Genomic DNA, 144,179 nt, shown 5'->3' on the forward strand with positions numbered 1-144,179 from the left:
ACAATTTGTAGCTGTATTGCACAGATGTAAGCACATTTGTGTTTGCACCTGTATGCTTTTGTTTATATAGCTACATATTGAAATATCGGACAATGAGAACAGTCCAGGAAAATCTACATCAACACGATCCTACGGACCTTGTTACAAAGGTTAAAAAAATAAAAATAAATCAAAGAACTTCAAACATTAAAACAGACTTGTGTGGACCGCAATGTGATACCTAATATAAAATAAACAAACTTATGGGAAAATGTAGGGTCTTGTCACTCATGCATTTAACTGTGTCGAGGAGCTTTGTCTTTTAAAACAAACTAACTCCCGCGTCATTTTCGACAGAATAAAAATAAAAATATTTATGTAAATTAGGAAGATGGCGTCAATTGACGACATTCCGGACAGCCAATGGCGACTTGCCTTGCACGTACTGGTCACTTCAAAGACATGAGAGCGCGTTCAAATTTTCATCAAACATGTCCAGTCAACTCTGTTTACAAGAAAAGAACACGGTAGGTTCAATGTCGCCTTTTCTATTTCTCCAAGCTACAGCATGTATATATAATTAACGACTCCCATAAGTAGGTATATATTAAAAACAAAAACAGGATACAACATATTGCCAATTATTTTGCTGAACCCCCAAGCTACTTCACTCGCGTTGCAGTCATTACACTTCTCTTAATTCATGTGTGTTCCCAGATGGACTTCTTGAAGGACCTACCCGTTTTTAACAAAAACAACTTCAGCAGATTTCAGGCAGACTCTGTAAGTAAACAAGTTAGCTTCAAGTTCAGTGTTTCCCAACCTTTATTTTGCCCAGGCACCTATTTTACATGAGAGAAATCTCACAGCCCACCACCAAACTATAATGTCACTTAGGTTTGGCTAGCTAGTTGTACCTTCTCCTATATAGTGGGAAAGCATTTAATTATTCTCCCTGTCACAGTAAGTCGCTGCCATAGCTATAGGAACAAATATACATTTGTAGTAAATACATATACATTTTCAGAGCAATTAGCTAAACTTGGAATATATACAAGTTTTGCCACAACAGTGTTGGGAATCACTTACGTCAAGCATGTATAAGTCACCTCCAATCAAATGTGAATAATTCTTTATTTTTATTTTGAATTCATGACTGACAAAGATTTTGTCTAGCCATAATGATTGTATACTTCCTAAAGGCGTTCTTGTATTGCAGAATTGTCAGCTGGATGTCTATATTCCCACTGAGGACTATCCATCAGAGCAGAGTAAGTGCAAAGTATCTCATGATGCCAAGTTCTGTCACAAAACCTTACCTGTGCCTTTTGGCAATTTAATTTAATTTTGTCTTTATTTTAGTCATTGTTCAAGAGACGATAGCTACCCTCTCGCAATTTTGTGAAAAGTGCAAGGTAAGATTGCATTCCTCCAGAGATTTTGGTCCATCATAACCAGATAGAATAACTCATCCCCATTCAGAAGCTCCATTTTGAATTGACTGGCTACACTAACCAGCAGTTGAATAGTTTTTTTTTTTTAAATGTGGTTTAGAATGTTGGTTTTAATTGTATTTTTTTTTTTTTTTTTAAAGAGTTTAATATCGCAGCACACTTTGATCAGCGGGAACATGTTAAACTGCACGAACTTGCGGAAGGAGACAACGCAGGGCTTCCTTGGAACATTACCAGGACAGAGAGAGGAATGAGGATTTTTCAGTTATGGTTTGGAAAAAAAATGACATTTCTATTTATTTTGTCTATCTATAAATAAATAATAACCTTTATAAACAGTTGCTGGGTCTTACTTTACAGCAAACCTCTGATTAGTTGTTGAAATGGTCATCACAAATCCAAAATCACTCCCAATCAACCCAGCTAGATGTTTTCATTTTTTTAATCAGTGAGGTTTATCAATTGTAAACACACACACCTTTGACTTGATTCAAGTGTGATTCATTAGCATCAGGAATACATTCACTAATTCATGTAGTAAAATAATTCATAAAAAAAAAAAAATCAAATTTGAGAAAAATAGAATACTTTTCATGGTCACAGTGACTAGAATGTAGGCTATTGCAGAAGAATACAATGGCTTTTTAAAGTGCTAAATAACACATCATGAACAGGTGTCTCGTGCACAATATGCATTCAATGCAGGCTTGAAAAGGAATTCCAAACCTGGAATGGGACAGAGCCATGCAATAGTTAAATCTCAAGAGAAAAGGATTCACTCAGTCACATTCACTGTACTGTACATGTATTTACATGGAAGCTGTGAGAACTGTTACATAGTTGGATGCTTTGTGCAAAGTAAGGTGCATTTAACTGTTGACCTTCCATGTGGTCTGCCAGTATGGAAAGCCGTTTGAGTGTTTATTGCATATCCTTGATATCCAATTAAAAGTCCATGACATGTGCTAGTACGCTCTTTGTCCTCACAAAGACAATATAGGGCAGTAGTTGGAAGGTGTGCTACATGTGTTACATCTGGTATTAAACTTAAGATTTCATTTATCGCTGCCATGGTAGGTTCAGGTGGCAATTACTTTTTCACATAGCTCCAGATATGTTTGGATTTTTTTCCCCTTAGTTAATAAAATCATCATTAAGCCCTGCCACGAATACTGAAAATCCGCAAGTAATCAACACCCACCCAAAACGATTTGTAATTGCCGATGGAAGCCACAAGATGGTGTCAAAGCACTTTTCTTTCTATTAGACAAGGCTATATATAGCCTTGACTAAATGAAGCTCTTCAACACACATCAACATAATTCCTTGGCCCCAATATGCTACAAAATGACGCCAAAGCGATATTTTTATATTAAACATGGTTTTGGCCTGAGAAACAACAACAAAAAAATGAATTGGTGAGTTTTATAGCAAGTCACTGATGGTGTAGTGGTACACTTGCCTGACTTTGGTGCAGGCAGCGTGGGTTCAGTTCCCACTCAGTGACGGTGTGAATGTGAGTGCGAATGGTTGTCCGTGTCTGTATGTGCCCTGCGACTGACTGGCGACCAGTTCAGGGTGTAGTCCGCCTTTCGCCCGAAGTCAGCTGGGATAGGCTCCAGCGTCCCGCGACCCTAACCAGGATAAGCGGTTTTGAAAATGGATGGATAGATGGAGTTTTATAGGAAACAACATAGTATAGGTTCCCCCCCAAAATCAGTGAGTGGGCAAATCTGTGAATGATTAACTGCGAATATTCTGTGTTCACTGTACATAGACCTTAACCTGGATATCAAGGATATGGAATAAATGCTCAAATGGCTTTCCATATGCCAGACTTCACGTTTCACCACTGTGCGGGTGTCTGTCAGGGTTTAACCCGCTCATTACCATTGCAAATAGTGCATCTTTTTTGTTTTGACACTGGAAATGTGTATTAATTCTTCAAGCCTGAGCTTTCTAAATCACCATCTCCTTTATCAGACTCATTTGATGTTAACTCCTCATGAGTTAAGTTGGGTTCAGCCCTGTTGGCATGACAACTCTCCGTCTGGCTGGGAGGCTGTGTCCCGTTAGCACACACCACAGTTCCCTCCGTCTTGCTGAAACTGAAGAGCTTACCCGGACTGAATGTCCTGTTGGGAGATTGATTTCGCTCCAGGCCACTAGGGGTGGTCGAACAGCTCCCCGTTGATCCGGGTGAACCGGCAGCTGTTGCTGGCTCTTTTTTCAACTCTGTTGACTTCAAAAACTTGAGAAATCCTGGCAGCTTGGCCTCTCCCCCGGTGGGTGACTGAGCTGGGGAGCGGGAGCTGCCGGAGGAGAACTTACCCTGAAGTGGGATGATCTGCTTCAGCTTCATCACGTTGTTGTTCCCGAGCAGAGAGCTGGGTCTTTTGGGCTTGCCACCTGCAGCCTTCTCCTGGTGGTGCTGGTGAGTAGCGTCCGACTTGTGGCACTCGCTCTCCTGACGCGCCTCGGCCTGACGCTGAAGTCCCTCCTCCTCGCGGCGACGTCTAAGCTGCTGCTGGAAATGTTGCTGCACCTGTAGCTCATGCCTCTGATTGGGAGTGGAATAAGGGAAAAGGTTCAGTTCAGTTCCATATGATGGTATATATCAGGCAGTGGTGGACGGTCAGGGCAAACTACATTTATAACCTAAATTCTACTATTTCTTTCCATGAAAATGTGTTAATTTATTCCCAACAGTCTAATCTCTTTATTTGATAGTGTTTCTCTTGACTGTGCTGCTTCCAGTACATGTTTGTGAATGTTAGATTTTTAAGTTAAACTATATTAGCACAATCAGATGGTTTTTCTTAACCAATCAGATTTCAAATTTGCCCGTGAGGGCCAGCTAGTCAGTCTACAATAACATCAGCGCTTATCTGTCCTCTGATTGGTTGGTGAGAGAAAAACTTGTTAGAGCCAAGTTCGACTAGCAAAACACGTTTGTCGCAATCGGCACACATTAAAGGGGAATTTTTGCAATTTTCCCCCAAAATCTCATCACTTTTCATATTTGTTAAATATGTGCCCACGATGAGTGCCCGCACGTCATGCCTTCTCTCTGATTGGTTGCTTTTCCTCGGCACAGTGGTTTCTTGTATATTAAATTTGAGCCACAAGATGGGGCCAAAGACAGCTGTTTCCCCTCAACAGTTCATATGTAACACACTGTCAAATCAAGATGGCTGTTTTAACAAATATGAAAAAAAGTGATTTATTTTGAAAATTGCTAATTCCCCTTTACATATATACATTTATTTACTTTTATTAAAAAAGTTGAGTACCATATTGCAGTGATTCCCAACCACTGTGCTTGATATTTAATCAGGTATGCAATTGGAAATTATTGAAGTTTACTTGTTTTTACTGAATTTTTGTCAAAAATATTTATTTACTACAAATTAAGTATGTATTTTCATCTATCAATGCCAGCGATCTATAGTGACAGGCAGAACAATTAAAGGCTCTTCCACAAGATAGCAATTAACCATAAAACAGAATAATAGCTTTGTGTTTAATCTAATGGGCAGAAAATAAATTTGAGAGTAAATTGAGATATTATTTCAGTATACTTTATGTACTTTTGGTGCCATTTTTGTTTGGTGGTGTGTCATGAGATTTTTCAAATGTAAAATATGGGTTGAGAATCACGGCTCAAACTAAACCAAATTGTTCCGTCTGTTATTTAATGCATCCACTCTCAAATGTGGAGCTACAAAATGCTGCAGTGGCATCTAAAACGAACTAAGGAAGGACACATTACACAAATATGACATCACACATTTGACATCAGAAGCAAGCCTTGCGATGGCCGAAGGTCTTTCAAGTTATATTTCAACTATACCTTGAAAGCTTCCCTTCGTCGATATTCTAGCTTGGCCATCTCTTCTGCTACCCAACCGGGGATATCAGGGATGGCAACATGGATGATGTACTTTAGGAGGATGGCAAAGTGCTGTAAACCACGAGACCACAGAGGGACAGGCTCAACACATCACACATCAAGGTCCATATTTTGCATTCTATTCTGTATACAAAAAACATACTCACGCAAAACCTCCTGTGAGATTTTGTGTTTACTAGGGCTGATACACACAACAACAACAAATAGCAAACCATGCACTTAGAGTATTGAAGTATTTCATATGATGAAACACATTTCTTGATTTCACTGCTTCTCGGGAATGCAGGGTAGAAATTGTACGTTTTTCATCCATCCACCACATAATCCTCATTTGGTTCGAGGGTGTGCTGGAGCCTATCACAGTCGACTTCGGCAAGAGGTGGGGTACACCCTGAACTGGTTGAATATATATATATAAAAAAAAAATATATATATATATATATACACACACACAGTCTTTTTGTCTTGAGTTTGTTGTCACATTTCTGTCGGGCCAATTATACATTACTCGTGCACTCACTGTAGTCGTCTCACCACGCTGCACTATTTGCATATCTGCTGTTGACCAATCCTGGCCACTCATGCCAAAGTAGCATCTGCTCCATTTGCACACTGACTGAGGAGTATCTGCAACATTTGGACAATCAACATTGTCCCAGACTATCGTACTACTCGGTTGAAGTCCCGCCACCCTTTGCACAATGGTCATTGCACCGGACTATTGCAATATCAGTCATTCGAACTGCTCTAAGTGCTAGAGGACTCTGCATCTTTTTGCACAATTGTCCCCAAAAATAAATAAATAAATAAATAAAATAATGTACTGGCATTACCAGATAACTAGCAACCCTTTATTGCTCAGTGACTGTTTTTCTCAATGCCTTTATGTCTCAAAAGTGGTCTCTGTCAATTGACTGTCGGTTGTCGTACTAGAGCGGCTCCAATTACCGGAGACAAATTCCTTGTGTTTTTTGGACATACTTGGAAAATAAAGATGATTCTGATTCGGATTTCAGATTAATTTATTTTATATTATATGTTGTGTTTTTCTTCCAAAATAAGTAATCAGAAATAGCATTTTTTTCCCCGTAAGATAAAAATAAATGAATCTGAAAAAATATAGTCTAGAAAGACATTCAAACACATTAACAATGACTAGACTTTATGTCTGATCAATTTAATGTGATCTTTACTGAGAGAAAAAAAGTAATTCTCTCCCCTCCAAAAAGGAATCTAAATTAGCATTGTTTTATCCCAATAGATCAGCTCAAAAGATAAATCAATCAGAAATAGTCTTGAGAGCCATTAACTGTTTTTTAACCACATTAACCATGCCTAAACTTCATTTCTGGTTAAATTAATGTTATCTTTAATGGTTCTGATTCTGATTAAACTAACGTTTAAATGGTAGTGTCTACGATATACAACGTGTTAACATGGAAAACATGAAATTGCTCAGTGTTCAGACTTCACCTTGTGTGACTTTATTGCATACCTCCAGCAAAACAATGGAGACGACGGTCATCTCAGGACTCAACCAGGGGAAAAGGCGCTGCAGTTGACCACACTGACCAATAAGGTAACAGTTAACCATAATGGCTATCAAGCCCATGGCCTCCATTGCAGTCTAGGGGTTGAGAGAGAAGTACAGAATTTTTCCACAGGCTAACATAGACCCTAATACAAAGAGTAAACCCTCAAGGCTTTTTGGCCGAGCACACTGACCTGCCACTGCCCAATGTTCTCCACCCTCTGGCCAAAGGGCCTCTGCAGGCCCGTGCAGAGCTTGAGGGCATCGCTGCGGATCTCGATGATATTGTTAATGAGCGCGCACATGGCTGCCAGGGGGAATGCAGAGGAGAAGAGCACCACGTAGCCAAACTGAATGAACATCTCTTGGTAGTCCTGAAGTGTATCCTGCATTGCGCAGCAACATTTTGTTTAGCACTTAAGTTATTGGTGCAGTGAAAGTAAATGATAGACCAAAGTTCTGCTGCATATGCACTACTCACGAAAAGTTTGAGATTTTGAGCTTTAAGGTGAAATTTCAGGATGGACCTAAAATGCTCTATAACCTTTACAGAGGAACTTAATTTGACTAATCTAATCTAACATTTAAATGCACATGTCCAACTGTTCAACATCTTACAATACTTTTTGGACATCTTGCTGTTCTCTAACAAGGAGCAGAATGGTGAAATTTGAAACAGGTGCTTAATCCACGATCAACTTCCATGTCTTTCGGTGACTCTTCCAGTCTCTCTGTATCTCCTGCTAACGACACTCTAATCTCAGGGGCCACTTCCTTCTGAGAACACCCTGTTTGAAGCCTCACAATGGTGAGGTACTGTTGATCAATTGACCTCTTAGTCTCATGATGCCAAAATGTGATGAAGATGAAGAGAAAAATGATGAGGAAAATCTTGATTTTGGCCTGTTTTACTGCCGTTTAACCCCCCCCACCCCCGCCCCCTTAGGCCTGTGATGCTTTTTGAGACTCATTTGTAAGTACGGGCTATATAAACAAACTTGACTTTAGAAGGAGGACGGTTTAAATACCAATACTAATTAAACCAGGGAATTTCCTCCACCAGCCGAATATCCCGAACTTTTTGTGAGTAATATTTCTGGGCAACCCACCTCATAGGTCTGCATACAGCTTTCAATCTCAGCCTGCGCAAGAGTGACAGTTTGGGGTTCTTCTGGTGGATCAATCCAGGACTTCTTATCCCCTTTGGCCTCTTCCACAGTTTTTCTTCTCTGTCGGAGACCGTTTGATTCTCTTGAGAAGTACACAGTGGGATTCTCTTTGACCTCCTGTTAATGCAAATCATTTGTACACTTTGTACATTTCTAGTATTTTATGTATGTCGATTTTGTTTTAGTGTCTTTTTCTACAAAGTTATCGACAAAACCTTGACTAATAAAGGTGATTTTGATAACACTTGAAAATTTATACAAAAATTTATAGGGAGCTTTCATCAAATAATTTTAAACAAGCGTAGTTACATTTTAATATAGTGAACCTCTTCCATTTTGCTGTCTGGCTAATAGGAAAGTAGTAATTGAGGAAGAAGTTTTGCTTAAGTGATAAAGCCAAACGCGCCCCGAGTGATGCGGTCTACAGCGACTAAAGTGGACGATCATGAAAACGTGACAATGACAAGCGATTGAGCACTTCACATCTGTTGACACGCTGCAACGGAAAAAAACTGTGACCCTGTATCAGGATTGTGGTTCCATTTACAATATAGTGTGCTGAATTAATTTTAATGAAAAAACTAAAACATGGCAAGACTGTCAAAGAAAAAGAGGACTGTCATAAAGGTAGGAAATGGGCGAGAATAAAGGAGAGTATGTGGATATTTTGACAGGATGTTGGCAGGGATTGCTTTTCCTATTGACTGACTGCACCTGTGCACTTTGGTGACAGAGACTCTCTCCACTTTGCTTCCTTGCCACAGGTACATATCTCTGGCATCTGGCGGAAACCTCACATCTCCAAATCCATCACCTTTCAGGAAACCCCAAAAAACGGCATGTTTGTTGAGGCATTAACACTGCGTCATGAAAGAGAGCAAGCCATTTTCAACAATTTATATTGGTCAGTAATTTGTAAAAATAACATACCCACAGGGGAAATGACCAATTGTGTTGATTTGTGAAAAAATACAAAATTGACCAAACATGGACATAGGAGGTTTTGGCCTGACGCCAGCGAATTATAAATTGTATGAATATACAGTTGGTACGGAAAGTATTCAGAACCCTTTAATTTTGTTACTCTTTGTTATATTGCAGCCTTTTGCTAAAATAATGTAATTTTTTTCCCTCATTAATGTACACACAGCATCCCACATTGACAGAAAAAACGGAATTGTTGATATTTTTGCAGATTTATTAAAAAAGAAAAACTGAAATATCATACAGCCATAAGTATTCAGACCCTTTGCTGTGACACTCATATTTAACTCTGGTGCTGTCCATTTCTTCTGATCATCCTTGAGATAGTTCAACACCTTCATTGGAGTCCAGCTGTGTTTGATTAAACTGATTGGACTTTATTAGGAAAGCCACACACCTGTCAATATAAGACCTTACACCTCACTGTGCATGTCACAGCAAATGAGACTCATGAGGTCAAATGAACTGCCTGAAGAGCTCAGAAACAGAATTGTGGCAAGGCACAGATCTGGCTAAGGTTACAGAAAAAATTCTGCGGCACTTAATGTTCCTAAGAGCACAGTGGCCTCCATAATACTTACATGGAAGACGTTTGGGACGACCAGAACCCGTCTTAGCGCTGGCCGGAGAAAAGCCTTGGTGAGAGAGGTAAAGACGAACCCAAAGATCACTGTGGCTGAGCTCCAGAGATGCAGTCAGGAGATGGGAGAAAGTTCTAGAAAGTCAACCATCACTGCAGCCCTACACCAGTTGGGGCTTTATAGCAGAGTGGCCCGACGGAAGCCTCTCTTCAGTGCAAGACACATGAAAGCTCGCATGGAGTTTGCTAAATAACACCTGAAAGACTTCAAGATGGTGAGAAATAAGATTCTCTGGTCTGATGAGACCAAGATAGAACTTTTTGGCCCTTATTCTAAGTGGAATGTGTGGAGAAAACCACGCACTGCTCGTCACCTGTCCAATGCAGTCCCAACAGTGAAGCATGGTGGTGGCAGCATCATGCTGTGGGGGTGTTTTTCAGCTGCAGGGACAGGACGACTGGTTGCAATCGAAGGAAAGATGGATGCGGCCAAGTACAGGGATATCCTGGACGAAAACCTTCTTCAGAGTCTTCAGGACCTCAGACTGGGCCAAAAGTTCACCTTCCAACAATGACCCTAAGCACACAGCTAAGAATAACAAAGGAGTGGCTTCAGAACAACTCCGTGACTGTTCTTGAATGGCCCAGCAAGAGCCCTGACTTAAACCCAATTGAGCATCTCTGGAGAGACCTGAAAATGGCTATCCACCAACGTTCACCATCAAATCTGACAGAACTGCAGAGGATCTACAATGAGGAATGGCAGATGATCCCCAAATCCAGGTGTGAAAAACTGCATCATTCCCAAAAAGACTCATGGCTGTATTCGCTCAAAAGGGTGCTTCTACTAAATAGTGAGCAAAGGGTCTGAATACTTATGGCTGTGTGATAGTTCAGTTTTTCTTTTTTTAATAAATCTGCAAAGATTTCTACAATTCCGTTTTTTTCCCATCAATATGGGGTGCTGTGTGTACATTAATGAGGCAAAACAATGAACTTAAATGATTTTAGCAAATGGCTGCAATATAACAAAGAGTGAAACATTTAAGGGGGTCTGAATACGTTCCGTACACACTGTAGTTAAAATTCTAATTGTAAAACTCAGTGCAGCTATGTACTGTATCTATGGTATTGGTACAGCTTGGCGGAGTCCGGCTGGGTCTTGCTCATGCTTAGTACCTGGAAACATTTTTTGTTTTTGTGAATGCTCATGTGCATTTTTGATTGCCTGTTACATCTGTGACATTGTTTGGAAACTACTTGCCGAACCCAAACACTGCGCAACTGTCCAGTCAGCTTCGGCCACGTCACATGGTATGCGACGGGGCCTAAGATCTTCGTATGTTGGGGAAGAGCTAAATTTAGTCTGTGTAGTTAGTGGAAATTATGAAGTCTTTGCCAGAAGTGTATGTTTTTGATACCAAATCATCTGCAAATCTTTTATTTTTAGAGTAATGATGTAAAATGAGTTTGAAATTACATTTAAGTGTTTTGAGATTATAATTTGAGGTATATTTATGGATAGAATTTAACATACACATTTATAAACATTTCCAAGGTGGTGTCAATAACTCACTTATTGCTTATTACCTACGCTCCATCCATCCATTTCCCGTACCACTTATCCTCACTAGTGCTGGCACCTATCTCAACTGACTTCGGGGTACACCCTGAATTGGTCATCAGCCAGTCGCAGGGCACACACAGACTAACAACCATTCACACTCGCATTCACACTTATGGACAATTTACAGTCTTCAATTAACCTTCCATGCACGTTTTTGGAATGCGGGAGGAAACCAGAGTAAACCCATGAAGGCACAGGGAGAACATGCAAACTTCACATAGATGAGGCCGGATTTGAAACTGGGTCCTCAGACCTGTGAGGCGGATGTGCTAACCAGTCGCTAGTCCATTACTACCACAGATATTTTTTTTATTTGATTTATTATACACATTATAATTCCTCATGGGGATATTCAAAATAGCAGGGTTTTCCTATTTGGAAACAGTAGTAAAGCACATTTAAAAAAGATAATTGGTAAGAGGACTATTTACCAGGAATTCAAGGTCGCTGTCCTCATCACAACTGTCAAAAATACTCGATGGATCCATTCCGTCCTCTACTAGAGTGGGGCTGTCCTCAGGGAAGTTGTCATCCGCCATCTGTGTTTCCGCCGCGACATCCTGGTAGTCGACCTTCTCTGTAAAGCTGACTTTTCGTTGCTTCAGAGCACTGTCATTCATATCCCACTCTTCTTCCGACAGTCTGAAACCAGCTTTCAAATCCCCTCTCGTCTTTGGCTGTGTGTCCGTGCCTGTGCCGTCGCTGGCTGGGAGTCCCCTGAGCCCCAGGAAGGAGTAGGCTGTCATTGACGCTTGGGCCTTTCCCAGAGCCAGGCGGCCATACTTGACCGTGATGGCTTGCAGGAGTTCCCACAGCACCTTGGGGGTGAAGACACCCAGCTTGTTTTGTTCATAGAGGTAAGGCTGGAGGACCTCTTTAATGTTCTGGAGGAACTGACGGAAAATCAGCAGTGTTGCAAGCATCTGCGAAGAAACATGAAACATGTTTTATCTTATCCGAAAAATAAAGCTTGCATGGCTTTGTTTGAAAGTGTCAAAATAAAAGATCATTATTAGATATTGTACAGTAACTCGTAACAGTTGTAAAGTTTTTATTGTTTTTTTCTGTTACTGCACTATTTGTTGATGCACAGTGATCTAAAATCTCAATACCCCTCTGTTGAAATGCCAGGTTTTTATGATATAAAAAAAGGAAAATAATTTCAAAATTTGTTATATATTCATTCATGTACCATTTTAGTTGTAGCTTTTATTCCGCACAATAGCATTCTTGTCTCACCTCCTTTAGTCGCTCCATATCCTTGAGGTAGAATCCAATGTAGAAAAGACTTAGGTAAGAATTGATGAATTCAAACTGTACAACGACAGAAAACACAAGGTCAGTCACACTCATTCAATGGCCATCATTGTACAACTAAAAGAGAATTGGGGGAAGAGTGACATACGAAAACCATCTTGATAATGAGGTTATTGTCGTAGGCACTCTGAAGTCTATAGTTTTCTGGAAAAAAAACTATGGTCATTAAGTCATTAAAGCAAATCATGTGTAAATATGTTTATGTTAAAAAAAAAAAAAAAAGTGATCTGTTATTGTTGCTTACCCATGTCATTGAGCCAGTAGGCAATCTTCTTATAAACCTCATCACATATGGTTACAGTAATGGCCAGCAGGATTTTGGGAATAAATCTTGCGATGCCAGGTAGCTCCTGAATCTCCATAACCACTTCCTGGAAGGTCAGTTAGTATGATACATATTTAATAGGTGCTATTCATTTAGATTTACCCATTCAATCCCTGCAGCTCTACTAAAGCCTTGAGCATGAATTATACAGAATATTTGAATCTGTTGTTTAACCTAGGATGGAACATAGTATACTTGTCCAAATAGACAACACTACAAATACACACAAGGGTTCTAAGTCTGTTCTGTGGTCCAAACCTGCAGTTCCAGACAGAGGAGCATGATAAGGAAGACAAAACAGAGACAGAGGAGGCAGATGGGGAGGCTGACCAGCCATCTGAACACAGCCCTCTTCCATGGAGGATAGTAGAATTCTTCGCAGCCTGTTATGGGACTACAGCGTTTTACACCCTGCAGGTAGAGCAAGGACAGAAGAATTCCACTTAATGATGAAACGACTACCGCTGTAATGAAAATGTGTATTGCAAATCTTTTACAATGTTGAGAAGGCAAGTTGTATTCTTTACTCATTTAAAAGTTTGGCTCAATTTCAACCATTTTGTGCACATGGATTCTGGCTTGGTTTTATTTTCTACATCGTTGCAATAAATTAATTTCATAATTTAGTATTCATGTAATTCTTCAATTCACTTTCTCATACATCCTCATTGGTTTTCCTTCCCTTTTAAGATTAAGAAACATTTTTGTTCTAATGCGCAACATGAGTCCCACATGAGCCATATGCATTTTCCATGTTATTTCATTTGGAGTTGAATGTTTCCAAGTCTCTTCTTTTCCTTCCGGCTTGTCCCGTTAGGGGTCGCCACAGCGTGTCATCCTTTTCCGTGTAAGCCTATCTCCTGCATCCTCCTCTCTAACACCAACTGCCCTCATGTCATCTATCAACCTTCTCTTTGGTCTTCCTCGAGCTTTCTTGCCTGGCAGCTCCATCCTCATCACCTTTCTACCAATATACTCGCTATCTCCCCTCTGGACGTGTCCAAACCATGGAAGGCTGCTCTCTCTAACTTTGTCTCCAAAACATCTAACTTTGGCTGTCCCTCTGATGAGCTCATTTCTAATTTTATCCAACCTGGTCACTCCAAGAGCAAACCTAAACATCTTCATTTCTGCCACCTCCAGCTCTGCTTCCTGTTGTCTCTTCAGTGCCACTGTCTCTAATCCGTACATCATGGCTGGCCTCACTACTGTCTTATAAACTTTGTCCTTCATCCTTGCAGAGACTCTTCTGTCACATAAGATGTAAGATATCCTGACACCTTCCTCCACCCTTTCCAACCTGCTTGGACCCGTTTCTTTAATTCCTTACCACATGCACCATTGCTCGGACTGTTGACCCCAAGTATTTAAAGTCCACCACCCTCTCTATCGCTTCTCCCTGTAGCCTCACTCTTCCCCCTTCACCCCTCTCATTCATGCACATATGTTCTGTCTACTTTGACTAATCTTCATTCCTCTCCTTTCCCGTGCCTGCCCCCATCTCTCGAACTGTTCCTCCACCTGCTCCCTGCTTTCACTGCAGATCACAATGTTATCTGCAAACATCATGGTCCGCGGGGATTCCAGTCTAACCTAATCTGTCAGCCTATCCGTCACCACTGCAAATAGGAAAGGGGCTCAGGGCTGATCCCTGATGCAGTTCCACCTCCACCTTAAACTCCTCTGTCATACGTACTGCACACCTCACCACTGTTCTGATGCCCTCATACATGTCCTGTATTATTCTAACATACTTCTCTGCCACTCCAGACTTTGCATGCAGTACCACAGTTCCTCTCTGGGTATTCTGTCAAAATAGACATCAGTTGTCAGGATCCATAGGATCTAGGTCAGTGGTTCTTAAACTTTTTTACACCAAGGAGTGAGAAAAAGACTCAACTCTCCAAGTATTAAGTACACCCTTAATGACAAACATTAACATACAGTCATCAAGTGTTCATCAAAAATGAGACAGAGGTTTTAGTCCTAAAAACTATGTATAATATTATTTTAAGCCATTTAACATTATACAGTTTGAACATTACTACTCTGCTTGAATATAGGAAAATAAAAAACTGTACTGATGTCATGATTCAATAAAAATATATTGCATATAAAAATAATCATTAAAAAAACAACTAAAAAGGTTTTAATAGATTAAATCCAAATGCTTTGTAAGTAAAAGTTAATACAACTAAACTGTATTTAACAAATATACTGTACTGGATTCAAATAAAATATTAAGCCACTGTAACATCATGCACAGTTTGAAAATTTCATTCAGTGATTATTTCACCTACCACAAGAGGGAACCTGCGTATATAGACCTTGGACCCGTGATTCCTGATTTAGTACGAAGAATCCAATCATTAACACGGGTGATTCAGGAACTTATGAGCTCAAATCGTTTGACCACAGTAAATACTGTGCACAGACTAATGGCAGCATTGCATGACCTCAAATCATCACTTGAGGTGAAAGCACTGACAGAAAGATTTATGACACACTGTTGACAGGCACTTTCACAGATGAATAGAAAAAACCATGGCACAGGCTCCTGGATTCAATAGTGACGCTTACCCTGAACTGTGGTCTCGGCTCCTCCAATGACTCTGCGGGGGTGTCAAGGGTGCCCCACCTGTACGCCAGCTCGGCTTCTCGCCTCTTCCAACGCTCGAGAAACAAGGTTGCCCACACAACATTGAAGAGTGCAAATACCACACAGCATATATCCTGACTGGTCTAAATAAAACACAAGCACACAGATACCATCTTAAAATCCCTGTAAAATGAAAATAAACTTCTTCTGAATTTGAGACACCACTGAGAAGAGTGCTGTTAAAAACCCTGTGAAATTTGAATGATTTAGAAAAAAATCAGGTAGAAAATCAAATAAGATTTGAAAATCATGAAAAATCAGTTTTCTCTGCTTTCAAAAGCTGTGATTATGCCAGCCTAATGCGTTTATACCAAGCTTTCCTCAAATTTCAACAGTCCATTACCATTAGTCTAATTACCAGTACGGTGGACCCCTGTTATTCGCAGGTGATATGGACACAATCATGAATAGTGAATATTCACAAATAATTGATGCTCATTACAGTGCCATGAAAAAGTATTGCCCTCACTTCTCGAATTCTTATATTTCTGCATAGTTTCCTACACTTTAACATGTTTAAGATCATCAAACAAATGTAAATGTCAGAGATATAACACAAGACCACGAAAAATGCTGTTTTTAAATGGTGATTTCATTTATTAAGGAAAAAAAAATATTCAGTCACCTGGCCCTGTGTGTAAAAGGAATGCCCCCCTAAACCCTAAACCGAATAACTGGGTGGGCCAGCCTCACCCTCAACTGAAATCAAGTGTTTTCTATAAGTGGCAATGAGTCTTTCACATCTCTGTGGAGATATTTTGGCCTACTCTTCCTCGCAGAATTTTTTTAATTCATCAAAAATTGAGGGTTTTCGAGCATGAATGGCCTTTTTAAGGTCATGCCACTGCATTTCAATCGGATTCAAGTCTGGACTTTGACTAGGCCACTCCTAAACCTTCATTTTTTTTTTTTTTAAGCTATTCAGAAGTTGATTTACTGGTGTGTTTTGGATCGTTATCCTGCTGCAGAACCCAAATGCGCTTCAGCTTGAGGTCTGAAACTGCACACACCAGCGGTGAAGCCACTGTCCACACGCTGGGTGTCACGGCTGACTTTTATTATTTTCCCTCCTTGTTCTTCCACCTTCTCTGTGACATGTGCACACTCTCGGCCAACAGCGAGGCGCTCTTAAGCCGCTACACCAGCCCAAAGCTCCGGTCCACAGCTTGTCAAGTCAGGCTTCAAAAAAAAAATCCCCTTCTCATTCTTCCGTCTGTCTGTGTTATGTGCACACACTCATGGCCGACAACGGGGCGCTCTACAGCGGCCACACCAGCGGACTATCTGAAGGGAAGATGCATTTTTGGGGTGTAGGCATTAGCTAGCCAGCTAAATGTAAATCGCAATTGAGCCAGATAACCGCTGATGCGAACGAAGGCGCTCAAGTTCTTATATATTGGGGGAGGGGCCACTCATGCCGGATTCCAAAGTGCGGCATGTGGTGCCATTTTAGATTAGTATAAAAGAATACTAAAAAATCAGGAAAACTAATGGTGAGAAACAGTTTAATGCTATATCTCCACAATTCAATACTACATCATTCTCAGTCTTTGCACGTTTTGACCTATTATCTTCAAACTGAAACAAATCTCAGAATTCACTCCACAGGGTCTTTAAGTTGGATCTCAACGATACCAATACATGCTCACTGGTTCCATAGGCGCATTCCCGCTTCTTTTATGGCGCTCACACTATCTCCATTGTTTACGGGCAGTACAAAAGGAGCGACATCCCGTAGAAACAGACAATATTCACGTCCAAATTATTTGTACCTCTGGGCAAGTTAGTCTTCATTTGTGTCAAAGGACAAAACCCACAAGTACAGGGAGCACAAGCAAATTCAACACAGGAAGGGCCATGCACAGACTTGAGAGCCCAAACTTGCATTCCTAAGCCTTCTTACTGTGCCAACCACATAATCCACTGTGCTTTAAGGTACCTGATCAGCTTCTGCAAGTATCCACAGGAGAAAGCCAATGACGGCAGGGTAAAGCATGGAGTTGGTGTAGAAACCAAGCCAGGCAAAGTACATGCCAATCTTCACTCCGAAGTAGTCGCAGATATCATCTGCATCACACAGCAAACAGACTTAAAATGGCCTTACCTTAATTCAAGACATATCAAACAACTGACATTTATGGTCCTATAATGACCAGTTTCATACCTAAGGGCTGCCTTTCACAAACAGCCTGGACCCATGATGTCATCAGCTGATTAAGGATCCTCTGCTCATGGAGAGGAAACATCTGATGGATCACACCACGGGCCACCAGCTCTGGAACTTGGAAAACATACAGAAATTTAATTTGTGGTGCCTGTCTTCAGATTTTTTTTTTTTTTTTTTTACAGTACATTACAGTACAGTGCAAAGTGGAGTAACTCCCAAAGTTTGTACTGTATCATGGAATTGATGCTGAAGGCTATACAGTATTCCCCCGCTATATTGTGGTACATTGATAGTGACCACGCTATTTGCAGATTTTTTTTAGCTATTTATTTATGGGTTTTTATAGTATACTGTCTTATCATAATTCCCATGCAAGTGCGAAAGGAGAGCCAGTCGCCTATGCACTTTTTAGCACTTTATTGAATACCAGGAGGACAGTCAAACACAAACAGACTGTGCACACTCAGGCAGAAGCTGCTATCAGCCGCAGCTCACACCCAGACACTCACACACAGACTCGCTGACGTCACACCGCTCCCGCCAGGCACTGCTTCTTAAAGCCACACACAAACACTACAATACATGCAGTATTTTCTATACATTGTATTATTGCTTTTTGTGTGTGTTTGTTCAAATATGTTTACAGTGGGTTTAAAAAGGTCACTCTATTTACCAGATAAATAGAGGCAATTGAACAGGATGGAAAAAGTGGGAAACGTAAATAAGCTTACTGATGGGTTGACCCTCCAGAAAGTGAATGTTGTGAAGAGCTTCCCCGTGTTTGGCTCGCAGATTGTCGAGCCAATACTTGATGATGCTCTGACGCTCCTGGAAAAAAAAAAAAAAAAAAAGAAGGATAACAATATTCAGGTTTTCTTTTTCAAAAGAAACTTTTAAGATACATTTTCAGGGTTTTCCTCACCTTACAGATATGGTTAAGAACATATTTCTAGAAATCTATAGAAACATAAAAAATATTGTACTGTCACATTAAAAGAGATGGTATAATGCCATAGATTAATTGCTTAATTTTATCCTCTAACAAGAGATTCAGCAATTCAGATATCACTTTCTTGTGAAGAAGATATTACATCCCTATTATCAAAATGTAACCAATACAATACAATCATTTTATCAATATTACCATCAGACCACCGTTTTTGACATCTAACCTGCGATGTAAAAAAGCACAGCTCGCTCTCTATGTTCTCATAGATGTTGTCCTCTTCACAGCAGAAGCGTCGCATCCCGCCGCCAAACTGCGGCTTGACGGCCTTGTGCATGCTCATCTGTTCCGCTCCCCGCAGTAAGCTGAGGGCAAAAGTACAGCAGCATTAAACCGGATGGGAAAATAGAACTGCACAGGAGCTAGACCGTTTCTGTTTTGAGTTAGGGAGTTCATTATGTACAAAACAAACTGTTGAATTTTTCTTCATTAAAAAATGTAATCCACAAGACCAGGAGGTCTCAAACGTTTTGGGTGCAAGGGGGAATTTTTCTCAAGGACCTGATGCCAGCTAAACATGACTACCATGTGTACCCCTAAATGCCATACTAATGGAAAAGTTGCCTATATTTTTGCACAAAATACATTAATGTTACTATAGCATTCATATATTTTAGAGAAAAAAGTTGTAATGCTATGAGAATAAAGTCATATGTTTTCAAGAAAAAACTAAGAATCTTCACATGAACAAAGATGTATTTTCTTGTGAAGACAAAAATCTTTTGAGAATAAAGTCCTACTTTCCCAAGATAGCAGTAATATTATTCAAGTCAAAGTTTAAAAAGGGAAAAAAGTCACATGTTACAAAGTGAACTATATTCCCCACAAAATACACCTTTTCCCTCACTCCCCCAAAATGTGACTTGATGTGACGAAAATGTGACCACCCAAAATGTGACGTTTTGAAATTGGCCTTTGACTAAACCAGCGATTCTCAAGTGTGGTACGCAGCATCCAGCAGCTGGATTCCAGCTAATGGTATGCGAAAGAATCACTGCCCAAGTACACTCCAGTTGACACTTTATCTTTTTCTACATTTAATATTTAAGAACTGTTTGTTTTTTAACTTTTATTCAGGCACAATTTTTATTTGTCTTTTATGTGCAATACATTTTAATCAAATCATTAAAGTCGTCGTCCCCCCCCCCCCCCCCCCATAATTCAAAATTAACTGTGTATAATCTTGTACTATTACACAGCCAGTCAAAAACACTTTCTGACGCTATTGAATAGCGAAGTGTTTCAAAACTTTTGACTAATAGTTAACGCCTTAGGAATAAAACGTCTCGTATTTGATGAACACTTAGGCCTACTACACTACAGTATTTTAATGTTGGTCGTAATGGTGGTACTTGAAGAACTCAGTATTTTTTTTTAGGTGTTAATAGGTGTAGAATATTTGAGAACCACTGGACTGGAAACCAATGGAAGAGAGCTCTTCAGCTAGTAGTATATTTGCTACAGCACTAATACATACTACTATCAACAAACATCACATTAACCACACACACTCACACACAAACACACACACACTGCATGTTCCAACAAGAGTCTTACTTTTCAAATGTCGTGGTGATGAAGAAGGCATAAGCCTGAGTATGTTTATGCTGCCGGACTTGAATACTGATTTGTGGGATTCCAACACGGATTTGATTTAGGAGCCACAGCAGAGTGTGGTCATCTATTGAATCTAAAAAGAGAGAGACCAATTATATCATGCCATTCTTTCATAGATTAAAACATAGGTCAAATTGTAAGGGTACAATTGCTGGAGTGATCATTCCCACCAAGCGGTACTGTTTGTTTCAGTTTAGTGTGGTAGCATTATAGTGTTTCCGTGGAAAACAGTCTCAAACAGATGATTGTCTGCCTTACTAAGGAATTAATTAAAGCATTCATATTTGTTTGCAAGTAAAATATACACAGGCTGTCTTTACATGACAGCCTTTCATATTATTGGTTAGGCTTCATTCCAAGTCAAATACCCATTCACAATAAAGCTAGTCAAGGGTGTAGTCCGCATTAATGGAGTTGTTTTATTATCAATCCATCCATTTTCTACCGCTTGTCCAGTTTAGGATTACATTTAAACTAGAGCCTTTACCAAACACAATGAGAGGGAGGTCTCAATACTGTATGTCAATAACAGGGCTTGCACAGAGAGACTATTTTAAATACTACTCACACAAATGGACAGGTGCGAGTCTTCTATTAAGATAACATCTGTGCTTTTCAATTGTGTAAGGAAGCAAGAGTACCCAGAGATTACCCATGCAAGAACAGGAATAGGCAGAATTGAACTCAGAACCTGTGAGGCTGCAAAGCTAACCACTGATCTACTTTGATGCCCTTGCAAATTCAGTCTGATGGAAATACATCTTGACATTCTTGTTCCCATAGCTGCAGTTTCTTTAGAGCAGGGGTATGCAAGTTATAACTCTACTAGACAGATTTGGTAAAAAAAAAAAAAAAACACACACACACACACAAAAAAGGGTGATGTCCGACATAAGTAGCCACAACCATCGATCTTCGATGCTACGATTGAGAATAGTTATGTATTCCAGATGAGCGTCGTCGTGTCTACTCTTTGCCTCGAGTGTTCTGCAAGGTTGTGAGCTAACGCGGAAAATCTTTTCAGGACGAGGTGGACAAGGTTGAATAAATCAAGCTACCTCGCTACATTGCAACAGAAGGACAGCCATTCACTGTCTGGTGGAGACACACTCCTGTTGCTTGGTTTTCAAGGAGAAATATTATGCATTCTTTTTACGATCTACAACAGTTCGTAGGTATCTGAATAACATTGCCGTGACATGCTTTCGCCATTTCATAGTAGACAGCTGGACACTGGTCTGGATGCGTTACGATACCTGGGAATGCCATCAGGATGTCACAGTTTTCTGTGGGAACCATCTTCAGCCAGGACTTGCGAGACAATATGTAGTGTCTGGCTTGCAGAAGCCGCTTTCCAAACAGTTTATCTAGAGAGGAGATGCTACAATGTAAAGATGCATTGTCCATAATAAGTACTTAATAAGTATATAAACATCCAATTCAAGTCTTAGCATTGAAACAAACATCCAGTGTAGTCTAGTTTCTACAGACTGAGGGACATGACTTCTTCCCATAAGCCATCACTGCACTGACCGCAGCAATGTGATCACACTGTGCCCGGGGCCTTCAGAATCAGTGCTACAGGTGGACCTTTGACTACATTCGTAGCAATGGGACTCTTTCTTGAACCAATTCGATTCCCGATCGGCCTCGCAGGGCCAGCTAGCTAGCCCACAGTAACGTCAGCATTTTTCCACCTTCTGATTGGTTGCTCAGAGCAAGCCAAGTTCGACTAGCAAAGCGCATCTGTAGTGATCTGCACACATTAATGCTTTTAATAAGCATCTGTGGTGAGTATATGTATTATATTTCATGTTCTTTGTTTTTTCTTTTTCTTTCATGTTGTTAGATATTGATTCTGAACTGCTCCAGATGACGTCATGTTTTTGTATAGTATTGATGGTTTCTATAATGAAGTAGAGGCAGTATTAAGTCCCCAAAAAGGCCCAGGTACCAAATGCACTGTTATTCACTCACTCTATTTCTGTCTTGTAAATTTGTAAACACAAACTAGATGCTGCACATGCCATACAATGACAATACTGTAAAGACTGTTGCTACATGGGCCCGTTCGAAGCTCGAACGTGTACCACGGAGCATTCAAGACAACCATCATTTCATTCAACCACATTTGCTCTCGTTCAGTACCATCATCATCTGCACAACATTGCAAAATCAACAACCCCCCCCCCTCCCCCCTTAAGCATGACGCGTCCACTAGACTGAAATCACGCGTATCCCATTTCAATTGCGTCTCTTTGGTCCATTTACCGAGCACGCCGTGTGCTGCCGAAGACGGTCCCTGGTGCTGGTCGTCGGTCCGACGCTGCATCTGCGCCGCGGGCGTCCTCTCCATCCTCTCCGCTGCGCCGTGCTGGTTGTCTGCAGCCTCGGCGTCAGCCGCATGCATGCTGCTGCTTCACGTGTATCCAGGTAGGGAGGGAGAGGTGTCGGGGTGGGCAGACCTTGGCTGTGTCCACACACGATTGCTATTCAGTGCACGACCATTGCATGAGGAGGAGGAGGAGGAGGAAAAACATGATCATGGAAATGACACGTTAAGGAGTCGGTGACGACAGAGGAGGCGAAATTGCCTCGACATGCCAAATCTAGGAAGCAAAGTCGCGACTCGGCAACCTTCCAACAAATCAATATCGCATTGTAAACGCGCAGATTCCGTTTCTATGGACGGAGAAGTTGTGAATAAACGTAGTTTAATTATACCTTCTGCCATCTAGTGGAGCATAGAGCATGGAGTTGTTCTGCCTGTCACTACAGGTCGCTGGTATAGACAGATGATGGTTAAACTTAGAAATCAAGCTGCACCGGCTGCCTTGGCAAGTCAGCTTGAGGATCAGAAGAATTTAAAGTTCATAAAGCAGAATTCACTACAACACTAACTCTAGTCGTGTCAACATTCAATGTTACATTGTGGATGTCGTTAAACAACTTTTCAAGAGGTGAAGTAAAGATAGAACTGAACTAATGTGGTTGGACAAGTTTGCACACCTGCTTGTCACTGCGATGTGGCCGTGTTCACAATTATCCAATCACATTCGAGGTTGGCAGTTCAAATCCGAGCTGTGGCCTTCCTGTGTGAAGCTTACATGTTCACCCTGTGCTCGTGCGCGTTTTCTCCAGTACATGCATGTTAGGTTGATTGAAAACTCCAAATTGTCCGTAGGTGTGAATGTGAGCGTGAATGGTTGTTTTTCTATACAGTATGTACCTTGCGATTGGCTGGTGACCAGTCCAGGGTGCATCTCGCCTCTCGCACAGTCAGCTGGGATAAGCTCCAGCTCACTTGCAACGCTAAAGAGGATAAGCGGTATAGAAAATGGAAATATCATTATGGAAATAGAGATAATATCAGACAGGGAAAAAAAAAACATAAGTTGTGCATTGTAGACTGTCTCGATTACTCCATAACCTTAATATGCTTCTTCTTGAGCCACTCCTTTGTTGCCCTGGCAATACGATTTGGCTCGTTGTCAAGACCCATTCACAACCCATGTTAAGTGTTCTTGTAGCGAGGTAAGGAGATTTTCTTCTCCGGTAAACAGCTCTCTTCATTGGCTCCTCAAAGTGGTAAAGTGGCCCTGTACCTGCAGATAAACATCCCCAAAATATAATGTTTCCACTTCCATGCATCACTGTGGGGAAGGTGTTGTATGGGCCACACTTACATTTTTTCCCATCCTCCAAACACGGTGGCTCGAGCTGATGCCAAATAGCTCGACCTTGGTTTCGTCTGACCAACTTCTTCCTGCTAAATGAATTACTTCTTGTCATTGTCGTATTCATCAAATTGATCTTTTTTATGAAGTTGCTATCGTAATATGGATTGCACTAGGGTTAACTTTTATTGGTGTACTGCTAGTTTGCAAATTGTACCAAATTTGAACTGTAAAAGGTTGCGTAAATGGTAACGTCAATGAGTCACATCGGACACCAGAGGGCGCAACAGAAGAAGCATTGAAGGCCAACAGGGAGTGGCTAGGCCTGCAATTACTATTACTGTCCTATTTCAAAATAAGAGAGCTGAATTGGTCCAGACACTTTAATAGTAACAAGGAAATGAATGAATGCTCTTGCATTGCCTGACCTAATTGCTATGGAGAGTGCCAACATACATGCTTTCCCCACTGTCTCCTGGGACTGCTGTGTCTGTCGGGCTGACGCAAACCCTCAGAAGTCAAACCTCATGCTGTGGGTTTGGCTCTATGACGTGTCCTCAACATAGCAGGTGCGCAGTAGGCTTCTGCAGAACCCTGCCTGTAGTGAAAGCTTGCTAGAAAGTGATGGATAATCAGTGACACAGATAAAAAAAAAAGAAAAGAAAGGTAGGGTATTACAGGACTATACCAGCAACTTGGATAGTTGCAATAAATCACAGTAAAAATGTAAACTTCAGTAAAAGGTTTCTACATTATATATTCTGGCTTCAGAACATATAACCACGTTAGTAAGGCATCTTCACAATGAAATCTCCATAATAGCGAAATAAGCATTCTAACCTTACATACATTTACAAGAAAATTACAAATAAAAAAAAAACCTAACCATGCTGTTCACATTTATCCATCTTTTTGGTTTACCCAAAAGTGTCAACTTCAGATTAATAAAAAAAGAAAAGATTTTTTTTTAAATCTCAATATGAGAAAAAAAGCAAAGTCATTATGAGAAAAAAAGTTGTGAACTTAAAGCATGAATAAAGTCACATATTTTCATGCTTAACAAGTGAATGTCAAATTCCAAACATGATCCTAAATATGGAACTATAGGGATCTTCTGGGTAAATAAATATTCATTAAAATACCTCTGGTAGCTGATAGAACAAAAGAGGGGATTTCAGTGTGTTCTTTGACAGGAAAAGACTCACACAGCCGCACAAAAACAAACTCAGACTTCGTCATAAAATGTTTGTGCCTTGACGACTTTGACTCTTATATAATCATTCTACAGTGGTGCCCTGAGATACGAGTGACACACACGTTGTTGAAATGTTTGTTTGTTTTTTGCTTTGAGTCTATAGCAACAGGACAAGATTACCCCAAAATGACAGTCTGTCAAAATACTGAGTCTGGTTTGAATGGCCACTTATACTTGAGTACAACGCAACAAGAATTTTGAAAACTGGAGGATGGCTTCCAGAGAAATTAAGTTTTTTGAGTTGGAAAAAAAATGGCCTTTCTGGGGAATGTTTTTGTGTGGTAAAGCAATTGAAAATCCGGTCATAAAACACCCTCAAATTACAATATAACTTCATGATTTTTCACCATATCTCCTCAACCTTTTCGTTTCGTCTGCTACTCTGGGAACCCCTTCTCCGATTGGCTGACAGGTTTCAGTGAAAAATATCCACCAATAAGCTTGTAGAGGCCAAAATTCCCATGGGTTCTCCAAGTCCATGTGTCAAAATTACTGTGACGTTTCGAATGGCGTTACTTGATTAAAGCCCGACTTAAAAAGCGCAGACCGACCCCTATTTGTGTGAAGAGCAGTGTGGGCAGTAGAATGGAGCTTGTACTTAATTAATCATTTGTTTTCTCCTCAATGTATTTGTTATGGAGGATTTTAAAAGTGTTTGAAGTACTCATTCCATGTTTTATAGAAAATTACACAAAGATGGCGGTCGATTGTCACGTTGCTACTTTGACTTGTGAGCAAAAATTTGAGATACGAGTGGTCGCAGTGAACTCCACTCAACTCAACTCACTTTACAACAAGCAGTAGTTTGCAGATAGTGAACAATGCTTCCAAAAAAAGGCTTCAAGCTGTTTAATGCCACTCCCAGATGAAGTTTGCTGTTAAAATAAACAAAGCGAATGACACATTTTGTGTTTAAAACACCCACACTGAGTTTGCCTTAATAAAGCCCGCTTAGCTTAATGCAAACAAACGATGCAAAACACCATGGACAGGCTAACGAATAGCATTAGTGTCGCTGTGTTATAACCATTTAAGCATTTGAACATAAACGGCGGAGTAACACACGTAGACAAATAATATAACAATACTCTCAGGCAGGGTCTGAAATGAACACTCGCCAAGCACCAAATGCGATGAAATTATTTGTTGTGCGAGTGAATCTCAGAGCGAATTAAATGAATTTCTGTACCCACGTACAAAAACATACAGACGCCAATCACAATGCAGCAGTGTGTGTCCTGGAGCCAGTAATAGCAGGGCTTGTCCTGCCAGGAACATGTGTGGGATTCCTAAGAACGCTGATTTCGATTATCAGCTGTGTGCGTATTTCCTCGATTCAACATGATGCGCATGACAACAGTCAACCGGAGACGTCCTTTTCTTGCGCCACTTCCGTTTACAAGTACCGGGAGTAGACAGAAGCCGCACCTCCACGGCTGGCTCGCCCAGTAGCGAGATCAGGATGGCGACTTAGTCGTCCTCTGAGCCTGCTGAATCCGTGGCGGTCCCTCCTCGCCCCGGCGACGAAGGCGATGCCAGTTGCATGGCGGCGTCTCTGAAGCGACGTGGAGCAATGCTATTATTACTAGCCGAAGTGTACGGTATGTTGCCGCCCTAAAATACAGACAACACTGTGTTTATTCATTTGAAGAAGTACCACCCTAGTGATTATGTGGAAATAAAAAAAGAATGCAATTACAGTGAGCACAGCCTGTCACTCTCTGTTACCAGCGCAAGTAGCATTAGCAGTTAGCCACTGCTAGCGGTGAGGCCACTAGCAACAACAATCAATCGTCATCATTATTCAGGTGATTTGTAAAATGGCAAACCGAGTTAATCTGTCATCTTATTCAAGATGATGCACATTTGAAAGTAGCAAAAATGTTAACAGGGTATGTAGCACCATAACTGGAGAATGATAATAATAATATAATGATAATGAAATCCAACATGTTATGCCAAGACCAGACTACAGGATTTTAGCCCCGATATTGGCCCGATTAGCTATCGCGGGCGATGTCGCAGATCGGGCCCGACATATTTAGTTGGGAACTACAAAACTTCTTGTAGTGTGACATAATCCACAACCAACGACTTGGCCCTACGATGTCAAAATGAAGTCTTGCATGTTTCGATTTCTTGGGATATCTTCCGTGCAGTGTGACATATCAACGACAACTCTCCGACAGCGCACCTTGACGTCAACCAATAGGACTGTGTATTGTGACCGGTGCATCGCCTCCAGTGCTTGCCGTTGTCAACATACTTAGTCGCCATTGTCAACATTTATTCACACGCACAAGCCAATGTTTACTGACGCTTTAGAGCATGATTCGAGAGAATGCGGGCATGTTTACATACAAACTTGCTAGGCTACATAACGTTTTGTTGCCTGCTTGCGAGCCGTATCGTATTAAAAGTACGTAAGCATACCTCATGCAATCCAGAGCCCAAAAACGTTTCGTGTAGTGTTGCCACTGATACGGCAAGATTTGATGGCAGTAGTCTGACGTAAGTGCAATCGTGAAAGACCAAATTTGTCTTGTAGTCTGATCCAGGCGCTAGATCTGATCTAAGCATAACTGATGAAACGACTAGCACTGAAATGAAAAGGTTGATTGTAAATCTTTTACAATGTTGAGAAGGCATGTTTTATCCACAGCATAGGTTACGGCTGGGCTTTATTTTCTACATTTTTGCAATAAATTACATACATTAGTATTCAAGTAATTCTTCAATAAACTTTCTCATACAGCCACCTTGATTTTTATTTTCCTTTTTTGATTACAAACCATTTTTGTTGTAATGCGCAACATGAGTCCAAAATGGGGGTGGGAGGAGGATTATTGTATGAAATGGTGTCATTTTAAATCATACTCGAGTATGATTTAAAATTGACATGACTATGAATGGATGTGCGAAAACTTGGGGGAATACATTATATTTATTAAAATAAATAGGAAATCAATAAAGTATGAAAGGAAAATAAGCTTATTGTTAATGATGAAAAGTACACTTAAAACATCAGTTAGTGTTGAGTCCACAAACATTTCTGCCCAACGTAGGTCTCAAACACATGACACTGAGATTAAGAATTTCATGCTCTAACAACTCTGCTAGCCGGGCCATTGTATGTGTGCAACGTGCACATATATATCGCACTTCCCATGAGCTACAAGTAAGCAAGTAATTCTTCAATTCACTTCTCATTGACTTTTTATTTGTATTTTTATTTTCAAACCATTTTTGTTCAAATGTGCAACATGAGTCCAACATGATCCATATGCATTTTCCACGTTATTTCATTTGGAACTGAATGTTTCCAAGACAACATATTAAATAGATGTGTTTGGCACCACTCACTACATTCTAAAATCATACCCAAGTATGATTTAAAATTGACATGACTATGAATGGATGGGCAAAAACTTGATAGAGGAATACATGATATTTTTTGAAATAAATAGGAAGTGAATAAAGTGTGAGGGGGAAATAGGTTTCTTTCAAAAGATGAATAGTACACAAAAAACACCACAGCCAACATGGGGCTCGAGTTTAAGAGCCTCATGCTCTAGAGCAGTGATTTCCAACCTTTATGGCGCCAAGGCACATCTTTTACAATGGAAAAATCTCACAGCGCACCAACAAAATGTGCCTACCTGTACGTCCATCTAATAGAAGAGCATTGATTTGTTCTGTCTGTCACGATGCCTCACTGGCATGAATAGATGAACAAAGATACATTATTTCTTGTAAATTATAAAATTTTACATAATTGCTCGAAAAATTATTTCCCACGGCTCACCTGAAGAACGCTCACGGCACACTGGTTGACAATTACTGCTCTAGAGAACCTCATGCAAAACTGCCATTATACATGAACAGTAAGTATGCCGTATCGCTAACCTATTGCATTTCATTAGCTACGAAGCTAGTAGCAAGCTAATCATGTAATTGGTCTTTCGACACTCATCGAAATGCATAATCCTGTCATGTCGGTGTGCGTTTTAAAGGTTCAAAAGACGTCAGATCTAACTCTTTGTTGGTAATACTGTATGTGTACATTGTTAGTCATCCAGGTCACAGTAATCCGCAAAGGTTGAAGATAACTGGACTTTTGTCCGTTTCAAACGACTTGTACAAGACGTTTCACCTTTAATCCAAAAGGCTTCTTCAGTTCTAAAATTCTCGGTTTGGACTGTGGAGTCTCCTTATTTATGCTTCGGTGGGTGTGTTCCTTTTTGTTGGTCTTTGTGGGAATGTAGTCTTTCATTTGAGCCTCGTTCGTGTGGCCAAGTGACATACTGTACTGTTCTATTAGTTCCTCACAACAAGCACTGGGGGTGCTAAAGATGCTAAAGTATAGCAGTGAACACGAAAGTCTAATAATAATAATTTTTAAAAATTCTAACCGAAGACCAAATGGATTGCTTGAAATTAAATATGTCAGTTGCGGGCAAACTTTTATGCTCAAGGATCACATTTGATTTTTAAAATGAACACCTCTCGGTCATCATAATAAAATAAAATTCAAATGTGTATGTAAAATAGGTCTTAATAGGCTAATTTGAACATAAAACATAAAAGTTGACTCTCATTATTCATTGATAATATCAACCAATGATTTAATGCAATAGAAAAAAATAAAACAGAAATAGTATATTTTCATTTTGTTCATATTTTTGGGGTATTTTATTTACTATTTACAACAAACCAGCGGCAAAGTGACAGACTGGTTAGCACATCTGCCTGCCAGTTCTGAGGACCGGAGTTCAAATCTGGCCACGGCTGTGCTGAGCGAGCATGTTCTTCTCCTGCGTGGGCTTTCTCAGGGTACTCCGGTTTCCTCCGACATCCCAAAAACATGCATGGTAGGTTGAAGACTCTAAATTGCCCGTAGGTGTGAATGTGACTGCGAATGGTTGTTTGTCCGTATGCGCCCTGTGATTGGCTGGTGACCTGTTCAGCTTGTACCCCGCCTCTCGCCCAGTCAGCTAAGATAGGCGCCAGCACACCCGCGACGCTAGTGAGCATAAGGATGGATGGATAAAATGGATGGATGGATTTACAATGAACCAATGATTCAATGAGATAAATCAATAAATATGAAGAAACATTTTAATTAACCAATGTAAGAAACAAAATGGCTAAATTAATGCAACAAATGTTACATAGCCCCAGTAAAGGTTAAAGGACAAGTCACCTGACTTCCGAACTAATTTAGCCTTGCTTTTGATAAATAATTTAGATTTAAAGGTTTTTATTTTTTCAGATTTTTTTTCAGTTAGGATTCATAATTTACATTTGCCTCAAACCTGTCTAGGTCATGCTTCCTTCAAGGAGCATAGGTACTGAGAGCACTCTGACTCAACGTGTTCTACTCGCCACATTTCAATGATTGGTGGTTTAAAAAAAAAATCAATAACTGCAGGGGTGCCAATGATGCCCCACCTGTACGCCAGCTCGACTTCTTGCTTCTTCCAGCGCTCAAGAAACAACGTTGCCCGCACAACATTGAGTGCAAACACCACACAGCATGTATCCTGACTGGTCTAAATGAAACAGAGGCATACAGATACTGTCTTTAAGTCCCTGTAAAATGAAAATAAATGTCTTCTAAATTTGACACACCATTGAAAAGAGTGTAAAGTGAAAAACCCTGTGAAACTTGAAAGATTAAAAAGGTCAAGGTCAGTGACAGTGACATAAGAGGAAGCCCACTGCTCGGGGTTTATATTTCCCTTCCCAGCTCAATGGCTTTACCAGGCTAGGCCATGAGACCGAGAGACAGTGCAAGCAAAGAGGAAATGCAATTAGAAGTCGCAGTAAAGGAGACCATTACCAAGCACAGACAAAAGAGGTCAGAGTCGTACAACCCCAGGTGAGGAAGGACGTTGTAATCATTAGCATCCATTCCCTTTCCTGTACCAGGAGGCCCTGGGAGGTGGTCAGCCAGGCTGCGACACAATGGACCACTCAATGTTCATCATGCCATGTGTCACTGCTGAGGGGCGACATCCCTTTGTCACAGCCGGAGACGAGTCAGACAAAGTTTTGAAATATTTACGTCCCTTCGACCCCTTTCGCAATATTTTTTGAGCTAAGGCACGTATTATCCTAAAAGATCGTCCTTAGGTCTGATGTGTGTCAAGAGTGGATTCGTCCCAATTTTAGGGTCCGAAACAGGTCGGGGCTGACGAGCTTAAATTATGAACGTGTTCAATATTTACGACCAAAGCGCTTCATGTGTGTGGGGAACGCCGACTTCTCCCGGGTCATGACGCAGACAATGGTGACGTGAAACAATGTAGCCAATTAAAGAAGCACCCAAGACTGACGAAAACGGAAGAGACCAAAAATGAAAACAAAAATGTCTTACCCGATGTCGTTTTATGTAGAAAACATATGTGTTTTGTTCCCCAGGTGGCAAGAAGTATTTCCCAAAGCAGTCGTTCTTTTGAGAACATCGCCATTTTACAAGGGTCTCTGCAACACTCAGGAAACATTGGCGCGTATCTGGAAGTGTTTCTTCTTTGGTTTTGTGAGATGACGTGTGAAAAACCTTTATGTGTACCAGGCCTTAGATTACATGCTTTGACTAGTCCCTTGATGAAAAAGAGAGGATAAAGAATACATGCTTGTGAGTATTGTTATATTACCTGTCTACATGTGCTGCTCCACCGTGTTCAAATACGCGTTGCTGTTAAAGCAAAGCAAATTTATTTCTATAACACATAAAAGCACTAAAATCACAAATATCAATGCCAACCGTTACCCGTCAGTGACATTTTGCATTGTTTGATAGCATTAAGCCAAGCAGACTTTCTTAAGGCAAAGCTATATTGTTTTGAATACACATAATTTTCTTTGTTAAATATTTTGTGTGAAAGTTTTTTTTTTTTTTTAAATAAAGTATAGTATTATAGATTGTGGGTGGCACAGTGAACAACTGGTTAGCACATCTGGCTCACAGTTTTGAGGTCTGGCCTCCCTCTGTGAAGTTTGCATGTTCTCCCCGTGGCTGTGGTTTTTTTTTTCGGGTACTCCGGTTTCCTCCCACATTCCAAAAATATGCATGGTAGGTTGTGATTGAAGACTCTAAATTGTCTGCAGGTGTGAATGTTTGTATGAATGGTTGTTTGTCTATATGTGCCGTGATTGCCTGGTGACCAGTCCAGGGTGTACCCCGCCACTTGCCCGAAGTCACCTGAGGTAGGCGCCAGCACACCCGTGACCCTAGTGAGGATAAGCAGTTCAGAAAATGGATGGATTATAGAGTGCTATTTTCCTTATTAAAAAACATATTACACATTTTATTGCTGTAGTTTTGGGGGGGGGGAGGCTGCAACAGATCAATGGCGTTTCCATTCATTTCATTGGGGAAATTCATTTGAGTTATGAGCGTGGTCACGGAATGACTTAAACTTGTCATAAACCACTGCATTTCTCTGAGTTTCCTGTGTATTTTCTTGCCATTAAGCAAGTGAAGAAGTCTTTAATTTACTGTACATAAACGTTAAACTGATAACACTTAAACAGTTAATGTTGCTATTTTAAAGCCTTCCGGACTGCAGGTGTCAAGCCACAGGGGAACAAATGGCACATTGCGTGAAAGCTGTATTTCAACCCCACATTATGAGGAAACATGTTTGTTGGTTACAGGAAAACCTTGATAATTATCCAATATAACGTCTCCCCCCCCCCAACAAAATAAGGCCATTGAGTTAAAGTCCTTCCATAACATTAGTCAATGTGTTATTGAGGAAGAGGAATGACTACTGAGATGAGCTGGCAATGCAGGAAAACGTTTTGAGATAAGACTGAATCATGTTTGCACAGACTAGTGCGCAAACATGATTTTCAGTCAGACTGTCTTGGTTAGTGAAATAAACTAATTCCCTAAAGTAGCCACGACTTTTAATATCATGACAGGTGGCCCCCGGACTTGGCTCGCTACAGTCTATATGTGGAAAATTACTTGATATTATACAAAGGAAATCCTTTCGACGAGAGCTCTTCATTCAGTCGCATCCAAGCATTAATTGGCACCACAATACAAGACAATACACACTGGGATTTACAGAAGGCTCCAAACATCCTCTCACAGTAGAACGGACAGGATGTTTATGGGTTCCTATAGTGATGTTTTGCTTGTCTGTGGAAATCGAAGTGAATGCAGATCATTAATTTCATTTGACTGTGTCATTATGTGCTGCAAATGTGATGATTCTCAAGCAACAGTAGTGATACAATATTTTATTCATGAAAGGTCATGGTACTCATTTGATGGTCATGGTTAGCCTATTAGCATAATTGCCAGAGTCATTTCTAAATGTTTCGGAAAACAAGAAGAAAAAAAAAAATCAGCAAATAAGAAGAGTCCAGTTGTGTCTATTCAATCTTTGCACATTACCATGACCTGGATGACTAATTTGGATTTTAAATAGTGGAGTTTCATGTTCCTTGTTATAGATTTGTTCTTTACATTTTGGCAGAAAATCTGTACCCAAATAGCATCCCCCCACCCCCCACCCCCACACAGAGGATTACCGCCAATTTCTTTTCACCAATCTCTTCTTAACAATTTGTACAATATTTACTATTCAGTATTTTCCAAGACTTCTGATTGGAAAGTGATAGATGATTTATTGGTAAGAAAAAAATTAAAAAATAAAATAAAAATAATTACATGTAAGCGCAGTTGTATATATCGTTAGCCCCAGTAGCATAATCGCCTCAGTTATTTTCCACATACTGTCAAAATATCATTAAAAAATAGCATTGATTCTGAGATGATTCTGATTGTGCTTGCTGAAATTTTTTTTTCTTTGTACGTGTAGATTCTCAACCATCAAGGTCATGATAATCTGCAAATATATACATATATATATATATAATTAGCCTAATAGCATAGTTGCCTAAGTCATATTTGAATGTTAAATGCAAATAATAAAGTCATTTTTTTCAGCAACAGTTGGGATACGTTTTATTATGAAAGGTCATGACACTAATTTGATTAAAATATAGCCAACCCTGTGACCATTTGCTTGATATATTTGGATTTTGTTTATCTAATGGATTTCCATGTTCTTTTTACAGTCAAGTACAGGGTCTTGTTTTCATTAATATTAGTGGCGGTTACTCCCATCTGCTGACAGGTGAATGTAAACATGCTGGATGGATTTCATCACGGTGCCAGTAAATCTGGTCTTCAACTGGGGGGCAAGTAAAGTGTTGTTTGGAGATCATTACGGACACAATAGACGAGGCACACAGGGACAAACAGTTACTTCCGGGTGGGAATGGACCAATATCTCAAGTACATTTGTTTATTAAAAAGAGACAGACACAATTGAACAAAGACTTCTGTATTTTCAAGTTTAAAAATACCACATGGGCTTGTTCTCACAATTGTACACACTTAGAGATACATGTGATTAAAATACAGATTTCAAATCCTGTATAAAAAAGTGCTTAAGTTTGTATATTCTTTTGAATGTGCATATTTTAGTATTCAACATCTTGAAGAGAGCATATGATAAAGCACATATAAAGAAAGCCATGGGGAACTTTATGAGCTGGGATTGATAAATCCCTCTCAGTTTTCAGTTTTCCTTACGATGGACTAACCCAACATTCTGGACAGCTCTTGTCTCTCTCTGAAAAGACACAGTGAGTAATTGGATGCAGGTTATTGTTGTGTGATGTAAATACATTCAAGTTTAATGATTAAACAGATCTATCGCGACACTTGAAAGAAATATGAGATATTTTAAGCAACAAAAAAAGATTTTTTTTTTTAATTTAAATTGATTGTTGTACAGGTTATAGGCCACATTCATGGTGGAAAAAGATTTTTAATTATTTGACTTGGTCTCATATTTTTATATCACAAAAACCTGACATTCAAACAGGGGGTGTAGATTATTTTTATATCCACTTATTGCATTGGCTGTGAAATATAAAAGTTATAAAACAAATTATTATCGCAGCAGGAGTAATGAGATTAGATCTTTCCGAATACACTTCTTATCTATAGTTTTGGTGCCTTTTTTCTATGTCTGAATACTGTATATCTCAAGTACACTAAAACACTCAAGAGCTCAACTACAAGCGACAGCTTTAGTACTTCATACTCACTCATAGGAGTAAGAGGGGTTGATGATACGTTGCAGATCTTCAAGGTGCTGAGCAATGCTGACTGTTTACACAGAAAAAAATACATTCATCAGTCAATATGCACTGACACAACATTGTAAGCAATGCAGCATTTTTTCTTACGTGATCCACCTCCCAGACCACCGGTCCGTCCTGTTCCAAGTGAAGATCCACTTGATGTTCCTCTTCCTGTTCCACTTCCTGGCTTACTTTGTCCCGTGTTACTGTTGCTTGACGCAAGCCCCAACCAGGAAAATACAGAACTAGATGACCCACTTGACCCAAGACCAGAGCTTTTAAGACTTGATGTTGGTTTATTATTTGATCCAGTTGAGCCATGACTCGAAGTGCCCAAACCACTTGATCCTAATTTATTTAATCCTGACCCAGTTGACCCAAGGCTCGAAGAGCCCAATCCCGTTGACCCTGGTTTGGTTAATCCTGTCCCAGTTGAGCCAAGACTTGAGGTGCCTAACTCATTTGAACCCAATTTATTTATTCCTGACCTATTTGAGCCGAGACTTGAGGAGCCTAACCCAGTTGAACCTAATTTGTTTATTCCTGACCCAGCTGAGCCAAGACCAGAGGAACCTAAACCTGTTGAGCCTGGTTTATTTATTCCTGACCCAGCTGTGCCAAGACCAGAGGAACCTAACACTGTTGAGCCTGGTTTGTTTAATCCAGGCCCAGTTGAGCCAAGACCAGAGGAACCTAAACCTGTTGAGCCTGGTTTATTTATTCCTGACCCAGCTGAGCCAAGACCAGAGGAACCTAAACCTGTTGAGCCTGGTTTATTTATTCCTGACCCAGCTGAGCCAAGACCAGAGGAACCTAAACCCGTTGAGCCTGGTTTATTTATTCCTGACCCAGCTGAGCCAAGACCAGAGGAACCTAAACCCGTTGAGCCTGGTTTATTTATTCCTGACCCAGCTGAGCCAAGACCAGAGGAACCTAAACCCGTTGAGCCTGGTTTATTTATTCCTGACCCAGCTGAGCCAAGACCAGAGGAACCTAACCTTGTTGAGCCTAGTTTGTTTAATCCTGGCCCAGTTGAACCAAAACTCGAAGAGCCCACCCCCATTGATCCTAGTTTGTTTAATCCTGACCCAGTTGAACTGACACTTGAGGAGCCCAACCCAGTTGAACCCTGTTTGTTTAATCCTAAACCAGTTGAACTGACACTTGAGGAGCCCAACCCAGTTGATCCAAACCTATTTAATCCTGAGCCAGTTGAACCAAGACTTGGATTTAACATAGTTGACCCAAACGTTGATGATCCCAACCCAGTTAATCCTGGTTTGCCAGATCCTAACACGGGTGAATTGAAGTTTGAGCTAAAACCATCAGAACCTCCCCTCCCAAACTGTCCCATGCCAGGTCCTGGTAAGCCACCAAATCCAGTCTGAAATAAAATGAAAGTAATGTAACATATGGAAAAACCAACAAATGTTACACACATAGACACACACACAAATATACCTTAGCCATGCAGGAAATGTTGAGCTGTCTGAGTTGCTCTGTGAGGTGTTGTACTTCTTTATTTTTGTAATTGACGCTGTTTTCCAGGACTTCAATATCTCCGCTGAGCCTGTTTTTCTCCAAAAGAAGCCTCTCATAGTCCTTGTCATGTTTCAGCTGAAGCTTCTCTAGGGTTTGTCTGTGCTCTATGATCAGACCCGAGCGGTTTTGACTGCATACACGGTAGTCATCAGACCGTCGCAGGTTCTCAGCCTTCAAGCGGCTGTTCTGAGACTGGATCTCAGACATCTGATCACCTACATTATTCAGGTAGCTCTGGAACCTGTCCTCCACCTCTCGAGACAAACTGGTGCAGTTGGTGCGGATCTGCTCCAAGTGATCTCTCTGTTTCTCACAGGTGAGCTGGAAGGCAATGTGGGCCGGGAAGAGGGATTCAATCTTCAGTAGAAAAGCTCTTGAGACATTGGAGACACCACTCAAGGACTGAACAAAGTCTTCTTTGCATCTTTGTCTGCAAAACTCAATCTCCTTTAGATGAACGGCCTTGTCTCTTCTTAGACGGATGGCTTCCAGATTAAAGTTGTCCCTGTCTTTGGTAATCTGGTCCATTTCCATTCTCATCTTCTGTGTTGTTTGCGTAAAGTTGGATTCCACAAGTTCAAGTCTAGCAGTCACCCGCTCCATCTGCAGCCCACAGTTACAACCTCCAATCGGAGGCACTGTTCGCAGTTCTTTAAATAAAGAGGAAGACACATTTTAGCAAACTTCATAGAGTACATCAGAAGTTAAATTAAACAAAGATGCACGTTACGTATTTATAAAGTGATTTTTGGTTTCCACTAAACAAATTTCTACTTACGAGGTTGTAGGCAGTTTTGAGGAAAACGCGCCTGGTTCCTGCACATCATCAGTTCAATATTTGTCTGTTGCTGTTCATGTTATGGTAAACAAAACATAAATAAATGAATAAAACATAAAAAATAATTGACATTGAGTTACCATTAGCTGTCTGCCTATGACATTCTTGACTGGGAAAATATAATTGTGGTTTACTAGAATTAAACTTCCTGTTTAGAATATGTAACAATACAAATAATACAAAAAAAGTCTATATTTTGATTGTGTATTGTAAATCAAATTTTCTGTATTGTGGTTTACGGTGATTAGGTAGCTAAAGCTGAACAAAATATTAGAAAGGTAGGTATTTAGGTATGTTGTAGTGCACTTCTACACCACTGGAAACAATAACCATATTACAATGCCTATTATTAAATCAACAACTCTCTGACAACAAAACCAAGAATATTAACTCTGTAAAGGGATATTTTTGCCTACATTTTTACATGAATATAGATGACAGAAATATAGCGGTTACATTAATATTTTTCTGTTAATATTTATTCCAATTTTTCTGAAATTTGCTCACGTCAAAACATTTGCTCTTTAGTTCCTCACCAGTCTCTTGTCCAGGTCTTGAATAAACATCGCAGACATGTTTGACAAGCGTCGAATTCTCAGCAGGTCCCAGTCGTTGCGGGTCTTCTCAGTTAGGGTGACGTTGAGTAGTGTTGTCAGGTTCCTCCTCTGCTGCCTGAGGGCGACGTTCTCAATGGAGAGCCGACTGAAGCTCTCCTCCAAGTCCTGGATGCGTGTTGTTGAAGCAGAGTCCTGCGTCTTGCCATAGACCAAGAAGAGAACCAGGCTCACTATGATGAGTGACTGAATCAGTGAGGAGAAGAAGAAGATGATCCTCAAGTAGTAGCCACAGCTTTTGCCCTTTGACCGATACTGCATCTTCTTTTGGGCCTGCCGGTTGGCTTTGGACACCTGGGAGTAGCCGCTGCTATACATCACTGCTGGTGGACCAAAGAAGGTCGGAGAGAAAGAAGCACAAGTTCCTCCTAAGCACTCTGCAATCCAGATAACATGAGGGCATATGAGGGCAGCTTGGAGGCTACGTCCACATATTGTACGGCTGGTGCCCGTTTGTCTGACAAAGCCCCAAACACTACAAAAGTGGACCAGACGTTTCCTTCGTATGGTGATGAAAACATGAGAATCGATCAGATTGTGGGTGAGGTGGAAACATGGATAGGAATTTATAAACTGCTTTGGCCACACACTTCCCATGATGGGAAGTTAGTTTTTCAGACCCCTCCCATCATCACTCTCAACCTCCTGCACAGGGTGGCCCATCTTTCTGGGATGTCACATGTGGCCTCTATGCATGCATGTACAGTATGCATTGTGGTAACGTGTTGTTTAATTTATTTTTTTTTAAATCACAAACCAATGTCTTCGGGCTTTTGATTTATTTGAATGAATCATACAGTATTTGCTTCAAATGACTAAAGATTTGTATCGTGCTAAGTTGACATTCCACAGAAAACACCTTCGGATTCTTATCTCTTCATAAAGCCATCCAACTCACTGTGCGAAACATGCCCTCATCCATGTGCCAAAAACATTTTTATGGGATCATGAACAGTGTTTTCCGGTGCACAGCCGCCGGGAGGACAATGGTTCATGTTGTTCTCTATGGGAGGCTCTTTGATGCATTGAGTCTCAGTCCAACATGATGACGTGGGTAAGCTGCCCTCTGTCTCACAGGACGCGTGCACACACACAGATTCAAAATGAGAAGTAAGAGCTTGACAGTAGCAGTCGCCACTTTTTTTCCTGCCAGGCATTGTTGATGTACCAGGCCTCATCTTGACAGGAAGCAGTAAGTCATAGAGATGTTGATGGCCAAACATTTCTAATGTCCTAGTTTGTAGATAGAAAGGCGCCAACAAACGCAGGATATTAGAGAAAATGCAAGACATAAACATTGTGGAGAAATTGAATTTGAAGTGGGTTGTTTTTTATTCTCCTGTGAAAACACCAGGACGGAAGATGTGCACTGCAACATTCCTCCCTTTTTAAGATCTATTCATGGATGGTTGGCTGATACAGTGTCAATTAATTTGAAAGACTTGCAGTGGTTCTTCCCCTGTGTATATTACAGTATATAAGAGATTAACAGGTTTCTGTTTATTTGTTATTGTATCTTTCCATAAATCAACACCAAGACATTTATTTAAACCACAAGTTAATTGGTGAGTCCTTATTAAATATTGAAACCAATAGAATAATTTTAGGTTTCAAGTGGGGGAGTGGGATTGAAGTGTTTATTGTAAGTCATACAAGGTAGACAGTAACTACTTAATAATTATATGTAATTAATTAAATTAGGGCGGCACGTTGAGCAACTGGTTAGCACATCTGCCTCACAGTTCTGAGGACCATGGTTCAAATCCGGCCTCGACTGTTTGGAGTTTTCATGTTCTCCCCGTGCCTGTGTGGGTTTTCTCCGGGTACTCCAGTTTCCTCCCACATCCCGAAAACATGCATGGTAGGTTGATTGAAGAATCTAAATTGCCCGTAGGTGTGAATGTGAGTGCGAATGGTTGTTTGTTTAAATGTGCCCTGAGATTGGCTGGCGACCATTTCAGGGTGTACTCCGCCTCTTGCCCTAAGATAGCTGGGATAGGCTCCAGCACGCCGCGACCCTCGTGAGGATAAGCGGTCCGGAAGATGAATGAATGATTAATTAATTTAGTATATCTACACACATCTTCCTCAGTTTTTGGTTATGGCATAGACATTTTTCATTCAAATACAGGTATTTACAGTAAGTATGACTTAGTGTTAGTGATGAGACATCCCAATTTACAAATTTGGGTTACGTTGCCAGCATAGGAACCAAACCTTAAACCGAGGACCCCCAGTACTTTGTTTGAAGGGATACTGCACTAATATTAAACCCTTTAGACAAGTGTTATACAATATCGATAAATGGAATGCACTTACCAGGAATAATTCATGCTGATAAGATGCCAAAACACATACTGTAGTCATATGTCTATATACTTAGATAATATGTAGTCAGTGTTCCTGCCTGCAATTTTTTTTTTGTTCAATTCAATAGATATTGTGTAATTCAAAATATTACGATTATATTGTTAACGTAGCCGTATTTATGACAGAACTGTCTGATGGGCTCAAGTGCATTATATTGATTTGTTTGTTCTTCCACTAAGTCTTCTGAATCAAACTGTGCACCAGAGAATGGTAATGACAGCCAAGTACAACTATGCAGTCATCACCGCACTGCCGCTCAGTGGAGAAGTCAGACCATTACAGTTGGACAAAAGCATATGCAAGGCCCACATAAAACAGAACCGTGTGGGTGGGGCAATTTTGGGGGGAGAGACTATTAATGATAGAGAAAACAATAAATCTAATATATGCTAATGATGAAAATGTATTATATCTTGGTCCATCATTTTCATGGCTAGATCATTAAAAAAATTTACATTTTCTCATAGATTGTTACACAAACGGCAATGCTATTATACTCGCACCACTCTCCATAATACATTTTAAAAGCAATGACAACAAAGCTGCGTGTGTCACTATGTTGGGATCACATGGTTTCCCTCCATTAGGTCTGGCTAATTGTTAACTTGCTCTGAAAGCTCTGGTTATTCATATCACAGACACATGCTGCATCATGTGACTGGCCTGAAGAAAGAGCTCTCTGTACTGTGCAAGATAGGGAGAGGGAGCAGGAGTGCAGGGAAAGTGATAAATACTTCCCATGCCTCTCTGTTGGCACCACAAATAAACAAAAGAGTGTTAAACAGCTTAATGTGCACAGAGTGTGAACATTTTCTTCATCTGCTGACTTTGGCTCATTAACACGAAGCTGCTTCAAAATAGATTCATAAATCATTCATTTAAAATAAGACAACGTGACCGACATTTTTAGAAACTAAATCTTGCGAAGTCGAACCATCTTGATTCTGTGATGTCAGCATATCGTGCAAAGTGTTACTGACAACATTGCCTAAAGCAGGGTACACACATACGAATTGTTAACATTTAAGATTTTTCAAATGAGAGAAAATCGGTAAGTTTGTGCTTATTGTTTTTATAGTGTGTGGTGCACTCGAGGTGACAAACACAGGACAGCACACCCTACACATAATATCTCCACTGACAATCGCAAGTCTCTTCCCCCAAACCATAAATCGGTTGACCTGTGAAAGGCAGCATGGTGCCACATGGCATCCAAACTCCTGAAAAATTCTAAAAACAGCGGTAAAAGAAATCGAAGCAGCTCGGCTAGCTTTTATCTTATCTGGTACATTGTGGTTGTCCTTGTCATTTTATTGTGGTACAACCACTTAATCCAACGAGTTGCTCCTCTATATGCGACAGGCAACAGCAGAAGCTTCAGGTCGCTTCCAAATTGACTGTTGTTCTGTTTCATATCAGAATCACGAAGTACGTGGCTCGGCCAAACTCTGTCTTGACCACGCATGTAAGGATTTGCGATTGTAGATATTGAGCATACAATCAGTTTGTTTCCAGTGAAGGTTGGACTCCACCAAGGCTACCCTTTGTCACCAATGATGTTCATAACCTTTATGGACAGAATTTCTAGGCGCAGCCAAGGGGTCCAGTTTGGTGGCTTTATTCTTAGGCCTGCATCTTTGCTTTTTGCAGATGATGCGGGTCTATTGGCTCTCGCTGGAGCATTCACAGCCGAGTGTGAAGTGGTTGGGATGAAAATCAGTACCTCCAAATCTGACGCCATGGTTCTCGTCGGAAAAGGGTGGAGTTCCTTCTCCGGGTTGGGGATGAGATCCTACCCAAAGCGGAGGGGTTCTACTATTTTGGGGTTTAGTTCACAGGAAGAATGGAGCCTAATAACTACAGGCAGACTGGTGCAGCGCCTGAAGCAGGGTTCTCAATAGTTTTCCATTTTTCCTTATCCAGTAGTTTAGTTTTTATTTCATTTTGACTATTGTTTTGTATATATAGTTCGTTTCAATAAGAGCGGGTTAAGTTTGTTAGTTTTCATTTTTTTAAAGGCTTAGTTTTAGTTTTTGTTTGTGTGATTTATGTTTGTTTTATTTGTATTTATCAAGTACGAGATTAAAAAAGGTCAAAATAAGTAGTGTGTACTAAAAACTCAACAAACGATAGCATTTGAAAACAGAGTAGAGCGACTGCTACTCTCCACCAAGACCAGCCAGATGAGTTGGCTCGGACATCTGGTGAGGATGTCCCCTCCCTGGTGAGGTGTTCCGGGAAAGTCCCACCGGGAGGAGGCCCCAGGGACGACCCAGGACAAGCTGGAGAGACTACTGTATGCCTCCCGGCTGGCCTTGGAATGCCTCAGGATCCGACCGGCTGGGGAGAGGGAAGTCTGGGCTTCCATGCTTAAGCAGTTGTCCCCAACACCCAACACCGGATAAGCGGAAGAAAATGGATGGATGGAAAAAATATTGAACATGTTTAACATTTAAGATTGCCCGCCGAAACAGATCTGTGAGAGAAACAAAATTACTTCTAACACACCGGACACCAAAGGATAATCGCTCAGGAGAATCATTTTGAGCAGAGGTCATTAACTGGCACAGTTGTGCTCATACGTTTGATTATCCGGGCAGAATTTGTAATATGTGTACCATTCTTTAAAGAAAACGAAGGTGAAAGACGTTTAATTGTATGTATTTATTGACGTCTTTATTGCACCACTTTAGATAAAATATGAAGGATCAGGTGAAACATTTAATTGAATTTTAAATTTGTATTTTTTCTAGGGCATTTCAGAAAAGCACAATCATTAAACAAAACGTAACCATAAAGAAAATGAAATGGTCCTTGCTCGGTCATCAGTCATATTTAAAAGAATATACTGTGTAACTATTTCTCAAATTCTCCCAGTCTATGTAAACCTGTGAGCACAACTGTACATATAAGCAGTTATACATATTTGTTTAGTTTTGTGTTACTTGACAATAAATGCCAAAAGCTTTTTGGATTTGACTGCTGTATTTAGTACAAGCAGCTGTAGATACAACAACGAGGCTAATTAAATAGATCATAAATAGACATGGTGATCTTCTGGACCTTTGCTTCGAGATCTTTTTCTTGATTTGGACCTTTTTAAATTTGAGTTGAATACCCTTAATCTACAGACATCCAACAGTTGGGCCTTTCCTGACTTTGATCTATGGGTTGGGAAAATGCTCAAATCTGTGTGTGCCTCGCTAAAAGGTTTTAGGATGCTGACACTCTTACCTTGGAATGGATGAAACAATTTTCAATATTTTTCAGAGGAAATTTGTTCTTTTTTCCTCGGCAGCCTCTCAAATGTTTCAGGTGCATCCTGGAGAAATTTGCAAAGGATGTGTGATCACCATCTTGACAAGACAAGACTCAAAATGGCCACTTAATCATCATACTATATGTGATATGGTGCTCTATCCACAGTCTCTCCTTTCTTCGGCGCCGTGTTGTTTGTGGTTCAGTAAAAAAAATAAAAGGTGGGCTTCAAAATGCTGTTTTTCAATAATGGGAGGGTTCAAATTTGTTTGTTGCAATAAGTTCCTGATTGTCGGTAGTTGTGCAATGGTCAGTCACTAACGTACTGTAATTTCTCGTGTATAATGCGCATTTTATCCCCCCCAAAATTGTCAAAAGTCAATAGTGCGCATTATACATGGGTATAGGGGCAAATGGAAAAAACTTTTACATTTTATAAAAGTATGCCGCCATCTATTGGTTATGAAAAATCTGTACACTTTCATTCCAAAATGCCACCGCCGCCTTGTGGTTATTAAAAAAAAAGTGTACTTTCATTCCAATATGACAGGGGTACGAATGACTGCATATATGTACAGTTGTGCTCATAAGTTTACATACCCTGGCAGAATTTGTGGAATATTGTTTTTTTTAAATATCACTCACTGAACAACAACCATCATTCATTTCTTTATGGTTACATTTTATTTAATGATAATGCTTTTCTGAAATGCTTGACCATTTAATTTGAAACCCATTAAAATAAAATTAAGTGTGTTTCCCCTGGTCCTTCATTTTTTCTTTAAGGAATTGTGGCCATCTTACAAATTCTACCTGGGTAATCAAACATATGAGCACAGCTGTGTGTTTTCTAATTTACAAAATAAAAGTAGGGCTGTGAATTTCAAAATAAGATCAAGTAAATTAAAAAAAAGGATACGTGCGCAAATAAAGTGTTAAAAAATAATTATTTAAAAAAAAAACTAACAAAATACAGATACTTCATGTTTTGATCATATGGGTAGAAGCAAACTCACGCATTGTAAAAATACATTATACATAGGTAGAAGGGTTTTCCAGAATTTTGAGGTCAGCTTTGGTGGTGCGTATTATACATGGGTGCACATTATACACGACATTACGGAAATTGTTCGCGATTGTCCAGTTCAGTCTAGTACCACTGCATCAGTAGCAACAGTCATATTTCAAAGAAATTCTCCCGCATTTGTATTTAATTGTTTTTTAATACGTTTTTATGTAATACCAAGAGGCAGTGCTGTGAATTAACAATAGGTGAAAAAAAAGATGTGTGCCAATGGTGTGATGAAACTCTTCTCAGAGTTGGCTTAAAAGACACATTTTTGAAAGCCTAACAGTTAATCCCCCTCTTCTGTCTGTGTCCTGGGCTCAGCAGATGTTTTCCCTTTGACCTGCACAAAAGGCTTCTGTTTTGGTTTTTAGGCCCATCCATTCTGCAAAGGTCACAGGTCACGACAAGTCTAAAAAGTGACGGCCATTGGGGCGTAATGAAAACGGCGGCCGTGTGAGAAGGATGCACAGACGCCTCATGATTACTTTAAGTAAAGACCTACTTTCCATATGTTGATGTGGTTAAGGCAACGCTGCTCACACCCTGAGATTGAATTACATGTGTGGATGCCTCAGGGAGAGAGCTGGCCTAACTTAAGACATCCAGTCATGTGGTGGGTGGGTGTGATCCCATTTGCTAGGGTGACGGGCCTCTATACGGACCTTAAAGGTTAACTCAAATGTTAAGTGAATCAATAGCTGACTTGAGAAGGGCTTGGCCTCCCCCGAAATGTCACATGATGAGGTTAAATGTCTAACAATTTTGTAGCTTTGAGCTACCAGACCACCCCACAAGAAACACTTGAATGCATACATTATATTTACACAGTATATGAAGACAAAAACGTAAAGGGATGCATGTGTAACCACTTTAACTAAGACGAGCACTATGTCTGTTGATCCCAAATTTAATGCACAGCTAGAAGTATAAAAAACAAACTGCTTGACAGCTTTAAAAAAAAAAAAAAAAAAAAAAAAAAAAAAAGAAAAAGAAATGATACGATGTAATATGCTCTTATCATACAGTTTAAAGTGCAGCTGTCTGTGTGCGATTCTGTGCACTTGTTGACTCAACATGTATGTTGACAGAAATATTTTGCTTCCTCAACACGAGTAGCAAGTGGGTTCAAACGTCATGTCACTACTGCCCCCATGGTATCAATCACAGCTCCACTGGATGGGGGATGACAGACATGGAGAGCATTTACTCGCTAAAAAGCTGTCCATTTGATGGCTTTAAAATGGTAAAAATACACACCTTTTGTTCAGGTCTTTATGTTTCAACTCAGTTGCCACAAGATTAGCTACAGGCTATGGTTGTACAACTACAGTGGCACTCAGGTCTGGTCTAAAACTGGACCAGCACCAAACTTTTCACCTTATTTAGTGCACCCCCGCCACCCCACGCACACACACACACACACACACACAAAAACAGTCATCTCTACCTTTGTCAGGGTTAGCACTGGGTCATGAAACATCTTAGCCAATGTGGCTAAACCGTATAAAAAATCTCTGAGCCATACTTGTGTGTAATTAGCCACAGCTTCACGTGTGTTCATGTAGCTAAACCTTTAGCAACACTCAGCCAGCCCTCGTCACTTACAAGCCTATAAGCTTGTAACGATGGGGGCTGAATCAAAACAACCTAGTCAACAGTCAATTTATCTTCAGCAGTATTCACTAAACAAGAAATATTTGTAATCTGTTGGCCAGCCCTAAATGTTACTATAAATTCAAACAAACAAATCCTTATTTTACAATTGAACTGCAAAAAGAAAATCTGCCCATCAAAGTGACTTCTCGATATAACTCCATGGCTTGTAAAAACTTAATACTGTATATTGATGCTCTTGCCAGTAGCACTGGTGTCAGCCGAGTAAAGAGATAAAGAAAAAAAAATCATCACCAAGATGTGATTATAATAGCGGTCCAAATGGTAAACAATAATAAATGTTGATCAATGTTCTTATTAATTACAGTAAAAGTTATTATTCACTTGTTATTTAATAATCCTCAAGAAGGATCTTAAGGACTTTATCCAGCTCAGGAAACAGGAGAATTGCGAACTGCGACACTAATGCTATTTGTTAGCCCATGCATGGCATTTTGCACTGCTTGTTAGCATTAAGCTAAGCAGTTGTTGTTTTAAATACACATGCAATTGTCTTTTTTTTATGGTTAGTTTTAACAGTAAACTTCAACTGGGAGCAGCAATAAATAGCTTGAAACCTCTTTTTGGAAGAATTGTTCACTATATGCGAAACTGCTGTTTGTTGTGACGTGAGTTGAGTTCACTGTCACAATGCAGCGCTCGTATCTCAAATTTAAAGTCAAAGGGAAAAAAAAGAACAGTTCAACGATAGCTTGCACCTAAAAAAAAGTTGGATCACTCGTATCTCTACATACCACTGTACATTATAACCACTGCCATTCAGTTGTGTTGTCTTACAAGCCACACTTGTGCTAGTTTGTTTTAGTGTATTTGGCTATAAAACTACAGATTGCCATTTTCGTTAACAGACACTAACTAGCACACAGGCGTCTTCCAAGGACCCTTAATTCACTGACAAGCCTAATTTTGCACACCCCACACGAGAAGTGACAACAAGCAGGCAAACAGTGGCCTAATTAGGGGACTTTTATTCAACAACTTTTATTGAACACACACACACACTCCTCCCCCCAACACACCCATCTGATGACCTATTAGCTGCACAAAGGCTAGGAGTCTAGGACAATGCTTCTCTGTGACACACACACTGTGGTCTCCAGGGGGTAAGCTTGGTTTTGCTTGAGGATTGCCATAAAGATGTCTGTGAAAGGCAGAATGACTTAAAATCCTTCATCACACCGCGTAGATAAGACAACAGGTTGCATATAGACTGTCTTCCAGGGTGCTTTCATGTGTCCATATCTGTGAGACTGTGACAGCAACACCCCCCCGCATTCAAACAGCGGTGCATTTACAAGCAGATTCATTACTTATCTCTTATCCGAGGTTGTTCTGGGTGCTGTCCTCCTCTTTATCTGCATTTGACCTCAGGCTTTTTACCGTGGCCGGGGTACCAAAGTCTGTTTGACCGCTCACTGTGTGCTTCACTTAGCGCTGAGAAATGAGTAATGACCATAAAATGTTAACCTTTTATTCACAGTAGAATATACATGAAAAGGGTGCAGGGTTTAGCGTTTGAAATGCAATACAGTGGTGGCTTGATATTTTTATTTTTTTTAATTTAACCTTCATTTAAGCAGATAAGGCAATTGAGAACAAAAAAGTGCAAATACAACAAACTTTAATGTGTACAGTATCCAAAATAAAACATAAAATAATACGATCACAAATAACCAGACAAAATCTTCCTCTCCAATCAATATGAGTGACTGACACGTTTTTGAAAATATGAGCTGTCGTTATGCTGATTATTTTTTTTGCTTTAACTCGTGAGCGCAAACTTGAGATACGAGCGCTGTATGGTGGCTGAGAACTCAACTCACTTCACAACAAGCAGTTTGGCAGATGAGCATTTTTTCAAAAAAAGAGGCTTCGAGCGGTTTAGTGTAAAAGTAAACTAAAAAAAATTTAAAAGATACACACCATGTATTTAAAATAACCACATATATTAGCCTTACGTGTGGTATCTTAATGCTAACACATAATGGGAAACGCCATAGAGGGTTGGACTAGCAGATAGTATCATGTGTATGTAGTGGTATTATAACCCTTTAGGGAAGTTTAGGCAATATTTGAACACAAACAGTGGAGCAACACATGTAGTCAGATAATGTAACTCACTCATATACTCACAGGAATATATTCTTTATCTTCTGCAAAGAACGGACAATATTACTCCGGTGGAGTTGTGACAGCTCCTCTGTCTCCATGTACTATATATCCGCATGTCTGTATTATACCAGGAGCAGAATGATGGCCACTGAATTGAAGCAAAAAGTGAAAACAAAAAATTGTTTAATTATTTACATTCTATTTCATTGTGTCATTACTGTATGTTTTTATGAAGTACAAGACCATTTTTTTCCTCGTGAAAATATGCATCACAGTTGTTTTATTGGCGAAGGCTGGATCGGATTAATGGCATTTCCATTCATTTCAATGGGGAAAGACGATTTCAGATACGAGGGTTTTGACTTAACGACCACGGTCACGGAACAAATTAAACTCATATCTCAAGGCATCACTGTACATGAAATAGAGAAAGTTCACATCTTCGCCATTCGGTTAACACTGAATAGCTTTATGTGAGACAAAAGGCCAGCCAGCATGCTTGTATTTGTAGCAGCGAGTAATCTGGTATTGTCTGCATGCGTTTTTTTTTTTTTTAAAGCCTTGGGGTCATGCTCTTTGCATCTCAGCAGATATCCTCCGCATTCTTGCTGTGTGTGCCCCACACTGCCCACTCTCTTTGCTCTTTTGACTCCAATGGCCATATAAGGCAACCAGCGCCATGGCAACCACAGGGTTTGAATAGTGTCAAATCCCTCAGAACAAGCATACACACACATGCACACGCACCCCTCCCCCTCTGCACACACTCCACCTCCCTCCCTATGCCTTTCGCCCTCTCCTGCTTGCTCTCTCTCTCTCTCTCTCTCTCTCTCTCTAAAACACTCAAATAGGCTAGAGGGGGGGGGGGGGGAGAGAGAGAGAGAGATAAAGCGAGAGGAAGACGTAGAGCCTAATTCAAATAGTCTGTAGCTTTGGATTTTCTCTTGAATGCGAACTGGATGCGTGGACGCCTGGGAAGCGAGAAAGTAAGCGCACTCTTGCTTTCCACCCCCCACCTCTTCTTGCCACAAGGGAAGGCACACACACACGCACGCACACGCACAGATGAAAAGCAGCAGCTAGGCCGCACATCATTAGTTCTTGGTGGCCAAGCACCAACAAAAGGCTTGCAAACGAGAAGCTCGGAGCACAACTAAGGCTTCTGGGAAGGAGGAAGGAAAGGACAGCACTTCCTTGTGTTGAACCCACACCGCCTTGCGTGCGTGTGCGTGAGTGCAATTTGGAGGTCAACTTGACAGCGCAGACACATTTTTTTTTCTTCTTCTTTGGCGGAGCCTCGAAGAGAAGCCTCCAGCCACATGAGCAAATGACGTGGAATAGCTTCACTTTGTGGGTCACGATGGTACCGCTGAGAGGATTACAGCAGAGTAGGAAAGCTGCACTCGCTCTCGGGATGGAGGACGGGAAGATCTAGCGGCAGAGGATTTATAGCTACGGACATATTAATGCTCAATCGGAGGTAAGCGTTGGAAGATTTATATTGGCGCGGGTAACTGTATGGGGAAGAGGGAATTCGGCGTTAAAGCCTGCACAGGCGTGTGCCGCATTAGTTTCCTATTTCAGTCATTAGCTAAAGACTGCGCTGTGGATGTATGTCTGAGTATGTGTGTCTTTGCAGTCAATTTTTCACCTCAGGTCATTTACAAGAGCTTTCTCATCTCTCCACAGTCGCCAAACGACTGATTGTTGACAGTGAAGACCCCCTTCGGCCGGCTTGGTTTTGGGTCCGGATTCGACGACGACAACAAAAAAAACAGCCTGCCGGGGTGGGACACGAAGAAAAGACAAATTGACATTTAGATGCAGTACAAAGCTTTAAAAAAAAAAAAAAAAAAGTTACACCACTCAGACCGTTTCCAGGTCATAGTGCAGTAGGAGGAGACTGCTCTTGTTTTTTTCCTGCCAAACACCCTCCCCACTGTTGTTTTTTTACCCTCTAGTATTACCATCTGCTTTCTAAACCTTTGGACATTTGTTAGGGCTTTCTTTTTAAGCTTCCTAAAAGAAGCGGTCTGCTTATATTCATGTTACCTTGACGAATCTCGGCTGCCTGACTGTGGCGTGCTCTTCCTCGTTGGTTCGGTAACCAAGCAATGGCCATGGTGAGTGGGGGCTGGGGAGATCCCAATGGCGGCACCAACGGCCTGGGGGAAAAGGGCTACCTGAAGCGGGAGGACGAGGACGGCTCTCCCCAGGCGGGAGGCAGCGACATGGAAGCCGGGGAGGACGACAAGGCCTGCGTGTTGGACTGTGTGGTGTGCGGGGACAAGTCGAGTGGGAAACATTACGGCGTGTTCACCTGCGAGGGCTGTAAAAGCTTCTTCAAGAGAAGCGTTCGACGTAACCTCAGCTACACGTGCAGGTGAGAGGGGCGTGACGGGAAATGTGTGTTGTGTGGCAACGAGCCGACATGTTTGTAGTTCTGTCACGAGGTGAGCAAACTAGCCAACGACGTCACGTAGGTAAGCATAATTGTTATTACTCTATATATTGGAGATAACTTAAAAGTTCTGTAACGTTTTACACCAAGTACCATCTAAGAAAAAAAAATACTTAGCTCTCCAAATACCACCACAATGACCAACATTAAAGCGCAGTAGCGTAGTAGGCCTAAGTCTTCATAAAAAAATGAGACAGGGATCTGCATTTTCCTGTAGTCGCGACCTACTTTTAGAAGTTAAGAACATCCATCCATCCATTTTCTGAGCCGCTTCTCCTCACTAGGGTCACGGGAGTGCTGGAGCCTATCCCAGCTATCATCGGGCAGGAGGCGGGGTACACTCTGAACTGGTTGCCAGCCAATCGCAGGGCACATACAAACAAACAACCATTCGCACTCACATTCACACCTACAGGCAATTTAGAGTCTCCAATTCATGCATGTTTTTGGGATGTGGGAGAAAACCCACACAGGCACGGGGAGAACATGCAAACGCCACACAGGCGGGGCCGGGGATTGAACCCGGGTCCTCAGAACTGTGAGGCTGACGCTCTAACCAGTCGCCCACCGTGCCGCCCCTACCTACCACACATGTTTAGTCTAAAATTTTTTAAAAGTTTAGTTTAAAATAGTCTTTGAAAATACAATTGTATTTGTTAACATAACTGCACTATGTTTACATGCTCAAAGTGAGTTTCAGAACACTTTATTAAAAATCTGTAAACAGTGGAAACTTGGTTACGGAGGCGTATTTAAATAAAAGCTTAGTAGTTCACTTGTAATCATGTTTGTGATACATGCCTGTCAAAATGTGTTTGTCAAGACAAGTCCATTCTGGGATGCAAGTTAAATATTTCAGTGTACATGCGGTCCTTGTGTTACACTGGAGTTCACCAATAATAGAAGCAACGTGACCCCAATTTGTACATAAGTGGGAACGCACTAACCGACGCAAACACAGTAGTAAAGTTATAATTACTAGTGATGTCTTGATCACATTTTTGGCACCCAAATCCGAGACTTTGATTGACTTTGATCTTTAAAAAAAATAAAATAAATAATAATACGATAAAAACAAATACACAAAACACACATTAAAACCAATAACTATTTAGCATTTAGCAAATATAAATAATTTTGGTAATCCTACTTGTCCTAAAAGAGGAAAATTTGTCTGATTTCATGTCAGACAGTCAGGGGGAAAAAATGGCTGTATTTGCTGTGCCTGTTGTGCGCGCTTTGGCCTCTCGGGAGCAGTGTCGTGCGATGATGCATCATGAAGCTACACGTTTGCAGTAAGCTAAGAAAAGAATAGAAGAACATCACGATAAAACAATTTAACCCGTTTTCCACATATTAGGAAACATACATGGCTGTGACTATTGTTATAGTACCTGTCAGTAAGTGTTACTATTGAAGTTTTTCGTGATTTGAAGGTAAATCCCCCCCTTGATGTAATGGTAATTCTAGCTAGTCCATCAATGGGGTTTTCCATTGACTGTTTGCATTAAGCTGTGTGTCTTGTACAAAAAAAATGTACAATGTGTGTAATTCTTTTTGTTGCGTGTTTAGTTTTACAGTAAACTACACTGAGGCTGTTTAAAGCACGCTCAGGGAGGGTAGAGACTGTGTGTGTGTGTGTGTGTGTGTGTGTGCGCGCGTTACACACAAAGTCTGCATGTCTCTTTCAGTCACTTATATTATACCGGTACTAAAAAATACCACAAAGTTATTGTTTTATATAAAATTAAGCTATTACAGTTCCATTGGGAAAAATCTTTGTACCTTTTGATTATTTTGTCACATTATTTTGTGACATTTAAAATGTCAGAAAATGAATACAACCAATCTTTTTCCACCCTATCCCAATCAGTTGAAAATCACGATTGACCCCGATTTTCGATCACGTGATCGGATCGGGACATCCCTAATAATTACAGTAAATACTGGTATCAAGAATGCACATAAATGAAAAGAATCAAATGAAAATCAGCAAGTACAGTGCTAACTAAGCATACCTTCTTGTGCCGCGTGACCATGTATTCTTTCGCCGACCAACAAAACTAGTTTGCACAATTTCCATCACCTTGAAATGTTGTGTGTTTGGACCATTGTAAACCAAGGGCCCACTGTCATTTTTTAAGGGTTGTCCGCAACCCACCAAAAATGGCCACCCACTTTTGGCTCCCTACCCACCAGTTCACAATCACTGTTACACACTGTTGTGGTCCTACCTTGAATAGCAATGTCAATTCATTTGAAACAAAAAACAAAGCCAACATTGCAACTTTGAATTGCTGATTCTCAAGCAAGAATGACACCTCCATTGCTGGTTAGCTTCTGTTTTTAATTAACCACTCAGAAAATCAAGGACATAAAAATGTGTCCATGACATGCTCAGTCACTTTCTACCAATAAGAACTAACCTTAGCTAAGCCCCCAAATACAGGGATCTTCAAACAACGAAGATGTCATACTTCCTTGACATCAAGACCCTCTCACTTCAATGTTTATGAGCAAAATCCTTGAGGACCCCTTATGTCTTCTTAAGGGGATGCAAATTCCTCACACAAACGGCAGGGATTACGTCATGACGCCAGTAGAAAACCATTTTATGTATTACTTTTAATGTCACCCTGTGCAGCCGCACATATTGCACATAGCAGAAACTGCCACTATCTAGCCATCCATCCATCCATCCATTTTCTACAGTGCTTATCCTCACTAGGGTCACGGGAGAGCTTGAGCCTATTCCAGCTGACTGGGCGAGAGGCGGGGCGCATAGTACACTGATCGCCAGCCAATCGCAGGGCAAATATAGACAAACAAAAACACTTAACCACACCTTCACACCTACGGATGATTTAGTCTTTAATTAACCTCAAAATCATGTTTTTGTAATGTGGGAGGAAAACTGGAGTACCAAGAGAAAACCCACACAAGCACAAGGAGAACATCGCAGGAAGGCCGTAACCTCCGTGCCACCATTATATAGAATTTATTATTGTAATAAGCCACTGTAACATTAGGCACAGTTTGAACATTAACACTACAAGTATATGTAGGAAAAGAAGACTAATAAGTATTACATTAAAATGTATTGCACATAAAATGTAAACATTTTATTCTTAAATGTACTTCATTAAAACTGAACCGTACTTAAAAATGTACTGTACTTGAAATGTAAAAAAATACAGAACTGGATTAAAAAAGCAAGTTTAAACCAGTGGTATACATAGCTACAAGCTTCATTCTAATATTTTTGAATGTATTGCCTGTTATAAATATTGAACATTTTATTGATATTTTTAGTTCAGTGATTTTATTCCACATACAGTGGGTACGGAAAGTTGTCAAACCCCCTTAAATGTTTCACTCTGTTATATTGCAGCCATTTGTTAAAATCATTTAAGTAAAATTTTTTTCTTCATTAATGTACACACAGCACCCCATATTGACAGAAAAAAAAAACTAATTGTTGAATTTCTTTTTGATTTATTAAAAAATAAAAACTGAAATATCACACAGAAATAAGTATTCAGATATTTAACTCGGGTGCTGTCCATTTCTTGTGATCATCCTTAAAATGGTTCTACACCTTCATTGGAGTCCAGCTGTGTTTGCTTATACTGATAGGACTTGATTAGGAAAGCCACACCCCTGTCTATATAAGACCTTACAGCTCACAGTGCATGTCAGAGCAAATGATAATCATGAGGTCCAAGGAACTACCTGAAGAGCTCTGAGACAGAATTGTAGCAAGGCAGAGATCTGGCCAAGGTTACAAAATAATTTCTGCTGCACTTAAGGTTCCCAAGAGCACAGTGGCCTCCATAATCCTGAAATGGAAGACCTTTGGGACGATCAGAACCCTTCCTAGAGCTGGCCATCCGGCCAAACTGAGCAATTGGGGGAGAAGAGCCTTAGTGAGCGAGGTAAAGAAGAACCCAAAGATCACTGTGGGTGAGCTCCAGAGATGCAGTCAGGAGATGGGAGAATGTTCTAGAAAGTCAACCATCACTGCAGCCCTCCAGCAGTCGGGGCTTTATGGCAGAGTGGCCCGACGGAAGCCTCTGCTCAGTGCAAGACACATAAAAGCCTGCATGGAGTTTGCTAAAAAACACCTGAAGGACTCCAAGATGGTGAGAAATAGGATTCTCTGCTCTGATTAGACCAAGATATAACTTTTTGGCCTTAATTCTAAGTGGTATATGTGGAGAAAACCAGGCACTGCTCATCACCTGTCCCAACATTGATGGATGGTGGTGGCAGCATCATGCTGTGGGCGTGTTTTTCAGCTGCAGGGACAGGGAGGCTGGTTGCAATCGAAGAAAAGATGAATGAAAGTTCACCTTCAAAAAAGACAATGACCCTAAGCACACAGCTAAAATACCGAAGGAGTGGTTTCAGAACAACTCTGTGACTGTTTTTGAACGGCCCAGGCAGAGCCCTGACTTAAACCCAATTGAGCATCTCTGGAAAGACCTGAAAATGGCCACGCACCAACGTTCACCATCCAACCTGACAGAACTGGAGAGGATATGCAAGGAGGAATGGCAGATGATCCCCAAATCCAGGTGTGAAAAAGTTGTTGCATCATTCCCAAAAAGACTCATGGCTGTATTAGCTCAAAAGGGTGCTTTGACTAAATACTGAGCAAAGGGTCTGAATACTTATGGCTGTGTGATAGTTCAGTTTTTTTTTTTTTTTTTAAATAAATCTGCAAAAATTTCACCAATTCAGATTTTTTTCTGTCAATATGGGGTGACGTGTGTACTTCAATGTGGAAAAAAATAAACTTCAATGATTTTAGGTAATGGCTGCAATATAAAAAAAAAAAAAAAGTGGATAATTTAAGGGGGTCTGAATACTTTCCATACCCACTGCACATCATCTGGAGCAGTTCAGAATCAATGTTTTTCTAGTAACCTGACAAAAACATTCATTAATTTAAATAAAATACATCACCAGAGATGCTTACTAAATAAATGTACGATGCGTTCAGATCACTGCACCGTGTTTTGCTAGTGGAAGTTGGCTGTAACATGTTTTGGTCTGACCAACCAATGAGATGAGGGAAAAATGCTGACCTCATTGAGTGCCAGTTTGGTGTCCCTGGGAGAACGAATATGAAATCTGATCGGTTAAAGAAACAGTCCTATTGCTTATATAGTTTGCGTTACCTCGGCTAGCACTACGGATTCTGAAGGCCTTGGGCAGATTAAACTGACGCAGCAACACACAGAGGTTAAATCTGATTGGACAAGTACTGGAAGTTTTGCTTTGTTTTCATGCGGTGCCAGAGTTAAGAGTGCTATGCTTGTGGTACCTATTTAATCTTTTCCAGCCTTCCACCAATTGTCTAATGACTCGGTTGAACTTAACTTCGCAAAGTCATAAAGCAAAAAAAACACCTCCTTTCACTGTTAACTGTCTTAAAAAGGTAAAATGCCCATAGACACATTTTGCAAAAATAAAACATTTAATCCGAAAATGTTAGCCTTCCTAATTGTTATCTGGAGTTTGTGTGTTGTTGTTGTTTTAACAGCAAATTATATAAACTGTCAGCGAAACCAAAATAACATTTATAAGACAGAATCAGAGGTCTCTCACTCTCACTATCATTATATAGATAGTAATAATGACAGAACTTCTTTTTTCATTCAACATTGACTTGAGAAAGGGATTATTACAAACTACTTGGTGGCCTATTATTAATCAATACATCATGTCCCATAAGCCCCAGCCAATGATTATTTCTTTGTTTTCAGGTCTAATAGAGAGTGTCAGATTGACCAGCACCATCGCAACCAATGCCAGTACTGTCGCCTCAAGAAGTGTTTCCGAGTGGGCATGCGCAAAGAAGGTAACTATTTTTTCCTTAATATGCCGCTACATGAGTTCTTTATGTGCAACATTTGCATGCCAGTTAAACCCTGGGAATGAGCCTTGCTTCTTTTGAAAAAAATCCTGTTTACATTTTAATATACCGCACTTGTCTGTCTGGGCCCCATTGTGGTTTATTTAACTTCGTATACATGTCGGGTCCATGAAATGTTTTAGCAGCTTTAATCTATCTTGGGTCGTGGTGACAGAGATAAATGCTTTGCTTAGACACTCAATTCCCTGAGCCCTAAGCCTGTGGTTGAAGCTGGACAAACCCTTTAGGCACAACCCAATATGGGAATTCACTTAATGTGGTGATGCTCAAGTTACCCATCGATGGGGTTGCTTGTAGTAGAAACAGTTAAAATGCAGTGTCATCCAGTACTGGGGTTTTTGTTTGTTTTTTAAATACTCACATGCCTAGTAGCAGGGTTGATTAAAAAAACATGCAAACTATATATATATATATATATATATATATATATATACACACAGTATTGTTCAAAAGTTTGAGATCAGTTAGAAATGCCTTTTTTAAAATTGTTTACATTTTTTTTTAAAGAAAAGCACTAGTATATACAGTATAGGCGGCACGGTGGAAGACTGGTTAGCACATCCGCCTCACAGTCCTGAGGACTGGGGTTCGAATCCCGGCCCCGCCTGTGTGGAGTTTGCATGTTCTCCCCGTGCCTGCGTGGGTTTTCTCCGGGTCCTCCGGTTTCCTCCCACATCCCCAAAAAAATGCAGGGTAGGTTAATTGAAAACTCTAAATTGCCCGTAGGTGTGACTGTGGGTGCGAATGGTGGTTTGTTTATGTGTGCCCTGTGATTGGCTGGCGACCAGCTCAGGGTGTACCCCGCCTCTCGCCCACAGTTAGCTGGGATAGGCTGCAGCATGCCTGCGACCCTAGTGACGATAAGACGAATGGAAGATGAATGCATGAATATACAGTATATTCGGGATGCAGCGATGATACTTTTTTTCAGACCGAGTACAAGGACATTTGATTGCTCGCTGATGTCGAGTAGTATTACTGAATACCTTTGTCTTGCAATTGTGCTGAACATTATTTTACACAAATATTGTTGAAAACCACATAACATTTCTTGAACATGGTCTACATCTCACTCAAACAACTCAAACAAAGTTAGTAAAAAGAAAGACTTCTTGAGAATACCACAAGTTATAAAATAAAACTGTGATAGGACAAATTAAATGATACTTTATGACATCAAACCATAGTTATATGGCAGGCTGGTAAAGTGGTATCAATATGTTTTATATCAGACCTTTTTTTTCTTCGGAGTACGAGTACAGATGTACAGGATTAGCACAAATTCCGATGGTGCGCCTCCCGGAACCATTTGGCCACTGTCCATGTTTACCGCACAGACATTTGTTGCAGACGGATGAACTGTTGGGCCAATGAAAAATATTACGATAACGACAGAGGAGCATCTGTAAGTGATTTATTGAAGACACTATTATATGTGCAATGTATGACTGAGCTGAATGGTAGTTATCATTTTTTTAACCTAAAATGGTACTCGCTAATGCTAAATCGAGAATGCTCACTGTTTAGCAAAGGCTGATTTTGTTGGCTCAAACTCTGTACAGAGTTCATACCATACACTTGGTACCAACATATTCAGATGAAGGATAAAAGTCCAGAGCTCATAAATGAGAATAAAATGCATGGGGGGGCAATTACACGAGTACTCGACGAAATATCTGTAGGATAATAAATTAAAAAATGATTCGATAGTGACAGCCCGACACACTACCATTCAAATGTTTGGGCTCACTTAGAAATGTCATTATTTTTTAGGGTCTTATTTGAGTCAATGTAATTTTCTTTCAAATCTATTTTAAAATTCATTTCTTATCCAGTTGTCCCTGTTGCTCATATAAATACCTGTACAAGTTAAAATACGAGCAATACACATCATGTTTCAGTAAAACCTGGTCATGCAAATCAGGTGCTCCTTGCAGACACTGTCAGACCACTGCACTAGATTAGAAAGTACTTCTGGTAATATTATTATTATTAGTACAGTAGGATTTGGCAGTGGTAAGAGTGAGTGTTTGTTTTGTATTATATGGAATACTTCTTGCAAAAAAACCAACAATTGAATAATTTTGAATGAGTAAATAAAAAAAAGAATTCATTGGGCATGATTTCAATCAGGGTTTTTGTTTTTTTGGGGGGTTTGATTTAAAGTCAGATGTGGCGGGACTGGACTGTATCTGTATCTGTTGTTTACCTCACATAGAACATAAACAGAACATAAAACAAGTTAATTAGACAACATTATTGCTCCCTGTGGAGAAATTTTCTTTGCCTGGGGGCGTTTTAGGGGAGGTCGGAATTCAGGGTCGGCCACAGAGCAACATTCCTGTGGATAATAGGGATTGCCCATGTTGCTTTGTGGACAGCTGTTACCATGGTCACAGTGCAAGCATTGTATCATTCTCTTGATAACCTTTTATCTAGCAGTGATGAGAAGAAGAATACTCTCATTGAGGAGGTCTAATTTGCATCCCTTTAATCTTGAAGAAAAGACGGCTAATCGGCTCAATCCCGTCTGCCTGTAATCTGACATACACCGCAGATTGAACCCAGTTTTAACTTTTTCCCCCTTTCGTTTTTCCCCCAAATTCCCTCCTTCACCCGCCCCTTCACCTTTATCTGCCCCACTCTGTTTGTTATCCGTCAACCCTCTCCTGTTGTACCCTTCCCCCTTGGTCCCCCAACCAAACTACAGCAGTTCAACGCGGCCGCATCCCACCGCAGCCTAGTCTCAGCCCGACCCTCACGCCTATAGGGGGTGCCAGCGGCCTAGGAGGCAGTGAATTCTACAACAACAACAACAACAACGGCGGGAGTGGCGGTCAGCCGGTTTCCGAGCTTATCTCGCAGTTGCTTAGAGCTGAACCGTACCCCAACAGCCGCTACGGGCACCAGTACAACCAGCAGGCCGGTCCTGATAATTCCATGGGCATCGATAACATCTGCGAGCTGGCCGCCAGGCTACTCTTCAGCACGGTGGAATGGGCCAGAAATATCCCTTATTTTCCTGAGCTGCCAGTGTCAGATCAGGTTGGTACAACTTATTTCACACGATCCATTTTTACTGCAATTGAAAATATAATACCAGTGATTCTGTTCCAGCGACCTATGGTAACAGGCAGAACAATTATCTACCTGTTGCAATTCATGCAACAGAACAATAACTTTTTGTTCAACTTATTGTTTTCACAATAATAATAATAATGCGTTACACTTATAGCGCTTTTCGAGGCACGCAAACACTTTATAATTTCACGCATTATTCACTCACTCCTCATTCACACCCTGGTAGTGGTAAGATACTTGTGTAGCCACAGCTGCTCTGAGGCTGCCATTCTGCACCTACAGAATTATCAATTATTATTATTAATAATTATTACAGAATTATTATTATTATTATTCATTATTATTATTCATTATTATAATCCGACCAACACCAAACATCCAACCACATTCTTTCATAGGCAAGTGTCTTGCCCTGGTACACAAAGACGACACGCTCGGGGATACAAACCGGTGACCCTCCGGTTGCGGGCATAGTTTTACAGAGGGGAATATATATGGCGCCCAATATAGTTGTTTCATATACAGGATACAATGGTGCCTTGAGGTAGGAGTGACCGCAAGTTTTGAGTAGAGTATACACCAATCTGATCGGTATCTGCCGATAATTAGCATTTTAGGCTAATCGGCTGATCGGGTTAAATGTCATAATTCGCCAATTGATCGGCTGCACAAACGACATTTAGTCCGCGTCGCCAGCGTGTACAGTATATTTGAATCCAAAAGCTAGTTTATTTTTAGCCTTGTCGCGTGTCTTTTGACGTAGTACTGTAAATATCTGACAACCAATAAAGTTATTCAAAAAAACATGTCGGCAGTGTGGATCAGACTAAAAGACAAATTTGGTCTTTCACGATTAGACTATGTCAGACTACTGCAATAAAATCTTGTATTCCAATACCACCGCATCCCGTCTTTTACAATCACTAGGCTATTTTGTCAACTGTTCATTTAAGGCTTGCTTGAGGTATGTCCACATACTTTTAATACAATACCGCTCGCAAGAAGGCAACAAAACATTATGTAGCGTAAACATGCTGGCATTCTGTTGAACCATGCTATAAAGTTTCGGTGTGTTTGAAGTAATTTATTTACAATAAAGTAATTCAACTACAGTAAGTTAGCTCCCTTTATTTCTGTCATGTTGTAATGTCGGTTTGACCTGACTGATTAGAATACATGACCTGCATAGAGCAGTGATTTCCAACCTTTATGGAGTGAAGGCACGTATTTTACAATTGGAAAATCTCACGGCACACCAACAAACAAAAATGTCATAAAAAGTAGATGCAGAGTAATTACTGTATATAGTTCCTGCCATCTAATAGAAGAGCATTTATTTGTTCTGTCTGTCACTATACCTCACTGGCATAAATAGAGGAACATAGATTTCTTGTAAATGAATACTTTTTTGAGCAGGTAAGTAAAATTTTATAATTTCCCATGGCACACCTGAAGATTGCTTATGGCAGACTAATGTGCCACGGAATCACTGGACTAGAGAAGATACTCAGCATACAGTACACAAGTATATACAGTAAATGAAAAAGTCATTTAAATCGACACATTGCTCCATCTTGTGATCGGTTATTGTTTTTCTAAACTCGCTGATCGGTGATGGGCCCAGAAATTCTGATCTTGTAAAGCATAGTTTTTAGCGATATAAACTGTCATTTGGCCAATTTTGTGCTTTAAGTTTCAAGCAAAAATTAAAGATTTTCTTTAAAATAAATTTAAGTGCTGTATGGTGGCAGTGAACTTAAGTCACTTGACAACAAGCAGCAGTTTGGCAGATAGTGAACACTTAAAAAAAGAGGCTTCAAGCTGTTTGCCACTTCGTTTGTTTATTGTCAAACAAAGAGAATTACACATCTTCCCATGGGCTCACCACCTGTCGGAGGGGCCAAAGGGGTCAGGTGCAGTGCGAGCTGGGTGGTGGCCGAAGGCGGGGACCTTGCCAAACCGATCCCTGGCTACAGAAGATGGCAAAAGGAATGTGGAATGTCACCTATCTGGCATGGAAGGAGCCCGAGTTGGTGTGTGAGGTCGAAAAGTTCCGACTAGATATAGTCGGACTCACCTACATACACAGCTTGGGCTCTGGTACCAGTTCTCTTGACAGGGGTTGGACTCTCTTCCACTCTGGGGTTGGCCACGGTGAGAGGCGCCGAGCAGGTGTGGGTATACTTATTGCCCCGCTGCGTTCTGTTCCGAGCGGTGTTCTGTTACTGGACTTCTGTGCTCATCACAGACTCCATCGTTCTGCTGGGGGACTTCAATGCTCATGTGGGCAATGACAGTGAGACCTGGAAGGGCGTGATTGGGAGGAAGCCCCCCCCCCCCCCCCGATCAGAACCCGAGCGGTGTTCTGTTATTGGACTTCTGTGCTCATCACGGATTGTCCATAAAGAACACCATGTTCAAGCATAAGGGTGTCCACAGGTGCACTTGGCACCAGGACACCCTAATTTGCAGTTCGATGATCGACTTTGTGGTCGTGTCATCGGACTTGCGGCCGCATGTCTTTGACAATCGGGTGAAGAGAGGGGTGGAGATGTCACCTGATCACCACCTGGTGGTGAGTTGGCACCGATGGTGGGGGAAGATGCCGGTCCGACGTGGCAGGCCCAAACGTATTGTGAGGGTCTTCTGGGAACGTCTTGCAGAATCCCCTGTCAGAAGGAGTTTCAACTCCCACCTCCGACAGAACTTTGCTCACGTTCCGGGGGAGGCGGGGGACATCGAGTCAGGGTGGACCGTGTTCCGCGCCTCCTTTGCTGAGGCGGCCGACCAGAGCTGTGGCCGTAAGGTGGTTGGTGCCTGTCGTTGCGGAAATCCCCGAACCTGTTGGTGGACACCAACGGTGAGGGATGCTGTCGAGCTGAAGGAGTCCTATCGGGCCTTTTTGGCTTGCGGGACTCCTGAGGCAGCTGATGGGTACCGGCGGGCCAAGCGGAATGCAGCTTTGGTGGTTGCTGAAGCAAACACCCGGGTATGGGAGGAGTTCGGTGAAGTTCTGGTCCACCATATGGGTCTCAGGAGGGGGAAGCAGTGCACCACCAACACTCTGTATAGTGGGCACTGCTGGCCTCGACTCGGGACGATGTGAGTCGGTGGGGAGAATACTTCGAAGACCTCCTCAATTCCACCGACACGGCTTCCCATGCAGAGTCTGAGTTCTCTGAGGCGGGCTCTCCTAGCTCTGGGGTTGAGGTCACCGAGGTGGTTAAAAAGCTCCTCGGTGTCAAGGCCCCGGGGGTGGATGAGATTCGCCCGGAGTTCCTAAAGGCTCTGGATGTTGTGGGGCTGTCCTGGTTGACACTCCTCTGCAACATCGCGTGGACATCGGGGACAGTGCCTCTGGATTGGCAGACTAGGGTGGTTGTCCCTCTTTTTAAGAAGGGAGATCGGAGGGTATGTTCCAACTACAGAGAGATCACACTCCTCAGCCTCCCTGGTAAGGGCTGTCGAAGTTGAATCTCAGATCCAGGAGGAGCAGTGTGGTTTTCGTCCTGGCCGTGGAACAGTGGACCGGCTCTACACCCTCGCATGGTCCTCGAGGGTGCATAGGAGTTCGCCCAACCAATCTACATGTGTTTTGTGGACTTGGAGAAGGCGTTCGACCGTGTCCCTCGGGGAGTCCTGTGGGGGTGCTTCGGGAGTATGGGGTACCGAACCCCCTGATACGGGCTGTTCGGTCCCTGTACGACCGGAGTCAGAGTTTGGTCCGCATATCCGGCAGTAAGTCGGACTCGTTCCCGGTGAGGGTTGGACTCTGCCAAGGCTGCCCTTTGTAAGCGATTCTGTTCATAACTTTTATGGACAGAATTTCAAGGCGCAGCCGAGGCGTAGAGGGGGTCCTGTTTGGTGGCCTCAGTATTGCATCTCTGCTTTTTGCAGATGTGGTTCTGTTGGCTTCATCAAGCCATGAGCTCCAACTCTCACTGGAGCAGTTCGCACCAGAGTGTGACGCGGCTGGGATGAGAATCAGCACCTCTAAATCTGAGACCATGGTCCTGAGTCAGAAAAGGGTGGCGTGCCTACTCCAGGTCGGGGATGAGATCCTGCCCCAAGTGGAGGAGTTCAAGTATCTTGGGGTCTTGTTCACGAGTGAGGGAAGAACGGAATGGGAGATTGACAGGCGGATCGGTGCAGCGTCTGCAGTGATACGGACTTTGTATCGGTCCGTTGTGGTAAAGAAGGAGCTAAGCCGAAAGTTGAAGCTTTCAATTTACTGTAGATCTACGTTCCTACCCTCACCTATGGTCACGAGCTGTGGGTCGGTGTTCCGGGCACGTCCCACTGGGAGGAGACCCCGGGGACAACCCAGGACACGCTGGAGAGACTACGTCTTTCGGCTGGCCTGGGAACGCCTCAGGATCCCCCCGGAAGAGCTGGATAAAGTGACTGGGGAGAGGGAAGTCTGGGCGTCCCCGCTAAAGCTACTGCCCCCGTGACCCGACCTCGGATAAGCGGTAGAAAATGGAAGGATGTATGGAGTATTACACGTTATGTATTTAAAACAACCGCACAATTTGGCCTTCCCCTAGCTTAATCCTAACACAATGCAACCCCCCCCCCCCCTCTCGCCCAAAGAAAGCTGGGATAGGCTCCAGCAAGGCCGCGACCCTAGTGAGGAAAAGCGGTATGGAAAATTGATGGATGGATTCTAAATGTTTTAGAAGTAAGTAAATATTATAGAGTGCTATTTTCTGTATTGTGTGGGGGTGTGTGTGTGGAACAAATTAACGGAGTTTCCATTAATTTCAATGGGGAAAGATGATTTGAGATATGGGTGTTTTGCATTACGGAACAAATTAAACTCTCATCACAAGGCAACACTGTACTTTTTGGGCCATTTTAATTTGGTGGTGTGCTATGAGATTTTTACAATAAATATGTGCCTTGACTTAGAAAATGGTTGGGAAACACTGCTTTAGATTGCAAACTAATTGAACTGGATCACAGCACTTTATTTGACCTCATTTGGTTCAAGAAACACTAATCAATAATCAATTCCACACACCGTACCAAATTATTAATCTATTCCTTTCCCTATTCCGCTACGCACATTCCCTTATAAGCACTGTAAAAAAATGAGGACACAGTGAAGGTTTACTAATTAACATGCTAACATCATCTCAGGTGGCCCTGCTGAGGCTGAGCTGGAGCGAGCTGTTCATCCTCAACGCAGCCCAGTCGGCCTTGCCGCTCCACATGGCGCCCTTGTTGGCCGCGGCGGGCTTCCACTCGTCGCCCATGTCGGCAGAGCGCGTGGTATCCTTCATGGACCAGGTGAGGGTGTTCCAGGACCAGGTGGACAAGCTGACCCGACTGCAGGTTGACTCCGCTGAGTACAGCTGTCTCAAGGCCATCGCACTGTTCTCACCAGGTGACAGTCCTTCTTCATTCATTTGTGTTTTTTGTTACAAAATATACTGTGACACCGACCAGAATTAAGGAAGCACTTCTGCCACCTACTGGATGATCATAGTCAGGTCAAGTAACAACTCTTCACTCCCAATTTTATTTGGACAATTTGACCAAGGTTTTTCATAAATTGGTACTATTGGTCAGTCCCCATGTGGGTCTGCTATTTTTACAAATTATTAACCACTGTGACATATTCAGTAGTTGGAAAGCTTATCTCTTTACTCGATCGGACACCTTAACTATCTGACAAGTCTCCTCTTCTCTCTGCCATGCAGCTTTATATGTTAATATAACTGGTTAACTTCTTTTTTTTCCCGACAATAACGAATGCAAATAGGTTAAGTTCAGTGGAGAAGGCCTTTTTAGTAAAAAAATCGATAGCTATTATACCTGGTGCAGAAGGAAGCCATTGAGCCATGAAGGAAAGTGTGCGTACAGATTAATTTCTGCGTTTTAGACAAACCCTAGTCTACTCATTTAAAAAAAGAGTTTAGGAAGATGTATGCAACCACATTCATAATACATTATTCCCAACATTGATTAAAGTTGAACCCTCCGCAGCCCACCACCATTAAGTATCTGCCTCCTCCGTCTCTATCTCTGTCTGCCTAGATGCCTGTGGTCTGACAGACGCAGTCCACGTGGAGTCCCTGCAAGAGAAGGCTCAGGTGGCTCTGACCGAGTACGAGAGGATGCAGTACCCGAGTCAACCTCAGCGCTTCGGCCGCTTACTCCTGCGTCTCCCTGCTCTCCGCGCCGTACCCGCCAGCCTCATCTCACAACTCTTTTTCATGCGCCTGGTGGGGAAAACCCCGATTGAGACGCTCATCCGTGACATGCAGCTCTCTGGAAGCTCCATCAGCTGGCCCTATGTGCCTATGTGATAAGATTTATTTTTTGTTGGCAGTGCTGAGAACATGAAAATGCAGCATCGTCAATACGGTTGAGAACAATAAGGATGGTACTGATGAACCGAGCACACGGTCCTCTGCATGGGTATTGTCGTTGGAAGACTTGGAAATAATGTGGGTGGGGGGGATTGAAACGGCTCACGCCTAACAAAAATGAAGTAAAACCAAGGAAAATTAACCAAAGTTCGTCCTCGGATTGATGCACAAAAACACAGTAGACCACTTTTATGGACTCTTGTGACTGCTTGAACGTCAGATGGGCTCGCGGTTGCTATATTTGCCAGCAGTTACAAGAGACTAATACCTCATCAGACATCAGAATGCTTTCATCTGATATTAAAAGCAAGAATAACTTAAAAAAACAACAACTAAATGTTCCTCACCAGAAACCGCCTTCTTTTTGACAACAGCCTTGTTATTGGGTATAAATTTAGGACTTGTACAAGCATCACAAACATTCATCTTTTGTTGCTTCTTTTCCAGAATACAGCGGTGCCTTGAGATACGAGTGACTCAACTTACGAGTTTTTGCAGGCCAATGGTTTTGTGCTTTGATTTGCGAGTGCAGCTTGAGATATGAGCACTGTATAGTGGCGGTGAACTCAACTGACTTCACAATAAGCAGCACTTTGGTAAATATTGAACAAGTTCTCCCAAAAAAAGGCTTGAAGCTGTTTATTGCCACTCGCAGTTGAAGTTTAGCCTTTCAGTCCGCTGGCTTAATGCTAACACTAAATAGCATCTATGTTGTAGTGCTATAACCCTTTAAGCAATGGATTGAACAGAAACGGTATAACTCTTTTTAATCATGTCATTACGGTGTAGTTTTATAAAGTACTATATTATGGAGTGCTATTCCTCATTAAAATACACATTACAAGAATTGTTATTTTGGGTAAGGCCCGAACGGATTATTGTCATTTTCATTCTTTCAATGGTAAAAGAGGATTTGCGTTACGAGCGTGGTCACGGAATTAACTAACCCCATATCTCGAGGCACCACTGTATTTGGAAATGTAGATTCACAACTCTTGTCTGAAAGAAATCAATTTAAGAATTAGCTTAACGAGTCTCATTTATGACTTTATAATAAACACTAAAGCTTACGTCGACAACGCGTTGGACGTGTCAGTGTAAATATATCGAGGCTAACTTTGATTTCCCTCTGCATGTTCAAATGTTTTGTTTCATCCTTTTGTGTAATACATTTCAATATTGAAGTGTTGCTTCAGTGTTAGCTCCTCAATGTGTTTCTATGTGTTGACATAAAAATACCTCTCTAATGACCCACATGTTATCGCTAAGGACTGAGTGCTGTTGTACTTTGTATAAATGACGTGAGGCGACTTGATGATTAAAAACTGCACAAGAAGGATTTTTGAATACCAAAATTTCACACGTGGACTAAAGAAGGCCCCTGATTCACCACCAGGACTTACCTCACGCTAGTAGTTTAAGACGCTTTGTTGTTTTATAGAATCACAAATATTTTAGAACAAAGAACACAAATCAACCGTAAGCTTTTGCTTCTTGCTTTGACCCTAAAAGTGATCTGGATGTGATTATTTTAGTCAAAGTCACACATCCATTTCATTCACCAAGGTTAGCGTTACAGTACTATTAATGGTTTCTTACTTTTGTGTTCTTATGCCGGAGTTTTATGTGGATGGCAAGATTATTAAAAGAATCAAAAGATGGCAAGTGTGTCTTTTGTTATGGATGTTTGTTTTTTCAAACTTGCTGAAAAAAAGTGTTGTAATTACAGCTGTATGACGAATGCCAAATAAACTACAACATGCACCACAGACGTCTAATTTCATGTACATGCTGCTAAAGAGGTCCCCAATTCAATTCCATGAAATAGCCAGTCATTAATGACTGTTTTTTTTATTGTAACATATCATACAGTAGAAGTCCACACACCCATGTTGAAATGCTTACTTTTTGTGATGTGAAAATGAGACCAAGATAAATCATTTAAAAGCTTTTTCCATCATTGTGAATTTTTTCCCCCCCAGAGAAGTCTCGGATAGAAAGCAAAAAAAAAAAAAAGTTAGAAAAAGCATACTAGAACATTTAACATTTATTTTTGCTCAATGAACTTTTAAATGGTGGCAGGTGTGAGTTGACTCCCATTTACAATGAGTTTTAATGTGATTGATTACTTACAAACACAGCTACAGTATATTCCCAGTTAAAAGAGGGTGTGCACACTTGTGCAATTACATTATTTCAGGGTGTTTTTTTTATTCCCTTCTCCAAAAGTTTTTTTTCCCCAATTGCTCTTTACAGGTTATGGCACATTAATGATACAAGTTTTGAAAGGATTTATCTTGGCCTCATTTTGTACATTACAAAAACCTGGAATTTGAATAGGGGTGTGCAGACTTTTTATATGCAGTGATGTTCTTTCACAAAGGAATATGTTTTATTTCAGATTTTTTTCAGAGCAAAGTTCACAAGCTGTGCCAGTAACCTCAGTGCCACATGGTTAATGTAAACAAAGTGAGCAACATGTTTTATCCAGTTTTAAAGCATCAATGTTAACATGTGCAGTCCTGTCTGATTGCATCCTTGTTTCTTCAACTTTAGACTGATGGACATGTGCTAACAAAGACCTTGGTCAAAGTTTTTTACCAGGCGTTTGATGTGAAACAGTTTTTGCCGAAGTTCTTTGCTCTCCCTCTTTTTTGCCTGATAATCTGGTCCCTGAAAGAGAAACATTTTCAAACATTATTCCTATGTTAAACATTATTTTTAACAAATGTTTGTCGACCAGCTGCGGAAAAATGGTGGTGTTTTTATTAGGTAATAATTTAATGAATATCAGTGGCAGCCAATAAAAACGTTATCGCCGAGAAAGTACTGTACATTACACTGGAAGAACTGCAAGAAAAACAAAAGCAAACTTAATATTATCAAAGAATAACATACAGTATATTAAAATGAGATTTTTAAGATTACTATATACTAACCACTAGCTAATTCCTATTGGCTGTAGCATTGGACAATAGAATGATTACATTCTTGATCATGTGTTATGTCTTAAAATGTTGCCTATACTATAACTACCTATTATGTGCACATCTGTTTACACTCACCCTTTTAAGATCTTTCAGTCTGTTATATTCATCAACCACACCCTGAGAATAGAAACAATAATGTAATAAATATGCTTAACTGATCAGCATATTTTAATTGTTATTTTCACATCACAACAATAAATTGTCACAAAAAGCATATATACACATTGAAATAATGATGATTTGTGCCATAAATTGACTTGGTGTGAAATCTCAGGATGTTTAGTTGAACACAAAGCCAGTGTTCTGTTTCATGAATGGCAACAGTTGGATACAGTTGCTAATTGTGTCTCCTGCCTGTCAGTATATGTCGCTGGCCTAGATAGATGAACAAAGATGTGTCTTATGTTAAATAGAAAGAATAATTACAAGTCCTAGGAATGGAATGGAATGACTACATTCCATAAGCAAACATTCTCCAATGAGAGGCTACCTGGTACTTCATGGAATCCTTGTCCAGTGAGTGGAGTTCTCGACTCAGCTTGTGAATCTGGTCACAGATGTCATCCATTTCTTCACACAGGCTCTTATAGCGAACCAGGGCGGAGTCGAAATCTCGCCTGTACTGCTGGCGCTGTTGGTCTGAAATGATCTCTGGGTACCGTCTGCACAGGGGAGAAAACATAATAAACGCTTTCTATATTTCATATTTAAAGAATCTGCATGTGCAAGAGACAAACCAGACTCACTATTAGATTGGCTTTTCGTTACATAAATGAAATAATCATTAAACACATATTTTTTACATGATTGCCATTCTAATTTTTGTTGCTTCCAGCAAGTAATTGAGGCCCCCTGTAAAATGTTTATAATTGCCTATATTTATGTGAATTTACCACAAAACATGATCCCAAAACTGTGTAATATCATTTCAAACTCATCTTATAATATCCATCCATCCATTTTCTGTACCGCTTATCCTCACTAGAGTCGCGGGCGTGCTTGGAGCCTATCCCAGCTATCTTCGGCCGAGAGGCGGGGTAGACCCTGAACTGGTTGCCAGCCAATTGCAGGGCACCTATAAACAAACAACCATTCGCACACGCATTCACACCTACGGGCAATTTAGAGTCTTCAATCAACCTACCACGCATGATTTGAGATGTGGTAGGAAACCGGGGTACCCGGGGAGAACATGCAAACTCCACACAGGTGGGGCCGAATTTGAACCCTGGTCCTCAGAAATGTGAGGCAGATTTGCTAACCAGTCGTTCACCGTGCCGCCCTTATAACATTAACTTTAAAATTAATACAGTAGCTTACAGTTAAATTGGTTTTGAAAAAAGTACACAAAGTGCATATGTACATGAACATGTTGAAGAGTCTCCCGTAGCTTCTTCTGTTAACAAACCAGGCTAAACACAGCTCCTCCCCGACATAACAAGATTGTCTCTCAGTCGAGATGTATCAGTTCAACATCATTCAACAACACCATTGTACTACTTTCCTATTGCACAAGGCTTTGCCTCCATCTTGTGACATCTTGGGCATTTCAGCTAATAGGTGAGTTTTTCATCAACCAACCAACAGGAATAATTAAAAAAATAAAAATAAAAAAAACAAAAAAAAAACATTTGTGAATAGTGAACCTGGAATTTGCAGTGGATTACTGTCTAAAATTATATCATTATTGTCTTTGTTTTTATTTGGTGTGCCGTAAAGGGTGCTTAAGACACACAACTAGGCAGGAACATTAGCACTTGGGCTTGGCACCAAGATGCCTCAAGATGGTGGTGAAGTACTCCTTTGCCACCAAAATACGACAAAATGGGGACAAAGTAATAATTATATTACTTTGGGCTGAGCACAAGCAAACAGTTCAGTTGTTTTAGTGAATAATGGAGGATAGGTTCCCACAAAACAACTTGATTACCAGTGAATTCACAAATGGCGAACCTCGAAGGGCTTTACTGTGTACTGAAATAATGATGATCTCGTCTCAATTTGTTTACAAAAATTACTTAGTCGATGTGAAATTCGGGCCTGTTGAGTTGAACACAAAGCTATTTTGTTGGATGAACGGCAACAAGTGGATTGTGCATAGGTAATTGTACCTACTGCCATCTAATAGAAGAGCATTCAATTGTTGTGGCTCTCACGACACGTCACTGGCATAGATAGATGAACAAAGATACATGGTTTGTAGTAAATAAATGCTTTTAAGATCAATTGAGGAAAATTGGATTGGGAATCACTGTTACAGACCACTAAAGTAGGCAATCTGAGGTCACCATGACAACAGTAGTCATGCTCTTCTCTCCATTCCAATGTAGTAGCAAAATTACTACATTGACTGTGTTATTATGGTCCAGTAAGTAGCAAAGGAGGATGAAGTCACCTGAAGAGGTATTGGTCTTGGTGTTGGTCCAGCTCATCGGCAGTGTCTCCTCCAGTGTTGTAAGGGGTTTCATTTCGGAGCTCCACCGTCTCCCGAGCAGCACGATCTCCGTGGTTCCTCTGTTCCCTTGAGCCAGGTTTCCTGCTGCTATCGGCTTCACCTGAGGAGCTGCTGCACAATGCAGGCCTGCTGTTCCGGAACAGAAGGTCAGCCTCTTGATGCTTGCTACTCTCCTTACAGAAGCTGGAAAAATACACAATAAAGCAAATTTTGTGAATACACTGGTGCCTTGAGATACAAGTTTAATTCGTTCCTTGACTAAAACAGAATTTAAAAATAATTATTTTGCCACACTGCATCAATTGAAGTCCATTATGCTGATCCTTTTTAGTGTGCCAGCCTTGGCCACTTGGATGCAGTATTAGATAGACAGACGGCTATACTGTTCATAGGGATGTCTAACTTCTCTGTCAGATCATTAGTGCACCACTAATATTAGTCGTTTTATGCAGAGAATAAGAGTACTGTTATAGCGTCTGTCAACATGTGTTATCGCACCGTTTGTGTTCAATCCGTTCCTTAAAGGGCTGAAGCACCGCAACATAAATTATATTTAGCATTAGCATTAAGCTAGCAGACTGGGCTATGCGGTTGTCATTGCCACGCTATAAGTGCAGTCCATTTACCATTTACCATACAGTGCTCTTACCTCAAGTCTGCACTCTCAAGTCAAAGCAAAAAGTTGGCCGAATGACAGCTGATATTTTAAAAACGAGTCACTCGTATCTCACAGCACCACTGAGCCAATAAACAGAATGAAAAAAAAATTCTGATAACTTTATTGCAAGAATTATACTCCCTACTTAAAACTTCCTTTTGTGATAAAAAATAAAATGGATTACCAAGGCAATTAATACATACTTAACATGTTGCGACCGCACATGTTGCAACTGCCACGAACCAACAGTGAATATGGTCGATGCTTATTATAGCTAACACCAACTCTTGTATTTTCAACTCTGGAGCCACACACTGTGATTTTAGAAATATTTATACACTTACTGTATGTTCAACTGTATGAAAACATGCAAACATGATAAAAAAAATATTAAAAAAAAAAATATTGGGACACTTGGCCATACAGTGCACAGACATGAGAAAATGTAGAGAAAAGTGAAGCCTTGCGAATACTTTCTGGATGCACCAGGTATTACCAGAGCTTCACTTTTAAAAAAATTTAGATAAAAAAAAATTAATACAATCAATTCTCACCTGTTGCTGTTCAAATTTTCCTGGCTGTGACTGAGGCCTGTATCATGGCAGTAGGATGCCACACTGTTTCCCTCACGTAGGTCAGAAGCCCCTTTCTCTGATATAACAAAAGTTGGTGCCCGCTGGGTGCTGCGCCCCTCTCCAACATGGTTTACCTAAACACAGCAAAGAGACATAAGCCAGAGGTGGCAAAAGTATGAAGTAGAAGTCCAGATACTTGTGTAAAGTATAGGCACTCATTGAACTCCATCAATAAAAGTAATGAAAGAACAGAATCTGAAATGTACCCAAGTTATATAAAAAATAAAAAAAAATAAAAAATAATAATACAATAAAAAAATCATAACAAATCAGCTTTTCCCTACTGTAATAAATGGGAATGCAATTAATCTGTTTAAAAAAAAACCATGCCTATTTGTCCGTTAAAAAAGTAGGACTTAACATTATTTATATAATGATACACATTTTGTTTAAAAAACAAACAAACAAACAAACAAACAAAAACTATTCATGATGTCACTGATGGGATAGTGGTACACTGGCCTGACTTTGGTGCGGGCAGCGTGGGTTCAGTTACCACTCGGTGACGGTGTGAATGTGAGTGCGAATGGTTCTCCGTGTCTATATGTGCCCTGTGAATGACTGGCGACCAGTTTAGGGTGTAGTGCGCCTTTCGCCTGAAGTCCGCTAGGATAGGCTCCAGTGCCCCGTGACCCTAACTAGGATAAGTGGTGTTGAGAATGGATAAATGGAACTAGGTATTCATGCAGGGATGTCATATTTTTCAGTCATACTGTATCAAAGCTTTTAATTGGTCAAAATCTTAGGTGGGGAGGTGTAATTGGTTTATTGTGTCTGTTTTATAGGTGCGCTGATGCCCATATGTAGGTATGCACTTTTTTAACTGATATGACCATAATGGGCGGCGCCACGATGGCCGACTAGTTAGCAAATCTGCCTCACGGTTCTGAGGACCCGGGTTCAAATCTGGCCTCGCCTGTGTGGAGTTTACATGTTCTCCCCGTACTTGCGTGGGTGTTTCCTCCCACATCCCAAAAACATGCATGGTAGGTTAATTGAAGACTCTAAATTGCCCGTAGGTGTGAATGCGAATGGTTGTTTGTTTCTATGTGCCCTGCGATTGGCTGCCGACCAGTTCAGGGTGTACCCTGCCTCTCGCCCGAAGACAGCTGGGATAGGCTGCAGCACGCCTGTGACCTTCGTGCGGATAAGCGGTACAGAAAATGGACGAATGGATGGATCTTTCCAATCCAATTAATTGCTTGCATATTAACCTGATAGGATAATTTTCAGTTAGTTGGTAATGTAAATCATAATTATATAATATAATAATTACATTTTCAAAACTATTTCTGATATAGTGTTGTATGTTGTGACTTGTACAGTATTTCACATTTGATCATATATTATACAGTTCTTGCATTCTTATACTACAAGGAGGCATAACTTCTAGGATGCTTTGTGTAGCCGCCCAGGCTGAATCATTTACATCACCACTATGTGGGGATTCATACAGCAGCACAGTGGCAACCCGACCCTTTTATACATTATACATGCATGCCCATACATTAAATATGCCTCCCTGCAAGGCAAAGCATCCTCACTGCGGTACACAAATTGCCCAGAATGGGGACCGCTTTCAAATGAAGCCGCCTCACAATCACTGGGAGAATGTAGGCCAAGGCATTTTGGATAAACTAATTGTGTTCCGTCTCTCCTCATAATGAGTCATACCGGAGAGGATACATTCCTGCTACACTGCTGAAGGCCACAAGAGGCCCCTCTTAGGATGTACAAACAGTGGAGCAGTGACAGGGCTCTGCAGCTGCATGCTAGATGATAAAGCAATCAAAGTGAATGTTACATTTTTACTTTAGTCATATAGGAGATATGAGTGACCTAAGAAGTTTTTCAAGATATGATCAGTTGTTCATCCAATTATTTGCTTTGACTTGAGAGCAAAAACCTGAGATTTGAGCGGTGGGGGGGGGGAATTTAAAATTCAGCGATTGGCTGGCAACCAGTTCAGTGTGTACCCCGCCTCCTGGCCGATGATTGCTGGGATAGGCTCCAGCACGCCCGCGACCCCCGTGAGGAGAAGCGGCTCAGAAAATGGATGGATGGATGGATGGATAATTAAATTAAAAAAAAAAAAAAAGAGGCTTCAAGTTGCTTAGGCCACTCCAAAGTAGTTTACTGGCAAACTAAACATAAAACAAACATCCATCCATCCATCCATCCATCCATTTTCTGTATCGCTTATTATCCTCACTAGGGTCGTGGGCGGGCTGGAGCCTATCCCAGCTATCTTCAGGCAAGAGGCAGGGTAAGAGAATTACATGTGTATATTTAAAACAACCACATAGCTTTGCCTTAGGAAAGTCTGCTTAACTTAATTCTAACAAACAATGCAAAACGCCATAGACGGGCTAAAGAATTGCATCGGTGTCATGTTTCTTCAACGCTTTAAGCAACGGATATTTGAACACCAATGGTAGAGCAACACATATAGACTGATAATATGACAATACTCACAAGCATATGTTCTTGGTCCTCTGCGAAGAATGACTAATATTACTGCAGCTTACTTAGGAGCTGAGATGTCTCCATGTACAGTATATTTGTATGTTTGTATTATACTGACCCCAGGTGGCCAAGGCACCCACACTAAAAGGATCAGCACACTGTCTATTGAATTGAAGCAAAAAAAGTGATAAAAACGTCATTATTAATTTAATTTCTTTACATTCTATTTAATTACGTCAATATATGTTCAGTGCAATATTTAGAGTGTTTTTTTAAATTACTATTTAAAATATTTAAAATATTTTAAATTATTATTTAAAAAACACAAACATTTTAGTTTTTTTGTGAGGCTGGAAGGAATTAATGGAATATCCATATGTGTCATCTTGTGCTATCTTGATGCCAAGCAACTTTGTTAAAGTGAGGTGAGAAGAAGTGGCAGCCGCTGAGACATCATCTGAGACACCCGGTGCTTTGGTAGGTACTGCTGTTTTGGTTGGCAACAAAGATCTGCTGGGCTAAAAAATTTGTGTCAATGCTCGATAGTAAGTATTACAAAAAAAAATATATATATGTCCTGAGTTCTCATTTAGATTCTAATTAAAGCAGTTAATTTTATATTCAGTCCAAGCCAGTAATGATCATGTGTAGGTCAGGACGGACACATCTGCTCAACCAACTTTAAAGAATAAAATAATCTTATAACATTTCTTTATTGTCATGACAGATACTACAATATGTGCTGTTATTGCAGCTATCACTAGTTAATGATCAGACAGAGTGAAACCTGTGTGTGCCGTAGATAAAGACAACGCTATCTCTAAGTCCACAGCAACTTGTATGACTATGCAAGACTTGGTTGTCAGTGGTCAGTTTATGCATTATGCATCTGCGCACGATGGGCTTAACATTTTCTTTCTTTGACTAGAAACCTACAAACACACCCAGATGCTATCCAAATAAATGAGCCTTTTTAAAAATATTAACCAATCCATTTTCAAGCTTGAGCCTATCCCAGCTGATTTTGGACGACAGATGAACTTCAACCTGGCCTGGTCAATAATTTTTGTATGGAATCACAAAAAAAAACAAAAAACAAAAAAACAACCAATTACTCACCCAGTCTTGAACATTCTGCCCCTCTGAATGCCTGACCAGTGGCTCATCCCAGTAAATGTTAGCTTTGCCATGGCGCCAAATTTTGCTACGAGTCTTCCAGGAGTAGTAAGCAGCCAATGACAGGGCCAACACCACCATCAGACTCAAAGCTAATGCTACGGCCTGAGAAAAGAGCATTTAATGAAATTAAATTGAGACCTTTCCTGTTGTCATGAACATGCGTCCACAAAATTTGACTGATACACTGAAGCAGTGGGCAAAACACATGACGGTAATTCACTAGAAGTTTAACTTTTACATCTGCTCATGCACTCTCTGCTGTTACCCTTGCTAGTGAACCTTCGACACTTTGACCACAGCCACATTCTTAACCGCTTATTCATGACTAAATGATCATTGCAAGTTTTTAGGAATTGTCTTACTGACCTCCTCTGGGTCCATGAAGCAGTAGTGGTACAGGTACTGGTTGTACATAGGGAACCCCCCAGGAAAACCAGCTCCTATGCTACCGCTAAGGCTGGGCCTGTCCGGAATGTTCTGGCACATCATCAGGACTGGATTGTACATCATGCTCTGTGAGCTCTGAGACATTGGGTTGACCCCAATCACAAAAATGATGTCAATAATGCCCTGCAATTAAAAAAAAAAAAAAAAAAGTCAGTCAATGCTTTGGCCTCAGAGGACCAGAACTGCAACTTAACTGATTTATTTGCTGACTGGCCCTTGCTGATTTGTTCACAATTAAAGCTGGAATTTTCGCTTTTCAGAAAACTAAGGACACGTGTCCAAATCCGGCCTCGCCTGTGTGGATGCCTGTTTGCATGCTCTCTCCGTGCCTGCGTGGGATTTCTCTGGGTACTCCGGTTTCCTCCCACATCCCAAAAACATACATGGTAGGTTCACTGAAGACTCTAAATTGCCTCTGGGTGTGAATGGTTGTTTGTCTATACGTGCCCTACAATTGGCTGGCGACCAGTTCAGTGTATACCCCGCCTCTTGCTCAGAGGCAGCTGAGATAGGTGCCAGCACACCCGCCACCCTAGTGAGGAAAATGGATGTTGTACTGGATGGATGACCTGACAGCAGAATATTATTATCATGATCTTTTGAAAAATCATCCCTCTCTCGCCCCATCTAATGTCTCCAATTTAATTTTAATTATCATTTTACACCTGGGCATGGCGGGACAAGAATAGCCAATCAGGGGGCGTAGAGACAGGAGGCATGACTGAAGAGATGTCAGTCATTTGCTCACGTGCACCACATGCTCCCGAGCCTCGCACAAAAGGAGTCTATACTGTCGTTTCTTTGTTCTGGTTAGCAACAAAAGTTAGAAAGAAGGAATTGGACAGCTTGGGACGGGACATGAAATGAGGCTAGAGTCAAATCTTGCAAGCATTTTGAAAACTTGCATACCCTTAATGAATAAAATAATAATTTCAAAACTGCATATGAATAACAGGCTCTCCTGCATGTTTGGGTACAAGACATTCATTAGTGAATTAGCTGTTGACACAAAATGAATATTATCAAACATTTATTGAGCACCAGTATGTGCCCCCTGTGCTGACGCTGACACTGGAGGCAGGCCCGGCAGAGAAGCTTCTTTTGACTATGCCGGGGCCAGAAACATGCTCCAAAGGTCCCTAACGTCCAGATTTCATCTGTAGAAAGCCTTGAAATAAGCTGGGAAACATGACGGACCCGGACATTTGTGGTAAACTGTGGGCTGAACCATAGTCCGTCTTTGAGCCTCCGGGACTCAACAGCCCTGTCCCTCCACAGCTCGTCACGAATGCCTTGATAGACCATCAGAAAACTTAGCAACACTTGAATAAAGAGAAATAAAATTGACAAAATCCCACCGCGCAATACATTTCAAGAAAACTGGGTTGACGTGACTGCAGGGAACATAGTTAAAACTTTGCCTTAGGTTCATTTTAAGATTACATTTTTCATAGGTGTGAATGTGAATGTTAATGGTTGTTTTGTCTTTATGTGCCCTGCAATTGGCTGGTGACCGTTCCAAGGTGTACAGCTTAGCTTCGGCTTATTTTGGGCTCCAACTCACCTGCAACCCAAAAGACGATAAGCAGTATAGAAAATGGATGTATGCATAGACATGCCTCACCTGAAGGACAGCTAAGATGGTGTCACAGATGAACACAGTGAGGTAGAAGCTAGATCCTCTTATGGCCCGTGACCGGGAAAAACTCCCCACCAGGAACCCCAGTGAAACCAAGAAGTTGAGGGCAGCCATGGAGATCATTGCGGCCTTGGCGGACTGCGGGGTCATGTAGGAGCTACTGTATCCATAGCTGCCTCCATAGTAGCCTTGGCCCGCACCTGGAACACTCCCTGCGCCGCCAACAACACTGTAGCCAAATCCATTTATGTCCCACACCAATGTTGATGCCACACAGGCAAAGATGAGGAAACACATGAGCACTGTGGCTCCCTGGAGGGTTTTGACAAAACCAGGTGGTGAAAACCATCGGTAGAAGCGTTGAGGCGTCTCCTCCACGTATTGGGACTCTGCGAGGGGTTTGGAAGTGTAGCTGACATAATTGCTGATGGGGGAGTGCCTGCTTCTTTCGGGATTCAAGCTGTGGGAGGTGGCGCTGTAGGGCGGGCTGTACAGAGGGCAGCTGTCATAGTGCCGAGGTTCATACATGGTTTAGTACCACGATTACTTAAAAGTTTTTTCCTGGATAAAAGGATAAAGGATACAAAAAATGAATAGTTTATTTGAGGCATCTTTCCATATTTGGTAATGCAGTTTAAAAAGTGTTCACACTGGACACTGATAAGTTTGCACTCTTTAAGCAGGGGTAACCAACCTTTTTGAAACAGAACTATTTATTGGGTACTGATTAACCAGTTTGATATAAACTTCTGAATATGGAAATACAAAGTCTGTACTTTTTTTTTTTAAGTCCAGGATTTTATTACTTTTACCATATCTTTTTTAAATCAAGCACCTGTATTTCTAGTTCAGTACAGAGAATGAGTACTTTTGCCACTTTTTGGTGGTTTTGGTTTCAACTCAGTGAGGTTGAGGATGAAGTGATTGACTGGTGATCAGTTCATAGTGTAGTCCACCTTTTGCCCGAAGGAAGCTGGGATAGCGTCTAGCTCCCCACAAGAGTAAAATCTAGCTTAGCATGGGTACAAAACGTGCAATTTGAAAAATTGTAAAGGTCCCATATTTTGGCTTTTAGACATCTGTAGAGTGACTCGCTCAGGACTTAGTATAAGTGTGTCAATTTCATTAAAAAAAAAAAACACCTTGGTTTTGTCATACGTGTGTCCACAAAAGGCCCCTCTGACAGCTACGTACATCTGTTTGACCCAGTTTTGTATCCGCTTTGTCCATATTTGGCTAAGATTGCCCCCTTTCCTCTGATTGGTTGCCTCCGTGCAGAAGACCCACTTGTAAGAGCACAAGTTTGTTATGTTGGCAGCGCCGGCTCGGGAGTGGAGAGGTAGGCGGAGATCTTAGATAAGCCCGAGAAATTCGAATGACCTGATTTTAATTTATATTTCACTTTTATCGAGGCACCATAGAGCCAATATTACATCCCAAATACTAGAAAAAGTTGGTTTGGTAAAACATGGCACCTTTAATGTTGTATTTCTGCACTTCACTACTCTTAGGTGTCACTGACCATTCATCTCTCCAGTGGAACTCAAACCAACAAGCTTTAATAATTCAGACTGAAGACAACTGAGAGGCAAGGGCGGCCATGTGTGGTGTCTACTGTGAGGAGAACCAACTTGTGTTCCTTCCTACCGTTTGTTACTGTTGTGTGTACCTGCCTTGTGCATGGAAAAGCAACAAGCAACTCAGTAAGCTTGGAGAGGTTTGATTGTTGATCAATAGCAGGAATGGCAATCTCTCACCACCTCATGACTAGATTTGAATAAAGTTGAGACGCTACAATGCGATTTGATTGCGGATATTAACGATGCATCTTAGATCAATGCACAATTTTTTGAATATGAATTAAATTTCAAGTGACTGAAATTTCAAGTTGTCCCCTGTCTATTTGTGGTTAACTATTCACAATTGAATAATTTGCTTTTTTTTTTTTTTTTTTCTGTGGAACCTATTCACTAAAAAACTCACCTATTTGGATATTTTTGTGCTCTTTCTATAGCACCCCAATATGCCACCAAATCCCTGGCTAATAGGAAAATAGTAATTAGTGTCAAGGAAGTATGTTGAAGTGATACATCTATATGTCATGGAGGAGCTAAGCTTAGTCAAGGTTCCTAGTGAAAGCTGGGGGAGTCTTTGCCGCATGTACTTGTAAACGCTCACTTCAGGTAATTTTTTTTTTTTAAACTAAATAAGCCATTTACTTTTGAGGGTAATTCTGTAAAATGCGTTTGAAATGATAAAGTGTTTTAAGATTATAGTTAGTTGTATATTTAACTGTAAACCATTGATTGTTTTTCATTTTTTCCCCTAATTGTCATTTGCTTGCGTAGTTTTAGCCATTTATTTCTAGATTGTTTCTAAAAGGTTGGCAAAGACACTGTACAGGTTAAAAACAGAGTAAAAACTCTGTTGGGGGTTTAGTGAATTTCTCCCACCATTAACCAATTCCTTCCATTATTCACCTTTTATAGATTAAATTTAAATGGAAATTATTTGTCTGAGTAAAATAGGCGCTTCTTTTAATAAGAGGCTGAATTTAAAACAAATTCCACAATATTGTATACATTAAATATTATATTGAAAGGCACTTGCTTTTGTTTAATAGCATTAAACTATGTTATATATTGTAAACAATGGTTCAATATTAGGTACACTTGCACAATATTCATCCACTACAAGACCTGTGGAGATTTTATGTTTAGTTTTGATAGACACTATCAGAGTGGTATTAATTCAACAATATGATTACTGTTGTTTTGTATGATTGATATTGAGGTTTGCGGTTAACGCCTGTCTTTCAAAAACCAATGAAGTGGTACAAAAACACCTTTAAGCTACGCTCACATTAAACCTGTAAACACAGCAACGCAACTTACCCGAACGTTCAATTTTAGCCCCGTCCACTTTTAGCGTGACCCTTGAGTTTACGCTAAATCCACGCCACGCGCGGAGACCTTCTTTCGGCCTCTTTTGTCATGATTCGACAGAAGAAAAACACGCCAGGGAAGAAACAACACAGCGGACTTTCTTCTTGTCACGGCCGTGGAGCCGCCGTCACTCTGCCCCGCGTCTCAGCGAGGTGAGGACGCCCGATCGACCAAAAGTGAGCCCACGGCCCAACCCACGTCGAGGAACACGTGGAAAGTTTGCTCCGGAAATGGATGCACTTTCATGGGGGGAATTGTTTTAATATAACAATAATAATAATATTTGGTGAAATCTGGAGAAGGAGTGGGCAAATATTTGTGTTCAAGGGCCACATTTGTTTTTGCTAATCAAAAAGGACAAACGGGTCAGCTCATTTGTAGATGAGGTAAAAAAGATATGACGTAAAATATGTAATATCCATCCATCCATTTTCTACCGCTTATCGGAGGTCGGGTCGTGGGGGCAGTAGCTTTAGCAGGGACGCCCAGACTTCCCTCTCCCCAGCCACTTCATCCAGCTCTTCCGGGGGGATCCAGAGGCGTTCCCAGGCCAGCTGAGAGACGTAGTAACTGTACTCTAACTTGTCCATAGGTGTGAATGCGAGTGCGAGTTTCTCCACATGAACCCTGCGATTGGCTGACGAGCAGTCAAGGGTGTACTCTGCCTCTTGGCCTAAGTCAGATAGGATCCAACTCACCGGTGACCCTAATGAGGACAAGCAGTACATAAAATGGGTGGATGGATGTGTTAAAGTCAACTGAATCAACAGAAGTGAGGCAGTTTATACTTGAAAAGGCAAATTCCATTAAAAAAAATTAAAAATCATCTATTACTATATTTCTACATGCAATTCATTTTTGTGTTTTCACTTCAAAATTAACATAGCTTGTTGTTTTCAGTTTACAGTAAAGTACAGGCGTTTCATTTCCTTGAAATAATAATTACAGTAATGAAAAAAAAAACAACAACACACAAGAAAAGATACTGGTCACTGATTGTAAAGGCCGATAGTGGCAGTGCCAATAAAACATAACAGAATTGTAGAAAAACAAATCAAGATACTGTACACAAATAAAAATAAATTAGGAAGCCATCACATTAACATATTATTGTGTGTTCACAATAATATAATACAATAACATGCCGTTGGAAAAACTTCACTCCAGGGAGGATGGCCCACAATAAGAAAATAACGTCATATAATAAGAATTTAACATTCGTATAAAATAAAAGTCACGCTATTTGTCAAATTTGGATGTATCCTGGTCAAAAACACGGATTCTGTTTTTTACGTGGCTCAGTTTGGCTTTCAAGTAGTCACAACGTTGCTTTTTCTCCAAAAAAGCAGGATCCTGTAACAGAAGAAGAAGCAGCTACAATTATTGTTGATCAAATTCCCTCCTGCCAGTTCCATTTGTAATGTAATGTCAGTAAGAAATTCCACAGCAGAATCATTGACTCTTTGCATGACGGTATTGTGCTATAGTAGTATTTGTGAGATGTTTGAATGAGGCGGCACGGTGAATGACTGGTGAGCACATCTGCCTCACAGTTCTGAGAACCGAGGTTCAAATCGCCTGTGGGGAGTTTCCATGTTCTCCCCGTGCCTGCGTGGGTTTTCTCCGGGTACTCCGGTTTCCTCGCACAGCCCAAAAACATGTGTGGTAGGTTGATTGAAGACTCTAAATGTGAATGTGACGACAAATATTTGTTTGTTTCTATGTTTCCCTGCCATTGGCTGGCGACCAGTTCAGGGTGTAGCTCGCCTCCTGCCCGAAGATAGCTGGGATAGTCTCCAGCACGCCCGTGACGCTTGTGAGGATAAGCGGTACAGAAAATGGATGGATGGATGTTTGAATGAGCTGTTTTCTCTATGAGAGGATCACTTACGCTCTTTTTCTGCTCATACTGCTTCAAGATGTTTTTAATCCTGTCTCGGTCCTGGGAAAAAAAACAACAACAAATGGTTGAAAAGTTTCATTAAGTACAGTACACACAACATTGGGTACATAGGCACATAAGAGAAGATACAAAAGTTGTATCAAAAGTAAGTAAAAACATTCTCAGGTATTATTATAACAATATGCTTTGCACATACTGAGAGGTATTTTTAATTTGGCCACTTTTATAAACATGCAAGTGTGCCTAACACATATTCATTTGGCACAGTGTTGGGAAGTAAGGAAGCACAAATATTATACTGTTCTCAAGTAGATTTGTTCTGTGCTTAAATTTCTGATGACCTTTTACTTTTACTTCCTCCATTTGAAAACATCTGTATTTTCTATTCCTTACTTTGTCAAAATAAACTTTTTTTTATAGTGGCTCTAAGCAGAAATCCGTGTTTTGTTTCGAAATACGTTAAATATGTGTGAAGATAAGTGCTGAAAACATATGCAAAGACATAACAATATAGTGCTGAATTGTTGAGATATAGCTTAAGCATCCTTTTCACCTTTTGCATGGTCCTGATTTTGTGGGCGGGGCTAAAACACTGCCCTGTGACATCACAGGTCTGGGGCTTATGCTTTCTAGTGCGAGTTCCCTCCCCCCACTATATAAGGACAAAGTGACGTCGTTTCGTTTGGCTGTGCTGCTCAGTTGAGTGTTAGCTGTGCTTAGCTTCCATAACAAGGTCCATTTCCTCCTCCAGCGTGCAGTTAGCAAGCTAACTATGGCCCCAACCCGGAAATCCGTCTTCGCTGGATGCCTCAATTTACAGAACAGCTCGGTGATGTTATTTAAGCTCCCAAAAAATTAGGAAATAAAGAAGCGATGGATTGACTTTTTGAAGACACGCAGATGGCGACCTGAACATCAACGCTACCACCCAACTCTGCAGGACACATTTAAAGATGGATAGTTTAGTAAACTTTCACCAGAGGCAACATGGCTTCGTGGGTAACTTGATACTAGTGAATGGTGGAGTTCCGACTGTCTGACTCCATTGGGCTTCCTCTTACCGTCAACAATGAGGGTAAGTTGACTTGTGTGCTTATTTTATAGTCCACAAAATTAAATTAACCATTAATTAATTTCAACATCAAAATTAATTAACCATTACATTTTGATGTTGAGCCTCCTAACGTGATTTTACATCGTATAAGCTATCACCCCCTCAGTATGTTTGTGTCCTTTTGGCGCATCCATTCGACACGCCCACAGCGTCCGAGAGCCGAGAGGTGGCCCTTATTATTCAGGTTTTGAAGACTGATTTTATACACTTACCGATTTTTTTTATTCATTCAAATTTGGCAGGCTTGTTAACATTACTCTTCTTCTCTGTGATGTGTCGAATTTACATGACATTTTTTGGGCCTGTTTAGTGCCACTTTAACCTCTGCGTTTGACACAACGTAAACGAGACATTACTAGAGAGAGTAAAATCCAACCTTGGCGGAATTTAGATTGATTGAGACCTTGGGGACTCAAAGTTGATATAAAAAGTCTATTAAAAGTCATTACACCTCTGTGTCAAATACCAGGGTTTGTGATATACAGGTGCATCTCAATAAATTAGAATATGCGAGAAAAGTCAATATATTTCAGTACTCACATGATATACTGTAGATTCATTAAACATTTGGGAAAATACTTTTCAGAGTGCAATATTCCTGCCTAATTTATACATGAAACATTATGTTCATTGTTTTTTGATTGTTTGCTACGTTGATATTCTCTTTTCTAGAGATGGTGAATTTTAAGTTTTTATTTTCCGGAAGCTATAATCATGAAAATTATACAGATTTAAAACAAGGGTTAGGTTCACTCTGAGCATGTGTAGTGCATCTCTGTAATAGTTGCACGTTTTGAATTGAACTACCTAACTAAATTAAGCTTTTGACACTATTCTAATTTGTTGAGCTGTACTTGTATACAAAAAATGAGACCAAGATAAATCACTCCAAAACGTTTTCCACCCTTAATGTGACATATAACAACGCAATTTAATTTGTAAAAAAACCAAAACAAAACTGCAGCAATCTTTTTGAGAAGGTAAGTAAAAATAAACAACTTAGATAACATGGTTGCACAAGGGAGCATACCTTCTTCTAACTGGGATGTGGCTGTGTTCAGAATTAACCATTCAAACTCATGTTAAATGAGAGTCAACCTGGCATCATTTAAAGAGCATGTGATTAACCCTAAATACATTTAGGATGTAGTGGTCTTTTCCTGACATATTTTCTGCCTGGTAGCAGAAGTCCAAAGGTTTTATGCTAAAAAAGAATGCTATTTGGAACCGTCCATAATTCCTCCACCTTGTCTCAGGCCCCAGCTACAGCTGAAGAAAAACAGCCCAACAGCATAATGCTGCCACCACCATGCTCCACTGAAGGTGTATGTTGTTATTTTGGAGATGAGCGATGTTGTGTTTGCGCCAAACATACATTTTGGAATTACCGTAATGCCATTAGGTTCAACCTTGGTTTCATCGGACCATAAAATGTTCTCACGTTTGGAAGATTTTGTGTTTAACATGATTTCAAATGTGATTTGTTATTTCTGAACACAGTCACATCCTACTTATAAGAGTGTGTGCACAGCTGAGCAACCACATTGTCTGAGTTGTTTATGTTTACTTCTCTCAAAGAGGGTTGTTCAGGTTATAGGTCACAAGAAAGGTGGAAAAAAGTTTTGAAATTATTTATCTTGAACTCATTGTTTGACCTTACAAAAACCTGGCATTTGAACAGCAGTATGTAGACTTTTTACAACCCCAATTCCAATGAAGTTGGGATGTTTCAAAAAAAGCTGGGACTGGGTCATGTTTACCACTGTTTTACATCACCTTTTCTTTTAACAACATTCAATAAACGTTTGGGATCTGAGGACATAATTATTGAAGCTTTGTCAGTGGAATTCTTTCCCATTCTTGCTTGATGTACAGCTTCAGCTGTTCAACAGTCCGGGGTCTCTGTTGTGGTATTTTACGCTTCATAATGCGTCACACATTTTCAATGGGAGACAGGTCTGGACTGCAGGCAGGCCTGTCTAGTACCTGTACTCTTTTACTACAAAGCCACGCTGTTGTAACACGTGCAGAATGTGGTTTGGCATTCTCTTGCTGAAATAAGCAGAGGCGTCCATGAAAAAGACGTTGCTTGGATGGCAGCATATGTTTCTCCAAAACCTGTATGTACCTTTCAGCATTAATGGTGCCTTCACAGATGTGTAAGTTACCCATGCCATTGGCACTAACACAGCCCCATACCATCACAGATGCTGGCTTTTCAACTTTGCGTCCATAACAGTCTGGATGGTTCTTTTCCTCTTTGGCTCGGTGGACACGACGTCCTCAATTTCCGAAAACAATTTGAAATGTGGACTCATCGGACCACATAACACTTTTCCACTTTGCATCAGTCCATCTTAGAGGAGTTCGGGCCCAGAGAAGCCGGCGGCGTTTCTGGGTGTTATTGATAAATGGCTTTTGCTTTGCATAGTAGAGTTTTAAGTTGCACTTACGGCTGTAGCGTCTAACTGTATTTATTGACATTGCTTTTCTGAAGTGTTCCTGAGCCCATGTGGTGATATCCTTTACACATCGATGTCTGTTTTTGATGCAGTGCCGCCTGAGGGATCAAAGGTCACAGGCATTGAATGTTGGTTTTCGGCCTTGCCGCTGACATGCAATGATTTCTCCAGATTCTCTGAACCTTTTGATGATATTATGGACCGTAGATGATGAAATTGCTAAATTCATTGCAATTGTACGTTGAGGAACATTGTCCTTAAACTGTTCGACTATTTTCACACGCACTTGTTCACAAAGAGGTGAACCTCGCCCCATCTTTGCTTGTGAATGACTGAGCAATTCAGGGAAGCTCCTGTTATACCCAATCATGGCGCCCGCCTGTTCCCAATTAGCCTGTTCACCTGTGGGATGTTCCAAACAGGTGTTTAATGAGCATTCCTCAACTTTCTCAGTCTTTTTTGCCACCTGTCCCAGCTGTTTTGGAACGTGTTGCAGCCATAAAATTCTAAATTAATGATTATTTGCTAAATACAATAATGTTTATCAGTTTGAACATTAAATATCTTGTCTTTGCAGTGTATTCAATTAAATATAGGTTGAACATGATTTGCAAATATCATTGTATTCTGTTTTTATTTATGTTTAACACAACGTCCCAACTTCATTGGAATTGGGGTTGTATATCGAAGGATTCGTGGTAAATGCGTTGTCTTGTGACAGCCTAAAAATCACAAGCTTCTGGTGTAAAAACAAATTCTTTATCTAAGCTGAAAGTACATACAGTATGCAGCTATGGTTTATTTTTCTTTTGATATCATTAGCTAATTTGGCAGTTTTTGTTCATATCATTGTATATTGCATAAAAGCCTGAATTAATGAAAAGAGGGAAACAATTTTGTGTCCATATTAGTCATCAAAACATGTATTATATATGATTGACAGTTAAAATAAAACAATCCCTATTTTTGCCACCTCTGATTTTGTGTCATTGCAACGAATTATTGATTTAACACGGGTCATTAGATAGCCATACCTCTCTGCTTTTTCCATCTGTGGTGAGTCGTGCTATGACAGCATCCAGCTCACTGAACTTATTCAGCGTGGTGCTGATGTCTTTGTAAAGCTCTTTGTACTCCTGATACTGGTCATTGAACACAGCTTTGTATTTTTCCCTTTCTTCCACACAGCTGATCTCTGGGTACTTCCTGCAGGAAAGGATATGACACTTAACTTGTCACACGGACCCACGCTAACCATTCATGCAGATGTTTCCAAATTGTTTGCTCACAGGACGTAGTCTGCAATGATCTGCACTTTGGGGATGCACGCAACCGGCTGTTTTTTTTTCTGACAGACAGGACTCCTCTGGATGTCAGAGGTAAGCCCATGCTGATTGTTTGGACCTTTGTTCCCTCTGTTGTCTGCTTCAGTCTTGAACGAGATGTGCTTTGGTTTAGGTGGGGACAGGAGGTTGGAGCGAGGGCTCTCCCCTGGATACTGAAGGTAAAAAAGTGTCACTTTTGTTAGCAAGTATCTGAAAATATACTACTCAGAAAAAAATGGGTTATTTGGCTTCTGGGTGAAAGTTCAGGATGAACCTAAAATCCACTATAACGTTTACAGGTGAATTTAAATTTGACCTTCTTGAAACCTTTGAATGACCAGCTGTTCAAAATTTCAGTACTTTTTGCACAAAATTTCCAAGGACATCAACTTCTATGTCTTTCTGTAACTCCTCCAGTCTCTCTGTTGTTATCCGCTGATGATGCTCTAAACTCAGCAGCCATTGCATCCTGTCTGAAGCCTCACTATTCTCAGTTTCAATTCACGTGTGTGATAACAGAACTACTAGGTTTACTGCAACTTGAACATTTTCACATTACATTTAACCCCACTAAATTGTTGTGTGGGCAAAATGACTCAAATTGCCATACAACATCTCCACGTGTGAAAGCAGAATTTACTGCTCCTTGTCATTTGTCACATTTTGAATACACTAAAACAAGTCCACAGGCAACTTAGTTATGTTAAAGTGTTTGGCAGCAAAAAAAAAAAAAGAAGCTGATTCACCAAAACCAAATAACAGCAAACTCACTGCAGATTGTCTTGACTGACGTTAAATTACATCAGATTTGCTTTCCCTCCTTTTGTTCTGTGGCTGATTTTGGCTTGTGTGCTTTCCATTAGTGGGATTGCTAATGTCACTCATTGTAAATCTGTAGCTTGAAAACAAATCTAATTAAAATAACTTGGCAGACATTTCAGTGATGTGATGCACAAATGGCATTTTAACTTTTGGAATTGCTGTGTGCGAAATGAAGCACAGGAGATTTAAAAAAAAAAAAAAAAAAAAAAAAAAAAAAAGGGCATAACATAAATATTAAAAAAAAAAAAGAGTTTGTGAGTTTAATTCGTTCTGTGACCACACTCGTATCTCAAAACACTCTTATCGTAAATCACCTTTCCCTTTATCTTTCAATAAATGGAAATGCCATTAATCTGTTCAAGCCCCACCCCCCCCAAAAAAAACATTTGTGTAATGTGTTTTTTTTAAGAAGGAAAATATCACTCTATAATATTCTACTTTATAAAACCATATATTAGTAGCCTAATTAAATACAATGTAAATAATTAAACAGTTTGTGAATTATGATTAAATCATTGCACCTCCTTCTGGTGTGTGCGACTTGACCACTGGCGGCAGTATACGGTAATACAGTCATGCAGACAAAAACAAAGAGTTTCACAACTACTGTAAGTGACTCAGTAAGCTGCTGTCATATTATTTATTTGCAGAGGATGAAGAATATATGCCTGTGAGTCTTGTTAAATTGTCTGTCTACATATGTTTGTGCACCATTTGTGTTCAAATATACGTTGCTTAAAGCCTTATACAGCGCCACATACAGTCGGTGCTATTCATTAGAGTGTTTGTTTTTTCCACATTATGTGTTTGCATTAAGCTAGCAGACTTTAAGGCAAAGTGATGGGGTTGTTTTAAATACATGTATAATTATTTTTGTTTTATGTTGAGTTTTGGAGGAAACTGGGAATGGAAAATAACATTTTGAAGCCTTTTTCAAAATATTTTTCATTAATTCAATCTGCCAAACTGCTGCTTGTGTGAAGTGAGTTGAGTCACCATATAGCCCTTGTTTTTTAGTTTGCGCTGGCAAGTCAAAGCAAAAAAATCGGCCGAACGACACCTCGTTTCTTGCAAAACTCGTCGTAGGTCGAGTACCTCATATCTCAAAGCACCACTATCATGGAAATGTAGCGGCATGTTTGTCACACAAGTTTTCCTCACCATTGCCTTGTCCTCAAAGTCCACCCTCTCCCTTCGCCCGGCTTCATGTCGCCACATCTTCAGACAGACCAGGAAACTCCCCAGATACATTGTCATGTTGATGAAGATAAAAGCAGTTCCCGCCATCTGGCCCCCCTCGACTCGGCACAAACCGCCCAAGATGGGGCTGATACCGACGGTCATGTAGCACAGCCCCCCGCGGTTCAAGTCATTAAGATATACGATGGCTGCCGCCATGTAGAGTAGAAACAATGTTATATTAATCAAGGCCTCTGTTAGGGGCCACCAGGGTGCATCGAGCAGGATGGTGCGGTAATACATTGTCATTCCCAACACCAGGACGATCATCGTCAAAACCCAACACACTCCTGCCACAGACACGACAAAGGGAGTCATAGGCCCCCCGTAGCTGTATCCCGTCAGGCCAAGCCCGTTGTTGTAGACGCCATTATACAGCCCGTACGTGTTGGACCATTCGCTGTCTTTGTGAATGTAGCCAATGACACAAGCAAGCACCATAGCTCCGAATAGAAGCTCAATGCCAGCCAGAAGTCGGAGCAGGCCTGGCCATGACTTCAAGTAAGAGTACTTCTGGTTGTACACCTCCAATTTCTCAGCGTAGTACTCCACAGGATGGATGCTTGTGAGTAGAGAGTCCTCATTTGGGCTTTGGGAGGTTTCTTTTAAAAAAGGTTTTTCCGCGGTTTCATCCCATTTCATGCGCTGCGGAAAGGGACTTACAGGAGGACTCACTCTGGTTCCGTTAGGGAGGATCTGAATCTCACCACTACTGGTTTCAGAGTCAGGCGCACTCTCTCTTCTCCGCTTCCAGTAATGCTTCATGCTGCCCCATGAATTGGGGATGAGGGACTTCATCTTATTGAAGCTCCCTTTTGTGTCATTATTGTCCTTCTGTACATAAGGTGGAGCACTAGATCTGTTACTTGGGGAGTCATCATCACCCTTGCTGGTTTCTGGTGTGGGCGTGTGGATGACCCACACAGGCACTCCAGTGGGCTTCTTCATAGTGTGGGCTAATTTCAGTGATTCACTGAAAAAAGAGGAGTGACAGAATCATTCTGCAAGAAGAGAAGCCAGATGTAATTACCATGTTTGAGTATACATAATAACAACAAAAACGAGAGTAATTGATGACAACCCTAACAGTTTTTAACGTTAATATTGTAATAGTTTAAACCAGGTGTGTCCAAACTTTTTCCTTCCAAGGGTCCGCGTGTGTTTGGGAGATTTTATTATTGTCTGGTGAAACCAAGGGTGAAATATTTTGTATGTTTGCGTAAACACAACACTGTCCCTCACCGGTAGAACATCAAACCTACAGTGAAAGCAGCATCATGCTTTGTTTTTCTTCAGCTGGAACTGGGGCCTTAGTCAAGGTGGAGGGAATTATGAACAGTTTAAAAAAACAGCCTGTGTTCGCGCAAAACCTTCAGGGTTCTGATAGAAAGCAAAAAAGAACAAATGTCAGGAAAAGCCTACCAGAACATCTGAACTTTATTTGGGCATAATCAGAGGCACTCTAAATGATGACAGGTGTGTGCCGAGTCCCAATTAACATGACTTTGGTGATTGGTTAATTCTGAGCACTGCCACGTCCCTGTTATAAGAGGGTGTGCAAACACATTATTTCACTTGTTTATTTTCAGTTGCCCTCTCAAAAATATTGTTCGGGTTATAGGACACATTAATGGTGGGAAAAGTTTTTAAATAATTCATCTCTGTCTCATTTCTTAATATTACAAAAACCTGCCATGTGAACATGGTTGTGTAGACTTTTTAACATTCACTTTATATGATATATATAGTTATTTAAAAACAGCTAGGTTTGCCCCTTTACTGAGCAGCAGCAGAATTACATCTCCACATTCAGCACCAAAACAAGAGCAATCTGTGCTAAACTGACCTTGACATGTGAAGCACACACATTAATGTGATTTGCTGTTTTAACTGAATCATCTTTATCATAGGGCTGCTGTGAAAAGAAAATGTGCTACTATTTTAGTTGCAAATAGGTGGAAAACAAGGATTTAAGAGATGAAAACAGACTTCTTCTCGGTTCTTGCCTTACTATCCAGTGTAAAAAGTAAGTAGTAAAATGGAGGAAAATGACACGGGCTGAGTCGCAGGCGGAGTAAAACAGGCGAGACTGTATATGGCCCCCGTGTTGTAATTTGGACAACCCTGGTTTCAACCCTAAATAGACCACAAACTCTGATGACAAAAAATATATACTGTACAGTATTTGTCTGCATATTCATGATTCGCTACTCTCCTCTCCGTGGAAATTAAATTTCAAAAGGTGGAAAGGTAAAAGTGCAGTGGTTCTTTAAGGTTTTACAGTAACCCCTAGGAAATACCAAATACCTCCAAATTACCAACATTAAAATACAGTAGCATAGCCTTAGTGTTAATCAAAAACGTGACAGAGGTTTTAGTCCTAATATGTATATTTATTATTACTGTAAGCTACTGTAACAGTAGGCGTAGTTTGAAAATCAACAGTGCTTAAATATAGAAAAACAGGGGGGAAAAAAACTACATTAATATTGATTCAATTAAAGGGTAATGTTCAATAAAATAGTTTCTAACTAAAAGTTTTTAAATCAAACAGCTCTTAAAGATTAAATCAAAATGTACTGTCCTTAAAGTTAAATACAACTGAACTGTACATAACAAATGTCCTGTACTGGATGAAAAATAAGTTTAAGCTACTGAAGAATTATGCAATTTGATTATTTCACGTAAATATTAGAGAATAGAGCAAGATGTTAGAGGAGCTGACAGGCTTCATCAGCATTTTGTCATCTCTTCTAGTATTGGCTTGGCTGAAAATTTGTTTTTCTACAAACACAAGTTGTGGATTTCAGCTTTAAGATGGGACCAAGGATATCGAATAAATGTTCAAACGGCTTTCCACACTGAGTTGTGTATCTAAGTGTAAGACAAGACTACGTAGCACAATCGATCTCGAGTACTACGACACTATATAGTCCATCATAAAGGCGTCCTAGTGTACTGTAAAACAAACTAACAGCAAACCACAACATAACCAACATGAATAAGTCACTTGACGTGACAATGGAAACTAGCGGAGGTCAATTTACCTTTAGGTCTTCTCCATGACGAATTGCTCCGGTCATGGAGGTGTTTAGTTTCTGCCCTGGAACTGATATGGACAGCAAAATGGCTACTCTGCCCGCCAGGTCCACAAGCCCCGACCTTTCTCAATCTCTCCAAGTGACTCACTGTCGGCTTTTGATATTCACTGAAACACACACACACACGCGCCGCACACAGGCGGCAAGTAGGTGGGAGGTGAATCTTAAATATTAAACCTGAACTGCTTGTGCTGACTGGTACGAGTAGGTTAATCTGTAAAAGAGAGAGAGAGAGAGAGAGAGAGAGAGAGAGCGAGAGAGAGAGAGAGAGAGCGAGAGCGAGAGAGAGAGCGAGCGATATCATCATTAGACATTCAATTATTATTTATTCCCAATTTTTTATTTAGTTGTTTTGTTTTTTATGAGGGGGACCAACCCCCCAAAACACTTAGTGGTTCTTCCCCACTTATTCAAGAATTCTTTTGGTTTCAATTTTATTAAAATGTTTTTCAATGCAATTATGATGGGCATCAATTATTGCCAGATTTTTGCTTTTCAAGGTCCAACCCGGTACCTATCCTCCGCTGTTGACCACTGCAATTCGTCGTTTGTCACGGGTGTTAAGTTCTGGACCGCCTCAATTTCTGATTCATTTTCATTTTAGCTCCACAATTTACCACCAGAGAGCAGCAGACTCTTTATTTCCTTCTTTTCCCCTGCAAAGTCTCTCTCTCTCTCTGTCTCTCTCTCTCTCTCTCTCTCTCTCTATATATTTACAGTATATAAATACATGCTGTATATACACACATTTTAAATTATCTATCTATCTATATTATAATATTATATATATATATATATATATATATATATATATATACACACACATATATATATATATAATACACTTTTTTCAAAAAAAATAAAAGAACCGTAGCCTAAGTGCAGTTCAGCTGTATTTTCTATATTATATTTACATATTAGCTGTATTACCTTTATTCTTTAAGAACTGCTTTTTTCCCCTCACTTTTATGTGAAATATACCCTTGTGAGGATAAGCGGCTCAGAAAATGGATGGATGGATGGATGGAAATAATTATTTAAGTACAGTTTTTTTTGTTTTACTATAGTCAACCTCAGCGTTTTTAAAACTTTGCATAATATTAAAGTGGCTTACAATAATATTAAATACACTTTTTAAGAATATAATCTGCATATTGAACTGACGGTCATGATGGGTCTACTTGGCGAGCGAAGTATTTTTTTTTTCAGGTTGCACTTGGTGTAAAAAGTTTGATAACCGCTGGTTTATTGTGTTTGTTTTATTGGTGCGTCAGCCTCCATATGTTTGTATGTACTTTTTTAAATGATCTAAATTAACAATGTATTGCAAATTAATTTGTGGACTCCCTACTTACTTATCTACTTTATCAACCCTGCTCCTTCAATGATGTGCGAAGTGTTAAATTGATCCATAATATTAATTCTCACTTGAGCACTAGCGTTCGTATTGTATCTTTACGTCTCATGTAACCATTAAAGTAATCATTCTAGCTGTAAAAAATATTACATCCCTGTGTGACTGCATTGCTCAGGGCAAGGACATCTGGAGTTAAAACTCCCCCCACTCACCCATTCTCCACCAACGTGCATACGCACTCAGCAGTACTGGTGACCAATCGGGAAGCGTAAGCACATACAGTAACACAACCCTCTACCTCAAATGAATCGAGAGTCCCACCAGTGGCCCTGCCTTACCTGGGGCTACCTCATCTGCTGCCTGCCGCATTGCATGTCCTCCACGCCGCGGCACAAGTAGTCATAAGTAATGTGCACAGGGATGGAATAGAGGGAGGCTATAGGCAATAACGTGTGAGTAAGTATAAGTGCCCATTTTGAATGTCTCATATTACCACAAATAATATTTGAAATATGTTACAAATCTTTTAAGCGTTTAAGAATATATTGTAGTGTGCTCTGACATCTGTTATGAGGTGTTTCCCAGCCCTTATCGGGTGAAGATATTTTATATAAGAAAAATCACACAGAACACCACCACAATAAAATGTCACGATGAGTTGGCTATATACAGCTGTACCTTGAAATTTTCTAAATGTATCTTTAGCTATGGTGCATTTCTTTATGTACAAAATCGTAATCGAGTGGAACTGTGGTTCGCGATTAATGCATTCCATAAAGTCTGACGAAATTCAAAGCAGTATTTCTCATAGGAATTAATGTAAAGTCAATTAATCTGTTCTAGACACCCAAAAACATGAACATGAACAACAACTGTCATATTGTGTAAAAAAAAAAAGGTTCAACAAATGGCAAGGCGTATTCCACAATGCAAGCTTTTATTAACAACTCAAGGCAATAACAAGCCTCTCGGTCTGCTGGTCAACACTCGGACAAGTTGGGGTAACTTCCTATCAAAAAACAGGCCTTCAAAATCAAAGCACCCCAGTATAATAACAGTTTCAATGCACTTTATTTGACCCTATGTTGGCTTACTTAGCAGTCACACAAACAATTTTGTTCCTTTTTAGGATTTTATTCTGACTGTTAATAGAGTGGAATGGCAGAGTCACGTGCATCTTTGAAAGAAAAACAGTCAGCTGTACATAAACCCGGAAATACTTTGATGAAAATAAACCCATTGAAAACTGAATTATATGAAAACTAGGGCATAGGAAAATTGAGGTTCCACTCTAAATTCATGTTAGTAAAGGGCCTCTTTTACCACCATGCATGTTGTCATTTTCAAAATTATTGGTCCATCTCTTTTCTGCATTTTTGCACGTGATAGCAACTTCTACACACGCTATATGTACTGTATTGTATGTGTGAATCGGAGCATATATGTGCACACTCAAATTATCCGTGCACACATTGATGCTTCCAGTCCTGACACATGGCTTGAGGGTTTAAGGCAAGAAGAGCCTCTTTCCTTCCTTTGCAGCTAAATGAAGCAGGCGGAAGCTCCTGTACAGCAGTCACCTCATTTGTTTCTGTTCACTCTGTCTTCGTTCTTGACTGAAGAGAAATGAGACACACGCAGATGGAACGGCCGAGAGAGAAATAATAACGGGAGCTGAAATAAATGACACTCAAAGAAACATTTAGTGGAATGAATTGGCCCTTCACACCCACTCTGCACCTCTAGCTCAGTATGCGTTAGAGGGGAAAAAAAAGGCTAGAAAGTGAGATCAATACTTGTATTTTCTCAGATTTCTCAAGTGTGCAGCAAAGCCCGTTAGCTGCTCGTGATAGGCACGCCGTGAAGCATTATTCAGCTCCGCGCTACATGTCCGTATGCAGACATACAGGGAGAAGGGAGGGCCGGGCGTAGATTTAATAAATGACTTCCTCTGTCTGCTGTGAGCTGTCCCCAAAGGACCCCTCGGACAACCGGGAATGATCCTCAACACTGCAAGAAGATCCCTCCCCCATTCTCTCCCAAGCGTGAGGGTCAAATGCAGTATTCTGCTCTTGTCAGCCAAAGGAATATGTTTCACAGATATGACACCTAAACACAAAATTAGGAAGAGCAAATTGAGGGGAATCTAATATTTTCTTTCCATGATATTGAATACATTTATTCCCTACAGTCTATTCTTTTCATTTTGTGGCATTTCTCTTGACTGCACTGTTTCTAGTACGTATGTTACATTTTTGTCCAATCAGATTTCAGCATCTATATGTCAATGCCATGTCAATCTAATCTGCACAGGTCCTTCAGAATCAGTAGTGCTGGCCCATGTCACACAAACTACATTAGCAGTGGGACTGTTTCCTTAACCAATCAGATTTCAAATTCGCCTCACAAGGTCAGCTAAAAAAAAAATCAAAGCATATTATATCTACGTATGTCTGTATTATACTACCCCCTAGTGGCCAAGACACCACACCAGAGGAGGCCCACTAAATTAATTGTTTCATTCTTTGCATGATACATATTTTTGTTATTACTGTATTTTTTTTGGAATAGTGTATAGAAGTATTTTTCTTAAAAACTATTTATGAATTTTTTTTGTTGGTGTTTCTTGGGAGGCTGGAACGGATTAATGGCATTTCCATTCATTCCAATGGAGAATGAGGATTTGAGATAGCAGTGTTTTGAGTTACGAACATGGTTGCAGATCGAATTACACTAATAGGTCAAGGCATGCTATTTAAATACATACAGCATTTAGAATATTGTTATGATTATTGCATTATTTGTTCAGAAATTTTATGTAATAGAGCAGTGGTGCGCCATTGTTCTGGAGCCAATGTTTTTTTGGGTGGTGCATGTCAAATTTTTAAAGTTCACTTGGTGACCCATTTGCATGGCTTTTCAGGCTGCAAAACATTTCCGAGTTAAACCAATGAACAAAATGAGAGTGATTGTTCTGTTTTCAGCTCTTACATCACTGGAGAAGGTAGAAGAAGTTGTTAAATAGGATCAGGTTTGTATCTAATTGTGAGAAACATTTTCTTAGCCTAATAGAATAATTGCCTAGGTCATTTTTCACTCAATGCCATAATATTATTATTGCTAATTCCCCCCCCCCCCCCCTTTTTTCTTTTCTTCTTTGTCTATGTAGATTCCCAGTCATCCAGGTCATGGTAATACGGTAATCACCAAAGGATGAATTGAGGCAACTGGAGTTTTCTTGCTTAATTTTATTTTGTATTTTTTTCTTGTTTTCTGAAAAAGTTCAAATATGACCAAGGCAACTATGCTATTAGGCTAACGATTTGGATTCATGTAGCGGTGCTTCAATCACATAGCATAGCTAAATGATAAAAACAATAAATCATGGAATTATACTGTCATGGGGCATGCAGACCTTTGGGGTTGTGTAGCAACATGGACAGGGTGACTGACTCCGCCACTCTGTTGGGATATCGGACTGGTGCCAACTCCCTCCTGATTTGGGTGTAATTAACCACGCTGAGCCCTGTTTGTACATGTAGACATGAATAGACGCTCGTTATTTGACTGTGCGTGTGCTACGTGGTTCACCTTGGAACAGGGCCGCAGCAGCTGTGTGTCCTCTGATTTATTTATTTTTTATATCAGTACAAGCCCCACGCAATCGCGTTTACATTAACAACAGTAGCACATCGACTTGCTAACCAGAGTGCTGTGCATACTAAAGCGGGGTACAGGGATTGAGCGTTTTTGTACAATTGCCCATGATAATACACTTTGTCCCTATCTTCAGTAATTTGTTGAAATACTCACCTGTTTGTGCTCAGGCCAAAGCCCTGTCTACTGGTGGTTTCTTGTATGTGCGATATGTGAGGCCGAACTCGTTCTCTAATTGCATCATGAAATCTCAATCACTGTATGGGAAATTTGTCTTTTTTCAAGGATTTTGCTAATGTTGACGTGAGAGGCGCCAAGAGAGGTCTCATACAGAGCGCAATTCAAGCTAGGAGCTTGCCAATTACCCTGTCTAACATAAAATGATTGCTTTGGCACAATCTTGGTGCCAAGGTACTATGTTGAAGTGAGGGACGGACCTTCATTTAGACAGGCCATCGTCCTGTCTGATGGAAAAGTAATGCTTTGCTGCCAACCTGTGGCATCTATAGGCAATTATAAAACCTTGTAGTATCACAAACTCTGATCCCAAAACACATTATAATAATTCCAAACTCAGTTTACAACAATAACCTTGAAAATAAAAATCTTAACGTTGATTTGATTTTGAATAAAATGCACTGAAAGTGCATGTCCGTACGTACGAACCCAGGCCAAATGTTGCCAGGCCCCGATATACAAAGATCTTCATCTCTCAGTCAAGATGCATCACTTCATCATACTTCCTTGACACCAATTACAGTGGAACCCCGCTATTTGCATTGGTAAAGGGACCGGCTGCAAAGAGCCAATTCCCGCAAGTCACGGGTGTCACCAGAAAACTATATTAATAGTTTAATCCATAATTATAACACAAACTATGATCTCCCAAAAAATTCAAAGAGGCTCAAAGAATTTCAAATGCTAACAAATATACTGTAGACAGTATTTTGTTATGAATCAGGACTTGTTTAAAAAAAATAATAAAAAATGCACAAATAACTGGAGGATAAATTCCCTCCAAAATTCTGCGACGAGGCACATATGCAGCTGCCGAACCACAAATATGCGGGGCTCCACTGTACTACTTTCCTCTTAGCCAGTGCTTTGGCACCACCTCGTTGCATCTAAGGACATTTCAGATTTATAAAAAAAAAAAAAAAAAAAAAAACTACAAATACAACTTATATTCACAACACTATCGACCAACATAACAAAATGGTGAACTCATTATATAGAACACAACCTATTCCTAGAATTTCATGTGAAATCAGAGACTATTATTACTGTATGACTAAGTGAAAATACCCAAGTAGATGGCAATCTACTGAAATAGGGTTCACACCAAGATTTTTAAGATCTTATTCTGATGGTAAATATATTTTTTCCTCTTATCAGTGTGGCCCTAATTTTCTTTCGATAACTCCCTCAAGAAACAATGCAGAAGTGGTCTGAGGTCACATTGTTTTGTCAGTGGAATGGAAGATAAAGAAATCAATTCAGATGTTTTTTGCCACCCCGCCCAAAAAAAAGAGAAGAGTTCTATGAGCATGTATCAATGGGGAAAGTCTTTAATGTTATGATGTTATGTTGGTGTCTCTCCTTGCTAGGACAACAGTTGACCTGCGAAATTGAAAATGAGCACAGTGCATACAGAGAACATGTTCAACCCTTTTGCCATCATTGAACATTGATTTATTCCAGTGCTACCACGTACATTATGCATCATGAGGCAATGTACACAGAACAATAGATGGGTTACATTTCATTTTGGGGAGGGTTATTGTTCAATAGAGGTGTGTTGCTTTCTTCTCAGGGTGATAAAAGACTGGGATCTCTTATCTAATACCATCAAAATACCATAAAACAAGCCCATCAACTTCACTATAAAATGTTTGCTGTTTTCAAGAAGAGAAAATTGGCCAGCTATACAATTTTGAAATAGCGTTTGGCAGACCTTTGTATGTCATACGGTAGATATAAAAAGTCTACACACCCCTGTTCAAATGCCACGTTTCTGTGATATAAAAAAATTAGACCAAGATAAATTATTTCAAAAACCACCATTAATGTGAACTATCACCTGTAATACTCAAATGGAAAAAATACATCTCTTTGAGTGGGGGTGGGGTGGGGGGTGAACTTAGATAATGTGGTTGGTTAAGTGTGCACACCCTTTGGGATGTGGCTGTGTTGAGAATTAAATCACATTCAAACTAATGTTAAATGGGAGTCAGCACACACCTGCCAAAGGTTAAAGTGCCTCTAATTAACCCCAAATAAAGTTCAGTGGTTCTAGTAGGCTTTTCCAGACATTTTTGAAATCACGTCTTACAGCACAAGCTATGTTCCCCTGAGAGCTTCCACAGCATCAGAAGGATGTCATTATGCAAAGGTATCAATCAGGAGAACAGTACAAAAGAATTCCAAAGTCATTAAATACTCTATACCATGGAACACAGTAAAGATGGTCATGTGAGACTACTAAGAACTCGACATGCCTCCCAAATTGACAAGACGAGAGGAAAACTGGTGAGAGAGGTTGCCAAGAGGCCGACGGCAACAGTCCTCCATCTTCTTCATATGTCTCAGCTATGTGGTAGTGTGGCAAGACATGAGCCTTATCTTACAGCGAAAAGAAAACACAATTGAAATCTCCAAAACATGTGGGAAAATGTGTTCTGCTCCGAACTGTTTGGCCATACAGGTAATTGGCGCAAACACAACACTGCTCATCAACAAATGAACACCATACATACAATAAAGCATGGTGGTGGCAGCATTATACTTTAGGGCTGTTTTTATTTTTTATTTTTTTCCAGCCGGAACTGGGGCCTTTGTCAAGGTGGAGGTAATTATAAACAGTTCCAAAGCAGTCAGATTGAGCACAAAAGCTTCAGGCCTCTGCTAAAAAAGCTAAAAAAGGTGTCAGGAAAAGCCTACAAGAACATCTGAACTTAGAGTTCATCAGAAGCACTTGCGCACTAAATGGTGACAGGTGTGCTGACTTCCACTAAACATGAGTTTGAATGTGATTGGTTTGTTCTGAACACACTCACAGCCCCAGTTCTGAGGGTGTGCAGAGTTGTGCAACCGCATTATCTCAGTATGTCATTTAAAAAAATTGTTGTACAGGTTATAGGCCACAGTAATTGTGGAAAAATAATGAAATTAAGAATGACATTTTGAAAGAAATAATCTTTGTTTCATCGTTAATATTACAAAAAAGCTGGCGTTTTGACATGGGTGTGTAAACATTTTATACCCAATGTATGTAACAAAGTGAAGAGTGCAACACAACAGAACCTGGCTTGTACTTTCATCAGTAGATCAATACATTGTAAAATTGTGGAAAACAATTTATTTCAGTATATCAATTGAAAAAGTGAAACTCATATATGATATGTATTCATTACGCGCAAAGTGAAATATTCCATGATTTTTATAATTTTAGCTAATCTCAAGAAAAAACAATCCAAAAGATTTTTAATATGGAAATTAGGTAAGTATTGGCCTGTGTGTTTAATGAATCTATATAGTACATGAGTTTCAAATACTGTGAATGAAATGAGCTTCTCTAATATTCAAATGTATTGATATGCACATGTAAATGTTTAAAATGGAAAATATTCCGAAATTCCACATTTGTGTTTAGCTATTATTTTGTATTAGTTCAATTTAAAACCTGCCCTCTTCTGCCGTGCAAATTATGAATCATGTCTCAGCTCTATGTATTCTTTATTCAGTGTGATGACACCATCAGACCATCCTACCCTGTGTAACCAAATATTACACACTCACCAAGCACGACCCGAGTGTTACCCTGCTGTTGTAGTTATTTTTTTTATATTCAAGGTTTTTGCCATAGGCCATTTTGGAAGCCTCTTTGTGTGACTCATATTCCTAATGATGAAAGATGACAAACACGAGCCTAAACCTCACGACATAATAAAGAGATTGAACCATGAGACATGAACAGACAAACTAGGTCGCATCAAGCCGCCTGCCATTAGCCGTCATAAGTAATTGGATGACATTGATTGAAAAAGGAGGCCGTAATGACGGGATGGATCCTTTCGTACGGAATGGGGCAGAGGAGGGTAGCACTGTACAAGATGGGGGCTCGAGGTGGGCACAGGAAAGAGTCATGCTTCATCAACTGAACGGGGGGCAGAAAAAAAGCAAATATTCATGCTTAATTAGGTTGCACTCATAGAGGACTGAATATGTTCTTAAATTAATGGTGGGTCCAAAATGACTCACTGGACTAAACTGAGGTGGGGTACCGCCCAAACATGGCCCAAAATAAAATTCACAAAATAATAAATGATGAGCTGAAATGCCACACCGATAATTTTAATAGTAAAGTCCTTTTTTTAAGATGACCTAGCATTCAAAGGACAGCATGCTTGCCCCCAACCAACTAACTCTCTCTGCTGGCTCTTCAAATAAGTAGAATATCCAAAGTTGAACACCCTATAATTGGCACAATTTGGGGGTCAACCCCAAAAAATAAAATTTGGCCTTCAAGCCATCGTGATTTGTTTTGTCACGTGAGGATTCAGCTAGGTGAGCAGCGAAAAGATAAACATTTTTGTGATGTCATCACCTAGGTTGTTAATTTCAAAGTTGGAAACTTTCCATGGGAATTAATGTGAATGCATTATATTAAACAGAAATAAACCAGAGATGTACAACTTTGAATGTTGGCTGCGAATACAAAATGTTAATATATTTGGGGAAAATACAAGTATTTGCGCATAAGCCTGACGAAAACAAGAAAAGTGCCCCAATTTATTGAGTGCCCCAATTTATGTGATTTTTGAGTTACGAGCCGTCGCTTGGTCAATTTTAATTTTTTTGCTTTGTGTTGCGCACCAAAATGTTAAATACCAGCAAGCTAGAGATATGCCGCTACTTGAGTTAAGGGGGGAGAAAATGAAGCAATTAAGTTACTATAATTCCCTCACATGTGGGCAAGGAGAGCTACCTATTTTGCATGGATGCCTGCTGATGACCCAAAAAAAAAAGTTTATCCCCATGGAAAGTTTCTAATTTTGAATATTTCCAAAATTTCCCATCTTAACTTCCCATGGAAATTTTCCAGAAACCTTCTGGAAAGATAGTATAGTAAAGATAATTTTCCACCCCTTTGTCACCTCATAAGGGTTACATTACAATGACAACTACAGTACTTGGAAGTCAACAGAACATATTGTGTTCAACTTTGAAGGTTCTATTCTATGTGCAATAGAAAACATTACTAAAATTCCTATATTTTTTTTCACTAGAAAACTACTCATTCCAAATTTAAGTTGCATCACACCATGCCTTTTAAAGTAACTTCAATTGCAGTAAACATTTTTGAAGGATTTTAAAAACAGCAGTGTGCCACTGAGCAATATTTAAAAAAAATAAACGTTGTTTTGACTTGATAAATAAAACAACAGATGTTGGAGACTTGTCTTGTACTACCACACTAATTTCCTCTTGTTGATTTCATTCATTCCAATGGGAATCCTTTCTTACATGACTGTGTGGTAGCTAGGCAACCAGCAAGACTCCCAATACTTGACAGCGCTTGGCCGAGAAATGCAAATAGACTCATACTTGCCACTCTTAAAATATGATCTTGTTTTTTGAAATATAAAATAATAATAATTGTTTTTTTTCTCTCAATTTATACTAGGTGGATGTTTTAAACTTATCAGTGCTAAGCTCTCATTTCTTAGTTGGTGTCAATGTACTCATTTGAATTCCCAGCAAAACAGCGCAGCTTTGTTTAGAATTTTTTTCTTTAAAATTGCAGTGGGACCAATCAGTGTTCTGTACCCATCAAAGTTTCTTCAGCACTTTTATTTGCTTCCTTTCAGAACTGTTTTTTGTAATCATGGTTTTCCTTCGCCTCATAATTTTAAACAGGGACTGCATTACAGAATCACATTTACTGCAACTCTCTAGGTGCTATAAAAAGGAAATTTCAGTGGAAAAAAACAGAAAGGTGACAAAAAAAACAAACAAACAAAAAACAGTCAAATAGTGGACATGATTAAAAATCCAAATCTTCTTACTTCAGCAAGCCATCCAAGGAACAATACGTTAATCTGTCATTTTTGCACAGAACCATGCATGGGGACAGGATGTTTTTTTTTTTTTTTTGTTTTTGTTTTTTTTCTTCCTTTCTCACTTTAACCCATTTACACCAGCAGCCCTCAAGACATGCCATTATCTGGAGAGTACAGGGTGCTCTAATTAGTGGTGCTGTGGAAGGTACACTACATTTTCCCACTGTTGTGTATGGGTGTGCAGCATCAAGCCAAAAAGTGAACTCATAGTCATACAAACACACACAAAACACACGTTCGCTCGCTCTCTGAACATCCCCCCCCTACACGGTGTTAGTATAAATAGAAAAGAAAAAGGTTTTCAAAACAAGGTTGCTTAATGGAGGCAATGTTATGCATCATTTTAAGATGTTTTCTTTTGAAATTTGGAGAGGAATGTATCTGAAAAGGGAATGCAATGCTGTAGTCAGACTGTTAACATCGTAAAAAAGCTCTGAAATTAGTAATTAAATAACCCTCTACTATTTATACATTCAGGCACTGAAAAATCACGTCAATATGTAACTAAAAAAGATAGTCGCTCTCATTTTTTCTTGTTAAGAACAAGGAAGCTGAAACCTTGAAGTTGGCAATAGTGTAAATTTTTCCTACCCAGTAGTAATGCCATACCATCCCCCTTTTCTCCGCTTGTGTGCAACACTTTTCTCCTCTCCGCTTTAGTGCAGTCTCCAACACTGACTGACCTCCAGTCCGCGCGTTCAGCCTCACCGACAGCTTTTGCCCTAACCTACGGGAAAGAATCCATGACACGAGTCTTTTGAAAGGGAAATCCAAAATGTTGTCTCACCCTCCTCACCAGATACCAGCAGACGCCCTCCGACAGGTAGGCCACACTGATCCCCCCTGGTGGTTAAGGACTCTCCGGTGTGACAGCCAGCTCTCACCCCAGCGACCCTGAACTCAATTTTTAAGGGCTTTTACAAAAAAGCTAACTTGAACAGCCATACAATGGCTAAAACATAAACCATATCTCTACTTTATCTCGGTTTTTCAGTCTTTTTCTTTTGTTTCTTTTTTTGTTTTTCAGATGCATTTTTATTTTTTCTGGATTTCTTTTTTTTTTAATTTTTTTATTTTTATTTTTATTTTTTTTCCTCCCCCCCCCCCCCTGCTGGGAGTTGCTCTAATCCAGTCCTGTGCTGAAACACTCAGTCACAGGGGGATAGAAATTGGTTTTTGGATCTCATTGGTGTTAAGAGGGTAGAGAGGGGTTTGGGGGTAGAGCGAGGTCAAGATATGGGCTCATCATCAGTCCAGTGATGGACTCTTTGAGAAGCAGAAGAATGAAGTGATGAGATGGATTTTGGAAAGGTGCGTCTTGGAGGTTATCCACTGTCGGAGGAGGTGTGTGGTGCAGTGGACGGCGAGCGCCGCCTGCGGGTAGTGGACGTCCAGGATCGCTCGGAGCGTTCGGAGCGCTCCGAGGCTAGCGACGCGGGCCGGAAGCGGTGAACAAAGCCGTCCAGGAAGTCCTGCTGCTGCTGGGTTATGGCTTGGGAGATGAGGCAGGGCAGCGCCTGCAGGCTGCCCGTCACCGAGTCCAGCTTGTCCTCCAGTGTGCCGATTCGCTTGTCCAGCTCCTCACTGCGCTCCTGGAGTTCTGACACCAGGTCATACATCACATTCTGGGTCTAGGTGGAGACAGACAGGAAAACAATATCGGATAATTGCTCTTTATCTGAATGCCTGTGAATATTTTCATTCATCTAGGTCACTGTAATCTCAGGGCATTGAATCGATCGCAACCAGACTGTTCAGGTTGTCTTAGAAGATGTCAAAACACAGACAGGCTAACTTTTCAGGTCAAGACTCAGCTGTCTACGTGCACCTCGAAAGAAACAGCACTTTTTGAGGACAAATTGTTCATAACAGAAAAAGACAGATTGTTTGAAAGAGGAGTGAAGGAATCCATCTATGACAAGGTTGAGAAACCATCTCTGATCAATGCTGTCCTTTCACCCCTCCCTAAGGGATTCAATAATTTAGCCTCTAACAAACATGACAACGGCACTTTTGGCTTTCAGCTGCCTTCATGACAATTATTACAACTGAATTAAATACTAACAACTCCAACATTGGCTGGCAGAGGCCTCACTCCACTGTCTCTTACAGACCGTCGCTTTGCATCCCAAAAGAGTGACGCCATCCTTGGTTGGGGCGTGCCTCAACATTAAGGCCGTTACACGTCAGGCTGTTTAAATCGATGTTGGATGCAACACAACTACTCAACCCGATGGCAGACGACCACGTGCCTTCTCCTTAAGCGTGAGAAGTAATACCGCGCCATGCCATTGGTAGTCCATCCACCATCCATTTTCTTTACCGCTTATACTCACTAGGGTCACGGGCTGCTAGAGTCTATCAGTTTTCCTCATTCGAAAAAAATGTAACCCTAAACTCCATGGCCGTGGAATATCAAAAGTGTACTAAACAAAACATATCGACTTCATTTTCACTCTCGCTAGCATAGACTCAACCAAAAACTGCCCGACAACGGCTAGATGATGGCAGACTCGTGCTGACGACGCTGAACTAAGCTGACCCACTGGCTTGGTGGTCTCTACCTTTAGAAATTAAATACTTGGATCCCATACCAGCTCCTCAGACTAGAATTGTCTGATCAAGTCCTTGAGCATTAACTGATGAAGCCTCCTCGGATGAGAGGTGAAACCTCTCACAAAACCTTAACAGTCCAGTTGTGATTGATCTTCATCGGAATTGACCTTTTCAACATGACGTCATGCATGCTTCCAGGTGGCAAAATCTCAAGCAATCTCGGATGGCACCACCAGTAAACAACCCCCTTGCATGTCATTTGATCAAGGCAGAGCGATTAATACAACAGGGGAAACCGCTTCATCTCACAATGCTGATTTTAGCTTTCTTCTCTGCCAAGGTAGTTTGAAGAGAATAAGATGTTACGTGAGTTAAATTGTTTCAACGTTAAATGGAACGCCAGCCGTAATTTACATTTCAACAGGTAAGGTATTCAAAAATAGATGTAGTGGAAATCCGGACATAGTGAACATGATCAGTGAAGTACAGGCTAATCAATTAAAATTTCTGTTGCACAAATTAGTGGCCCAAATGTGCTCTTTTGATGTTGAAATTGTTAGCGTGCTGACGTGAGCTAGCAGGTTACCCATTATGTTTTGCTAATTGCTTTGCTAAATTACTCAAAAGACAACCCAACCAAACAGTGCATTTATTCCTGTGAGAAAATGTCTTCCAAAAACCCATTGATGGATGCTTGTTTCCCAGTATGTCCCTTCAGAATTAGTTACTACGCCTCGATGCAGTCTTGCGGTTTACTCTGCACAATTACAAAATCCGCTCGATTTGTGCTCCTCACCGGTGGATTAATTTAGATTTTGGTGGGCGTGGGGGGGTTGAAAAATACCTAAACATTTTCTAGGCTAACTGGCAGCGCAATCAAAAACGTTTTTGTCATAGTGTTCAGTTGAAGTCAGTAGCAGTCATTTACTTTCTGACACCTGGAAGTACCCTGGGGCCTAATATTTACAAACAGTTTGAAGAACTGTATACATTTAAATAAATGCCTTGTCCTTAGACCATAGGTTAGCACTGCAAGAAGCTTGTGAGCCCAAACGTGAGCTTAGGTTTTTGTGTGCGGGGATGTTTTTCCTAGTCTCAAGGCGCAGGTCAGTTGCTAATTTGGACACTAGTATGTATCTAGTAAATCTGGAATTGTCTGAGTGGAAAGAGGGAAACAAGTAAAGCACAAGAAATAAAACAAATAATTTTATACCCTGAAGTTTAGATGCAACAAAGTAATGTAAATCTGATTCAGGCCTAATGGCGGAACAATGAACACGAAGACATGAATGCTCCAATCCCAGTTTGTCAAATTCAAATAACAGTAGCGGCTAAGGGTTCTTAAATAATAATTTGCCATAAATTAGGAGTGTAGATTAAAGTTTTTTATTCTAAATGTGACTCTGCAAGAGAAGAAGGAAATGTTAGCAGGGAGATTGAGAGAAGAGAAGAGCAGCGCGGTTTCAGCAAGTCAGCAAAGATTTTATCTATCTGCCAATTTAACAACCGCCTTCTCCATTTATAGCCAGAGATGCTCTTTAATGTCTCAAGTATTAACTTCATGCTGCTCATTTACGCAATGAGAGACTTTTTTACAGTCAACGTGGGATCTGCCAATGCCAGTGCTTCCTTCGACATATGGTAGCAGTATACATTAAAAAACCATATACTATATAGGGATTTGGACGGTACTCGACTATAGTTCGGTACACTCTTCACGGGACAATACACCCTGATGGACTGCGTTTTTTTTTTTTTGGTACGACAGTCGAGTGACTTGAATAGGTAACAGCAAAGCTGTGTCCGAAATTGTTCACTCACTCCCTACTCCCTACTCCTCATGTAGGGTTGCATTATATGATGGACTATATAGTGAGCTCATTCATAACATCTTTCGGACAATACACGGTGCTCTGCTAATGACGCCACAGCTGTTGCACATCAACAACGTACGTTGACGCGGGGGGTTCGTTGAGTGACTATCGGTTGTTCACTACTTTTTACAATGCTTTGTGGGAAATTTTGAGTGCACTACATAGGCCACTGAATTTGATCACTAAGCATTCGGTCACCACTACAAAATGCCGTAACCACTTTATAGTGGTTTAGGTTAGGGTTATAGTGCACTGTATAGTGGTTACGCCATTCTGACATACTTGCCAAATACAGAGGATTCTGATTCTGATTTCGGACAGACCAACTGTCTATTAAGAATGCTGTTGAACACACAAAACACAAGACAATATCCCGGGCAATAGGACCATTTATTGTTAAAGATTTTTCTCCCTTTTTTGTGGTCAAACGTGTGCTTTGGTCACTTAATGACGTGCACGTTTCAGGAATGTTTAAATTCCCAAACAGTTTAATTAGGAAATGAGTCAATTGGTCATGCTTGCAAAGTGGAGTGCAGGCTTGACCAGTCGATCCGTGCTTAATCCAACTGTTACACAAGTAGTGTTTCATTTTTTTTATTTTTTAAATTTGTTATATATATATATTTAGACTTCTGTATTGTCAAATGAATACAATTAATCGAGGAATAATAAACAGTTTACCATTCGAAAGAGTTGTGTTTAGGGTTAACTTGAAATACGTTATATTATTCAGTACACTACTAAATGCAGTTTTGCTGACAAGCAAATAAACAGATAAAAAAAAGCATATGTACTAAAATATTATCATTATTTCAGTACATAGGCTTTTTTCTTCTCGTCTTACTCACAAATGTACTTAGTCAGTGTGTGTGTGTGTGCCATGACTTATTCCATTGAATGAATGGCAACAAGTGGATATGTAGGTTAACTTTACCTTCTGCCGTCCAGTTAAAGAGCATTTAATTGATCTGCGTGTTGCATGTCACTATACTTCGCTGGCATAGATAGATGAACAAAGATACTGTAGATTCTTCTTCCTTTCCTTTCGTCTTGTCCCGTTACAGGTCGCCACAGCGTGTCATCCTTACCTATGTAAGCATATCTCTTGCATCCTGCTCTCTAACACCAACTGCCCTCATGTCTTCCCTCACTAAATAAATAATAATTTTCAGACCAATTCTGTTAAATTGGATAATATCCCGAGGCACATCAGTGGTTGGGAATCACCGGCTTATGTTGGTTTTACTGGCGGGCCGGTCCCCCTATGTACGTAGGTATTCACTTTTTTGAAATGATAAAACAAAAAATTATTGCAATTTTGACCCTCAATTTGAGAATTGCTGCATTAGAGCATACCTGTATTTTATGACAGCTAGATATTGGAGGGTGGCTCAAAAAGAGATACTGAACTGCCAGCACAGTGCACACAGATGGAATGTGATGGAGGAGCAGAGGAGGGGCACGTAAACACACATTAAAGGAGGTGGCCTTGTGACCTTTTAAAACACACACTGTAGTGGAAATGCCAGCCACATCAAATGATGCTGCAGGAAGGCACCTCCCTTTGAACCGTGTCTCTGGTCTGCTCTGTTTTGCCGCCTCGCCTCATGTCTGCGGCAGGACGGAGGCTGCCGAAGCATGATGTGGTTCCTCTATAACCCCTCCATCTGCCTTCCAGGATCAAGATGCCTTATCTTTGTTCTTTAAGGCTGCGATCTTGCCTTGCAGCTTGGAATGTCCTCTGTCAGTTCAAATATTGTTTCCAGTGACTGTTAGGCTGGATCTAAGTGCCCAACTCCAATTTAATGCCTATATCAGATCTCAATATGTGCACTTGTAAAGGAATACTGTCACAAGCACACCTGCTACTTAAAGAACCTATAAAGTGAATTCAGAAATGTGTTTGTTGTAAATACATTATACATGTTTGAAGATAGTTTCTTAAAATGTGAAAAGAGTGAGAACTATTTAGTGCTCAATTGTGGAGATAAAGCGTCAAACTCTTTTTGATCATTTTAGTTTTTTTTTGGGACATGGCTAAAACGGCGCTCAGTAACACACTTCGGCGTCTGGCCTGAGTCCCCGTTCTCCACTAAATAAGAAGGTGCGTGCCTTCTTTCGCATCAGTGGTTATCCAGCACAATTGCGGTTTACTTTCTTATTAATAGTAGGCCCAAGCCTGCTAGCTCCCGAGCTAACTGGGGGCTAGTGCCTCTCAACGCTGCGTGGAAAGCCTCGTGAAGAACCGGTGGGATACATTCCAGTCACTGGAGGCCTTGAGCAGATATATTTTCACAGCTCAAACATGTAGGCATAAGAAAGATGCTAGATGAAATAGCATCTATTTTTTAGCAAGGCGTGGTTTCACGCATTCAGCAGACAGGCCCCAAGCATTTCAGAGCTTGATTTTTCACGATTTTGAAGCGTCTTTTTATATACCGTAATTTCTCGTGTATAATTAACGGAGACAAATTCCTTGTGTGTTATTTGGACATACTTGGCAAATAAAGATGATTCTGATACATAGGTATAGTAAAAAATGAAAAAAGAATGTATGCCGCCACCTAGAGGTTATGAAAAAGGTGTAAACTACACAATTGTGCTCATAAAATTACATATCCAGGCAGAATTTGTGAAATATATATATATATATATATATATATATTTAAATTCCAATTATTTTTTTTAATACGAATGATGACTGCACAACAACCATCATTAATTTCTTTATGGTTATGTTTTGTTTAATTATAATGCTTTTCTGAAATGCTTGACAGTTTAATTTGAATCCCATTAAAATAAAATTAAATGTGTTTCGCCTGGTCCTTCATGTTTTCTTCAAAGAATTGTACACATCTTACAAATTCTGCCTGGATAATCAAACATGAGCACAACTGTGTGTTTTGTCCTTTACTAAATAAAAGAAGGGGTGTGAATTTCAAAATAAGAGCAAGTAAATAATAATAAACAAGTATTATTGTGTTCAAATAAGGTGCTTAGCTTCAGAATAATTATTTGAAAAAACTATCAAAATACAGATAATACTTCATGTTTTAATCGTATGGGTAGAAGCAAAATCATGCATTGTACAAAATGCATTATACATAGGTTGAAGGGTTTTCCAGAATTATGAGCTCAATTTTGGGGGTGCGTATTATACATGGGTGTGCATTATCCGTCCATCCATTTTCTGAGCCGCTTCTCCTCACTAGGGTCGCGGGCGTGCTGGAGCCTATCCCAGCTGTCATCGGGCAGGAGGCGGGGTACACCCTGAACTGGTTGCCAGCCAATCGCAGGGCACATAGAAACAAACAACCATTCGCACTCACAGTCATGCCTATGGGCAATTTACAGTCACCAATTAATGCATGTTTTTGGGATGTGGGAGGAAACGAGTGCCCGGAGAAAACCCACACAGGCACGGGAAGAACATGCAAACTCCACACAGGCGGGGCCGGGGATTGAACCCAGGTCCTCAGAACTGTGAGGCTGACGCTCTAACCAGTCGGCCACCATGCCGCCAGGGTGTGCATCATACACGAGAAATTACAGTATGTCCTGATTTTTTTATTCATTCAAATTCAGCAAGGTTGATAAAAAGTCTTGTGGTTTGTCCCATTCAGAAAACATTTAGCTTCACTTTTACAGGGATTTCACAACGAGGTGATGTAGCATTTGGTATTCATTCTGTTCAAGCTTAAGTCTGACTATAATTACTTTTTCTGGCCAGCTTTTCAGTCACTGTTCATGCAATCATTACTGTCATAAATCCATCTGCAACTCGACACGATATCCTTTGTTAATTTAAACCTTTTTGTTTTAGGGACTTATGCTGAATAGAAAGAACAATAACTATTTAGCCAAAGTGTCTCGATGCGCTCATCTACTTCCCTACTACTATTATTTTACACTTAGTCATACAGTAATAATTGTCTCAAATTTCACATTAAATTATAGTAAGAGACTCTTTGGAAGACTAAGCATAGAGTCTGAAATGTCAAAGCACTCTATGTAATGTACAAATAGGTGTGAAAAAGATTAAATCAATGAAACTTGCCTTCGCCAGGTCCACCAATGTGTTGGCCTGATCATTGAGCTTCCTCTGCTCCATCTTCACACTGCGGAGTCTGGGTGGAGACATCGGGAGGTGGAGATGGGGAGGGGAGGGTTGAGGCGAGGGAGCGAAAGAGGAGACAAACGAGATCGGGGAGGAAGCCAAAAAGAGAGGAAGGTTGCAGGTTGTTTGGGGTTATGAAAAGGGCCAATAGAAAATAAAAGAGGAGGAGGAGGAACAACACATTTTGTTATCAGGAGTGTTCTTTCACTTATGACACTCAATGGAAATTAACAATTTCACTGCGCATGCATCATAATTACAGGCTTAAAACTGATTAATCATACATACATATATAATAAATAAATATATATGTATAGAAATTCAAGCATTTCCTGGTCTTTATCAATTCAATACCAAACCAATACATGCAAAATGACGGAAGCATATTACATTTGTGTCTCATGTTCACGGCTTCTTTTTAAAAACAATTTTTTTCGCGTTAAAAGAAGATGTAGCATTTGCTTGTGTCAGGGAAAAGAGAGAGGCACACTAAGGTTGAGTACATTACTATCATTGTTGTTTTACTCTAATAGCTGCAGGAAGTGTGAGCTAAACTTGCCAACTAAGCATCAGATAACTCATGCAGCTACTGTGGCTAATGTAATGAATTCAAGAAAGTGCGACCACTTCGCTCAGTGGCAAATGAGAACATAATCCTATTGTGAAATGAAAATTACATTTGAGCTAATATGGACACACAAATCAACACAATGTTTAACACGGGGCATGTTATTGTTAACATTTAATGCGTTGCGTTAGAACATATAGTTAACGTACAGCTTTTATTCGTGTTATTATCGTTGGATGTATTTGTCAGCAAGAATGCAATATGCTTCCATTCTAGAGCACCCTTCAAATCTGTTTGAAATCAAAACATTCTCATCAGTTATCACCCAAAAATAAGACGATGGCATGCCCATTCTCACTGCTACACCCAATCCAGTGCCAGGAATTAAAAAAAACAAAACAACAACAACATTTTGTTCTGCAAGCGTGCAGTGACTGTGAGTGGTGTGCACACAATGAAATGTGTGTCTTTGTAAATGATGTGTTTTTATGTGGATGCCACAAATGGGGCCTGAAATGAGATGTCAAATGTCATTGCTTTGCCTCCATACTGTACATACACTACTTTTGCTGTGATACACAAGTTGTTGTCTTTGAAGAAGTACCTGACAACACTGTTACCGCTGATTTGAATAATGTGTCATTGTTGGCAGTGGTGCTATTTGGCCATCACCTGGATGTGTGAGGGGAGGAATTTCCCTGTTCAGCAAGTTATGAGACAAGATGTCATTCAGTGGCTTTTATTCATGTGCAAATCGCTTCACGGGAGCTGTGTGTGACTGCTCAAAATGTCTTGAATGTGTTTCTGCTTTTACACTATGTAGACAAAATTATGGTGACACCTGGCCAATACATTGGCAGGAAGTGAAAATATGGAGATGGACTTTCAGCAAGAGTGTGTCTGTGTGGATTTTTGCCCAGTCTAAAAATTTACGAGCTCAGCAGTCACTAGGGGTTGAACCGATTAATCGACTAGTCAACTTTACTACTGATTTTACATTGACTTTTAAAGCTTGAAATTGACGAATCGCTAATCATTTGTTTTTGGCATCTCTTGGCCAACTTACAAAATATGCAAGTCTATCCTCAAACAAAATAAAAACACAAGTGGAATAGAAACAGTCAAACAGAGGAATTCATATTGTTTTTTTTTAGCCAGGCTACAATGTCCTGTCTTACAACACGTTACATTAAGGAGCACAAGATGAGACCGGCTCCTTGAAGAGAAAAACATGCTCAATACTCTCACTAATTACATTCAGTATGATGGTGAGTTTCTTTCAGAGAAACCGCATCTTAAGCACAAAAAAAGGTTACTGTGGTACTGTACTGAAAAAATTTCAATGACCTCATTGACATTCATCACATTATAGTCGACTACAAAACATTTGTAATCATTCAATACCTAGGTCCCAAAGGTTAGTGGTAACATTTGGATTTGGCGCTTTAAAATGCAGCCAGGAAAAATGTACACATTTTGACATCTTCATATTCAAATAAGATGTTACGTTTGTAGGAGGTGTGAGAACATACTCCATTTTTTTTAGGGATGCGGAGCTTAGAAAAGCCCAAAATGAATCCTACACCAGCCAAATTAAATTGTGAGTCAAAGTGAATCCTGATTACTGTATATTTGTATGTCTTTTTTGTGTGTGGACTTTTTATAAAAAAAAAAAAAAAAAAAAATCAAATTGCTTGTTGTCTTTCTGTACTAGTACCAATGTCATTGACAGCGTTGGAAGAAAAAAATATATTAACCGTAAAACAACAGCAACCAATTCAATGTCATTAGAACTACAGCAAATGCGTGTTGCTGTGTTTGTTTGTGTGTGTTGACAAATCAGTGGGCGTGCACAATGATTCTGTTGATGCAGGTTAATATAGCCTCCAGAGCAGCTATATTAATCATGGGCAAACATAGTACAAGATGTTGGAGATGAAAATGAACCGCTGGCCAACAAAGCTCAAGCTCATTCTCTGGAAGATGCTTTTTTTTTTTTTTTCTGTCTTTCACACTCTCTCCCCAGGCAAGCCTCCACGATCGACTCCGGTGGCAAAACGTGGACGCTCATTTTTGTTTCATTCGATTCAAGAGACCATGGCGGCGAGAGAGAGAGAAGCAACACCGACTTGAGAGAAAACCAAAAACAATTCCGGTGTATTTATTTATTTATTTTTTTATTTTATTTAAAATTGTTTTTTTTTTTTTTTTATTCGTTCTTATTTTGGCAGCACACACTCTGTTCATGCATGTCAAAGGCAGACATGGAGGAGAGAGGAGGATGTTGAGGAGACAGAAGGAGGATACATAGAAGACTCAACTTACTTCTGAGCTCTGCGGTGATAGAGCAAAACAAAGACAGAACACAGTACAGTTTTAACCCCACGACATTCACCAAACGACTGATACCTTCACACTTCTCACTATAAGCACAAGGTCAAAGGGGGGTTGGTGGGAAAAGGGACCAGAGGAAGGGGGGTACGGGGGCGACCATTTCACTAGATTGTAGTGTGTCTGTGTGTGTGTGTGTGTGTGTATGCACCTGAAAAATCACAGGAATTGGGTAATGTAGTGGAGCTATTTATAATTCATTTTAAATAGTTTCTACCACAAAGATTGGGTATTGTACGGATTTCAACATTTTTTGGTGGTACACTGAGTGAGTCTCATTTGGTGGCTGCTGGCGAATAATAATATTTCATGATATGAACACGGGACTTACTGGTGAATGGCTTGGAGAAACTTGCGTTGGTGTTTCCGCACCTTGGCGTGATCAATCTTCTTGACCAACTTGGTGTGTTTGTAGATGAGCCATGTTTCCCTGAGTACATTGGCAGCTGTGTTCTTCACCTGTGAAATGAGGAAACACACTGTGACGCTACACACTGTCTGACGGATATGAAATGTTGTTTGTGGTTCGATTAAAAAAAAAAAAAAAGCAGTATAAATGGCGCCTCAAAACGTTTCCCGATAACGCAGTGTTTCCGTGGCAGCAAATTGCTTTAAGTGCTTTTTTTTTTTGCATGGGTCAAACGCCTGCTGTGTGGATGTCATTCGCCAACTGTATTTTATTTTTGTAATTGTCCAGTTCCAGATGTATAACTACTTTTATAATAGCCGCTGGTTGATCACTTACTCGTTTGCAGAGTTGTGTATCCATCATGAAGTTGTGGACATGCTTCTCTGCCTTGGTCAGCTCCAGCTTCCTGGCCACCACTGCAACCACAAGTGCAGTGCAGCCAGCTCCCTGTTCCACAAAGATACGGTCAGACTGACAACATATGGTGGGACATGTCTTTGAGGAATTTATTAACCTCACCACGCCCATAAGCAATCGTAATCAAACATTATGACACAAGAAACAACTGCCCTTAGAGGCGGCTTGTAAAATCCCCATCAAAACGATAACAAATGACTAAGTAGGAGATCTGAAGCTAACTTTGTGGCAAATCACATCGTGGAACTGCACAACAATGCATGTAGTGGTGCTATATGGGATATACAACAATAGTCAGCAGTTTGGAGACTACATAATAGGAAATCAAAAATAAAAACTCACCAGCCACAAAATTAGGCACACCTGAATAGCCTAATGACATCATATAAAAGAACTGTATAAAAAAGTAATAGAATTATGAGAAAAATCTTATAATTTCATCGAAAAAGTAATAGCATTTGATTTGATTGGAATTTATTTGGGCAGCATTATGATCATCCACCGAATTGCAAGGATACCCAAATATAAAGTAATTCCATGAAGCTGGCCGAAACACTTAGGGCTGAAGCTAAAAGCTTATAGATTACCTGGGAAATCAATTTTGTAATTTTCCAAATATCAAGTTTCAGTTTAAGTTTCAGAAACAATGAAATAGTAAATGTTTTGTTACATTAGTATGAAAGGATTTCGTTTGTGATGGTGCACATTTTTGTGTCTTTAGTTGGGTATGTGTTTGTGTGGTCCATTGAACCAGAAATGTTAATCATGTTACTATTAATATAGGGTAGATTTCTAGAAAAGGGCAGCGACCACAACTCTTAGACTGTTTTATTTCGATTCATGTGGCAGTACTGTCATTGTATTATATTAAAATCGTAGCATTAAATTGTTTTTTCTAAACACAAAATACGACTTTTTTTCATTGCAACATTACAGCATTTTTCATGTAATTTTATGACTTTATGCTCATAGTTTTACTACTTTTTTTCCTCGAAGAAAAACAACTATTTTTCTAACAATATTTATTTTCTCGTAATATTTTGTCAATTTGTATAGCACTTTAAGACCAAGCAACCTTTTCTGACATCATAACTCTTTTCTTGGAAAAATGTCTCTTCTAATTTTCCTCCTCTATGTGAGTGGGACTGTAGTCGTGTTTCATACAACCGATTGCGAAGGTTTACATAATATTGTGACCTGTGAGCATAAAGTACAGTATATGGCATTTCTGTTCTTGTATTTAATCATTGTGGGAATGTACCATTCACTGTAATTAAATAAATGCAGACACTTTCAAGACACTTTAGTGAAAACAAACAGAACAGGTCTACAGTAGCTAATGTTTCAGTAAAGTACATATGACATCAAGCTGTATTGCTTTTTGGAGTAATTCATTCAGTTAAGCCTGTAGAAAGTACAACCTGTGCTTATTTAATGAGAAAATAATGAATGTATAAGCAGCCTTTGAAAAAGGGAACCTACCATAATCCCTGTAAGCAGACACACGCCTTTCCCACAGTACGTGTGTGGTACCATGTCCCCGTAGCCAATGGAGAGGAAGGTAATTGAGATGAGCCACATAGCTCCCAGAAAGTTACTGGTCACTTCCTGTTTGTCATGATACCTGAGGTAAGAAAGATGAGCAGAGGTGGAAGACACGCAGTGAGTAAGACTGGACACAGTTTGTGGAAGGTGAGCATGCTGAATAAAGGTGCTTAGGAGATGGTTGGTGTGGAAATCGCGGAGGTGTCATGGTATTCTATGAAACCCTACAATCCAAAAATGCACAAAAAGGTTGATGGAGAAACATGTTCAAAAGTAGAAATGCACCAATCTGATCCCGTTACCAGTTATAGGAAGCCTACTCGTACAAATTCTCAGATACTGTACGTACCGATGCTACATAATAGCTTCCAGGTAGGAGCCGTGCCAGCCGTGTGTGTGTGTTTTCAGTATTATAAAATTGATTGATAAGGGAATTAAAGTTTGCATTGGAATGCTTTAGTTAGCACACTAAATGATCACAGCAATGATTCATTTTGTTTTGTAATATGGGATTTATTCGGTTCGTGTTGTTACATTAAAAAGTGGTATATTTGAGTGAAACATATGATATGTTCAGTAAAAGCTTTTGTTTAGTTTAGCAATATTTGATTAAAATAAAACATCATCACATTTGCAAAATTTAATGGCATTGCCAGGTATCGGTGCTCGATATCAGCGAGTACTCAAAAGTAGTTGTACTCGTACACTGTCTGAAAAAAGTGGTATCGGTGCATCCCTATTTAAAAGTAGGGAAATTTAACGTGACATGTACTCAGTCACATGATGTGATGAAATGGGAGAAAACAAAAGCACCAAACGTATTTCAAGTTCAGCGACTGTTGGTGAGATGAATGAAACCAGGGAGCATTCAGAAACAGGCCAAATGACTGATTATTGCTGTTGAAATGTACAACGTAAAAGAATCAATGAGATGACAAGCGACACAGAATATTGCTATAAAATGAGGAACACCGCAGGTCAAACTGGAATTGAACATGACAACCAAACATTAATGTAATGTCAGTTGATCCCCAAAATAAATGCACTTCTGCATTCAATTAGACAGCTGCCATATTCACACGTTTCCTGTAAATCTACCACCATGGGGTTTATGCTGCCCCCAGCAAGGTTTGAAAATGGAATTTCCATTTTCACTCCTAATTATGTTGCCTGCTGAAAATAGGTGACAGCCATGCTTGAATTGACAGTCCAAAGGCCCACTGTGAAGATGCAAAGATATTTTAGAAAAAGACACACTGTACAAAGCTGCATTGATGATGACATTCCCATACCTTTTACTGAGGCAAATCTGCCTCATCCGCCCACCCCCATTCAACTCGGCTGATCATTCCCAATGGGCTGTCTAGGAGGAGATCAGATATGATTCAATTTGGGATAGAAAATTAAATATTTATTAAACACTTTGGGACAACGGCTACCTAACATCCTCCTGACAAGACAATGTATGTCAATCTAATTTCATGGGATTTGCCTGAAGATGTTCTAAAATGAATTCAGCCCAGACTGATATAAATTGCAAATTCAAACTCCAGCAGTGACCCAGCACGTGCACTCAAAATGGTCCAAATAATTAGCCCCAGCCCCCACTCTCTTAATTAGCTTACAACACAAGCACTGACTGGAATACAACCTATAAAAATCTATTCAACGTCAAAATGTTGGGTTTGTTTTTTTTCTCCTCCCAGGCAGCACATTGCAATCAGGTAACAAGTCAAACCATCTGTTCGCCAGTTCTTAAAATGTCCACTCGCCCTGTTTCCTTTCATGCTCCAAAATGAAAGAGGAGCACTTTTGTTCTTCTCAGAATGACAAAAAAGTGCAGTCCGTGGGATTCAGGCTTCATTGATGACATGCAGAGAAGCAGTCTTTTCAATACCATGCAGGAGTAAAAAAAAAAAGATGTTTGTATCATGCATGCTTCAGAGGCAGTATATTGAGAGCAGGTGGGGAAAGCCGGTGTCCGTTTGGAGAGAGGACCTCTGAGAAATATTGCAGTACTACCACTTGGAAGCAGGAAGTGTGTCTTCTCAGATGGATCATTTGTAAAAAGTGGCACAGTACCGGATGTGCTCACTGAGTATGACACCATTGTCTCTTTTACCTGCATCTCAACATTTCACCAGCTGCCCTTTGATAGCTGACAGGGGGCTTAACTTGATCACTAGTATATTCATTACATTCTTACATTCAACTTACTCTAACACAGCAGCGAAAATCATCGACAGTGGAACCTCTAACGTCGAATATAAGGTCGAAGTTTGCACATTTAAGCCATGAGTCCAACCAACCAGTCCAACCAGGGTCATGAATAGCGTTGGGCATCGTTTGAATTTGAGCGATTCCGGTTCTGATTCCGGTTCCTAAATTCGATTCCGGTTGCAAACGATTCTCGATTCCGATTCTTTTAGGGGGCTGGGTCAAAAAAGTTTGCATGGTTTAAATAAAGGGTGTCCAAATTATGAACATCCATTTTCTTAGCAGCCCGCAGCATAGACTAAAATTAACATTTGACTCGAGGTTCTTTATGACCATATCAATATCAAACCTTTATGAACTAAAATGCAATATGTGTAGAACTAACCCAATTGACTTAATATTCATTAATTAATGTTTCAGCTAAAAGTTAAGTATTGCATTGTTAAAATAGTTATTTTAACTGTTTTAACTATTTTATTTTAATGTTTCACTCACCCAGTTGACTGAGAGTTGACTTCACTGAGAGCTGATGCCCCTGTATTCTGTTTCATCACGTCAAATGGTTTACATGTGCAAATTTTAACTTGACTTCTTGGAACTCAGCATTTCGGCATGAAAAGTAACTTCACACGGCACTGGTGATTCATCCATCCATCCACCCATTTTCTACCACTTATCCGAGGTCGGGTCGCGGGGGCAGTAGCTTTAGCAGGGATGCCCAGACTTCCCTCTCCCCAGCCACTTCATCCAACCCTTCCAGGGGGATACCGAGGCATTCCCAGACCACCCGAAAGACGTAGTCTCTCCAGCGTGTCCTGGGGCGTCCCTGTGGTCCCCTCCCTGTGGGACGTGCCCGGAACACCTCACCAGGGAGGCATCCGAATCAGATGCCCCAGCCACCTCATTTGGCTCCTGTCAACGCGGAGGAGCAGCGGCTCTACTCTGAGATCCTCCCGGATGACCGAGCTTCTCACCCTATCTCTAAGGAAGAGCGGAGGAAACTCATTTTGCCCGCTTATATCCGGGATCTTGTGACCATAGGTGAGGGTAGGAACATAGATCGACAGGTAAATTGAGTGCTTTGCCTTTCGGCTTAGCTCCTTCTTTACCACAATGGATCGAGACAAAGTCTGCATCACTGCAGAAGCTGCACTGATCCGCCTGTCGATCTCCCATTCCATTCTTCCCTCACTCGTGAACAAGACCCCAAGATACTTGAACTCCTCCACTTGGGGCAGGATCTCATCCCCGACCTGGAGAGGGCACGCCACCCTTTTCCGACTGAGGACCATGGTCTCAGATTTGGAGGTGCTGATTCTCATCACAGCCGCTTCACACTCGGGTGCGAACTGCTCCAGTGAGAGTTGGAGATCACGGCTTGATGGCGCACAACAGAACCACATCATCTGCAAAAAGCAGAGATGCAATACTGAGGCCACCAAACCGGACACCCTCGACGCCTCGGCTGCGCCTTGAAATTCTGTCCATAAACATTATGAACAGAATAGGTGACAAAGGGCAGCCTTGGCGGAGCCCGACCCTTACCAGAAACGAGTCCGACTTACTGCCGGATAGACGAATCAAACTCTGACTTCGGTCGTACATGGACCGAACAGCCCGTATCAGCCCATACTCCCGAAGCACCCACCACAAGACTCCCCAAGGGACACAGTCAAACGCCTTCTCCAAGTCCACAAAACACATGTAGATTGGTTGGGCGAACTCCCATGCACCCTCGAGGACATTGCCGAGGGTGTAGCGCTTGTCCACTGTTCCCAGCAGACCCTCACAATACGTTTGGGCCTGCCATGTTGGACCGGCATCTTCGCCCACCATCGGCGCCAACTCACCACCAGGTGGTGATCAGTTGACAGCTCCGCCCCTCTCTTCACCCGAGTGTCCAAGACATGCGACCACAAGTCAGATGACATGACCACACAGTCGATCATCGAACTGCGACCTAGGGTGTCCTGGTGCCAAGTGCACGTGGGACAGCCTTATGGTTGAACATGGTGTTCGCTATGGACAATCCGTGATGAGCACAGAAGTCCAATAACAGAACACCGCTCGGGTTCTGATCGGCGGGGCCGTTCTTCCCAATCATGCCCTTCCAGGTCTCACTGTCATTGCCCACGTGAGCATTGAAGTCCCCCAGCAGAACGATGGAGTCCCCAGCGGGAGCGCTCTCCCGCGCCCCCTCTAAGGACTCCAAAAAGGGTCGGTACTCTGAACTGCTGTTTGGTGCATAGGCACAATCAACAGTCAGGACCCGTCCCCCCACCCGAAGGCGGAGGGAGGCTACCCTTTCGTCCACCGGTGTGAACCCCAACGTACAGGCGCCGAGGCGGGGGGCAATATACCCACGCCTTCCTCTCACCGTGGGCAACTCCAGAGTGGAAGAGAGTCCAACCCCTCTCGAGAGGACTGGTACCAGAGCCCAAGCCGTGTGTGGAGGCGAGTCCGACTATCTAGTCGGAACTTCTCGACCTCACACACCAGCTCGGGCTCCTTCCCTGCCAGAGAGGTGACATTCCACGTACCTAAAGCCAGCTTCTGTTGCCAGGGATCAGATCGCCAAGGTCCCTTCCTTCAGCCACCGCCCAGCTCACACTGCACCCGACCCCTATGGCCCCTTCCACAGGTGGTAAGCCCATGGGAAGGGGGACCCACGTTACCCTTTCGGGCTGTGCCCGGCCGGGCCCCATGGGTGCAGGTCCGGCCACCAGGCCCTCGCCTTCGAGCCCCACCTCCTGGCCTGGCTCTAGCGGGCCCAAGTGACCCGCGTCTGGGCAAGGGAAACCTCGATCCACTTATATTTTTCATCATAGGAGTCTTTTAGCCGTGCTTTGTCTGGTCCCTCATCGAGGACCTGTTTGCCATGGGTGACCCTACCAGAGGCGTGAAGCCCCAAACAACTTAGCTCCTAGGATCATTAGGACACACAAACCCCTCCACCATGATAAGGTGACGGCTTCTAGGAGCTGCACCGAGCCGCCTTAAAGTTGAGACTGATTGTTTTATTATTTCTAATTTAATTCATTGTAATATGTTATTTGTCATTTATTTTAAAATGATTTCATAACATTTATAATGTTAAAATGTTACTTAAACCACCGTCACTACAGCTGATAAAGGTTTTACCATTACCATTATTTCCAACAGGAAAAAGTTTACAAATCCAAATCCATCATTGTACCAAAATGAACCGGAATGAATTGTGTTTGACCCTAAAGGTTCCACTGTATCACACGACCACAAGGAATAATAGGAAATACAATTAGATGTATTTTTATTCTAATAATTGCCTTATTTATATATAGAGCAGCATACTGTATAAAAAGAGAAATAGAGCAAAGGACAGTCATTTGGGAACAGAGACAGGGGCGGAACAGGTGCTGATCAGAAGTATTTTAAGGCTCTCAATATACTGTGTTAACGTTAGGAATAGCACGGAGAAGAGCTGGCACCACTTCAGATCTATTCAAGGACAAGAGCCTAGCTAGCTTTACCCCAACTAATAAAATCTTCCTCACAGACACTTTGTAATCATAATGACGCACGCTATAATCTCACAGTTTAGCCATTTGAAATCAAGCACCAAATCGTTTACTTCAACTGTGAATAATGGCCTTAAGTATGAGAATACGTCAGGTAGCCATTGAAATAGTCAACATCATAAAAGCTGGGAAAAACAATATACTGACCTCACCAATCAATTAATCTAGTCATCTGTCCCCATCACAAAAACATAATTTCTCATATCACTTGTACCCCTTTCATAAAAAGTGCTAATTTCCTCTGTCAGTGTGTGTAATAAAGGGACTGAAAGCTGAAATAAACACATTGAAGATGGAGGGTGTGAGAGAACCAGACACTCTGCACAACATGCACACACATTCACACAAACCAGCAGCACAGAGCCACTTTGCAAAAAGATTTTTCAATATTCTTCTAATTTTACATAAACATATTTCCAGATGGCTTTTATCCTGTAATGAAATTGTTATAGGATTGGTTAAAAATGATGGCTTGCTTTCAAACGGTTGCCTTTTATTGAGCTAATTCATTTAATCTGTTAAACCCCCATGACACGGTAATTTAGAATCATTAGCCTATTTCCAAATAGCGGCATTTAGAGTGATACTTGAGACTTAGATTCCAAACTTCATCCTTCTTTATGTTTCAAGCAGTTGACTTCAGCCACATTCACATGTTTCTGCTTTAACATTCTGCAGCAACTGTCTGCGGCAATTACTGCCACTTTCCATAATCTTCCCCCACTTTGGATTCACATCAACAAAAACACATTATAAACTATTTCAACAAGTGCCTGACATCACTTGGCAACACGTACCGATGCCCCTTGCGCTAATTGTATGAGCAGATTCAACTCAAAGAAAGGAAAACTTAATTGCCAGGATACAAACATCACAGCTTCATGATGCCGGCAAAGCAAGCATGTAGCAGCACATACAATGTGGACTGGAGCCCGTTTAATGATACATGCGTTTCATGATGAATTTAAGAGGGTGAGAAATATTAACACAGTAAGTGGTAAGTGAAATGATGGTAAAACCATTTCCTTGATGAAGTTTCACAATATCAGTAGACATCAAGAATATTCTGGAGAAGGATGCCTTAGAGCTGAAACGATTAATCGAATAATTCAAATAACTCCATCCATCCATCCATTTTTTACCACTTATCCGAGGTCAGGTCGCAGGGGCAGTAGCTTTAGCAGGGACGCTCAGACTTCCCTCTCCCCAGCCACTTCATCCAGCTCTTCCGGAGAGATCCCGAAGCGTTCCCAGGCCAGCCGAAAGACATAGTCTCTCCAGCCTGTCCTGGGTCGTCCACGGTGTCTCCTCCCGGTGGGACGTGCCCGGAACACCTCACCAGGGAGGCGTCCGGGAGGCATCCGAACCAGATGCCCCAGCCACCTCATCTTGCTCCTCTCGATGTGGAGGAGCAGCGACTCTACTCTGAGATCCTCCCGGATGACCGAGCTTCTCACTCTATCTCTAAGGGAGAGCCCGGACACCCTGCGGAGGAAACTCATTTCGGCTGCTTGTATCCGGGATCTTGTTATTTCCGTCCCACAGCTTGTGACCATAGGTGAGGGTAGGAACATAGATCAACCGGTAAATTGAGAGCTTCGCCTTTCGGCTTAGCTCCTTCTTTACCACAACGGACCGATACAAAGTCCGCATCACTGCAAACGCTGCACCGAGCCGCCTGTCGATCTCCCGTTCCATTCTTCCCTCACTCGTGAAAAAGACCCCAAGATACTTGAACTCCTCCCTGGAGTGTGATCCCCCTGTAGTTGGAACACACCATCCGGACCCCCTTCTTAAAAAGGGGGACCACCATCCCAGTCTGCCAATCCAGAGGCACTGTCCCCGATGTCCACGCGATGTTGCAGAGGCGTGTCAACCAGGACAGCCCACAACATCCAGAGTCTTTAGGAACTCCGGGCGAATCTCATCCACTCCTGGGGCCTTACCACCGAGGAGCATTTTAACCACCTCAGTGACCTCAACCCCAGAGATATGAGAGCCCGCCTCAGAGAACCCAGACTCTGCTTCCTCATGGGAAGACGTGTCGGTGGAATTGAGGAGGTCTTCGAAGTATTCTCCCCATCGACTCACAACGTCGAGAGTTGAGGTCAGCAGCGCCCCATCCCCACTATACATACTGTTGGTGGTGCACTGCTTTCCTCTCCTGAGACGCCGGATGGTGGACCAGAATTTCCTCGAAGCCGTCCGGAAGTCTTTCTCCATGGCCTCACCCAACTCCTCCCATACCTGAGTTTTTGCTTCAGCGACCACCAAAGCTGCATTCCGCTTGGCCAGCTGGTACCCATCAGCTGCCTCAGGAGTCCCACAGGCCAAAAAAGCCCGATAGGACTCCTTCTTCAGCTTGACGGCATCCCTCACCGTTGATGTCCACCAACGGGTTCGGGGATTGCCGCCACGACAGGCACCGACCACCTTACGGCCACAGCTCTTGTCGGCCGCCTCAGCAATGGAGGCGCGGAACATGGTCCACTCAGACTCGATGTCCCCCGCCTCCCCCGGAACATGAGCAAAGTTCTGTCGGAGGTGGGAGTTGAAACTCCTTCTGACAGGGGATTCTGCCAGACGTTCCTAGCAGACCCTCACAATACGTTTGGGCCTGCCACGTCGGACCGGCATCTTCCCCCACCATCGGAGCCAACTCACCACCTGGTGGTGATCAGTTGACAGCTCCGTCCCTCTCGTCACCTGAGTGTCCAAGACGTGGCCGCAAGTCCAATGACGCGAACACAAAGTCGATCATCGAACTGTGACCTAGGGTGTCAAATAACTGCATTATGAAAAAAAAGTTGTAGCAAAATCTCTGTCTCGAATCTTCGCAGGGATTAATTTTCCACACGGACAAATTTTCCACACGGACTAATATTACTGCAGACGCACTCACCACTACTCGTCGAAATAATAAACTGGGGTGATGGCGGCAAGCCAAGAGGAAAGTGTGAAAAAGACGGAGAATATCCAAAGCTTGGGATCATTCCACAGCTAAAAAAGAAGATAATGTCCAATGTGTCTACAACCCCAATTCCAATGAAGTTGGGACGTTGTGTTAAACATAAATAAAAACAGAATACAATGATTTGCAAACCATGTTCAGCCTATATTTAGTTGAATACACTACGATGACAAGATATTTAATGTTCAAACTGATAAACTTTATTGTTTTTAGCAAATAATCATTAACTTAGAATTTTATGGCTGCAACACGTTCCAAAAAAGCTGGGACAGGTGGCAAAACAGACTGAGAAATTTGAGGAATGCTCATCAAACACCTGTTTGGAACATCCCACAGGTGAACAGGCTAATTGGGAACAGGTGGGTGCCATGATTGGGTATAAAAGGAGCTTCCCTGAATTGCTCAGCCATTCACAAGCAAAGATGGGGCGATGTTGACTTCTTTGTGAACAAGTGAACAAATAGTTGAACAGTTTAAGGACAATGTTCCTCAACGTACAATTGCAAGGAATTTAGGGATTGCATCATCTATGGTCCATAATATCATCAAAAGGTTCAGAGAATCTGGAGAGATCGCTGCATGTAAGCGGCAAGGCCGAAAACCAACATTGGATGCCCGTGACCTTCGATCCCTCAGGCGGCACTGCATCAAAAATCGACATCAAAGTGTAAAGGATATCACCACACGGGCTCAGGAACACTTCAGAAAACCAATATCAGTAAATACATTTCAGCGCTACATCCGTAAGTGCAACTTGAAACTCTACTATGCAAAGCAAAAGCCATTTATCAACAACACCCAGAAACGCCGCCGGTTTCTCTGGGATCGAGCTCATCTAAGATGGACTGATGCAAAGTGGAAAAGTGTTCTGTGGTCCGACGAGTCCACATTTCAAATTGTTTTTGGAAATTGTGGGCGTCGTGTCCTCGGGCCAAAGATTAAAAGAACCATCTGGACTGATATGGATGCAAAGTTCAAAAGCTAGCATCTGTGATGGTATGGGGCTGTGTTAGTGCCAATGGCATGGGTAACTTACACATCTGTGAAGTCACAATTAATGCTGAAAGGTACATACAGGTTTTGGAGAAACATAAGGTGCCATCCAAGCAACGTCTTTTTTATGGACGCCCCTGCTTATTTCAGCAAGGCAATGCCAAACCACATTCTGCACGTGTTACAACAGCGTGGCTTCGTAGTAAAAGAGTGCGGGTACTAGACTGGCCTGCCTGCAGTCCAGACCTGTTTCCCATAGAAAATGTGTGGCACATTATGAAACGTAAAATAGTCAACGGAGACCCCGGAATGTTGAACAGCTGAAGCTGTACATCAAGTAAGAATGGGAAAGAATTCCACCTACAAAGCTTCAACAATTAGTGTCCTCAGTTCCCAAATGTTTATTGAATGTTGTTAAAAGAAAAGGTGAAGTAACACAGTGGTAAACATGACCATGTCCCAGCTTTTTTTGGAATGTGTCACAGCCATAAAATTCTAAGTTAATGATTATTTGCTAAAAAGAATAACGTTTATCAGTTTGAACATTAAATATCTTGTCTTCGTAGTGTATTCAATTAAATACAGGTTGAACATGATTTGCCAATCATTGTATTGTTTTTATTTATGTTTAACACAACGTCCCAACTTAATTGGAATTGGGATTGTAATTCAAAGTAGAACTAGCATACCACAACCACATATCTACGGTCGCCAACATGCCAAACTATCGATGTTAGCTAATTTAATATAGCCTACCACCGCTAGTTTGAATGTATTGTAATGCTCCCACAACTGGTCAAGGATAGACACAGCTGCTCAATTGGTTTACTGAACAAACGAAAACAAAAGAAAGAAACACGTAATACATTTATACATGAGGTGCCATGGCTACAAGTGACACCCTGCCACTCAACTCACATACTGACTGAGATGGCAACACCCAACTACCCTCTCATTCGCTGAAGCACACGTCACTCACCAGGCCAGGCCTTGGCTTTTAAAGCCATACGTTCTCAAAGTCACAGATACTACAATAGACCATGAGGGTGGTGACCACATGTGGACAAAAAATAAAACCTGCACCTCACATGCACATTTTGGATATATGTTTAATAAAAATCCATTTGTATCTGATTACTCGATTAATCGATGTGATAATTGGTAAAATACTTGATTCTAAAAATGTTCAATAGCTGCAATCCTAGTTGCCGTTTCACTGTCCAAACCTACAATCAAGAGATGCCGTCATATAAATACGGGGGTTTACAACAGTGCTGCAATTAACGATTATTTTAATAATTGATTAATCTGTTGATTATTTTTGTCCCTTTATTGATGAATCGAATAAAAAAATAATTTTCATCACTTTATTAAAAAACAGGACATTCTTTTAAAATGACAGTGCAGAAAATACACATCGATTTAGGGCTTCACAATTAATTGAATTTTAATCGTGATCGTGATTTTGGATGCCACAACTCAATGAGCCTGAGCGTCTGCATATTTTTATTACATATAAAATGTGGGAACTGCAGCATGTGACACGTGCTTCATTTGCAGCAGTGCTTGCAAACTAGTCAGCCAGGCACCAGGGGGAAAACCTATGGTTAAGGCTTCATTAAACTTCAGCACTGCGCTCCGGTGCCAATGTCAAAATAAAAGCCTAAAATGGTAATGATGTTCAATGTACTAAATTATGTAGCTTTTATTTTGAAGTTGGCCCTCTCAGCAAGTGGGCAGAGAGGCAGCGTCTCGCGGTAAGACACTATTTACAATCATTGTAGCGTTTGCCTTGACTTCAACTTTTCATCTGGCCTGCCCGCAATGAAAAAAACGGCGGTAATAAATAGAGAGGGAAATTACAACTGTTGAGTTCTTTGCAGTTTGTGACCGTGCACCCCTGATCAAGGGTCAAGCAGAAGAACAGAGACGTTCCCTTCCTTGCCAATTCGCTATACTGACTAATGAAAGGTCGGTGCGTGCAGCCTAATGCATTAACTGTATTTGATTCCATTAATTTGCGGGTACATTTCTTTATTTTTAAGTATTGTCTGAGGACCGGGGTTCAATCCCCGGCCCCACCTGTGTGGGGTTTGCATGTTCTCTCCGTGCCTACGTGGGTTTTCTCCGGGCACTCCGGTTTCCTCCCACATCCCAAAAACATGCATGAATTGCAGACTCTAAATTGTCCGTAGGTGGGAATGTGAGCGCGAGTGGTTGTTTGTTTGTATGTGCCCTGCGATTGGCTGGCAACCAGTTTAGGGTGTACCCCGCCTCCTGCCAAATGATAGCTGGGATAGGCTCCAGCACGCCCCCTTGTGAGGAGAAGCGGCTCAGAAAATGGATGGATGGATGGATGACTTATGACCCAATGCTTCCAAGAAGCTGTATGAACTGCAGCCTACTTCAATGTCATAACAGATTTTCTGCGTACATAACTGTCACCTTGACATGAAATTTACAGGAAGAGAAGTGTCTATGTCAAATGTTTACCTCTAGACAAAAACTTCCAGACATAGCATCAGAGGACTGCCATTGTTCAAAGGTATCAATCAGGAAAAGGGTACAAAAGGACTTCCAAGGCATGAAATATTCTATGGAACACAGTGTAGACAGTCACTATTAAGTGGAGAAAATCCAAGTCAACATTTTGGTAAATTTTAGTAAATACAATGCAATTTCTTTTTCAAAGATGAATGTCACTGTACTGGCATACCTCACCAGTAAATGCCTGTTTTGTCTGGTCCATATATTTATGCATGTTGTACCTGCCAACTGCCTCAGTGTCATGTTGACTGTCATTTTGATTGTCACCTTGGAGGAGGTTTCTCCAGGCTTGTTATGGTTAAGCAACAGCAGCAGTATGTAAAGACATTGTTTTGTGATGTAGTATGTCCCCTTTTGTCTTACCCACATCAACATTTAATTCATCGAGGAAAATGATACTGACAGCACTTTAGTGAATGATTATGTGTAATAGTGCGTATTGCTATAAATCAACTGAATAACTAAACTGAAAGTAAAGGCTTTGTTTGCATGATGGATTTCTACCATTCTAGTTAAGATATTCCGGGATGTGACGCCGCTGTCTACATGCATCAATTCATCCACATTTTAGTATAGTGCTTAACAAATTTGTTTTTGTTCTTATTTGGCTCAGAGACCATACTGACTTCTCAGTGAGGTGTCTATATTTTACTATGTTCAACAGGAATGTGGAATTTCACATTGAATTCCTCTGTTTATGCCCTGATTTGAGGCTCGGTGGGCTTTTTTTGAGAAGTCAGAAATTAAAACAATCAACTGCTAAAACATTTTTTTCTGTTCAGGAATGTAAGTAAATAACTATAATTTGACCAGGAAAGAATGTGCTTCAGTATATTTAAATTTTTTGCAAAAGAGTACACCCCCCCCCCCCCCAAAAAAAAACAAAAAACATAATTTCGAGAGTGCATCTATATACTGTTGTATTAACCATAACAGAAACCTCAAACATCCATCCATTTTTGAGTCTTCAATGAACCTAACATGCATGGTTGTCAACCACGGCCTGAAAAAATAATTAGATCTCCAAGTACAACCATATTGACCCACATTAAAATATGGTAGCATATCTTAAGCGTTCGTAAAAATGAGGCGGATGTTGTTTTTTGTGACACCTCAAACAAGACTGAGAAAAGGCTTTTGATGGCAAAAAAAATATGATTTATTTACAGATAGAAGACTATTAGTGCGTCGTGAGCAATGCTGACTCACCGCATGGCTTGAGTTGAACATCAGTTGCTTTTCTATATGGTGTTTGCCATTCACTCCATTAACAGCCTAATCTTCTCATGACCACAACACACAATTTCTACTTCCTACCAAGACACATACTCTGTTTATACCATACGTACACATTGTTTGAGTGTGAGGTGCCTAAACTTGTCCAACGTCCAATGGGTTGGCATTTCTCTCCCTCATAATTGACGATACAAGACGAGATTCACCCACTAATCCTTATCGTCTACTCAAAAGCTGTGCTGATCTTGAATCCAAAGAGATCTGTTCGTCATTACACTGATTTACAATGCTGCATTTCGCAGAGCAACTGGGTGAGACCCTCTTCCAGGCCTACCCATTGAAAAACATTCTTGACGAATATATACATTTAGTCGAAGTAAATGGTTGGATTACAATTGTCGATTGGATTAAACAAATGTTTTTAACTTAAAAGTTAAACACAACTGAACAGTACTGTATATGGGCACTGACTCTTACTCACTAGTGGTACTCGTACCACACTGGAAGTAAAACATCATTTTGGTAATTACCAATGTGGGTAATTTCTGGTAGCTGTTGCACAAGCCCTGCATTAGAGGGTGGACTAATACATTTGTGAATCACATTTTCTTAACACAGCAGATGGAGCCATTCTTCCACCTGGTAAAAGTGCTCTTCCTTGATCTACCAGGCATCGAACAGAAAGCACTGTTCACGAAGCCCTTCATTTTAATATTTCAGTGTTGAGTCGTGTCTCTGGGGTTATCAGATATCAAGCACTCTATTACAGTGTCTCTGAATAGTTCTTCTGAGTGCTAGTGTGTCATGGTGTGCCAGTTCGTCACTACAGGGCCGATCTTACATGAAAGGAAACTGTGAACAAAGCTTGCGAAACTTCACAACAACATCGTGCACATTTAAAGAATGCATTCTACAGGTAGCCTTGTGTTGGTTTTGTTTTTGCAAAGTGACCGTCCAACCTTCAGGGGGCACAGACAAGCTTTTAAGCAAAAACCCAGAAAGCTGAGCATTTAAGTATGCATTGCTAGTTGTACGTACACTGTCCATGACCTAAAAACTACATCTGATGTACTAAAGCCACAACATCACTCCATCCGGACTAGGACACACTAGCTTTCACCTTGCCAACTTTTACGCAGAAGTTGAATTTACAACACAAGTGTCCACCCTCCTCACATAAAGTGAATATTCTGTACTGCAGTAGTGGGAATTAAGTAACAAAGTGCAAATACACTCAACAGAAATATAAACACAAAACTTTTGTTTTTGCTCCTATTTTTCATGAGCTGATTATTGGACAGGTGTGACTTAGGCTACCTACAATAAAAGGCCACGCTAAAATGTGCTGTTTTACTGTTTTGGGGGAACGGTCAGAAAAACAGTCAGTTGGTCCACTCCTCTTAAATTAATGTAAGAAGTTGCTTGATACTTGATACAATGGCCAGCAGGTGTCAGTGTTGCTGGATGAACAGGTCAAGGTAAGGCGAAGTATTACGAGATTTAACTCATTCACTGCCATTGACGGCTGTTGAATTCAAATATCCATGTTAACATGGAGGACTGGTCGTGATTAATGATATCGGGCCCGAGACGCAAATTATTAATATGTACGTTGAAAATAAGTCATAACTTGCTAATTTCTCAACCGATTTTCATAAGGTTTAGTTTTCTGTCAACGCTAAAGCTTGTGCTATCTATACAGAGCATTTGAAAAAAAGCCAGACAAATATTTGCACCTTTTAAAGGTTATTCCCAGTTCCCTTGGCGTCATTGTACATAGTGCAACTATTTGCAGCACAATGTGCAGGCATCCTTGTTATTTCGGTTTTCTTGCTGTCCACAAACATGGAACGTGTTGACACCTTTGCCCTTACTTGCCCAGCGTTGCCATAGGCACGCAGCTCAAAAGGGGCGTGTCATATATTACCTACTGTTCATTTCTATGATTCAAACCGAAAGCTACCTGGAAGCAACTTTCAAGTCAAAATTTACAGGTGAGATTTATGGAATTTCATGTTCAGAATATATTTTAAAGTTTATTATACTACAACTATTAACAAATAATTTTTTGTTTGTTGTGAGAATTCAATTCTTTATTTTGTTGGTGGTGTGTTTGGGTGAGAGACCGAGTTTGGGTGACATTTTTAAATTAATGTATTTATTACAAGTACTGTTCCCAAGAGGGTGAGGTACTTTTATTTTCAACAGATGTCGTTTAGGATTTGTCTATGCTACTTTAAAAAAAAAAAAGCCTTTTCAAAATGAGTAATGTATTGACAAACACACACACACCAACACATACACACATTTGCATTATTTTGTATATAAACAACCAGGCTGTTTTTTTTCTGTTCTCAACTGGAAAAGAACCAGAAATGTAACCGGTCTTGATTAAGACTCCCATTCCTGACATTTTTCTTATTGCTGTCCCCACCCACCATAACGCAACATGAAATTATATTTTCAGTATATTTTTCTCTTGTACAAAGTGTTTTAGCAGATGGTAACACTTGACACATTATTCAGCTTTAGATGGCAACAATGAAGGTCGCTTCATTGCAACATTTTCTCCCAGCTGTGCAGCATTAGCTCACACATCCGATAAAAATGATTAAAAATAGCTTTTAAGACTGTATCGTATGGGGGAGCCTGTTTCCCCTACTTTGACTCAAACCTGCATTAACCCTTTTTTTTAGTCATTTCAACCACACAGATATTGTGCACACAATCCTGAGGACGAATTTCTGTTCAAGGTGCTTTTCAATATCAAAGTAGGCTCATCAAACTGAGGATGCTTTGTCATTGTGGCCCGTCAAACATTGTGTCCAGAAGATTGTATGTACAGCCTTTGTTTAAAAAATATAATGAATGTGATGTATAAATTACCCTTCTAATCGTAACTATTTAACATTTTTAATGAAAAGCATCCAAATTTAAAATAATGAAATTTCTCATAAATGTTCAGGAAAGGGTGGCACGGTGGACGACTGGTTAGAGGGTCTGCCTCACAGTTCTGAGGACCGGGGTTCAATCCCCCGGCGCCGCCAGTGTGGAGTTTGTACATTCTCCCCGTGCCTACGTGGGTTTTCTCCGGGCACTCCGGTTTCCTCCCACATCCCAAAAAACATGCATGGTAGGTTAATTGAAGACTCATTTGCCCGTAGGTGTGAATGTGAGTGTGGATGGTTGTTTGTTTGTATGTGCCCTGCCATTGGCTGGCAACCAGTTCTGGGTGTAACCCACCTCCTGCCCGATGATAGCTGGGATAGGCTCCAGCACTCCCGCGACCCTTGTGAGGATAAGCGGCTCAGGAAATGGATGGATGGATGTTCAAGAAAGGTTGGCTGGTCTTTTTGGTTCCAATCGATATATACACTTGATATATAATTTATACATACTTTTAACAACTGTCTTATTTGGCCTTTTGGAAATAAATGTTGCTCTCTGAGATGGTTGAAAAGAAACACAGAGATTGGCACACACAAGCAAACGCACACACATATTCATTGCCATGGGAGCCAAATGAAGCAAGGTTTAAGAGTATAGAAACTGTTTATAAGAATCTGGTAGGAGTGTGGTGAAGAATAAGAAGAGCAAATAAATATCAATTAATAAATTAACATTTGAATAAATAATCCCCAAAAATGTGGTTGCTACTTCATAGGTTACACCTATTGCGGGTGTGGTCCGGAACCTAAACCCTGCAATAAATGAGGGTGGGATTATCCATCCATCCATCCATCCATCCATTTTCTGAGCCGCTACTCCTCACTAGGGTCGCGGGCATGCTGGAGCCTATCCCAGCTATCTTCGGGCAGGAGGCAGGGTACACCCTGAACTGGTTCCCAGCCAATCACAGAGCACATACAAACAAACAACCATTCACACCTACGGGTAATTTAGAGTCGTCAATTAACCTACCACGCATGTTTTTGGGATGTGGGAGGAAACCGGAGTGCCCGGAGAAAACCCACGCAGGCACGGGGAGAGAACATGCAAACTCCACACAGGCGGGGCCGGGGATTGAACCCGGGTCCTCAGAACTGTGAGGCAAACGCCCTAACCAGTCGTCCACCGTGCCGCCTAGGAAGGGATTAATGTAATTATATTTTGTAAAAAAAAAAACATACTAGTCATAAAGGCATGTATCTATAACTCAATAAATATCACTTGATTTGTTGTGTGGAAACTAATTAACACAAACTTGCAGTACATTACCATTGGGCAGGTGCTGGCAGGTTCCTTCACATTGAAACATTAAACTGCAAGACAACTGCTACTATTTGATGCAATAGCTCTGGAATAAATGTGGGTGTTTGCTGTTTGGTACTGAGCAGCCAGTGTGCAAAGTGACACTGATAATGTGTCACTTTCAGATAAGGTCATCAGAGCATACAGAGGTCACTTGCCCTCAAGGACAAGATCATTCACATTAAATGCATCTGTCTTTGTGTTGCATCAGTCACCTCAAACATGCAAAAAAAATACATAAATAGTTCACACATTATCGAGGTGAAGTCACACTACCACAATTTCTTCTCTGTTTTTGTGTGTTGTTCATTGTCAGCTCTTATTATTGTGTAAATGCTGAGTCAAGCGTTCGCAGAAAGACTTGTCTTCTTATTAAGATTCCACTTGTTGATGTGTATAGCGTTGGCATTTCTCAACGGATTAGAACTCAATCAAAAAAGGAAAATGTAGGAACTGTTCAGGATGCTTCAGCCAAACAATCAGTACAAATCCTGTATTGGAATTTTCCTAAAGACAGACAAGATCATGGACAGAAAAGCAATAAAGACAAGGCTAGAGGATCATAGTCCCCTCATAGTAGGGTTGCAAATCGCCGGTAAAATTTTACGAAAACTAAGTATATATATATATATATATATATATATATATATATATATAATGTTTTAAACAACAATAGGGAGCTACGGTACTTGCCAAAACCCCAGTACCAATACTTGATAATGCCATTAGGTCTTGCAATGGTGATGAAAATGTTTTTTGAACCGAATGTTCAAAAATACAAACACAACATGGCACAAGTTTAACTCAAATATGTCACTGTACCTGAAAGGTATTTGTCAAGCTGGTGAAGTGATATTGGTATCGTAGTATTGGTGCATTTTTACGAGTTTCAACTGATTATGCATGAAAACCAAGATTATGGTACACAAAATCATTTAGTTCCCTGTTATAGAATAACATGCATATTTCCTATTTATTTCCAGTATCTCCTGTTATTTCTAATACTGTATACTGTATTCCATAGTAGGTACCTAGTAGGTACTAACGTATTCCAAAGAAGGTTTCGCAAACCCTACTCCTTAGTGACCAATCAGAACGTTATGTCTTGATATAGTCCTCTTATTAATAATCCTACTGTGATACTGAATGTATTTTGAACCATATTGGCTCAGGGAGCAGCATTTCTAAGCATTCACATATTTTTGAAAGATTTGAAAATCCTAGTGGTTGCCCACGACTGTTGATATCTTTGGGGATCAAAGCAACTGTGTTTTATCCTGCACACTATGAAGTGATTTTAATCTACCCAAATGTGTGATGCATATTTTTACGTGGTGTCAAGAAAGTCAAAGTTGCCCTTCTGGGTGTTTCTTTGGTCTGACATTCATACAATGTGGTGCAGTTCGTAGACTGGAGCTGTTCATATTTTCTCATTAAGCAATGCCACAATCAGCTTGGAGGTGTAGCTGACTTGAAACTCAAACCAGGGGATGCAGCTATGAGAGAAAGTCAACTAAACGTCCTGAAAGCGTGTCTTTCACATAGCCTATAGGTCTCATCTCACCTGGAAATGCAGTACTTTGTTTCAGTTAACAGCGTTAGAGTAAAGCAGGAGATGGAGAGAATTCGATAATAGATTTTACAGGGATAAAAAAGAACGAGAGACCAGGGAGGCAAGCAATGCATGCATGAGAGTGTGTAACTGAGTTTGGGGTGGATTAAGCCTGTTTGGCTCTGGATGGACACGAAAAGGCAAAGGGACAGGGAATCAGTTGTGGGGAGAGATGAGGCAAAGCATGCCACGTTAGATGGGTACAGTAAGAGATCCGCAGGGGATCAGTCAGGAGTTAGGAGAGAGAGGGAGGGAGCTGCAGGGTAGTGAGGGAGAATCCAGAGAGCTTAGTTAAGGAGCTTAGTTGAGGTAGGTTAGCGCTGAAGATGGACCGCATCAAGACATGAGGCAAAAGGGGGCCCAGAGTTAAATCCATCTAGTGCAACATTAATATTCCTTCAAACTCCACCCTCCCTTTAGCCCTCCATCCCTCAGTCTCTTCGCTTTGGTGTCTTTCATTCCCCTCAGCTAGGCATTTTCCAGACAGACTCCATGCTTGTCCAATCTCACACCGTATTTCCCTCTGATGGGCTCAGGAGCGCGGTCAAAGTGCAATGGCGCAGTTGACGGAAGATACTCAAACAGCACTTTGGGAAACAAGCGCCTCTTTTATCCCACGCCCTTGTTGTTGTTTTTTTATTCTACTTGAAATGATGGGTTTGAAAAGTAAACATGAAAACCTGCATGCTGTTTTGATGTTTACTAGAGGGGGTGGTGGGCTGAGTGAGATGTGATTTTATGGATGTGAACAAAAACTGGAGACACTGCAGTCAGCACTCAAACACCCCTTAAAAAATGTCTCAGTTTGGAAGCAACTTACCTTTCTATTATTCTACTGCATTACACTTTCCACACATCATTGCTGCACTACATCATAAACACACAACCCTGTCTGACCAGTAGTTACATTAAAGTGCATTAAATGACTTGACATCGGTCCTTTTCTTGGATGCTCAGACTGTCTGTCTGGCGGCAGACTACTTCCTCTCTAGATATAGATCATCTAAAATCATTTTGGGTAGAGGCAACGGACAGAAGTCTGAGGAAAGCATTACAGCATTCTTGAATTAATTTGTGAAGGAAGACAGATAATGAGATGGTAATGAAAGAACAGAAAGGTTTTTGCTCCTCGTACAAATCTCGGAGTTGGTGCTAAAATGACTTTTGTGCAATACCGATCTATAGCAATTGCATAAAGAAAGGGAGGAAAAAATAGAAGTGACAAAATGCCCTGCGGCCAACTTGGGAAGGTGACTTGAAGGAAAAATCTCCACCTCTCCTCTTCCCCTATTGGCCTCACACGACACAAAATACCGAAGAGACGCTTGCTTCAAAGTGCTGCTGCTAGCCCCTAAAAACCTGGGAGGGATCCTTTTGAAGGATGGTGCCACCTTCATGCCAACTCCACAGGTCCTCCCAAATTCTGCACTGCAGTCTGCACTCTAAATTTGGGAAGGATCATCAATTAATTATTTCAGAAGGGGCTTGCCCCTTGTCACCACTAAAACCCTGCCCACCCAAAACCCGACTCAGAGTAGCAGTGGCGCCAGCTCGGTGCAAAATATGATTTCTATTTGTTTTTTTCCACGGCTAGAGAGCGAGGACTCACATGGTATCCCTATGGAGCAGCATAGTGGGGAATAGAAAGTACAACAAAACATTATACAAACACACACACATGCACTCACTCACTCACTCACTCACTCACTCACTCACTCACTCGCTCGCTCGCTCACTCACTCACTCACTCACTCACTCACAATAATGTGCATGCTTGCACCCATCCATAGAAACACATCTCCAGACACGCATGTTATTCCAACACTGAAACCAAATGACATGCACTAGTCATGGGAGGTGTCAGAGTGTGTTTATGTGTGTGTGAGAGCAAACCAATCACTGCTTTTGTTAGACATTCTGGCCTTGTGATCCAATCATATAAATATATTTCAATCTTGTACTGACCCAATCATATTCAGGGTCCACAGCTTTTGATATAAGAGATCAAATTGAATCATAGGGTAGATATAACCATGTAAAAAAGATCTTAGCGTATGTTTACATGACAACGATCTAGTAAAAACAGAGAAAATGTATTTTTGTACTGCCAGGCCAGTAGTTGGTGATGGCATTTTGTAAAGACACATGTACAGTAAATGTACTAATTTCTCAAAAGAGTAGCTACTTCTCTGGTCTGTGAACATACAACCAATCTGTGAACATACATATAGCAACATCAGAGTGGAAACCAACTGATATTAGCCATGCTAGTTAGCTAGTTATCTGCTTCGGTAGTGAGCGCATAATATTTTAAGATAACTCGGGTAGCTTTCAAGAGAGAGTTATAGTAATATACAGGGTGATTGAAAAGTAACTCCCTATTTTAAAATACTTATAATTTGTTCATATGTTATTCATATTCATATTTTTCTCAATATTTTTGTGTATGTTCCATGATTAAAGGAGCTAGTCTATTCTACCAAACCAATGACTTTGGAAGAACTTGAAGGGCGAATATGAGAAGTTATGTCTTCCATCCGACAAGAGTTCCTTGTGAAATCAGTTAATGCGGTTGAGAAACTGGTGGCTAATGCTGGCGCCCATATCGAATTTGAAATAAAACTCCATGCAATACACTTTATTCTCATGTTAATTTCTTGTAAGAATTATAGTTCAGAAATAAATTATAAGTACTTAAAAATAGGGAGTTACTTTTCACTCACCCTGTATAAACACTGCACTGGAATAGTAAAATATAAACGCTGCACTGGATTTGTCGAAGGGTGATGGGCGGCGCTCTCGTAAATGTGATATGGTATTAGAAGTGTTGCCTATAGCAGCTACACTCTGTAAGCACGTTTTGTATGCCCTTTATTTACAAAGCAACGGTACCCAAAACAGATGACTTTCATACCGCAGATGGAATGTTTTAGAGGTTTTGAAAGTGTCACTTTTTATAAACGCGGTATTCCTTGAAACCAGTAACCGCTGCCGAGTTAGTGTGATATATAAATGAAGGTTTTGGTCGGTAATGTTACACAACTGGTCACAGTAGCAGAGCATAACTGGATAAGCATTTTAAGCATAAATGCTCCCACAGCTTTGTGTTCCACCGCTACCGATTTGTTAGTGATGTGCAAACTGAACACTTAATGCCCATACCAATGTTCTCTATTTTTACAGATTATTGCTTTCAGCATCAACACGGCAACGTGTTTCTTACTGTCGATACCGGAATTAGAGAGACTTATCGGGCATTTATTTCTAGCAGTTAGACTACTGTTCACAGGACGCTCTAAACGAGCTCAAAAACAGCTGCAGCACCCCCAGAACGCTGCTGCTCGTATCCAGACTGGAACCAAAAAGTACGACCCTATCACCTGTCGCTCAGAGAATAGACTTGAAAAAAGCTGAGTCTCTCCATGGCCTAGCACCAAAGTAGAGATCTGACATGTTGGTCCCATAGGAACCATCGCAGACCGTGAAAACTATAGGGACAGGTCTTCCGCTGATGCTCAGAGTCAGAATGAAACCTGGTAAAGCTGCGTTTCAGGTACATGTAACTAAAGTCTAGAACAGTCTTCCTGGTGACTTGAGACAATGTTTAAGTCCAGGATGAAAACAGTTCTGTTCCGCTGTGCATGATGTGACTGAAAATCTGTAATTTAATCTGCACTCTTTTACTTTATTTTGAGAAATTGTTATTTGTTTTATTAATTATATTTGAATTAAAATTGTGTGTTTTAAACATTTTTCCATTGAGTGAAGCACTGTGAATTGTCTTATGAATGAATTGTGCAATACAAATAAATTTGCCTTGCCTTGCCTTACCATTAAAAAAAAAAAAATACACTTTTTCTTCAAATGTTTGCGTTTTCAGGTTCCTAAACACCGTTGTCATGTAAACAAATGGCCAAATGACACAGTTTCAATGTATTTCTAGACTTAAAATGGTCTGTTGTGGAAACAGGACTTGTACTGCTCAGGGTTTTTCTTTAAATGTACTCTATCTCAAACTTGACCTGAACTGTGATGTCGGTAACCCCTCACTCTCAGAGGAGCTCAAACATCCTGTGATCTTTCCATTGCCGCCTTCCCAACTGAGGTTTTAAACCCGCTATCTGGCATTCGCACGTTTTGAGGATCCAGGGTTCGACTTGCGTGGGGAGGTGGTTAGTTAGCGGTGTGAAGACAGTGGGGTTGTGAAGAGGAGAGGTAGGGGAAGAAACGGGAGGTAGAAGCAGGCAAGGTGGGCTGCAGGGGTTCACCGAGCATCAATAATCAGGGCATGGCTGAAAAAAGTGATAGCAAGCCTTCGTCTTAGTTGATTCTTAACTTTTTCAGTGCACCACAGTATCACACAGTTCTAACAAGGCCTGTAACAGTTCTAACAAGGCCTGTTGCGATGGAGCTCTCAACCCCCCCTCTACCCTACTGACTCCCCTTCCCTCCAACTATGCAAAGATGACTTAAAAACATCAAAGCTGGCATTAACGTCTCATTTCCCTATGTAAATGCCAAATGAGGACAGAAAGAAAAGCTTTTTTCCTTCCTCCCTGCCTCTTTCATTTTCAGTGAGAAACGTAGCTGCCCCCCTTGAGACAGTTGTGCAGTTTGGGGCACAAAACGGGTTAGTGAATCCAGGGGGGCTGCTCTGTATTACCAAAACAAATCATTCAGCAAACAAACAATTAGACACTCATGAATTATGGACAAGCCATATAGCAATAAAGACCAGGAGTGGGGAGATGTGCAGCGATTGCTCAGCTAATGAATCATGTGTCAGGGTGTTGTAGTTGTTGACGTTTAAAACAGGCAGTGTCGTGAGCGAGCTGCTTGTGCATGTCTGTGTGTGCCTTCCTGGCCACGTGTTCATCGTCACAATCCCACACACATTTCTGTGGATTAAAGTGCAAATTAGAGATGGAAAACCAGGTAACACTGACAGGTGCAGGACACAGCAGGGCTAGTGAAGGAAGGAAGGTGTTTCAACTTGACCCCAGCATTATCCAATATTCATAAGCCTATGTTTACCTCTCGCAGACGCGCACAGTCCATGCAGCAATGATCCAGGACGATATACTGAACACCAGCAGAACTGTTCCTGGGCAGATGGTCATGAGCGTTTTCATGACAAAGCGTGTGTTGAAGTTGATCTTGTTGAGGGCGCCGATGCTGCGAGACGAAGCGTCCGTGAACAGCTTGCTATGAAGTAGCATGACCCTGCCAATCAGGTAGAGTCTCAGGAACATGGGGATGGAGAGGATGATGTCCACGTCGGCATCCGCCACGGATGGCGTGTACGTAAAAGCAAGCCGGGCCTTCCACGTGAAGACGTACTGGCCGGGGATGGGATGGATGGCGCACACCAGCAGCTCCAGCACGATGAAGAAGATCCGCTCATAGGTCATGGCTATCCTCCAGTCATCTGCGCCGTTGTCGACCATAAACAGCTGAGGACAAGCAGACAACAAGACCTTCCTGAGGATTGTTCGTCTTTCTTTTCACCACAGGTTTTCAGTGTTTCTTCCAACTCCTCTTTGGCATCAACGCAACACAAATATGGACGTTCATACATAGACCTGAACAACACAAAAGCAGACCTGATACAAAGCGTTTTTCGATATGA

General features: G+C 40.8%; 5 protein-coding genes across 11 annotated transcripts in view; 1 reads left to right on the forward strand and 4 right to left on the reverse strand.

The window, feature by feature from the left end:
* Positions 1-2,035: 2,035 nt before the first annotated feature.
* On the reverse strand, positions 2,036-24,656 carry LOC133411939 (anoctamin-8-like). Of its 5 annotated transcripts, XM_061694789.1 has the most exons (23): positions 24,462-24,656; positions 24,015-24,097; positions 23,759-23,933; positions 23,558-23,640; positions 22,600-22,817; positions 21,585-21,695; positions 20,269-20,401; positions 18,878-19,016; positions 18,437-18,533; positions 17,703-17,819; positions 17,478-17,605; positions 15,460-15,621; positions 13,138-13,290; positions 12,799-12,925; positions 12,643-12,698; positions 12,477-12,551; positions 11,669-12,160; positions 7,987-8,163; positions 7,072-7,263; positions 6,842-6,973; positions 5,287-5,397; positions 3,765-3,993; positions 2,036-3,668 (listed from the first exon to the last, which is right to left on the reverse strand). In XM_061694789.1, exons 5-23 carry the CDS (start codon positions 22,736-22,738, stop codon positions 3,370-3,372), a joined length of 3,069 nt encoding a protein of 1,022 aa, XP_061550773.1. In that variant the 5' UTR covers positions 22,739-22,817; positions 23,558-23,640; positions 23,759-23,933; positions 24,015-24,097; positions 24,462-24,656; the 3' UTR covers positions 2,036-3,369. The 5 variants fall into 5 exon arrangements, with proteins under 5 accessions (XP_061550773.1, XP_061550770.1, XP_061550774.1 ...); XM_061694786.1 differs by having other exon boundaries at positions 2,036-3,993; XM_061694790.1 differs by lacking the exon at positions 5,287-5,397 and having other exon boundaries at positions 2,036-3,993.
* Positions 24,657-34,612: 9,956 nt separating this feature from the next.
* LOC133411130 (uncharacterized) lies at positions 34,613-46,082 on the reverse strand. The gene is made up of 6 exons (XM_061693050.1): positions 38,353-46,082; positions 37,757-37,826; positions 36,898-37,628; positions 35,542-36,820; positions 35,401-35,461; positions 34,613-34,919 (listed from the first exon to the last, which is right to left on the reverse strand). Exons 1-6 carry the CDS (start codon positions 39,025-39,027, stop codon positions 34,886-34,888), a joined length of 2,850 nt encoding a protein of 949 aa, XP_061549034.1. The 5' UTR covers positions 39,028-46,082; the 3' UTR covers positions 34,613-34,885.
* Positions 46,083-49,761: 3,679 nt separating this feature from the next.
* Positions 49,762-68,540, forward strand: nr2f6a (nuclear receptor subfamily 2, group F, member 6a). Of its 3 annotated transcripts, none has more exons than XM_061693053.1 (6): positions 49,762-50,393; positions 50,603-51,296; positions 57,146-57,240; positions 60,026-60,360; positions 65,539-65,785; positions 66,439-68,540. In XM_061693053.1, exons 2-6 carry the CDS (start codon positions 51,028-51,030, stop codon positions 66,708-66,710), a joined length of 1,218 nt encoding a protein of 405 aa, XP_061549037.1. In that variant the 5' UTR covers positions 49,762-50,393; positions 50,603-51,027; the 3' UTR covers positions 66,711-68,540. The 3 variants fall into 3 exon arrangements, with proteins under 3 accessions (XP_061549037.1, XP_061549039.1, XP_061549038.1); XM_061693055.1 differs by having other exon boundaries at positions 60,029-60,360; XM_061693054.1 differs by having other exon boundaries at positions 49,762-49,899.
* A 500-nt stretch (positions 68,541-69,040) lies between these two features.
* Positions 69,041-94,295, reverse strand: LOC133411727 (uncharacterized). The gene is made up of 14 exons (XM_061694388.1): positions 94,100-94,295; positions 90,780-92,053; positions 88,956-89,164; positions 88,701-88,872; positions 84,079-84,129; positions 83,432-83,540; positions 79,228-79,775; positions 77,523-77,726; positions 77,097-77,258; positions 73,431-73,585; positions 72,159-72,401; positions 70,254-70,425; positions 69,839-69,880; positions 69,041-69,446 (listed from the first exon to the last, which is right to left on the reverse strand). The coding sequence occupies exons 2-14, from the start codon at positions 91,998-92,000 to the stop codon at positions 69,345-69,347; spliced, it is 3,390 nt and encodes a 1,129-aa protein (XP_061550372.1). The 5' UTR covers positions 92,001-92,053; positions 94,100-94,295; the 3' UTR covers positions 69,041-69,344.
* Positions 94,296-100,767: 6,472 nt separating this feature from the next.
* The window catches only part of kcnn1a (potassium intermediate/small conductance calcium-activated channel, subfamily N, member 1a), a 71,753-nt gene continuing 28,341 nt past the window's right edge, over positions 100,768-144,179 (reverse strand). The window contains exons 4-9 of the mRNA XM_061695047.1: positions 143,585-144,003; positions 119,104-119,245; positions 117,541-117,651; positions 117,127-117,254; positions 113,777-113,846; positions 100,768-106,920 (exon numbers count right to left, since the gene is read on the reverse strand). Of these exons, the coding sequence (XP_061551031.1) occupies positions 106,615-106,920; positions 113,777-113,846; positions 117,127-117,254; positions 117,541-117,651; positions 119,104-119,245; positions 143,585-144,003 (1,176 nt within the window). The 3' untranslated portion in view covers positions 100,768-106,614. The remainder of the gene's footprint in view (positions 106,921-113,776; positions 113,847-117,126; positions 117,255-117,540; positions 117,652-119,103; positions 119,246-143,584; positions 144,004-144,179) is intronic.

This window comes from Phycodurus eques, chromosome 13 (assembly GCF_024500275.1).
Source record: "Phycodurus eques isolate BA_2022a chromosome 13, UOR_Pequ_1.1, whole genome shotgun sequence".
In the NCBI taxonomy this organism is placed as follows: Eukaryota; Metazoa; Chordata; class Actinopteri; order Syngnathiformes; family Syngnathidae; genus Phycodurus; species Phycodurus eques.

What these genes read in the sequence shown, in the direction of transcription:
- LOC133411939 (XM_061694786.1), bottom strand. Translation starts at nt 22,738, where the DNA reads ATGCATGCGGCTGACGCCGAGGCTGCAGACAACCAGCACGGCGCAGCG. An exon ending in TTGTGAAAGGCAGCCCTTAG is followed by an intron (nt 17,606 to 17,702) that starts GTATGAAACTGG and finishes TGTGTGATGCAG; the next exon opens with ATGATATCTGCGACTACTTC. An exon ending in AGCCGAGACCACAGTTCAGG is followed by an intron (nt 13,291 to 15,459) that starts GTAAGCGTCACT and finishes CTCTACCTGCAG; the next exon opens with GGTGTAAAACGCTGTAGTCC.
- nr2f6a (XM_061693053.1), top strand. Translation starts at nt 51,028, where the DNA reads ATGGCCATGGTGAGTGGGGGCTGGGGAGATCCCAATGGCGGCACCAAC. An exon ending in AGTGGGCATGCGCAAAGAAG is followed by an intron (nt 57,241 to 60,025) that starts GTAACTATTTTT and finishes ACCAAACTACAG; the next exon opens with CAGTTCAACGCGGCCGCATC. An exon ending in CATCGCACTGTTCTCACCAG is followed by an intron (nt 65,786 to 66,438) that starts GTGACAGTCCTT and finishes CTGTCTGCCTAG; the next exon opens with ATGCCTGTGGTCTGACAGAC.
- LOC133411727 (XM_061694388.1), bottom strand. Translation starts at nt 92,000, where the DNA reads ATGAAGAAGCCCACTGGAGTGCCTGTGTGGGTCATCCACACGCCCACA. An exon ending in AGTATGAGCAGAAAAAGAGC is followed by an intron (nt 83,541 to 84,078) that starts GTAAGTGATCCT and finishes CTTCTGTTACAG; the next exon opens with GATCCTGCTTTTTTGGAGAA. An exon ending in CAAGACCAATACCTCTTCAG is followed by an intron (nt 70,426 to 72,158) that starts GTGACTTCATCC and finishes TCCCCTGTGCAG; the next exon opens with ACGGTACCCAGAGATCATTT.
- LOC133411130 (XM_061693050.1), bottom strand. Translation starts at nt 39,027, where the DNA reads ATGGGAAGTGTGTGGCCAAAGCAGTTTATAAATTCCTATCCATGTTTC. An exon ending in TCAAAACTGCCTACAACCTC is followed by an intron (nt 37,629 to 37,756) that starts GTAAGTAGAAAT and finishes CTTTATTTAAAG; the next exon opens with AACTGCGAACAGTGCCTCCG. An exon ending in AACCCCTCTTACTCCTATGA is followed by an intron (nt 34,920 to 35,400) that starts GTGAGTATGAAG and finishes GTGTCTTTTCAG; the next exon opens with AGAGAGACAAGAGCTGTCCA.